This window comes from Stegodyphus dumicola, chromosome 2 (genome assembly GCF_044657685.1).
Source record: "Stegodyphus dumicola isolate Sdum_Otavi_A_Nest chromosome 2, ASM4465768v1".
Lineage (NCBI taxonomy): Eukaryota > Metazoa > Arthropoda > Arachnida > Araneae > Eresidae > Stegodyphus > Stegodyphus dumicola.
The window spans coordinates 92,659,102-92,803,280 of NC_140769.1; the positions used below are offsets into that span (position 1 = coordinate 92,659,102).

Sequence of the window (144,179 nt, forward strand, 5' to 3'; positions counted from 1 at the left end):
AAGTAGTGGTAAAAGAATGGAAATAAACACCTCTGAAAATTTAGAAAAAGCACTTCTATTATGGAATCACAAAGCAGTCTAGAAAAAAGACCGTCAGATGGAACATCTAAAAAATGTTCTTCATATTTTAAACATCAATTAAATGGCTTCGAAATCTTTTTACAAATATATAAACATCCTCTGTAGAGTATGAAGTCATAGAAAGTCTCAATGCAAATAGAAGAAAAATATTTGTGTAGCGTTATAATATTGCCAAGAATCCTGTCTTCTAATTTTTAGAGTTGAGGAAAAGTCTGTTTACACCCAAATATTGCAAGCTCGAACAAAATATTAGTATAGTTCTCTTAATCAAAGTTTGTCTAGAACCTTAAGCTTGAAACATGGCTGACATATGAAGGCTGGTCAGTTGTATTTGGGAATTTCAAAAGTACTGCAGTTTGAAAATTGATAAGATTTTTTAAATGTCCCTGCTTTTACGTGAAAGAGAAGTCATTTGAAACACATTTAGCGCTAAAGTTGAATTATTTAGATGATTTTCTGACAAGTACTATTAATTTACAATGGAAGAGGAAAAAGCAAATGTAAAATTAAAATTTTGTGGGGATCAATCTTTGTTTGACGTGGATTTTAAATAAAACTCATATCGATTTCAAGGGCGATTAGACAAGGGTTCTTTTGCTTCAGGCCCACAAGAAATAAAAAGATAAATAAATAAAATCAATTCTTAAAGATTTCAGATTTTAACGGTTGCCTCAAAGGGTTTGTTAAGATCTTTACACTCTCGCTATTATCGCTTGAGCTTGCAGTTACACTCACTTCTCCTAACCCATTTTTTGGTGTGTGTTTTTAGCTTCATTATTAAACATAATCTTCTTCGCACTTACGCCATATACAATTGTACAACAAATTTACAAAAATTTCAAAAACAGTATAGCAGTATACGTTTAGAATTCCCGATGCAACGTTAAGTGTTAGCTTACATTTTTCTATTTTTATTTTCAACCTTACCTCTGGTCATCATATCAATGTTCAGTTTTCTTACAAAGATGGCTTTATAAAATTTTTTTTTGTCTTTTCATTATGAATGTTTTACGTATTTACTTTGTTTATTTAATATCACGTTCTTGGCGCTTACGTCACATAAAATTCGATTCAACAGCAAAATCACAAAATATTTAAAAACAGCTCATCTTTAGAATTTCCGATAGACAGTCTAGCAGGCTGGATATAAATATGTTTTATTACGCATAGTGTGTTGCCACTGTTCGCTTTGAAATCGCTGAGTTTGTTAATAAAAAATTCGTTAAAGCTCTCAAAAATATGAAGTAGATGATGAAACAAATTCGAAATTCAGAATTCGGTCTTTTAGGTGCTCATGTTCGGTTGGAGGATTACGTTATTCAAAATTTGATACCTCTTAGGCATTGTTCGTTTTGCACAATGCGAGAAATAGGAATACATTCACGCAGATTTTTCATTGTTTAATTTTTAATATATAATACAGTGCGATAACATTTGGTAGCAACAAGTTGAAAAGCGATACAATGCAGTTAAGTGTTTGGATGAAAAATGCAATTTCGAGACTAATATCTTATTCGCGTCTAACACTTTTGGGCTTGAAAAAAATCTTCAAACAATGATTACCTCTTTTTTTCCTAATTTTAAATAATATTATTTGTTTATTACATTAAGAACATTGTTATTTTCTGAGTATGTGTTTATCATATTGCGATGCTTAAGACGTAATTTGAAAAATTCTACAAATTTGTCATCTTTGGTATTCAGTTATCGGTTCAGAACCACAGCTATATTTTCGATATGATAGCTAAAACTAAGTAAATTATTTAATGGTAAGCTCATTATGAATATATAAGTTATGATCTGCGCAGATCTGTGCTAACATAAATTCTATTTGGCAGGAAAGTTTGTTACGTTTGAACTTTTTCTGTGGAAAATCGATTGCTTTGCGTGATTGTGATAGATCTTGAATCTTATGTTAAATGAATATATTGACTGGCTTATCATTAATTCAGTTAGTTTACTGAATTAGTAATAAGAATGAAATCGTATTTTTAATTAGCATAATGAGTAAGATTGTGAGGAGAGAAGAAGACAGATCAAAACTTTATATATATATTACTTTGATTTCCGCGCATTAATTATTAATAAAATGTAGAGCTAAAGACATATTCTAGATTAAAAACATGTGCTATAATATAGTTTTTGTACTACAAAGCCACTGTTAAATAGTAAAGCGAGAATTTATACTACTTGGCTTCGTGACAAACTTGTAAACAAATGTTTTTTCCATTCATTATTGACAACATGACTGTAACAAACGTTCGTGTTGTATATGCAGAAGTAAGTTCCTTATATTTATGTCTTACAGCAATCTGCTTAGATAAAATTATCAAAGTTTCCTTGAATGAGCTATATATTTTCATTATAAATAGACATTTTTAGCGATTTTTAATACTCACTTAATGGTTTTAGCCTTAAAATTAGTGCGTTATGTTTAACAAATAATATTAATCTTTGAAATAGGCTTTCAAATTGAAATATATAGAATATAAATTAACAGCAGCTTCCTTTAATTTGACACCTTGATGTAATTTTATATTTCTTTTTTATATTTTAAAATTAGTGCTACGATTATTATCAAGCATTTATTCATATTTACTGATAGTCCAAAATATTTATATGGAGGAGACCTAGAATGCAGATAGCATAAATGAGACCTAAAATGCATGTAGCATAACTTCTTAAATTTGTTTCCATTATAAAGAGCTTATATTTCTTTAATCAGCAAAAGAATTATATTTGTTATTTAAAATATAATGTATCATTCTGCTTGTTATCTCTGATTTCAAGAAAAATATTCAAGAATTTCTTGAAATTTTCAATAAATTTTGGATTTATAACGGCGAAACCTTTCTCACAAATATTAACATCTTTTGTACACATATATACTTCCAGCTAAATTTTTTTTAAATGACACAAATATTCATATTTTACCATTTTAAAATTTAAAAATAACAATTTTGTAGAAATTGCCGGATTTAACTTTCATACCTATCGCCAGTCCCTGTACTTACAATTAGAAATATTTTGTGCTCTTTATAAAAAATAAAATACAAAACGTTGACTCCCCGACAAAAATTGTTCGACATATTAATTTCAAAAGCTACACTATTTGGCTTAATTTCCCCTCGCGGAGTCGGTTAATAAAGGATTCCCTTAAATGGCATTCAGTTAAATGTTTTTGATTTTTATAAGGTCTATATAGTTCACTCATGGTGTTCATTATTAGTGGAATTTTGTCATCGATTTTTAACCTACTTTCTGACAAGCCTTCAAGTTCAAATTTTGTTCACACACTGTTTAATGTCATAACTACGTGGTAAAGCGATTTCTCAAAATTCGATTTAGATTTTTCATTATTAATTTATGCAATTGACATTGAGAGCTGGTTATGTTCCAATACTAAAGCCTGTCAGTGTTTTTTTGGAACACGTATTCTGTAAGATTTCTATTTTGAAAAATTGATATTGATCAATATTTTTTTACAATTATATTCATAGAAATGCTTATCACTTAATCTCTTAATACGAAATATTTTTTCTAAATTGATATTTAGTTACATATAAACTCAAACATTTTGTCGTTGAGTTTGTTCTTACGTACTGAACTTGCAATAACATTACGGTTATCAGTTTTGACGCTGAATACGATCGTAGGATATAAGGACACAACAATGAAAGCGGTGCATAAAAGTGTATCAGATTGTAAGAATAGAAAGTGTGCAACACATACTAAATACAAAAGTTGGAGGGAATAATGAACAACGGTTTACATACTATACATACGTGCTATATTCTGCAGTGGCGTGCATGTCGCATGACAAAGCAGGCAAAGTAGCAATAGGTTTGGCTTTGATTTCTTCTCTTTGTCAAATGGAGGGATCGGCAGATTCATATAACCATATAATATGGCATACAAAATTATGTGCTGCGAGTCCAGCACTGTCTATAACAGTGCTCTGCAACCTCTTCTCACCTGCGACGCACAAAAAAATCTTTCTGGAATTTCGTGGCACACCAAAAGCTAATGTATATATGTATTGATTTATACACAAAATTTACAATAAATTTTTGTTTTTAATTTGAAAAATATACAATTATAAAACCATAACATATTTATTTATATGCAATCATAATAATTATCAATGTGATACCTGCGCTTAAAAAAAGTTATATTTTTGAGTTCCGAGTTATCAAGGAAGTGCCGAAAAAATTCAAATGCTGACACACTTACAATCACACACACAAGCACACCAGTGAAATATACAAAAGCATTTAAAATAGACATTATTAAGGAAAAAATTGTCATTGTGTATTAAATACACGATAAAAAATTGCAAAATGTCAAATACATGTATTTGATTGCGGCAGACCTATATTCTACTCATGGCACACCAGTGTGCCGCGGCACACCGGTTGCGGAGCACTGGTCTATAATGAACGTATATTGGTAAGGAAGAAGGTAAATGAAGTAGTAAAGGAAACGAAAGCCACCAAAAGAAATTTTTACCATTGACGGACCTGGTCTCTTTTAAATCTCTTTACCAGCAAAACCTTAACTTTTAAATGGCGAAAGTGCCATGGAGATAAATGTAGTCAACTTCGCTTTATTGTGGGATTAAATGCATATTCCAATGGCACTCAAAAGCGTTATCCACTGGTGGTTGATAAATAAAAAAAAAAGCACGTTAATTTAAAACGGGAAGACATTATTAGCTAGGCAAGATACTACTCGAAAGGCATGGCATGAATCACATCTGAGCTTTTTGAGAGGCAAATGCACAGAAGAGGAAAAGTCTTATATTTATTGAAGCAGATAGCCTTTGTGCGCTAGTCTTTGAAATTGAAAATAATCCATGTCTTTAAATGCTCTTATAGAAAGAGCATCGTGCAGAGGGCATTGATGGAGGCTGGAAAGGACTCAACCATATTCAAACATTAACATTACACTATGTTGCAAATGAATAAGAATCATGTTAAAGGAACCACTTTCTCCATCCTTTTCCTGCAAGTTGGCTTCTTCAAAGGTAATGAAGAAAGAAGTGGATTTTGATAAAAATGTATGTACTACAGTATTTGTGTAACTAAATGTTAACTGTATATGGAAATTGAGAAGTATTAATAGCATTGAATAAATGGCTTTCAGAGTTGTATATAATGAATAATACATTACTGGGCAGAAAAAATTTTGCATTTAAAAATTTTTTTATTTTGATGCATAATATGTTGTTTTTAATTTTGAATACTGAAATGTAGTTTGATCCAATGTACTCTGTGTAAGTTATTTTTTAAATTAATAAATTGTATAAAATACATTATATTAATTTACATGTTAAATAACGAGATTTTCGTAGAGTGCTTTACTTTGTGTGTACATAAAAAATAATTTTACACTCTTTACACTTTACCGCAATTTAGACATTTCCTGTTACTTCCTTGAAAAATATATAAGAGCGCTTTCATTGCATTCAATGTTGCAAGTTGTGGTAGTGGTTAAACTAGTTATTCTATAAACAAGGATGTGCCAGCATGGGAAACTATAACAACTTGAACGTGTTTAGAATACACAAACTTACATTGACTTCATAGATTTTATTTCCTATATACAAATACATATAACTGCGAAACAATTTTTTTTCCTTTGAAAAACGTGCTGTTTGAAAACGTCTTATGCCGTAGATGCTGAACAGCACTAGATGAGAGCTGAATTGCAGACTTGGAAAGTACAAAAATATTAAAAAACAATAAAAAGCATTTGTTGTTTACTAATATTAGAAAGAAATTTTTTAACTCAAACTGAAGTTTCAGAATTTCTTTAACAACTGATGAGTGAGTTTACATATAATGTAAGATACTATATTTCATTTACGTTTGCATGAAAGTTTCGATATGGAAGATTCTTTGTATACACAAACATCTTTTAATGCTTGGCGATCAATAAGAAACATTATTATTCAAACAGATGAAATATGCCACTACAATGGTCTTCAGAATATGAATTCAAGCAACTTTTCTTGGAATACTTTCTACCTTTCGTCATACAACAATAGTATCATCTGCTTTATTTTACACAAAGAAAAAAGCAGAACAATCAGTAATATTATACTCTTTATTAACTTGTATACCGCCAAAATGGCGAAAAATTATGATATTATAAACTATTATAAACTAATGTAAAATGCTTCGAAAAATTATGATATTCATAAACTATCGGTGTCGGTATCATGCACATTTCACAAATTTTCTTTCATATGCTTATTGAATTAAAACTTCACTTCTACTTAACGGGCTCTTTAAAATTAAACTTCAAAAGTAAGAAATAGCTTCTGCACTTTTGCATAATAACATCATCAAGATTTCACAAATGACAAAGTTTTTATGTATAAGTATTCGTATTTGCCATCACTGCAATCAGTAAATGAATTCGTTACATTAGCATATTTTCGTCAAGCGAAATTCTGTGCAATTAGTTTACGACATTTAACTTTAAATTGAATTGTTCCACAGCTTCAAAAGTATGTAGAATCTGCTAACAGAAACGTGACTGTAATTTAAACCGTTGATGTTATTAACAATTAAAAGGTTCTTAAAACTCTGAATATTTATAATTAGAAATTTTATCTGAAGCACAATTTTTGAATTTATGTTTTTTTTTTAAATGTAAAACGTTGTTGAATATTCTGTCTGTTATTATTCCCATAAGCTTCCACCGTTTGTGGAAATTACAAAAGTTAATGGCTCGGATATTCTTGGTGGTTTTATGCCGGCAATTATGCAGGCTGTTGCTGAATGGATGAATTTGAAGTAAGTTTCAATTTTCGTATAAATTAAAATCTGCTGTTGTTGATTAAGGTGTCTTTAAACTTGATTGCTAACATAGCATTTCTAATCATGCAATCAAATTCATTCAATTATTTGAAAATGTTTGCTTACTTTTGAAAATGCTTAATATTGAAAATGTTTGATAAAGTTAACAATAATTATTTTATTTTACATGAAGCTGGTGTATTTTTAAATTGTTTCTTAACTGTCCCAACGTTCCTTAATTATTTTTTACTTGTCTCATTATTAATTACCTTCTTAATTATTTCATCATCAACATGTATTAATTGTCTTATTTCTTAATAATACCATAATAAAACTTAAATTTGTTTTGCTTAAAAACTATTTCTGCTTATTCTTCTTAGCCTTTAAAAACCTATTAATAGGGTTCTATTGAAATTACTGCGCAATGAAATCAGTAAATAATTTTATTTTTTCATGCCTGCATCAATAAATAAATAAAGACTGGTGCTTTAAAATAAACTTATGACTGCATAAAATTTGCCCAGCGAGAGATGTAGCATGATAAACATTAAAGGAATTAATATTATATGAAATAAATTAATATTTTATCACCTCACATTTCTAAATAGCTATAACATTTAAAACTGCAAAATGAAAAAAAAATGAATGACTCCTGTTAGCCAGAATTATAGAATATTTAAGTTGTTATATCTTCTTTGTTACGTCCAAGAAAAATAGGCAGTCTTGGTGGTATAGTAACCTTGGTTAAATCTTTCCAATGGGAATGTCAGATAGAAAAGTCCGAGACTGAAGATATCGTATTTTAACCCGTTAATTTAGAAAGATGGCTATGTTTTATTGTGTTTTAAAACTCGGAATTCTCTAATTTAATACTGCATTTGCTGCTTCCTAAAATCCTGCTCAAAATAAAGAATAAAAAGGAGGAAACGTATCGGAATAAATTTTAAGAAATTTTTCTCTCCAATCGGAATAAATTTTAAGAAATTTTTCTCTCCAAGAATTTTAACAAAATATATTTTAGGTACATTTAGCTGTATAACTGTTATTTGGTTCGATGCCAAATAACAGTCATTAATGTAAATATTTTATTGTACAGTATTTCCTTTAGACTCCAAGCTTTTATTTTCAGAAGAATTTTACGACATAATTTTTCTGCTATAAAATTATGAGATGATTTTAATTTAAATATTTTATTTCTGAAAAACAATTATTTTATAAAGAAGACTAGATGAATGCTTACTTTAAAGAAAAGTATACAGAGGCTGCTCACACATGTTTTAGACGATGTATATTGTATTCACAAAACTAAATTACATAAAATTCTTGTGTTTTAAATGTTCTATTTGACATCCCTTATTCTGAGCTATCTTTCGACATCGCAATTTCCAGGATAATAATGCCTTTTGAAGTGGCAGAAGAGGTATTCTATCCCATTCCTCCCGAACAGCTTTCCAGAGTCCTGTTAGGGTTTTGGGACAACGTTTGGATAATGCAGTTTTTAAAAGCCCGAAAGCACAAAAATCCATAGGTGACACATCGGGAGATTTAGTAGGGATATTAGTGAAGGGTATGACCTTGATACCAGTTTTTTGTTCCATTTCTTTTAGGAAATTTACAGTGGATTTTGATGTGTGACTGCTAGCTTTGTCCTGATGGAGTCTCACAGATTGATGGCACTGTGGGTAAAGCGATGGTATTTCATTCAGAAAAATTGGCGATAAAATATGTTCCTGATAGTACTTGGAGTTAATCTTGACATTTTTTTGCACTCTCTTTATTTTAACTTGCCATTATAAAAAAAAAAAAAAAAAAAAAAAAAAAAAATCAGCAACAATCATGAATTTCTTAGAAAAAACTTTCTTTTGATTCTTTGAACCATGTACTTAAATTTTTTTCTCCCCTTTTATGATAATGAATGGCTCTTTTTTTGTTACAATCATTTAAATACACCCATGCTTCATCTATTGTGACAATTGTTTTCGATTTTTCTTTGGATAAGTGTTTCTCATATAGAATTCTGCAGCATGTCCTCCATTGAGCGATATGCTTTGGAAGAAGACGATGCACTGCGTTTTTTCGCTTAAGATTTAAATCAACGTTTATCATTTTGTTTACAGTGGACACCGATCATTTTAATGATTTTGAAACTGTCCTTTGACTAGGGGGATTTTCTTTTAACATTAAACAACGTACCTTTGCAATAGTCGAAGATGTCCGTTTTTTCCCTGGATACTTGTTTGGAATTTTCGTCCCACTTGAGGCTCCAATTTGACGTTTTTTTCCTTTCTTGTTGATGATATTACCTATCGACGCTTTAGATATCACAAAACCATGACTCTCACATCGTTTTTAGATAACGTAGTATGCATATTTCTTTTCGGAAAGAGCGTAAATGTAGCCTTCGAACCACTGCTTTGTTAAATTCGCCATTTTGAATAAAAACCAAACTTTCAAGCCACAGACAATAATTTTGACTTTTAAAAACATAGTACAATTGCAATTACTTTTTTGCAGCAAACGAGTTTTTATTAACGCTTACCAAAATTGTCTAAAAAAATGTGCGAACAGCCTCTGTATTAATGATTACCGTTTAATGCAATAACAAGAAAAGTTTATAAACGCGATGCGTAAGAATTCATGTGTCTTATTAGTTGAACAGCTTGAAATATCCTAGTTTGAAAGGCCGTTGAGATGGAAACATTTGCATTATGTTTCAGAAAATAAAAATTTCCTTTATAGAGATACACTAATGTAAAGTAAAAAAGTATTGCATTATAATCGAAAATCTGAAGAATTCTTCAATTTGTAACCATAATTAGTTTACAGTAGCAAGCAATGCCTCCATTTTATTTACTGTAAGCATCGGCTTTGCTCTAAATCTAAACCGATAGCAACCAGCTTCTGCATCCTCAAAGGTCAGTTAAGGGCAACATGTTACATTTAGCAAATATTTAAGAACATGTCTTAGAGTAATAAACAAATATGTCTTAAAATTTTTTATATTAATTTTAAATAAACTTTTTAAGAAGACCATTCTAAGATGGCTAGAAAGATAAGAACATGTACAGATTTAGAAATTTTATCAATGAAATTAAGAATTACTAACTTAGCCGTAAGCTACCAACTGGCCATTACTGCTCAAAAGTAAAGTTTCAAGTAATAAATTTTAAAATTATTGTAACAAATTTAAATTATTAATGAAAAATAACAATCACTTTTATTTTCTAGCGTAACATATGAAAGAGAACCAGACGATGACTATGGAACTTTGGTAAATAACACTTACACTGGCATGTGTGGGAGATTATTTAGGAATGTAAGTTTATAATTATTTTGCATAGTAAAATAAGTTTCCTCTGACATAAATTAAGTACAGCTGACTTTTCAAGAACACAGGTTTACACTACATTAATCCACTTATATGCGAACATTTCCAATAAATATATTTAAAAATATTTTGGAGACTTGGAGCACTGAAAACTGTAAAAAATAAGCCACATAACCTATTATAAATATAAAAAGCTAATTAAATAAAAAGTTACGTATGTGATGAATTCATAAAATCGCTTTTTAGTTGGTTATATTTTAACAGTTCAAAATAAACCGTACTTATATACAGGATAACAAGCACAACAAAATCTTCTTCGATACAGTGCAGAGTATTCTGTGAGACTTAATTTTGCTTATGGGCTCAACCATTGTCTTTTCAAATAGCATAATCATACATAATTCTTTCTTCAGCTCCATTAAAATTATAATTTATTTCTTGAAAACAGAAGACTGCAAACAAACTGGTATATTTTGCTGCTGGTAGGACTGGCACCAAGAATCAAGAGCATGAGACATAGCCACTTAGGACATTGATTACCGAATTTCACCATGAGGAAAGAAAATACAGATTTCTTTTTGAACTACTTATATATTAAATTTATATGGGGTACCATACATACTTATTGCCTAGGATGCCGAATAGGCTGGAGAGGGGTCTGCTCGTGATTTTTAATTGTGAGCTCATGTGGAATCCAAACAATAGCAAAAATTAGAAAAATTAGAAAATTTTCCTATTTATTTCAAGTAAGATATTGCTGTTCACTTTACAAACAGTACTTCCTATTATTTCTTTATTAGCAACACGTGGATTTGATTCCATTAATATCTTCAATTCTTCATCTTGATCTTACCAATCTATGTTTGGCCTCAAGATCAGAATTTCCACTTCTGAACTGTGTAAGTCTCTTTTGACATTGACATTTACTGATAGATCTTGAGTACATTGAAAAAATAAGCAATATTGTAGCATTTGTGAAATTTTCATCAAAGTTGTAAGATTCCAACCCTTTATTATTCAAAATAAATTTAAGAGACGACTCCTTCTTGGAATTTACAACAAAGACTGCACTTGGGCTTGAACTCAGGAATACTAAGAAATAAAACTTAACTAAACTAAAAAGATATAGGCCGAAGCCATCAAGATTCTAACAGAGCTGGCTCCTTAACGCTAACTAAACGGCGAAGCTATCAAGGACCTAAAGTACGGCTGAGTAATAATAGCTTGTGAAAGAGTATCGCCAAGAAGCTAACGCGCGCTGAGCAGAATCTCAGGCTCTCTAACGAAGAACTTTAAATACTTATTTTTCCTTCATTTGCATTTAACCGCGATTCCGAAAACACGATCTGGTAGGGAACTGTAAGCTGAGAATTAAGAATGGACAGGAAAGTCGTTTAAACTAAACATTAACTGCTAAAAATTTATAATAAACCTTATAAGTCATAAAACAGGATATGAAAATTATACAGCTTATTTTAAGACACCATTTGCCTGCAAATAAAATTATTGAAATGTAACTTCGACAATGATGAAAGAGACATAACATCGTATCATTACTGTAACAATTTGTAAAATTTCCGCTTGCGAAATCGCCATAGTGTGCATCTATACACTTGAAGTTTGGAAGACCAAAATCCTTTAGGACTATCACATCATTCTTGATATGAGAATACATATAATATAATGTAAGCTATTCAACTGTTTGCATCACTAGTAAGGGTCATTAACAGCTGGCTATATTAACAATTAAAATTCGCACTAGGATGTTCAATTGCGCAGGATGTTCATGCTTCAATTCCTCTGCGTTTCAAGGGTCAGTTGCATTTTTATATGCGTTATATATGCGTAGTTTTAATTTGATGAAGTAAAATATAAAAGATGATTAGCTTTTCAACATAACACTCATAAAGCAAATTATTTCTTTAAAATGAAAAGTATGCTGTTTAATCCTTTCCTTATGTTTTCTTAGGAAGTTGATATAATTCTCAATCCACTGCTGCCAAGGGACGATTTTCACGAATTTGCGTATTTCACCCATCCTATAATCTTTGAAGCTTTCACCATTCTTTCTGGAAAGAAGAAGCAAGAAGGTGGACTTTTCTTATATTTCAGTGTCCTAGAGCCGCTTGTAAGTAAAGCAACACCACACGTTATTGCATTACGTAGGATGTTACCAAATTTCTAAAAATTTAGGTATAAATTTTTTTTCATCAATTTTCATCAATAATACAATGCAAGTTTACAACATAATCCCCACTTAATTGAATATACTTATCCTAATGAAATGCTAAATTTTTTTGCCGTTATCAAAATACTCCCTCGCTGCTTCCTCTCTCTCTTTACGCATAATTAAACTCTCAAATCGAACTCCTCGCCAAAGGTCTCTTTCAAATTTTGTAACAGAATCCTGCTTCCAGGTTTTGAATAATATCTGAAGATTTCCAGCCCTATTTCCACAAAAATAAAGTGATTATTCTTCGCATCTTCCACGGTTGTAAAAACAATGCTACAAAAATGCGTCTTCAACCAATCAGCCAAACAACTAAACAGACAAACAAACATTGCGCAGGGTAGTTGCATAACTTGTCTGTGGCCATTTAGCGCCGCCTATAAGCAATTCCTAGAACTCTGGAAACATCCTACGTATACTCTTCGAAAGCGATATAATCTGTGAAATATCTTAAAACTTGTGCTATTTTCTTAAATTATCGCTATTTTTAATTTTTAACATTTATTATGCAAATTATTTTTTTATAATTTATCAACATGTTAACTAAACGTTGATAAATTGTGCAAAATTTCTTCTGTTTTATAGAAAATAGTTATGATTCTGCTTCTTTAATCTCTGTCATGATTTAACGATAACATAGTACACTATGCTTCAAAAGAGGGGTATACGACTTTACACGGAAACAGACTGACAGAGAAGACAGAGCGATTGCAGCAATATAGCTGAACATACATTTTTGATAAAGCACTGAACTGCATCACAATATAAAAATGGATATTTTCGATGATGTATTAGAAGTACGTTGTGTGGTTTGATCTGAGGGTTCAGAGAATTAGACAGCACGCCTCAGCTTTGTCAAAGATCAAACATATATGCCACAGGTATCAGCCAGTATTGACAGCCGCGTTCTAGAATTGCTACCGACATCTAGAATTGATACCGACATTGAGGTTCGATACAGCTATTAGTTTTTTGAAGATGAAACATGAAAAATGAGTTATGCCCTCTCGGGGATTCGAATTCTAAATTTCTCGATTGCTGTTCAGACGTGCTTTTCTTTACATCACGAATGCACGCGGTAAGGAAGAAAAAAACCTTACAAGATAATATTCTGCTAAATGTAGCAGTAAATTAAATTCAGTAAAATTATTGGAGGCAATCATTCATGTTGGAATGCTTTATGTAAAAAAAAGTTTATGTATTGCTTCTGCTTTCTGTTACTATGCAGATTTATATACCTGCAGTGAAACGTTCTATATTTAAACCTGCGTCCAATTAACTTTTGATTGTAAAATTTTGCATTGCCTTCATACTCACAACTCCACTGTGAGGCAGAAAAATGATCGTGTATCGCTTCATGTATTTAATATTTTTTCCTAAAATGAAATTTATTCCAAGTTCTGAATATTTCAAATAAAAACAAATTGAGTAATTCATGCAGGTTAAATGAATGGGAAGAAGAATTCAAGAAACCAGATAAAGTGCTTACTCTTACGCTATTTTTATTTTCTTTTTTAAATTATAATTTTGAGATGAAGGTTACGATGAAGCAAGATCAACATTGTCTCTATTAACTCTTAAGGCATCTTACATAGTACACAATATGTTCCCCTTTCTCCCCATAAGAATTCCTATAATTTTATATAAAAAACAAGCTAAATTCCGAACCCTTATTTAGATTTAGTCCGAAAAATAATAATGAAATAAAAAGAAGCAATTATTAGATACATTATAACTGTTAAAACTGGCCAAACATTACTGAAAATTCCACAAGAGTTTTTCCCCCTGCCTAAATTGCTTTATGACTGACATAAAAAAATTGTTTGTCTGAGAGGACACTGTCATGCTTTATTCTTCCTGTAACCTACAATTGCATGCCCGATAATAACTACGCATCCTACCCAAGCCCGAGACTTACGTAGTAGTTATTCCACCCGGAAGGTATTCCGCTGCACGACAGCTGATTAACGGATTGCGGGAAAACATACGAGGACTCTGTTCAAAGGGAAAAAAAATCCTTCATGAAAAACTTTGAAGGGCAGTTTGTTGATATTTACCATAGACATGAGGAAAATCGCAGAAATCTGGCATTCCTTAAGACAGCAAAAGATTCTCCATCTCAACCGTCATCTAACTGTGAAAATGTACGTAATCGAATTAAGGTTTATTTAGCAATAATCCTTCTGTTGACAAGCAGTTCACATACTTGTAAAATTAAAAGCTTTTAAGTTGTTCCGTAAACTGAAAATTTCCAACGTTTTCTCACCATATTAAAACGCGAAATGCATACCAAGTCCAAATCGTCTAGAGCCTTTCCATGTATAACACAGCACCAATATGATTAACATGAATGCAAATTTTAAACGAGAATATTATGTTATCGGATAATTATACTAGCTTCTGGTTTCAATAATTAGTTACGCATTTGATAATAGGAAGATTTTACATTTTAAAATAAAATGCATTTCGTTTCACTAAAAATATATTCTGAAAATTAATACTGACATAGCAAGTGTTAGACCATTACGTTTTTGAGACATAAATATTAGATCATTACAATTAATAATTGTTATGGATTACATTTACTAGTTTTTAAGACAACATTAACTTGAAAATATTGACTTTTTGTGTAGGGTATACTATGTAGGGTTCTACTGTATTTAGAATATCGTGCCAAAATCCTGCGAGTTATCTCTTTGTGAGGTTCCTTTAATCTTAATAACCAGTTATTTTATATTTTGGATCTGTACTGTTAAGGTATTTCTCCCGCCTTCTTGGCATGCCTTCGTGGGGTGGTGATCTGCACGCTGGGCGCGTATTCCAGAGGTCCGCGGTTCAATTCCCGGCGAAGGCGTTGCTAATTTTTCAATTCACCTGCTTCCAAAAACATACATAATGTCTCTACACTGTTACTTCCCCTTTCCCTTTTTCCGCCAGAATGAAAATTTAGTTCGCTTGTACTTAAAGCGAGGTTTAGATATTATAAGACAGGGTATGCTTTGTCCTTCGTGATCGCGTTACTAGGTTGTTATTTTAGATAAGAGTTCTTGTCTTTTGCCTTGCGTTATAGTTACCGATAGTTGAAATCCGCGCAGAAGAAGTTCTGAGCCAGTTTTGCCTTAAATTTTTCGTGTAGCCTTTGGCTATTACTTTATTTAAATTTCTATTTAACCTACTACTTTTAAATTTCTTGCCATAAATGCTGGCGGAGTTTCAAGCACCATAAGTGCTCTCTGTTAATCTTATTTAGTTTTAAATAGCGGGACTTTTACACTTTTCTCAAGTTTCAGTTGATAATTAAGATTTAGCGATAAGTCTGCCCTCATCTTAACGTTTGCCAAGACACCTTATAATTACATTGTCATGAATTAAAAAATAGAGTTAATAATTATGTTACTTGAATGTTCATTTTGAAGGTTTCGTGCATATTTTCCTTTTTGTAGTTCATAAGACAAAAATGTGATCATCGAAACAGTACCGTATATAAGTAACTTCATTACGTTGTTTTACACTTTTTTAATTTCTAAATACTATAAGAGAAGGAAAGAAAAAAGATAAAATAATAAATAAATAAAAAGAAAATCTGAAAGGTTTCAGACTTTAAATTACTTCCAAATGGGCGTTTTTTTTAACGTTTTGTGTGCTACCTTTGTTTTTTAAATATCATGCTCTTTGCACTTAAACCATAAAATTTAGTTCAATATCAATGTCGCAAAATAATTTTAAAATAAGCATATCTTTAGAATTTCCGATACACAGTTCGACGCGCTGGAGATAAAAAGTCCCCCCCCCCGTAGAGTGTTGCCATTGCTCGCTTTTAAATCGTTGAGTTTGTTACTCAAAAGTTCGTTAAAGTTTTACAAAATATGAAATCGATAATAAAACAAAATCCAAATTTAAAATTTGGGATTTCAGATGCTCATATTCGCAGTAGGATTACGTCATTCAAAATTGGATGGCTCTAGATACCGTTGCTTTATCACAATGCGAGAAATATACTACATACATTTATGCAGAGTTTTCATTATTTAATTTCTTTAAATATAATGCAGGTCTCTAACATTTTCTGACAACAGTTTTGAAAAGTGAACCGACATTTATAGGAGTCCGACGCAAAATGCCAAAACGAAAGTAATAGTTTTTCGGACTTCAAATCCATTTCGACTAATAAGAGATTTGGGAAAAAAAATGGGAGGGGGAATTCCCACTTTATTGCTGAGTTATTAAAAAGAGAACAATTGGTTTCCACACAGCTAAACGTTGTTTTTCCCTTTTTATACCCTGAACCAATAAGCAGAACACGTATCGTACGACACAACAGACAATAAGAGAGCAATTGACAAAAATATTCCGATGATACAAAATGTAACAAAGAACCAGGAAGAATGTAGCTTACAACTATCACATTTACACGTTGTAAAGAAACTAATTAATTTTCAGAAGGACTTTAAAGCCTTATAACGTTGCGCGCCTCTAACTAGCACGCAACCAAGAGGTGACTGTGAAAGCTTGTATAAACCACAGAGTCTTATAAAGGGTTTAAGTCCCTTTTTATTCAACGTACTAATTTACAATTGCGTTCTCTTGACGATTACAAACGGTGCCAACTCGGCAGTCAAAATAAAAATAAAAACCTGAAAAGAAATTAAAGACAATATTCTAACTACGAGGCTCTCTCAAATAACTAACTCACCGCGTTTTACAATACGGCTGCTAATTCAGCAGACTTGAAGCTCACTGGAACAATTGCAACTACTTCCCGCCAAGCACATAGGCCGCAACGCGGAGTTTTTCAAATCTCTATAACTACCTCCGCGCTCGCTAAGTAAGAATAACTCTCTCTCACCGAACTTGTTTCCTTCTATTTAAATCATACTACTTCCGCTGATAATTTGAATGCTTGCGCGTTCTACTCAAATTTACATATTCTGGCATTGGCAGTTCCAAAGGAAAGTAAGGACTGACAGGAAAGATAGTTTAAACTTAAAATAAATGTTAGTTAAAATAACTATAAACCCTACATTTGCCGCTGCCAGAATTTGGAAAACTTGGAAGCAGGTCCTACAAACGACCTGTTGTAAGTTTATCTAATTCTGAACTAACTGGCGAAAGCCTCGTTTACACAAAAATAATCTTATGTAACAATTAAAATTCTGTTACTCTTTACAAAGGTTTCTTCTTACAGCAACTTTTCCTGGACTTCATCAATCAATCTTGGTCTTTCCTTCCAGCATCTGGAAGGAATAAGTATCAGTATCTTTCTACATACATTATAATTTACACTTTCTTGACACAATAAATTTTTGTTTTTAACGTTTCGTTTTTCTTAGTTATTGCTTACTTCACATTCATTCAATTTTTCAAGCATTAATTTAACTTTACCCTGGCTCTCCACCGTGTGTGGTGTCAAACGGGAATATTCGTGTTTTAGTCTTACAACACTTCCCCTAACTACCATGATTTGTTAGAATTCAACAACCAAATAGACACACCTTACTCGACATTCTACAACTCAATGAGCTACTTTAATATTCTTAAAAATTCAAATGTAGGTGGAGAACCCTACAAAACACATTCATTCTAACTTCCCCCTCATTCATCTTTTAAACATGCAGGCTTTCGCTCTAAAGCATGACTTTACAGTTTAATACTTAAATTTTGACTTCATTGCTTTTAAGCATTCACTTTTAGCATCTACAATTTTATGCTTCTAGACTAAATTCTACTTTTACATAACATGCAAGTATTTACATACATTTACAAAAGTTTAATACATATGCTTTTTACAATTTACCATAAAATGAATAAGAGAAAATAAATTTTTACTTTACTCATCCTTCGCCAAGCTGGCGGCACTGAAACTAAAATTCTTATTAGTACATACAAGAATACGAAGTTATTTTTATCTCCGGCCAAATTTTGGCTTTAACATAACAGAATTAGTCTTTCGACCAACAGAAAATGCTTGTTTTTAGCTTTTACACTTAAAGAAAATAATACTTTTGCCTTAGCTAAATAAAGTAAAACAAAACTAAGTCTCAACCGAGACATATTGACTTTCGTCAAAACATAGAACTTCGTACTTATGCATAACATTTCGGAACAAAAGAGAAAAATATTTATAGAAGGTTTTAACTTATCTTTGAGTTTTCGATGCTTGAAACTCCGTCATCCGTTTTTGACAAAATTGATCCCAAGTTAGAGGTGTCATGGATGTCAATCTTCTCCTTGTTGATCTCCAATTGTCGTCCCCGTTGATCTTTCTTTTGCGCCCTCTAGATGCTGGCCTCTTGACGGAGTAATCGTCTGGTTGTTGGCTTTTGCGTTTCTGCCTGGGACGGCTGGTCTTGACGTCCTCCGGTCTGGAGTCCTTGAATTTCTTCTGTTCCTCGTACTTCTGTGCCTCCTGTTGGCGTTTCAGTTTCCGGAACGGCGGCCTTGCTGGCACCTGACTCTGTGGCCGTGTGCGCGTTTTTCTTGATGTGTAATTCCTCCTGCCATCCTTCGTAGGTGGTGTTTTTCTTTTTACCACGGTTTCTTTACCCGGTTCATCTGTACATCTGTACATCTGTACTTTTGTTGTCCAACGCCGGAGTTTGATAATCATTTTTTCTTTTTGATACCGACGTCCGGGTTGTAGAAGTGCTAGGTCTCTCTTCAGTTCTCCGTTTCTTGGGTGGTGGAATAGTTGTTGCAGTCTCTGGCCCTTCTATTTCGTTTAGACTTGAGTCCTGCAAGAAACTTTTAAGGATTTCAAAATCATTGGGATTATAGTATTTTTTCACCTGGTCGGGACTTGCTTTACAGATTTCCCCTCTCTCGTTTTTAAGATATAAAACTACTCCTTTGATTTCCTGAATTACATAGGGGCCTTCAAACTTTGGAGCTAGCTTTGCCATAAAATTGTCTGGGGCACTTGATAAAGAAAATTTCCGTTTCAATACTTTATCACCAACTTTAAAATCTGCTTCACGGCGTTTTTTATCGTAATAAATTTTCTGCCTATTTCTTGCCGTATCCGAGGTTTTAAGCGCCTGATCAATTAGTTTTTGCACGTCCTTTTGTTTGAATTCCTGCTCTCTTTGTTGCACAAAGAATAATTTATCTAAAGGCGTAATTAACTTTCTGCCTAAAAATAATTCTGCTGGAGTTTTTCCCGTAGTATCATGATGTGCCGTTCTTAAAGCATAAGCTAATTCATTTATGTAGCCATCCCAGCGCTTGTGATGTGTGCTAACGTAACTGCGAATTATTTTTACAATGTTTCTTTCTGCTATGTTAGCCTGTGGTCTATACGGAACCATTTTGATATGGCGTATATCAAGTCCATTGCATATGTTTTCAAATATTTGACTAATGAATTGTTTTCCGTTATCGCTAATGACTTTTATCGGTGCACCGTATTTTAAAATATATCTGTGTAAGAATGCATCTGCGACTGTTTTGGCTGACGCGCGTTTAAGTGGAACAATTTCTATCCATTTTGAAAAATGATCTACTATTACTAAAAGAAAACGATTTTTATTTAACTCGCTCTGGGGGAAGGGACCAAGGAGATCTATGCCTAAAATTTCATTCGGAAATGTAGCGCGAATGCTATTTAAGTACCCGGCCGGGCTGTAATTAATATCATTTATTAACTGACATTGATTGCAGGACCTGACATACGCCGTTACTATTTTGTATAATTGCGGGAAATATACCGCCTCGCGTACCCTTTTTAAAGTCTTTCTGACCCCGAGGTGGCCCGCTGTTTTTTTTTCGTGCAACTCCCTCAAAATGCTTAATCGAAGCGAGGCTGGGATGACTGGCTTATACTCAAGATTTTCGTTCGTTGTTTTCGTATAGAATAATAAATTATCTATTATTTCATAGTTTTTTGCTCTATTTCTTATCGCATCGATATCTGTATGCTCAAAGCCTTCGGGGTCTTTCAAATAAGCATAGATATTTCCAAATTCAGGATCAGCTTTCAGTTCAGTAATAACCATTCTTGGAGTTTTAAAGCCCATCTTATTAACCTGGGCGTTAGGTTTTTTCCCGAGTAAAGTCTACCAACAGCCGCATGATCCGAAAAGACAGTTACTGGCGATTTGCCGAAATAAACTCGAAATTTGTGTACAGCCATTAATACGGCTAATGTTTCTCTTTCTGTAGCTGTATAATTCCTTTGTGTTTGATTCAATGTTTTACTAAAAAATGCCAGCGGATGGTTATTTTGCATAAGAACCGCACCCACCGCATAGTCTGATGCATCTGCCGCAATTTCCAGGTTTTCGTCCCCCTCAGGGAATTTTAAAACAGGGGCATTAATAAGCGCTTCTTTTAATCTTTCAAAAGCCGTGTTAGCTTCCGCTGTCCACGTAAATTTACTCTTTTTTTCTTTTGATTACTAAGAGTGGTTCAACAATATTAGCGAAATCTTTTGTGAAAGATCGATAGTAAGAACATAATCCAAGGAAAGAAGAAAGTTTCTTGGCGGTGTTGGGCGGTGGGAAATTCTTAATAGCTTTTATTTTTGAATCTTGCGTTTCTATACCCTTTTGCGAAATTTTATAACCGAGATATTTAAGTTCTTTAGTTGCGAACTTGCATTTTGAGGCGTTAATTGTAAGACCGGCCTCTTTTAATAATTTAAAAACTTCTAGATCATTAATGTGTTGTTCCAACGTACTACTCGTTATAATTATATCATCTAGATAAATTAAAGTTGATTTTCCTAGGACAGGCTTTAGAACAATGTCCATAGCTCTCTGGAATGTTGACGGGGCCCCACACAACCCAAAAGGCATGCGTAAAAATGCATAAGTGCCCGATTTTGTTATAAACGCGGTTTTATGTATATCTTCGGGTCTCATAGCTATTTGATAGTAGCCAGACGTTAAGTCCAAAGTAGACATATATCTCGTCGATTTGATCTGTCTAATGATCTCGTCTATAACCCGCAAAGTGTAAACTGGGAATTTAGTTATGCTATTTAGTTTTCTATAATCGATAGCAAACCTCCAAGCCCTTTTATCCGAAGGAGGAAACTCGTTCTTTTTCCTACATAGTACGACTGGACTCGCGTATTCACTATTTATGGGCGTTATTATTTTATTCTTTGACATCTCCTGAATATGTTCTTCGATGATTACGTCTTTTTGTTTGTCATAGCGGTAAGGTTTAGTCCTACAAGGTTTTTCGGCATTTAATTGAATCTTGTGAGTCACAATCTGACAGTTTCCCGGCTTTTCTGAAAACAAATGAGAAAAATTACTCACCACTTGCTGTATTGCTTTACTTTCCTGGTCATTCAAATGGCTAAGGTCCAATTCAGGTGTCTCCACCGGTTCCACCACCCTCTGGTCCATCTCCAGCACCACGGAACTATCTTGAAAATTTAATTTGGCCCTCGCAACCCTTAAAAAGTCCATACCTAAAATAAGAGAGTGTTGGAGGTGTTTCACCACAAAAATTAATACTTTGAGATTTTCCTCTTTTACCTGTACGTTTAATGCTACTTTCCCGATGCAGTGACATGTTTTTCCTTGCGCCGCTATAATTTCCGTATTTCTGGTTTTAAAGAGTCGTATCCTATAAAAATTCTTTTTGAAGAACTTTTCACTCATGAAATTGCCTTCTGCCCCTGTATCGATGAGGGCTTCTACTGGTACATCGCCAACCAGGACTTGTATAATTGGTAGCTGTGAGTTTTTTACGATGACTGTATTTAGATGTCTATTTGAGGGTTTTTCTAAAACTTCCGGGGTCTGGACCCTCCCTTTCACAGGCCCCTCTAGTCGTTTAAAGCTTTCCTTTCAATCTGTGTCTTCTGGGTACGCGGATGCTTATTTTCAAATTTTCTTTTTGGGCCTTGCCCTTCAAGTTTCGATGCGTTAGCTTGATAGTTCTTTCCCCCATATGAGCGATTTCCATTTCTTGTTTCCTCCTTCCTTCTGGTACTTTGAGAATATGTTTCCCCTCTCGCTCTTTCCGCGATTCTGCGATTTTGAAACTTCACCGCCAATTCGAAAAGTTCCTGCAATGTGGTTGGGTTTCTAATTTCAAAGTAGTCTTGGACAGCGGGTAACAATCTTGGTAATATTATTTCAATAATCTCCGCATCGGGTTTTTTCCCATACAACATATCCGTTAGCTTGATTTTTCGTAAAATAAAGTCCGTCAATTGTGCTGTATCCCGTTGATAGAAACTATATAGCTCGGCTTCCAGCCGTGCGCGATCTTTCACTATGGGGAAGGCCTTTACTAACGATTTTTTGAAATTTTCAAAAGTATACGTCGGGCTTCCAAATTCACCTAGAAGAAATTTGCCTATATTTTTCCACCATAGCGCGGCCTGTCCTCTTAGTGCTGATGTGGCGATAGCAACTTTTTGTCTTTCGGGCACAGGATAGAGCTGAAAGTGGTTTTCTATACCTTCTAAAAATACGGACACCGAATTTTTTCCGTCGAAATAGACGTTTGGCTTGATTGATGCTCTCAAAGTCTGGACCAGGTATCCAAATCCTTCTAACTGCGTTGTCATTTCTTGGTGTTGTCCAGCGGCTTCCATCCAGTTTTCGGCCATTTCAGTTCGATAAGTGTTCGGGCGCCAATATAACGTTGCGCGCCTCTAACTAGCACGCAACCAAGAGGTGACTGTGAAAGCTTGTATAAACCACAGAGTCTTATAAAGGGTTTAAGTCCCTTTTTATTCAACGTACTAATTTACAATTGCGTTCTCTTGACGATTACAAACGGTGCCATCTCGGCAGTCAAAATAAAAATAAAAACCTGAAAAGAAATTAAAGACAATATTCTAACTACGAGGCTCTCTCAAATAACTAACTCACCGCGTTTTACAATACGGCTGCTAATTCAGCAGACTTGAAGCTCACTGGAACAATTGCAACTACTTCCCGCCAAGCACATAGGCCGCAACGCGGGGTTTTTCAAATCTCTATAACTACCTCCGCGCTCGCTAAGTAAGAATAACTCTCTCTCACCGAACTTGTTTCCTTCTATTTAAATCATACTACTTCCGCTGATAATTTGAATGCTTGCGCGTTCTACTCAAATTTACATATTCTGGCATTGGCAGTTCCAGGGGAAAGTAAGGATTGACAGGAAAGATAGTTTAAACTTAAAATAAATGTTAGTTAAAATAACTATAAACCCTACAGCCTGTTCGGGTGATATTCTCTAAAATAATTTTTCCTGAAAACTTTATACTGCTTTCATATCGAAAGTAAAGTACGTTACAAAAATAATTCGTTGATATGAAATTTTAACCCTTCTAATATGCAATGTATGTAATAATTTTCTCTCTTGTTGATGAATTACAAAGGAAATAATTCGATTTTAACCTTTAAATATTTATGAAGAATTTCTTACGAATTTCCTTCGATAAGTACGTACGAAGGATGATCTCTGGATACATAGCTTCGAGTATGTATCCACAAAATGAAAATACGTCTGATGCCTCATTCATAATAATATCTTCAGTTTCCCATGGGCAAAATTATGACATTGTTTCTTAATTATTTCATAGTGTTTAGTGAAACACTTGCTGCTGAAAATAACATGAGAATTCTTAAAGTATAATTTTTCTCATACAGAATTTTCATTCATTTTAAAAACACAACAATCTAATACTGTGTTTTATTTAATATTATTTCTTCCGTTATTCATTTCAACTGTATAGTTTACATATTTTTGCTTTCCTTCCTTATCAGCAAGAATATAAAAATTATGCTGAAAAATATGATTATGACTGCATTGCATTTCGACCGCATTTTTGAAGGAAAGTTGAGTGCCCACCAACGGCCGAGCGGTGAAGTCCCTGAACACTGGTAGTTCGGCCCAAGGTTCGAGTCCATCGAACGGGCTGGCTGCATGCACGTTTCTTGTTTTTCCCCATGTGTAACGTATACACGAGCCAGTTTCTCTTAGAAAATCCTCCACGAGGGTATCCCTCCCCTTAGGCAGATAGCCCTGGCGGGTTTTCCCATAATTAAATAAACCAAACCAAACCTTGGATGTTAAATGTTGCCGTGGTATAATTTCCTTTTAAATATCCCAGTTTCAGTTCAGAGATATACAGAGTCTATAACATAGCAAAACTTATGTCGCATTAAGAGACGAGAAATTATTTTTCCATTTTCAGGTATGGACTGGAATAGGCATATCACTCCTTGCCATTGTTACAACATCAGCCGTACTCTTTCAGAGAGTTGGCAACTTGGGTTCACTGGTTTCATCATTGGCAGAATATTTATGGGTTTACGTTGCATACATGCTTCGTCAAGGTAAGTAAATTTCAGATGAAGTAGAATAAGTTTAAACTTCAGATATTTTTTCTTATTATCCTATAGCAGCATTCTTTTTCCAAATGAAGAAGAATGAGTTATTCTTTTATTTTAGATCACCATTTTCAAATAATAGTTGTATTCTGAGGGCAATTTACTTATTTAATTTTCCTTTTCTCTCTCAATATGTATTTTAGCTGTAAAATTAATCTTCCAAAACCTTAATCCTTTAAAGAAGACAGAGATTAATGTTCCTGACTTGTTTTGAAGTGCTGATATGTATTCTTCACTCAACAAATCAGCATATTTTTTTAAAATATTCTGGCAATATTCTTATTGATGAATTATTTAAAGATAATGATACCTGTATTTAAATAATAAATATAAGTACCACTACATTTAAGTAATAACTCTTTTTCTATTAAACACGCAGAAGAACAAAACGACAGAGTATATAAGTTGAGTTAAAAATTTTCTCTATATACGGTTCAGGGAGCCTCTATAATTAGACCTCCCGGCTAATCTTTGGAATATGGTAACAGGTAGTTTGGCGACATTTTGGTAAGGCGATAAAGGTTACTAGCTAGGACTTTAGCAATAATCTGAGAAGTATACAGTTCCAATCACAGATTATTTTGTCTCAGAGAAATGACAGATCATGAGACATGTCACGTGACATTTATGGTCGAATCAGAGTTCTTTAATCCAAAAAGGGGGAGGGAATTTGCAAAAATATCTGCAGTACTTCATACCATTTTGTATGTTCAGCTTCATTCCATCTTGTATCTTGCGTGAACAGTGTTGTTTAATATTTGGATCCCGTGTCCCTCTCTAAAGTAAATTCCAAATTTTTATTGCATTTATGTGATCATTCGAAAGAGTTGCTTGAATGGTGTATGAGTATAAGATTAATTGCAGATAAGTATGAATGTCCAATATGTGGGATTGAAATGAGATTGTGCGAAAGGAAGGATATTACAGATAAGTTTGAATGGGGGTGCAAGAAATCTGGTGAAAATGGACATTTTGTGAAACGGAGTGTAAGGAAGGGTACCTGGTTTGCTGAAAGTCGTTTGTGTATGGGTGAAATTTTATTAATTTCTTACTACTGGGTGAATAGACTGTCAGTTGACTACTGGATTTCCGATTTAGGAATTAGCAGTAGTACTGCAGCCGATTGGAACTGTTTCTGTAGAGAAGTGTGCGTGGAATTTTGCGAGAATGATATGGGTATGCTTGGTGGTATGGATGTCATTGTTGAAATTGACGAAAACATGCCTTTATTTCGTGAAAACAAAATGGCGTCCAAAAAAAAAAAAAAAAAAAAAAAAAAAAAAAAAAAAAAACTAGCAGGTTGCTGTTGCAGGGTCAGTCGCCAAATTTTCGCCAAATGTTAAGTTACCATAATCCGAAGATTCACCGACCTCCCTTTCAGAAGACATTTCCCAGAAATTCTCAAGCACTGCACGAAATTACCAAATATTAAGCCTGGGGATGGAAATAATAATAATTATTATTCCACCTGCTTCACCTCTCAATGGAACTACAGGTCAGTCTTATAATCATGGACATTGCACCAGCAACTTTTTGTTTGCGCGTCTTTTCAACTCTGTTTTATGTCCAAACATTAACACCTTACATAATGGCGTATTGCTGGTTTATCCAAATTACAATATTTTAAAGTGATTAGTAGTAAATTCACAAAAATTAATTAGTAGATGAATATTTAGATAAATACAAAGATGTAGGCTTTCTGCCTTTACATTTGCCAGGTGCTACACCTTGTTATTTGTTTTTATGAGATTTTTCTCTGTGTAGACATGGAGCATGACTCTTCGTTGCCCATATTTAGTCGTTGAGAAAACCTTTAAGGTTTGTGGCTCCCTGGAGCTGAGAGTGAAAAGCTTTGAGAGAAAAAGTGAAGGGACAGTCTTTCACGTTGTGGCAAGCTTCTGATGAGAAAGATTGAGTACCGGATGGGCAGCTGAGGTTTTGGTGGAAGAACCTTTCGAGATATGAAGGGAGTCGCTCGTGGTTTAGAAAAAAAGGCCTGCTGCAGGTAGCAGTCAGTTTTAAGCTCTTTCATGGAAACTACAGGAGAGATGCTATACGCCTACATGCTGGTATCCAAGAAATCCCAGCGTTCCTGCCAGAGTGCCTTGAAAGCGCTGGAGATCTGGAATTTGGCGACTTCTAAGGAGAGGGTAACCTCAATGTCGATAGAAGTGTGATCTCTGGCTTGCTTTGCCAAGAAATCGGCTCTTTCATTCTCTTTAGTGCCTTGGTGGCCCCTTACGCAGCATAAGGAAACGCGTTTTTATGAAGAGAGTGTGCTCAAGTCTTTTGTTTCTGAGATTAAGACCAAATGATTTTCAACTTTAAACCCTATACAATGATATTCTTTCTATTCCCATCGAAATGCCTAGTACCATTTTCATGATAATTAAACGAATTTTACGTAGGATGTAAAGCAATTCTTTTGACAATCTATTGAACATTTTACGGTTGGTTCATTCATTGGTAATGATAGCATTTCCTGAGTCAGAACCAATAACATTATGTTGAAATTCTTCAATGAATATACTGATAATTTGCAGTTTTAGTTGCTTTAGTTCGGTAATCGTGAGAGTAAACTTTTTACAGAGTGATTCAGAATTCATCATCAATATTCGGTGGGGAGGTAGGGAATAGGAAAAGAAGGAGATTTCGCATAGGAATGCATGGGCGCATATGCCATGTAGTAGGGCAAATGAACCCAGTTCAATGATGGAAAGAAAACATAAAAAGGAAGCAGAAAGGAAAAAAAAAACATTTATTATCTTACATGTAACATTTCTTTGCATCGGTTTCACAGACTTACAAGAAGTGCTCGAACTGCTGACCATGTGCTAGAATGCATGACTCACAACGGTGTTGTATGGACAACCAGACCTTCTGGAATATGCCTGGCATTTACATGCATATCTGCAAGTTCATTCCATGTATACCGGTTCATGTTACTTCTGCAAAGTCACCTAGTCGAATGACGACTGGCTGCACACGTCAAACAGTTGTGCTTATGTATGGAAGTTGTGTACACACAGCGCCCTCTACATCACCATGCGTTCCTCTGCGTGCATACTTCCCTATGTGAAATCTCCTTCTTTTCCTATTCCCTAGCTCCCCAACAAATATTGATGATGAATTCAGAATCACCATGTAGAGAGAATTTTAGACGGAATGTCATTAACATTAAACAGTAAAAATATTTTCTGCGTATACCTTAAGACATAACTTCCAAACTTTGAGAAATAAAATATCTGTTTACATGCTATTCCAAATTCATGAAGTTTTGAGTTTCTAATGGAACAACCTGACATTTCTCATCCGATGACAAACATTCATTAGATTTTCACAGAAACTGCTATAAGATATAGCCTCTAAGGTTACAATTTCTTATTCATATTTAATTTTAATGTTGATATATCTAAAACCATCTTCACGCATAAAATCAATATTTAAGATTTCAAAATCGAGAAATGATTATTCCATTCACCGTTTTTTTGTTAAATCGTTTACTAGGACGCATAATATAATGCCTCTTTAGTCAATGTTTATCCTTGTTTCGAAGAAAGCTCAATTAACTAATCTTCTTTAAGATCAGTATAATGACAGCTTTGTTGATAAGAACTAAAGATACTATCTTGTTTCTTCAAAGAAATTAAGATGCTGGAATAAAATCTCTACAGGGCTCTGAGCCATGAGTTTCAGGAAAATAATGTGTTTCGGGAAAATAATGACCATGAGTTTCAGGAAAATAATAATCTAATACCAGCCATTTTCTTGTTCGGAACATTTTGCAAGAATTTTTAATTTTATTAATAGAAATTTCATGATTATACGTTTCCTTCTTTTTCATATTCTTTAAGTTTTCGTCTGGGAAAACCTAAAGACGTTCATTAGTCTTTTGCTTTTATTATTAATTTATTTATATAACATTTTATTAATATTTTTATTATTTTTATTTCTGTATGGTTGTATTTCGTTATTAAATTGTTAAGGACAATGTGATAAATTAAATGGTTATACATATTATATGATTATTAATAATAACGGCTTAATTCATCATTTTATCCTTAGCATATATATCTATTGCTGAAATGATATCTGTTTCTTTTGATACTTTATGTCTTTGTAATAATAATTTTCTGAAGTTTGTGATGTTCCTTCTTTGTTAGGGAGATTTTTTTTAAAAGTTTTTAAAGCACTCTAAGCTTGTTGTTTCTTAGGTTTGGAATACTTTAGAGCACTTTACGTTTCATCGATCTAGATAAAAATATTTAAAATGATTTATCACGTTATAAAATACCCCGGTAAATCTCTTTGACCGCAAATAAAAATACTATTTTTTTTTTCAGATTTCTTTAATCAAGCATTTCTCAAATGATTTAAAATATCAGTTAGCTATTCTTTTTCAGATTTCAGAATGATACAGTGCAAGTTGCAAATGATACACTTCTTTTCTTACGAAGACTGGATTGTATTAAGTAAAAACTTCATCTTCGAAAGACAATAAATCTTCTCCTATTATATTCTTAGAATACTATTTAATCTATACAGATTAAGTTAGGATTTTATGACTGCACCGCTATAACATACGGAAAGGCTATCAGAATCTTACCACTTAAGACATTTTAACTTTCTGTTTATACACTTAATATGTTTTAACCGATAAAAGTGGATTACGTAGGAAAGAAAAATAGGTTTTTAGTACATCTATTTGAAACACTATCACTACCTTCTAACGAGAAGAAACTTATTTAATTTACATATAAGAGAGTCAAACTGTTAGTTATTAAACGCACGTAATATATATAGATAGATAATAGATAGAAATGCAATCTGTTATATATATATATATATATATATATATATATATAAATATATATATATATAAATAATCTGTTATATATATAACAGATTTGTTATATATATATATATACATATATATATATATATATATATATATATATATATAAGTAATCTATATATATAATAACAGATTACTTTTAGTATATATATAGTATATATATAACAGATTACTTTTTAGTAATTAAATTCACACGAGTCTACTCACTTGGCATGTGAAATAAAACTGCTGCCTGTGGCAACTACCAAGATTCGGAACTAAATAGACCTTACTCACCCTTCGCATTCACGCAAAACTTCTCACGTGATTATTTTGAATTAGTCACCTACCTCCTAATAAATACACCTAACAAACACGTCACTTAAAAGAGTGACCTAACAAATTTCCCTAAAAATAAAAAATAAATAAACCAATTTAAAAAAATCTGAAAGGTTTCAGATTTTAAATTACGTCTAAAGGGGCGTTTTTTTTAACGTTTTGTGTGTTACCTTAATTTATTAAATATCACTTTCTTTGCACTTAAACCATAAAATTCAGTTCAATAGCAATGTCACAAAATAATTCTAAAATGAGCCTATCTTTAGAATTTCCGATACACCGTTCCGCGGTGCAGGAGATAAAAAGTTTTTTTTTTTTTTTTCCCCCGTAGAGTGTTGCTATTGCTTGCTTTTAAATCGTTGAGTCGGTTACTCAAAAATTCGTTAAAGTTTTACAAAATTTGACATCGATAATAAAACAAATTTCAAATTTGGTCTTCCACATGCCCCTATTCGTAGGAGGATTACGTCATTCAAAATTCGATTGCTCTATGTACCGTTGTTTTATCACAATGCGAGAAATATACATATATTTATGCAGATTATTTTTCATTATTTAATTTCTTCAAATATAATGCAGGACTCTAACATTTGGTGGCAATAGTTTGAAAATTGAAACGGACATTTATAGTGATTCAACGCAAACTCACAAAACGAAAACAATAGTCCTTCAGGGACAAAGCCCCTTTGGACTAATAAATAAAATCTGAAAGTTTTCAAATTTTAACTGTCACGCAAAAGGATTTGTCAAGGTATTTTACGCTCTCGTTGAGTTCATAGTGAACCAGTCTTATGTTGCACTTACTCCTGCTAACCAATTTTTTTTTTTTTTTTTGTCTTTTTAGCTTTATTATTGAGCATCATTTTCTTCGCACTTAATCCACATACAGTGCAACAGGAAAATTACAGCGTAGCAACATATGTTTAGAATTTCCGATGCAGTTTTAAGTGTTCGCCTACATATTCCTTTTTCTTTCTTTCAGTCTTTTCTCAGTTCATAATATTGTTACGAATTTTGTACTTAGGTAGGTAATTTTAGTATAATTATAAGTAAAATAGTAGTATTCCTCTTGTAACATGAAAAATCTAAAGAGAAGCTATGCCGGAAAAGTAATAATACAGGGGCAAGTGCATTTAAAATTGAATAAATGGGTATCTCGGTTATTCTGCGTGATATCGCCAAACTGACAATGGTTTGGCGACTTATTTTGTGGCCAAATTTGGCGACAAATCTTTAAAAGTAGCCAAATTAGACGAGCATTTGAATCCGGTCACTGCATCACCGTAATATCTATTGAAATTTAAGTAAGTGTAATTCTGAGAAGCAGAAAGTACTATAAATATCTCAGCTGCCAATAGAAAATTATTTGAGGCCGAAGAGACAGCATCTGCTCTCAGTTACTAGTTATTGTTGTTGCGAGTTGTTAGTTCCGAGTGAACTGAGATATCCGAGTATAAAATAAATTTTTTATTAACCGCTCATCGGACCCATCTGCATTCATTCTGTTACTAACCGGGATGCATGCAACAATATCAATGTTCAGTTTTCTTGCTACGAAACGGCTTTATTTTTATTTAGTCTTTATTATTAACGTTTTGTGTGTAAATTTTATTTTTTCCTTTAATTTTATTTCTAAGCACCCCGTTCTTGGCACTTGCGCCACATAAAATTTAATTCAACTACAAAATCAAAAATTACTTAAAAACAGCATATCTTTAGAATTTTCGGTAGACAGTCTCGCGCGCTGGAGATAATAGCACTGTATTTCGTACACTGATGCTTTGGAATCATCAGGTTTGTTAATCAAAAGTTCGTTAAAATTCGAGTTTCTGGGTGCGCATTTACCAATTAACCATATGGTAAAGGGGTGGTGCCCACGTCCTCCGTCGCATGTCGCATGGGTGCGCATGTTCCGATGGAGTGTTACGTTATTCAAAATTTGATGGCTGTAGGTACCGTCGCTTTTTCCCACAGTGCGGAAACACACACACATTCATGCAGATTCCCGATTATTTAATTTCTTTAAAATAACTCAGGGTGATAATATTTGGTGGCAATAATTTTATAATAATAATAATAATAGTAATAATAACAATATAAGTGATTCTGCTTTAGATAGCGATTCAGCTGAAATCTCGCATCGAGACTAATAGTCCAATTGGACTATAAAGAAGTAAAAAGATAAAAATAAAATCTGAAAGCTTCAGCAGCAATATCACAAAAAAAAAAAAAAAAAAAAAACCTCGCACATAAAATATCTGTGCTTGAAGATACACGTGATGTTAATGTCAATGGAACACTTTGAAATCATTGAGTTTGAGTTTGCTAATCAAAAATTCGTTAAAGTTTTACAAAATATTAAATCAATAATAAAACAAATTCCAAATATGGGCTTCCAAATGCCCATATTCGAGTATAGGACTACGATATTCAAAATTTGATGACTTTAGGTACCATTGTTTTTTCACAAAGCGGGAAACATACATACATCACGCAGATTCTTCATTATTTAATTTCTTTAAGTATAATGCAGGGCTCTAATATTTGGTGGCTCCAATTTGAAAAGTGATTCAGACTTTTATTATGAACCAACGCAAAATGCCAAAACGAAATTATAGCCTTTCTGAACTAGCGCTCCTTTGGGCTAATAAAAAAAATCTGAAAGCTTTCAGTTTTTATGTTATGCCCAAAGGTGCGTTTTTCCATTTACACACACATACACGTTTTAAGAGCATTTAGGTTAACGCCCCTATGGGCTAAAAATATTTTATTTAAAAAGAACACATCTTTAGAATTTCCAATAGACAGTCTCGAGCGCTGGAGATAAGAATATTTTATTCTGTACAGTGTTACTGATGCGCACTTTGAAATCCTTGAGTTTTTTAATCAAATATTAGTGAAAGCTTTACAAAATATGAAATAGATAATAAAACAAATTCTAGCTTCCAGGTGCCCATATTCGGGTAGAGAACTTCGTTATTCAAAATTTGATGGCTCTATGTACTGTTGATTTTTCACTATGTGAGAAATGCTGTTTCGAGACTATTACTACGTCCCTTTTGTCTAAAAAATACATTCTAACATCTATTTACAATTTTGAGATGTAAATGATTTGATTACTATGTTTTGAGAAAGTAACCATGCATTTCAGTACGCCAAGCAGCTGCACGTTGCATACATTTTACTTACAAATTGGATGTCTGTGCTATTACTACTAATACTCGTACTCCGTCATTTACGTAAAGCGATCATTTACGAGTTACCTCGTAGCTTAGCAGGTAAACTCAGTTTATCAACTACGAGTATTCTTGTAGATGGCAGTGAACGTATTACGAAATCTGCTGTAAAGAGAAAAAAAAAAAAAAAACTCTGAAAAGCTAAGCCCATATCCTATAACCTTTTTTGGGAGCCATGTTTAGATGGAAGACATTAAAGTTATTGGCTAAATTTATTCGTAACTGAGGATTTGGATGCAATAATCAGATAAGAGAAAAATGAAAATTTTGAATAAAATAGCTTTGAAGATTTTGATGCGGAATCCAGAATGTAAAATCAGCAAACAATTAGCAAATTTTTAAAACTGCATTTCTAAAATTTAGATTCAATAAATCTTCCAACATTTGATAAAAATGTGCTTTTAGTTTCTATTAAATAAACCACGAATTAGTTTTTAAATACATTTACATGAAAGGTTAGTTACTTGATTGCTGCAGCTGTAAGATATGCAGCCAAAGGAAACAATTTTAAGATTTATAATCATAAAAATCATCTTTTGCACGCACAAATTAATTCCATTCTTTTTGAAACATAAAGCAGTATTAGTTTCCTCGTTCCTGTATCAGTCAAATTGCTTAGTCATTCGATACTCAACAGAATTATATAAGTAAGAGAACCGAAGTCATTATCGTAAAAATGTTGAAAGTGTAACAACCTTGTCCAAATTTGCAAAAAGCAATAAGAAAATGAATTAAATTAAAAAAAAAAAGTGTATCTTCATTAGTACATTAAAAGTACATCGGCGTAACTTCACTACATTTAAAATCTATTAGTTTTATTAACTAGTTTTCAAAACACGCATGTTACATATTTTATCGTAACTAGTCATTAGTTATTTGGTGATGGTGGTAGCAGTGGATGTTTTGGCGCATAACCTTGTAAGGTTCATTTTAATTCCCTAACCCGTTATTTTAAGTTAAATTACTTTTCTATCAAGCCTCATTTCATTCCCCTGCCAGAATGTAAATTTCAAGCCCGCGCGATTTTCAAATTAGATAAAATGAAGGAAAAATTTAAAGAAAGGTTTTGGAAGGTGAAATCAGAGCATGTTCTACCTGCCTGAAAACCACGTTGCAAATTTTGATTTTCTCGATCACAATTTTATGGAGCTGAGTTATTCCTGCCATTAAGCTTGTTTACGCTGAGTTCAGTCAGAACCAGTTTGTGTGATAGTTAAACTGTGAAGCCATAAGCTGTACGTAAACTTAATTAATTTTAAGTTTATTCATTATTTTTTATTTTAAACCAAAAGTTTTGGCGCATCGTAAGTTGATGAGATGCGCCGTCATTGCTTATTTGCAGTGATTTATGTTTCTTAACTTAAAACATTTTTACTTCTGCTTAATACAATCTTATAATTACATTAAAATAAGTTGAAAAGTTGTCATCGAACATTTTAATAAAATTTTTATTTTTGCTACCTGTAGTAATTTTCACATACCTCTAGTGTCTCGACTTGTTAACTGAAGTAACTCTTTCCTACTATCACAATAATTTATTAAATCAGCAATTTTCTTCTTAGAAGAAATTAGTTTTTCTTTCAAAATATTGTAAGATCTGACTGTCTTAGCTACCATAAAATAAACTGGATGTTACTAGGAAACCTGCCGATTTCTCGCACAGGCGTGAATAATACCAGCACAGAAAAAGGTAAAATAAACTTTTTATTATTCGCAAACTCTTAACACAAATGCACGTTCTTCATGCTTACAATAACACCAACACGGTAGAACTTTACAACAATTACACATTAAATTCAAAGATAAAGAGTAGTGCCGGACTAACAACATTAATTTAAGGATTAACTTAATTTAAGGATAACTAAGCTGACCCAACAACCTACCCGGTGATATACTTATTAAATGGTCGAAAAGGCGTATCAGCAACTCAGCGTAACAGCAAGGACAATATACACTGGTTATCATAAATTAAGGAAAAATCACAAAAATAGCAATAACTCCCTCAAAAATAAGCCAAACCGTGTAAAATTTGACTATGTTGCCAAGTAAGAGTAGCTGAGTAAAACTGCGGTATGCAAATTATTGGCGCTGCTTTCGGAATACGTCAGCTGCGAGGAGCATAAAAGTCCATGTTTGAGAGCAAGCTCATATATTTCACTGTGACAGTGACATCATAAATCTGAGATAGCCAATTCGTAACAATGACCTCCAGGCATCATTTGCCTGCAGAACTGCGATGGAGAGCCATTGGGAGACTAGAGGCAGGATAAAGTCAAACAAAAGTGGCCAGATGGCTAAATGTGAGTCCTGTGGTTCATAGACTTTGGAGGCGATTTCAAACCACAGATTCGGCATCTAGGAGGTTCAGTCAACGACGGCCAACTGCTACGACGAGCGCCAATGACTGATATTTGACTTTATGTGCACGCAGGAATAGAACCGCTACTCCGACTCTTTTTAGATCCTCCCTTGCTGCAGCCACCGGAAGGTTCATGTCAACGTCAACTGTGCGTAGAAAAAAGGCTTCACGAAGGTGGTCTGTATGCGAGGCGACCAGCCATTTGTGTGCCGCTCACGTCACGCCATAGGACGGACCGTTTGCAGTAGGCACGGCAACATGTCCACTGGACGCCTGATCAATGGAGGCCGGTTCTCTTTACGGATGAGTACAGGTTTAGTTTAGAAAGCGATAGTACTCGTTATTTGATATGGAGAAAACCTAGAACCCGTTATCATCCGTCAAACATTCGTGAAAGAGATGCATACGGAAAGGCAGTGTCTGTATTTGGGGTGTTATCTCTTTGGGTGGACGCACAGATATCTATGTCTTTCCAAGGGAAACCGTGAATGCTCAAATTTATAGAGATGACATCCTTGATGTTTATGTGCGCCCATATGGCGGGGCAATAGGTGATGCTTTCTTGTTACATGACGACATCGCAAGACCGCACAGGGCTCGCATCATAGATGATTATCTTCAACGGAAAATAATTATGCGCATGGAGTGGCCAGCTCGATCCCTGGACTTGTATCCTATCGAGCACGTTTGAGATGCTTTAGAGAGAGAGACCTCTAGCTGCTCTCAATCCGCCCCCTTAGACCCTTGCCGCGCTTGCAACTGCTTTGCAAGAGCAATGGCTCTCGCTTCCTATGGAACTGATAGACCGCCTAATTGAAAGCATCACACATTGCTGTATGTGCTGTATTGCTTCTAGAGGCGATCATATTCCATATTGAAGGTACTTTTCCTATAGTAAACAGCACCTTCGATTTGTTTATTTTATACATGTGCTAATTTCTTACCCAAATTACTATTTACAATGATTCTGCCTCTAGCCTTGACGCAATCAAAGGTTACAAAAGCAGAAGCCAGTATGTCCAAGAACTTAGAAAAATCCTCCTCAGTCTTCTACCATCAGAAAGGCCATGCCTCACGTGTGTTCCGGCTCACGTGGGCATTAAAGGCAATGAGGAAGCAGACACCCTGGCAAAAGAAGCGGCAAAGGAGGTCTCAAAAACAGAACTGCCAGATAAATTACCTAAGTCTCATCTCAAAAAGATCACTCTAAAACAACTGATAGACAGATGGCAAGACAGATGGGACACAGCAGATACAGGAAGGAGAACATATATGCTCTTCCCAAAAACAACGCTAGAGTTAAATTGCAATAGTGGTGGTCAGACACAGTTTTATACAGGTCATGGCCCATTCCTGACCTATCTGCATAGATTCAGACTGAGTGACACAGAAAGATGTCAATGTGGAGAGGTGGGAGATCCAGACCACTACGTCTTCCACTGCACAAACACGGCACAGTACTTGCCAGTTAAGACCTCGAAGGAGAGAATAAGAAAGCCAAGTCAAGCTTACTGGCCACAATGGGCGGCAAATATGAGAACAAACAAAACAGCAAATAAAAAGCTACAAGCGGTAATCAGCCATTGTCAGAGAAAGTATTCTCTAATACGATGATAAGTGTCCCCAATTAGAAATAATCAAGTGCTTAGCGCTCTGAATTATAAATGTATAAATCACACTAAATCAATCTGATAAGTATGCGGAACACACACCTCGGACCTCTGAACCCAAGACTAACTTAGATAATTAGGACTATGGCAACAACCTGCCTATATTCTTTAAAATGTTTGCTTTTGCAATCAATGTACAGGTCTAGGACTCGCCAAGACCAGATTGAGTCAGTAAAATCTTCAACAGCAATGAGTTTTTTCCTACACTTACTAATCGTGTATTTAAATTACAAGTTTCTGATAAATAGGTTCAAGAAGGGCAAGATCAACTCATGTTATCACCTCAACTTAAGTTTGTGAATGATATTATTATTGGTATGGTATTTTTGCCTTCTTAATTTTAATAAATATTCAACTTTTTATGTAAATTTTAGGGAAGAATTATCTGTATTTATGTGATCAATTGTATGTTTGAATCTCTTCCCTAGTGATCAGCATTACGTGCTTAATTATGTTTTTTATAAATTATGTGCATGTTCTAAGGTGATAAAAGTAACTATGGAATTAATGTAGGTAAGGTTCTCTTTGTAATTATGTATCAGCATTATGTATTCAAGTATTTGGAATCAGATATCAGTTTTACTGAGTATGGTGCTGTACTTTTCTGTTTATGTTCACTTTAAAGTATTCAAGTCTGTATTTATTCCTTCTTTGCATGTACTATGAAGGTCAGTTCGTACTTGGCTAGGATTTAGACTACATAGCATTATTTAATAAACAGTTTTATGTATTATGTTTATCAGTTTTAGTTTTAGTTTTCATGTGTTACGTATGCATTTTTAAGTGTTATGCATGCAGGCATTAGGGATCATCTTTCTGTATTTCTGTACTCAGTATCATGTTAGTTTTTCACTTTAATATTCAGTTTTGTACTTATGTATGTATTATCCTGTCTGCAAGTACTGCGAAAAAAATGTAGGTGAATGGTTCAATTTGTAAAATAACTACAGTTTAAGTATGCGCAAAGAACTAAATTATGCAGGAATTTGTTATCTTGGTGATAACAGGTACACAATCTTTTAAATGTTCTTACATAAGAGTCAGGCACATGGAAAGTAATCCGCGTTAAATTATGTTTCGGCACTAGAGATTTTTTTAATCATTTTTTAATCTCTCTGTGGAATAATTTAATAGGTTACATCTTTCCTCCATGCAGGATCAACGATTTTACAAAAGCCCCATAAATATATGACAGCTGTGTCAGGATTAGCACCCTCAAATAGACACTTAGCAAGTCCAGAAAAGCCACGGCGGTTAATTTTTCAGGCAGAGTCCTCCTATCTTTACTTTATCTAACACAAGTTTCTGTGTATTCTAACAGCGATTCTTAACAGTCTTTTGATTGCTTCTTTGCTTAATTTTAAGTAGTTCCTAACAGGATACTCTTTCCCCGTACAACAATATCCAAGCTTACATGTAGACTTTATGAGGCTCTTAGCCGTCTATTCGGCTGCGTTCCCGGAGCAGGGTGGAGCAGAGGGTGGATGGTTTCTGCTAGGAAGATATCACACTGTGAGGCTAAGGCTAGGTCAGTGGTCTTCCTTGTTGGCGCTCACGGTGTTCGCCGATAACATCGCTGCAAATACATCGCGGACGAAAACGTCGCGGAGAAAACAACGCAAGGCAAAAACGTCGTGCTACAAAACATCGTGGGAGAAAACATCGCAAACAGAAAACATCGCAGTTCTAAAACATCGTGGTACAAAATATCGTCGTCGAAAATAAAGCGGTTCAAAAACTTCGCAGTTTAAAAACATCGTCGTCGAAAATATCGTCGTAAAAAATAAAGTATCTACAAATCATCGCATGACGATAACATCGCAGACATGCTTTTTTCAGGCTTTAATAACTGTAAATGGATATTCCCGTAATGATTTATGAGCGCAAGATGGAAAGAAGGATAATTTTTACTTTCATATTTTTTATTAACTAATAAATTTTTGCTGAAAAAGTAAGAAGGAGACTTAAGCATAGAAAATTAATGCAACTTATAGCACTTAATAGAATTTTAACTAACAAACTAACAAAGTAATATATATAGTAGTAACAAAATAATATATATAGTAGTAACAAAGTAATATATATAGTAACAAAGTAATATTAATAGTTAAATATCAAAGGTCATTAATAAATCATTTTTATAAAGTTTTTACTGGTAATTTTTCATGAAAAGTATTATCTAAAAAAGATTAGAAAAAGGATGTTAAGTAACTGCATAACCTTATTTTTAAAAAAAATTGCTAAGTTAATTTTGAGATTATTTTTTTCAATTTTGATAATCTAATACACTTATAGAGAAAATTATTTCTTGTTTTGTTTCAGTTTATTCTTAAAATGACATTAAAATTTTCATGCACAGCGTGCAGTCAGTTACTTGAATGCTGATTTTTAGTTATGAAGAAAGTCAGCTATATAATATTTCAGTAGATTTTATATTTATTAGATTATGCCAAAGCACACTACGGCTATCTGCTTAAGGAGTGGGATTCCTTTGTGGAGTACATTCTCAGGAACTGGTTCACATGCACATTATACTTCCCGAAAATCTTCATGCAGCTTTTTTTTTTTTTTTTTAGAAATAATGTATACTTGCAGTGAACCTTCTTGGTGACTATCTCCCTCTAAGTTGAACAGTGTTTTTGAGAACAATAAACATTGGTTTTAATCATTACGCAAGTTCACCACATTCACTCAAGATTAAAAAGAATGGAATTTTGAGTAGTCGCTTTAAATAGGATTGCTTACATTTACATTTATATTTAGACCGCCTAGACGGTATAGCGGTTTGAGTCGCCGGGCTGCGATACCAAAGGTCCCGGGTTCGAACCTCGGAGAAGGCAGGATTGTAACTGTCCTTCAATAGGAGACAAATGTTTCCCACCTATAATTAGGTGCCACCGTAATAAAGTGAACATCACTTAGTAGAGGCCAAACCGAAGTCCGCTGAGGGCCGCCATTGGTAGAAGAAAGCTTTTATATTAAGACATTTCTTATAAGCACTTAAGAGTATTTTATTTAAATTTTCATATACATTTTACTCGAAAATTTTGTAATTACTTATTGAACTTACAGTGACAAACTTCCTAAGATAATTTTAATGATTTTCTTTTGTGTTTCTTAATTTTCAGAATATCTAAATTTATGCACTCCAGAAATCTGTAGGGAAATTAAAATTAATATTTCTGAGAGAGAGTCTACTTTGTGGCGATTCTTTGTCCTAAGAATTCTTTACCTTTGAAGTATAGTATTTTTTAGTGTGCTGTAGTTTAGTACAACTTTTAGTGTATTGATTGTGATTCATACTATGTATTAATACTTGTATATACTCAAAACATATGCTTTTTTTGGAGTAATGGATTGCACAGACTCTCTCTTTTTTGTTTATTTTATTGTTGCAACATGTTTAATTCTTATGTAGTGGTGATGATGTGGGAGTGTGAGGAGCTGTATATAGTCCTTATTTATTTTAAATATTGTCCTCATTCATTTCTGTAGTCTTTATTATGTTGCACATTGTCCTTATTTATTTTGGTAATAACCATGGTTTCTTGCTGATCCTGTGACTCAATTATTTTAATGCATGTTATATATTAGTGCATATTTCCCACTAAACATATATTATAAAACTCTATTAATATACGTCTTCAACATATTAAACATGTTTTGGATATAAGAAACACAATTAATTCAAATAGATGCATAAATCTGTGAGTTTTTATGAGCAAAAATTTATAATTTTGCGTGTGATATAGTGCAGAATATCAAAAATAAGGTGTGCAAATATAAAATCTTTAAATGAAAGGAAAAATATTTTTTTTTGAGGACTTAAATACATTTAACAAATGGCATTTGAAGAAGATGATTTTACTGGTTGAAATCTGAATAACTAAATACTGAAAATTTATAAAACATCTTAAATTGTTTAACCCTTTCAATCCAAATTTATCTGTTTCAACTGACTTGATTTTTTTTATGCCTTCTTGGTAATTATCACAAATGACACAAATCACACTAACAGAAATTGACAGTCTGTCACTAAGCCTCTATAAGAAGATGCGCGCAACAATTTTGTAATGGGGATGTTAAAAATGATGCCTGCTACCAGTGGGACATCTACTATGTAGTAAATTAATGCGTTTAATTCTGTCTAGGTTTCTTTAAACATCTACTGGGACTTAACCCATTGGGACTGAAAGGGTTAAGGGAGAGACTTAAATGCTGTATTTCACCGCACTTAAAATTTTCAGAATATTGATTTATGAGTTTTTTACAAAAGTTCATTTTTTAATAAATGATTACATTTCATATTCAGTTATTCATAAAATGAAATTTTTTCTTTCATTAATAGTGGTAGTATATATTTGTTTCGAAAGAAAATGAGAATTAGGATTTGCCTGGGAATTGTAGCAATCTGTATGCAAGATGAAAGCAATTAAGAACTTTTCTGGAAACTAACGCTTGAAGGTCTTAGTTTTGAGTATTGAGTTTAAAAACAAGTTAAGTGGCTGAACTCAGGGGAGGGCGGATGAATTACAGCTATTTATACTATTGGGGAGAGTCAACCATTAGTTAACATCCGTGAGAACGGGTGTTTCGTTCAAGCCTTACTCCAGGGTCCTGTCCCCTCTGGCCGCTGAAGGCTATTTGGTTAATAAAAGACAGCTGAAAATTTCGGTCATTACTGATGATGGTCCATGTAGAGACAGAAATAGCATTTCTTAACTTCTTAGTATTTGTGTGTTTTACATCTACCATGCAGTTTAAAAAGAGAACCCAGAAAAGTTTAGAGTTCAAACGTGTTTAGATCGCCCTTACTTGTTTGTTTTTGAAAAAAGGTCCTTTGCCTCTTTTGCATATAAGTATTCATACATACAGATTTATTTAATTACTATATAATTTCATCAATGAATTATATTAAAAATATAGATTTAATTAACATTTTCCTTTCTTTTTTGGCCAAAGTTCAACGATACGAATAATGAATAATCCAAAATTTTAAACTTTTTCCAATAAAATTACATATCTACGTAGTTCGATTAAGGAGGCGAAACTCTACGATTATACGTATGATGAAAACATCATAAATTCAAACTTTGTCGCTGAGAATGGAAAATATTTAAAATCTGAGGAACAAGATTTTCCAAAATTAAATAGTTTTTTTAATTATATAAACTTTAAGCAGTGTCTTTTCAGAACTGTGCATTATGCATTTATTTATTTTTTTAAAATTTCTTTATTATTATATACTTCTTCAGACCAATAAGAGAAATATACAAATTTTCCCGAAATATGTTTTAATCTGTCAAAACAACTTTAAAAATTTGGTGTCCGGTCTTTAAACACAAAAATTATAAAATTTCCTTTTACAATTTAATGTATTTAAGGAATAAAACTTTAGTTTATGTAAATAAGGAGAATAATATAAATACGAAGAAATGAAAAAATATAAGTGCTTTACAAGTAAATGAAATTGGTATAATGCTTTTAAAAGCACTGTGGTTTTTTTTCCAGTTCCGCTTTCCGAAATGTTTCATTAATTCCCCTTTGCTTCCGATCGCTCAACAAACGCACACACGACTGTCTTTCTTTATGTCTCGTGATCACAACGTCTGTTCTTGTACGATTAAATTTACATAATAACAGGACCGAGTAATTCTAAATTAAAATGTAATCTTAATTATCTAATTAATCTTAATTCTAAATTAAAATGTAATCTTTAAAAAATTTATACAAAATGAAATTTAGAATTGTACACAGCCCCTTAAAGAATAAAATATCATATATTTCACATCTACTGCCTAGAAACAGCATCTACAGCTTTACTGACTGGGAGGTTACTTGGCCAGAGCGGACGTGGCCAGAGCGGACAGTGGTTACAGCGGACACTGCGAAACTCATCGTGGTCAGAGCGAACACATTTTTTTCCCCATCATGGAACAGATAAAGGATGCAGATAAATAAGTAAATAAATACTTTTAAAAATCACAAATATAGTTTAAAACAGTATTTTAAGTGGCAAATCTCTTTCACGTGGGATAACGTTTTTTTCACCGAAGTTTTCTGTTTTTGCACTCGATTATCGAATTACAAGGATAAATACATTTTTGCCAATCAAATTTAATTATTTATATTAAATTGTTAAGATATTATAGTGCAAATGCATTTTAAACATAGCAAAATGTAATAAAAATAAAAACTTTCAGAGAAATATTTTAAAATGAATAGTACTCCAGGGATTTAAAAATGAATAGTACCCAGGATGAACGAACTCCAGGGATTTTGTGGAAAACTGTATTTTAGAGTCAAATAAATATTAGAACAGATGCAACTGCCATAAAATTAATTAGTTTCATTAATGTAAGTAAAAATAAATACTAAAAGTAAAATATATAAAACAGATACAAGTAAATAAAAGAAAAATAAATACAAGTAAATGAATACTAATTAACCTTTATTATAAAGGCATAAATATCATTTACCATTGGATTTAGTCCAACCTAGTTACAAAACTTAAAGATTTCAAACATTTTTCTAAATTGTTTGATGTTTCGAATTCCTTAAGGGTGTTTTCAATTCTTTCATCCAATTTTACGTATGCTTTTTTCCTTTTTATTCCAGGGTCGCCTAATTCTCTGGATTTCAAATTAAAAGACACTTTTTGTGTTTCTTCTTTTAGTATTCTGACTAATAAGTGGACATTAGGCTGGTTTCTGCCAGTGATTGCATTTAATTTGGAATTCCACCCTTCAACAGAATTATTTGTCCTATGACGCTGTCCATATACGTTCCATACTTTAATGGGCATATTTGGATTGTCCATCCACTGCTCGACAAAATAATCAATGAATGTGGTAAGTTTGTCAATGCTAAAAGCTTTTTCCCATACAATGCTCCAAGCATCATCTATGTGTTCCATTGGCAAGTAAGCTAATGCAGAAATCATTCTACAAACATTTCTTATATCTTCGTTCTCTTTATATTCCTTTACTAGACCCACTTCTTGTATCTTATGCCACAAACATTGATTAAAATGAAAGTTACAACCGGAAATAGTCGAACTGGGAAATTCTAACTTACAACTATTGATGGTTGCGGCTTCAAAATCCAATTTTATAATGTCCGGCTTCCACTTAGGGCATCAACGTTTCACTTCCTGAAGCATTGCAATGTAAGTTGCTTGTCTCTTACCAGGCAGAAATGCAAAAAGCGCTGGGTAAACGTTGGTCTCAGTTGCTGTACTCCTTAAATCGACGTGTATTGTATATATTTGAGCAAATTGTTTCGGACAACTTTTAAATGTTCCATCTAAGAAAAAAGTCTTTCCATTTTCCAAAAGGTGCAGAGATTCTTCTCCTCCAAATACTAAAATCCTGTTACCTTGGTCATTTTGAAAGTCTAAGCGAAGAAAGTTTTCTCCATTAGAAAGCAAAAGTGTATCGTTTGCAAACTGAATGTCATTGGCATTTTGGGGATTTTGAAGAGCTCCCAAAGCCTTTCTCCTCTCCTTACATAAAGCAGTTTTGGCATTGGAGTATGTCGGTATTTTAGCAACGAAATCATAACCTTTCTGATATAATTCTGAAAGTTCTTCTTGAAATATCTGGGGAACGGGAACTGATGTTTCTTCTCGGACTCTTTTTCTGCAAGTCTCTAACTTCCTTTTAACTTCGATCTCAGCAACGTTGGGCGGGCAGGAATGTTCAGTTTTCTTCAGTACTTCGTACTGAAAATTTGTCTTCACATTTCCTTTACAATGATGTGTCTTTTCTTTTACACATACCCAACTCATTCCTAATTTATTTTTTCGGTGTAAACGGTGTGGGTAATCATCTACAACTAAACATTCTTTTCCTTTTTTTTTTTTTTTTGTAGAGAGTAATTTTGCTGAAATGGGTTCCATCACAGATTTTATCGACGATATAAAACGACATACACACTTCAGGATCGAACATCTACTGAGAAAATGAGAAAGGCCTTCTCTCTCAAAAGTATCGGCTTATCTCTACAGCAGGTGCAAAGCTCGAAACTACACAATAGATCATATTTGACTGATTAGGGAAATAACACAACAGGTGCAAGAATGTCCGCTCTGCCCACCCAGCTCCCCTCACGTGTCCGCTGTAACCACTGTCCGCTCTGACCACGTCCGCTCTAGCCACACCACCGACTGGGAATATCATTTTACGGATTATTATTAACTAGGAGTATGATATACGACTTTAAGAATTGGGAATATGATTTGGCCTTTACGACGAACTGTTAAAAAAATAATCGACGTAACCTCTACATTGATAAGCATAATGCACAATGTTCCAAAGACCTAGTTTAAATTTATATGTGATTATGAACATAACACAATCGTATGATTAATTCTATTCACTTTAAGTATCTTTTATAGAATATTTCACATTTAGTACATTTGTATAACATATTTCATTAAACGTAAGGCAATTTTCTTATGTAAAAGCTAAATAACGTTCATTAATTTTAAAAGTTATATAAACTTGTGGTGATATTTATGATATGACACTAAATAGTTTGCTATAAGATTTGGAAAAATAAGAAAATAGCCATACATTTTCTAGAAACATTTAATTTTTTCTGGAAACATGTTTACTGGAACATTTTTTCCAGGAAAAATTTTCAGGGACATTTTTTTTAACACCGTGCGTAATAACAGTACCGTGTGCAATAAATTTTCGTTATGATAATTTTTTATGAAATAATACAGTTGTCCATTTATCCGCAACTCCTGTTATGTTCACTTCAAGTATACATTATTTCTAAAAAACAAAAAAAAACAAAACAAAAAAAAAAAAAAAAAAAAAAAAAAAGCTGCATGAAGATTTTTGTGATTTTCCTAAAGTATAATGTGCATATGAACCAGTTCCTGAGAATGTACTCCACAAAGGAATCCCACCCCCTTAAGCAGATAGCCGTAGTGTGCTTTGGTATAATCTAATAAATCCAAATCCTACTGAAATATTATGCATAGCTGATTTTCTTCATAACTAACAAATCGTCATTCAAGTAACTGACTGCACGCTGTGCATGGAAATTTTAATGGCATTTTAAGAATAAACTGAAACAAAACAAGAAATAATTTTCGCTATAAGAGTATAGGACTAACAAAAGTGAAGAAAATAATCTCAAAATTAACTTAGCAATTTTTTTATAAATAAGGTCATGCAGTTATTTACCTTCCTTTTTATAATCTTTTTTTAGATAATACTTTTCATAAAAAGTTACCAGTAAAAACTTTATAAAAATGATTTATTAATGACCATTGTTAGTTAACTATGTTGGTTTAAAATTCTATTAAGTGCTATAAGTTGCGTTTGTTTTCTATGCTTAAGTCTCCTTCTTACTTTTTCAGCTAAAATTTATTAGTTAATAAAAAATATGAAAGTAAAAATTATCCTTCTTTCCATCTTGCGCTCATAAATCATTACGAGAATATCCATTTACAGTTATTAAAGCCTGAAAAAAGCATGTCTGCGATGTTATCGTCATGCGATGATTTGTATATACTTTATTTTTTACCACGATATTTTCGACGATGATGTTTTTAAACTGCGAATTTTTTGAACCGCTTTATTTTCGACGACGATATTTTGTACGACGATGTTTTAGAACTGCGATGTTTTCTGTTTGCGATGTTTTCTCCCACGATGTTTTGTAGCACGACGTTTTCGCCTTGCGTTGTTTTCTCCGCGACGTTTTCGTCCGCGATGTTTTTGGCGCGATGTTTTCGGCTGTAACCGGCGCTCATTCACTCACTACCATATTTGTCTGGTAAGTTCTTTTTATGTTATTTGATACCTTACTATATGCTGTATATTGTGGGTAAGTTTCTTTAAATTCAACATGTAACTTTTTCAGTAATCGTGATTTTTATGATTTTTCCTTAATTTACATTCATGTCCATAAATTAAGGATAATGCAAAATCAGGGAAAGGAAGAGTTAGAAGCAAAACAAATTTGACTTATTTGTAAAGCTTATTTATTAAAAAAAGGGTAAAGAGCAAAAAAAGATGCTATATGTTTGATATTATTAAAAAAATTAGCTATTTTTTCTCCCTGGAGCAAATTTAAAAAAAAAAAAAAAAAAAAAAAAAAACATATTTACAAAAAACCAATATTACATGGTTGGTATGATTGTTAATACATTGTATGTATCCCAGACGATGTAATACAGTCAGTACAACGCCTAGGCATGCTGAGTATCAAATTATCGATCTGATCTTGGGGGATATTACACCACTCAAAAAGGAATGCTTTCCGAAGTTCCGGTAGACATATAGGAGGGGGTTGACGGGCTGCAACTCGTCGGCCAAGCATGTCTCACACGTGCTCCACTGGATTCAAGTCAGGTGAAAATGCTGGCCAGTCCATACGGGTGATATCCTTCGACTAATGGCATTAGCTTACGATGTTTGCACGGTGAGGACGGGCGTTGTCATCCATACACACAAATTGTGCGCCCATGGCGCCCCGAAACAAACGTACATATTGTTCCAGAATGACGTCCTGATAGATTTCGCTTGTAATGGTTTCAATTTGAACATGCGGGTCAGTTCTGGAACCCAGAATAATTACCCCCCAAACGAGCACTCCTGCACCACCGTAACGGTGTCGTTCAATGATGTTTTCTTGGTCGTAACGGGTACCTGGAGCTCTCCATGTGAAAGTCCGGAATCAGACTGCAAGCTAAACCTGGACTCGTCTAAAAACATCACACAAGCCCACTGTTGCGGTGTCCACAATTCATGCTCTCTGCTCCAGGCTAACCGCAGGCGACAGTGAGTTGCAGTAAGTGGAACGCATCTGACAGGTCTACGAGCATATAGACCAATCTGCCCTAAGCGTCTGTACACGGTCTGCCTTGAAATTGTAGTACCAGTGGCTGAAGAGAACTGACGAGACAGGTCTGAGGCTGTGCTCTGCCAGTTTCTTTTGGCAGTAACTGCCAAATACCGGTCCTCATTCTGCGTTGTAACTCTGCGGCGACTTGTGCTGTAACGTCTACTCACATTACAATCATCTTGGAATCGTTGCCAAAGCCTGGAGATGACACTCTGGGCAATTCCAAGTTCGTCTAATACTTCCAGTTTTGTACGCCCACATTCCAGACGCCCGATAATTCTACCACGTAAAAAATCATCCAAATGCGTCCTTTGTGTCATAACTATTCGGTTATTGCACTGAAATGCTTATAAAGCGCCTGCAAACAATTTTACTTCTTTGCCTGTATTCCTTACATATCACTCTCTTACACTCTCGTCATTGTGACGTACCATCGGTGTCATCTGGTTACTTCCTGAAATTTGCATATGATTCTTGAAGATGTGTGTAGTGATTTTACAGGTGATATATTTATTTTAGAGTTCGATTTCCGCGTGACTCCGAATTATCCTTAATTTGTGGACATGAGTGTATGATAACCAGTGTAGTAACTTGCCCTGGCTAGTGAAATCCTGCTCTGAATAAACTATGCGTTCCGTCTGATTTTATATTCACTTCACTTAACTTTAAATTTCCATCCTGGCGAGGAAGAAATGAGATTTTCAGGAAAGGTACCAAACTTAAAATAATTTATCATGCAAACTAAGGGAAACCCTACGCTATAGCAGGAAAAAAAGGGTGTCTTATTTTAGAAGACCACTTAAAAATAGCTGACACATTATCTTTTGCAAGCTCCTTTCGTTTTTGAGCTCCTTCGAGGTCTTAACTAGCAAGTATGCTACACAACTTGGAAGTTCTTGCCGCTGCGGAGGTAATTAATTATATTTACCAAGCATTTTGATTAAATTGATCCTGATCAGGCAAATCAACTAACTTGATTATTACTTTGATAAATTTTTATAAAAATTTTAAATGAATTAGAAATATCTTTACATAGGTACTTTTACATTAAGTATTTTTAGAAGTACGAAAATATGGAATAAAGATACATCATTGGACTAACCTTATATAAAATTATAAAAGATTGCATTAATATAATATTGTGAGAAGAAGCAGTATTCCATTCAAAATAAACCATAGTTTATTGTTCTCTATACTAGCCGCTAGTGTAGGCTAGAGACCTAAAATAATAATTATAAAAAGAGAAAATATATAATGATGAATCCATCTTTAATGAGTCCAGCTACTTAAATTTTATAAAAATATTCAATGTTTTTAATTAGATATATCATTAGTTAAATACATTTTTATTATAGACTATATGTGTTCAAAATTTGGTGAATCTGATTGTCGCTGTTTTTCCACAGTTAGTGTTCGGAGTATTACGGCAAAGCACTCGAAGGCTATCTTTCTAAGGCCTGCCGTTTATAATGTTGCATAATGTACAATTTATGCCATTATTTCTCTTGAGCGTGTTGTCGATGACTGCCTTAGCCCGCTTTGTGTGCCCAGTAGTTTTTGTATCGACATTTGTCTCGTGAGTGGACAAACTCTTGGCATTTAAAATACTTAACTCTATATATTCTTTGCTGTTCATGGTTTGCCATTCTAATATTATACATGTACTGTTACGGAACCCTTTTTGGATCGCTGATGTATAGCAATCCCAGACCCAAATGACACATTTCTTTCTTTGTAGCTTAGTTGGAAAATAATGTTACGAAATATACAGGCGCGATAAGATAGCTTCCCAGCAAAGCAGGTTTAGGGTTGCCATAAAATAGAAAGGGGAAGGATGGGTTGCCACATTTGGCGAGAAATCGCCAATTTGGCGACAAAATTGGCGATATACCATGGACGGATGGAGAACCTTCTGGAAAGAATTCTTACCGTTTTAGCCCAGAATGTTCTCAAACACAAGCCGAAAGCTATATATTATTGTATGTATGTATTTAATTATGGCAAAGCACACTAGGGCTATCTGCCTAAGGGGAGGGATGCCTTCGTGGAGGACTTTCTAAGGGAAACTGGCTCGTATACACGTTACACATGGGGAAAACCACGAAAACACCCATGCAGCCAGCCCGTTCGCGGGATTCGAACCTCGGACCGAACTACCAGTGTTCAGCGACTTTACCGCTCGGCCGCTAGTGGGCCTGAAAGCTATATAAACCCTGCTGGTCCGCAGTCAGTTAGAGTGTGTGCCTCGTCTAGCGAGCTGATAGTCAGTCATTGAGCGAGTGTCTCGAAGTCTAGCGCCGAGTGGGTCGTCGAGTGCATCGAAGAGTCTCTTAGTGTATCGCGGTTAGTGCATCGTCGAGAGAGTGCGTTAAGCTGCGGGAACAATTGAACCGAAGATTCAGGAGCTGTGCTCTGTGTGTCGTCGAGTGCATCGCGAGTTGTAGCGTGGAGAGTCTCGAGAGTACGTGGAGTTTCGAGAACGACCGAGCAGAGTTTGGAGCTGTACTCTGGTGCTTCGCAGTGAAGCTGTCTCCACCGCTATTGCCTCACAGTGTGAAGGCTGTGCCGCTGATTGTTCCAGCGTGTTTATAGTAGATCTTCGACGACTGTAAACGTGTTTTGGAGCTGTCCTGATTAATATTGGTAAATAATAAAGTGTGTTTTGATACTTCATCAAGTGTCCTCGTTATTCACTCCAAAACCCTGTAGGAATGTGAAGGAAGAAAATAGCGTAACAACTGGGGTCAGAAGAAAAACGCAACAATAAGTTTATAATCATTTTCATGATATTCGAAATATGTTGTTACTATTTTTAGGATTTCAGTTTGTGAAAGGTCTTCTGGAACTGAGTCATCTTACGAATTCGTTTTTGGGTCTCTTGACCAATACTAATTTTTTGGTTTTTTTATTTCTTTTTTTGCATTTTCATCATTATTTATATCTTCGTATTATTCGCATTTAACTACAATGAGGCCTCGTTTAATTTTCGTGATTTTTTTTAACATTTGTTTTCATATTTTGTAGACGGAATATTCTATTTTTATAGAGATTTTTAGGTTTGTAGTGTTTGTAGAGGTTTTTAAGTAATGGCTTTTGAAGAGGGACTAAGATATCTGTAATTGAATTTTTTCTGTCTTTCTTAGGGAATATTAAGAATTTTAGAGCACGTTGAATGTTGGGTTGCACATTTACTAATTGTGTATCGTTGTTACCTTTTGAGGGATTATCCTGTTATGATGTTGGATTGAGGTTCGATGTTACTGTTGAAGTACAGCATATGGATGAGAGTTCTAGGGTATGAGAATTCCTTGTTATTGGAATATCTAATTCTCATATGGACTATTGTAGGATATGAGATTCTTCAGAACATTAGAGATTATAAAGGCATTTTTCATATGTTGTTGATCCATTATAGATATGTCTTTCGTTTTGCTCCGATATTCGTATAAGTTTTTATACATATGTTTCGAGAATACTTCTTTTCCCTCATCTGGATTTTATAACTTCAAAGCACTTGCGGAACACCCAAGTTACGTTTTCTAAAACTTGAGACTTAATGTCTGATCCTCGACAGTTAAGATCTTCGAAATTTTTAATAAATATGCCTGAGTTTTTTTGAGTCTTGCACTTGATAAAGTTATTGGGTTGACCGTTGTTCGATAATCCTTTTTTCTTGAATAGTGTCTGTATTTTGATATTTTTCATTATTAGCTTTTATTATGACATTTTCAGTTTAGCTGATTGAAGCTTGGAAATTAGGAATAAGTTCAAGAAAACTTTTGTGTCTTCATTTGTCACTTTCATTTTATTGATGTGTATTTCTAATTTCAGTTCTAGTGAAATAGGTATGGGATGTTTCTAATGAAATGAATCTTTTTATGAGCTTACTCTGATATCAGGCTATTGTTGTGTGTTTACAAATAAAATGATTAAATGAATAAAAAATTTGAACTGTTTAAATTATTCTTTTATTGGAAAAATGGAAAAATATTTATTAATAACAATATTTAATATTTATTTATTATTATATCAAATTTTTCCTTTAGTTTATTTCAAATATTAAATTGCTTTCTGTTGTTTCAAATAAAATATCTCATTTAACATTGACTATTTTCTACTATAGAAATGGCAAATAAATAAGTTTTGAAATAAATTTTAAAATAAATGAAATTCTAAAGATTTTTAAAGTTCAATACTAAATGTTAAATTTGATATTTTTAAATAATTTTTACATAAATATATCGATACAAATTTAATATATAATTTTTTATGAGGTCCTGTAATACTGAATAACTGTATTTAAGTAAAATTAGATTCTACCACTAATTTTCACTTTTCATTGTTGCAATTAGCTTTTATTTTGTAAGATTCTAACCTGTGTACTTTTCAGTTAACGTTAAAGGATCTTAAGAACTGATAAGCAAATAATCGCTTGAGTTAGTGAGACAGAGAATGCACGAAGGGTGAAATTACCCTTTATTACTCCACTAAAATTTTAACAGAACTCCTTCTTGGAGTTTTACAATAAAGCCTCCACTCGGGCTTGAACTCTTGAAACTAAGAACTAAAACTTAACTGATCTTAACTAAAAAGATATAGCCGAAGCTATCAAGATTCTAACAGAGTTAGCCCCTTAACGCTAATTAACGGCGAAGCTATCAAGAGCCTAAAGTACGGCCGAGCTTAGTAACAGCTTAAGAGAGAGAGAGAGTAGCCTGAAAAGGCGAACCCGTGAATAGTCAGAATCACTGGCTCTCTAAAGAAGTCAGTATAACTTCACAGTTAAATACTTCTCCTCATTTGCGTTCAAACGCGATTCTAAAAATACGTTCTGACCGGAAGTTCTGAGCTTAATTAAGAAGAGATAGGAAAGTAACTTTAACTCAAAATTTAACTGTTAGATAAATTAACATAATCATTACAATTTCAGTTTTCATAAAATTTGCTATTCTTTTTTCTTTGTATAAATCTGTCGGGAAATACAAATATTTACGACAAAATGCTGCGCAATTAGTACTATCTGATGATATAAAATTGTTGTCAGTTATCTTTTTTTAAGCATTATAAGTATAAAAATGAGAGATCATGAAACACGTCTGACTCATTCATGTATTTGTGTATTGTTGCATGTAACAGCTTTCCTTTTTATATGTTGGTATCAAATGCATGTTAGGATGGCTTTAATTGCTGAAAATTTCTCTCCGACTCCGTTATAATTTGCACATACTATTCCAGAAGATAGATTAGTCTGTATCTAATGGGTGTCCTGTACTTCCAGCTTCATACAGTTCCTATAGAATTACACAAGTTATCATCCAACTTATTTATAACATACAAATCCAGTAATATTCCTATTGCAAGAACGCTTAGAAAGCTGTTATTTAGCCAGATCGCAAACAGAATAAATGTGGAAGGAATTCGTCACCTTTCATTTCTTTACCTACAGAACATAACTGTTTAAAATAAGAAAAGCAAGCAGTTAAATAGAATTCGCAGTTTTTCAATAACATTCCATCAAAGAAAAATTTATTACACTCTTCAATCTTTCATCTTAATATGTGGAATACTTTTGAATCGTTATAATAGCCCGCTATTAAACAAGCCCCCCCCCCAAAAAAAAAAAAAAAAAAAAAAAAAAAAAACTAAATACCCAATAGGAATTTCCTCATAATTTTTAAAACTTCGTAAGAATTAAAAAAAGGGTCATTTTTAAGTCGTATCGCTTCGAGAACCCGACATATAGTTCTTGTTACACCTATGCAGGATTAGCTAAACGTTTTGAGTGAAGGATCATTTAAAATGTTGCACGTTAAGTATTATGCCAAAGGTAATTAATAATAATGATAATTAATTTAAATTCAAACTAATTTGGTGGTGCCAGAGAGGGAGGATCAACACGAGTATTTTCAGTGCTGTGTTTTCTTCTACTTTACTTTCAAGTATCAGAATAATTTAATTGCAAATAGTAGTTGTGGATGCTTTAAAATCTTTGGAAGGATGGCTTTATGTTGGACAAGCCTGTTACACATTATGTCACAAAAAATAACAAACTTTTATCAGACAGCTGTTGCCTTACTGTAGCATGCTATCTGCCGGCAGAGCAAGTCGAATAACCAAAAATAATATAAACTTCTGGCACCAAGATAAAAAAAATACTGTAAGTTTATTTGCTTTGTTTGCTTTTTTAGAAATGCAATAAACACATGTTTCTCAAACTGTTTGTTAAGGAAGATTTTGGTTTCATAAGAATGCATTGCTATTATTGTTATTTCTCTTTTAGCTCCAAATGAAAAATGGATGCTTCGGGAAAAAAAATCTCGTCTATCTACTTTGATGCCTTTTTTGATTACCTTGTGGGTCATAGGTGTGGCTTTTTTGATCATGACTGTGTTTCAAAGCCTTCTCGTTTCGAAACTCACTATAGTGAGATCATATCCAGTGGTAGATTCAGCTGCCGAACTTGTAAGAAAACAAGATGTTATTGGTATAGTTCCTCGAGAGATTGAAATTCATGAAATCCTGAAAGTAAGGAGAATTTTATCTACTATTTTAATGATATCCGAATTTTGTATACATTTAAATAATTTAAGCGAAATTTCGTGTAGATTTTAGTACCTGTTACTCAAACAGTATGAAAACCGTCAGAAGGCAAAGCATTTCCAGAAACAATAGGGTTAGAAGAGCAGGTCCATTTAACATTGAGGGAAACGGCGAGATGGCAAAATTTTCAACCGATCCCTGTGCAACTGTAACTGTATTCGGCCGTATGAAACTGTAACTCTATATGACTTCTAGCTATTTCAAAAAAATCAAAATAACTGGAAATTTCTCTGGCAGACGTTAAAAACTATATATAGGACCGAAGATAGCACCAGTTTTAATTTTTGGCTCAGAGTATTGAGGGATTTCAAGCTCTCTCTTTTTGATGCTCTTTACATCGCCTTTAGTTCAACGTTCTTAATAGTTTGAAGTGGAAACTACTGATTGGGCTCTATCATACTGAAAACAGCTGCAAGGGTACTTTTCTGAAAAGCTTCAGGACTATAAAATGTTTCTTTTTGGAAAATAAATCTTATCAAGCAGTCATTAGTTCTATGTGCATTCAATCCAATACGAACCCGTAGAAAAATAAAATTTTTGGTGTCAGAAGTGGGATTGAATGCCGGTAACAAGAGCGACGGAGGAGCCACTAAAACAGCTGGTGTCAGTTTTTGCTGCATTCCAAGTAAGGATGGAAGGGGTCATGAAGTCCGTTAAAGGAGAGATGAATGTGGGCTAAGAAAAGATGGAAGAAGCCGTCAAGTCAGTTTACGAAGAGATGAAAGCCGGCCAAGAAAAGGTGAAAGAGGATGTCAAGTCAGTTCAGGAAAAGATTGAAGCAGGTCAAGAGGAAACGAAAAGAGAATTTACTAGCATAATAGGAAATAGTCGAGACTATAGAAGGTAGAATAGACACAGTTGAAAATAAAATTGAAGAAATCAAAGAAAGAGTTTCTGCTGTCGTCAACAGGAGCCAATGGAAGAATTCCAGGTGCTCACCACGGATGTTGAAAGGCTATCTCATCTCACCTTTTCAGACCGCCTAACAGAAACTAGGGAACACAGAACAGAAACTAGGGAGGTTGCCAGATATTCAGAAGCTCGATTTTAAAGCGCTTCAAATTTCTGTAATGAGTGGCGGCAGTAGTGGACTTTTCATCAAAGGACATGTAAATAGAGTTCTTTGTGATATGACCGTCCATACAAGAGTCAGTATTACCCTTATCTGAAAAGATCTCACTGAGCGACTGGAATGTAAATTCAAGTTGACACTACCCTTCGTTACTCTCCAGACTGTGCCCGGTGATAAAATCGATATCGATGGAAAGTTAAACGTTAACATCATGTTTGGAAATGCCGCCTACCATCACACGGCATATGTGGAAGCAGAGGGGGGCAAGGGGGGACATCTGTCTCTGGACGCAGCATGCAGGGGGAGCCAAACTGATGTTACGATAATTTAGAATTAAATATTTTTTCATTGTAAGCAAACAGGAGGGGACGCGAAATCTTCAGCTGTCCCCGGGTGCTGAAAACCCTAGCTGCGACTCTGTGTGGGAGATATTACATACCCTTGCATACTCGGATTAGACTTCCTAAGGAAATACAAATACAAACGAGGGAAATATATTCGGAATCAAAGATAAAGGAGTTAAATCCGCCCTCCAAATAGCAGCTGAAGACGATATCATATTACAAAAGGAACAGAATATTTACTGCCTGTATCCATAGTTTCAAACAGAAATTTCTGGTACGGATAATGGAACCTTTATTTTCTATTGTAATTTTCAAAAATGAGTAGAAAATTCCCATCATATGCACCTACATCTGTAAATATGAAAATCTGTAGCATTATTTGTACAAAATTTTGCATTGAAAAATATTATTCCTTTTAAATGGGTATGATTAAGGAGTATTAGGGTACATTATGATGATTTTATGAAGAAATTTCTGCATTCGAGATGCTTGAAAGTTAATATATTTGAAAATAAAATGCACATAATAATGTAAAATATATCTTATTGTATCTTTTTTTGGTTTGTTATGCGAATATATGAATATTTGGTAACATTTATGTGTGTAAAGTTGTATTAGTCTTTAAAAAGATTAAGTTCATAAAAAATGTGTTGGCCAATATATTAATGAAAACTGACATTCAGAAAAGAAATTTGTATTTTTAAATCCTATAAATTTGATATTCATGGAAATATGAAAAATTATGATACAGACATTTTTGCTGAACGGTCGTGAGCCGACAAAGTATTTATGCATTTATGCAATCAATTGCAATATCTGCAATTTAAAATAAATTGGACAAATTGAAAGTATTTATGCATTTATGCAATTAATTGCAATATCTGCAACTTAAAATATATTGGACAAATTGAAACTTTTCTCAATCTCAGAATCAATAACCATAGAAATAAATGAAGTCCTTAATTAAAAAATATAACTGAAAGGAAATATGCCCAAAGGGATGATTTTTAACGTCTTGTGTGTTACCTTTATTTATTAAACATCATGTCCTTCGTACTTAAATAATAAAATTCAATTCAACAGCAATATTGCAAAATAATTTAAAAAGAGCATATCTTTAGAATTTCCGATAAACAGTCTTGCGCGCTGGATATAAAAATGTTTTTTTTTCCTTACAGTGTTGCCATTGCTCGCTTTGAAATCGTTGAGTTATTTAGTCGAAAATTAAATTTTACAAAATGTGAATTTGCAAATCCACAGATGCCCATATTTGAGTGGAGACGTACGCTATTCAGTATTTGATGGTTTTAGGTACCGTTGCTGTATCACAATGCGAGAAACATACATACATTTATGCAGATGCTTCATTTTTTAATTTCTTTAAATACAGTATAGGGCGATAATTTTTTATGGCAACAATTTGAAAAGTGATTCAAACTTTTAACGTTTTTGACGCAAAATGCCCAAACGAATTTATATAATAGCCCTTCTGGGTTAACGTCCTTTGGGCTAATATAATTAATAAAAAAATTAATATTACGCTGCTGAACTGCATTTCAAACAGCATAATTTTAATAATAATAAAATTGAAATCATGGAAATTATTCTCTAGCTCTAAAGGGAAGACTTATTCACTTTGTCCGCTCATAAACAGGCTGTTTTATTTATTTACTCCCTTGTTGCACCAACCGTGACCTTCGAGAGGGAGAAGGCCATGACACTTTAAAAACATGGCGGAGCTTTCCGTCTGATGTTATCCTCAGAAAGTCATCTGGATTTTTAAATTTTCGTCGGAAATATAACTTTATCCTATTCCTTAGTTAATTAAAATAGCTGAAAGAAAGGAGGCTTTATATACATTATTTTCTTTAGCTTTTTACAGATATTTTAATTAACTTTGTGCATAAATATAATTGAGAGAACCAAAGAAAAAACGAACATTTTACAAAAATTTAAACGCTGATTGAAAATTGCTACTGACATGATAAATTGAGAAGGGATTCTTAAGATAATAATTAATATTTTACCTAGGTTCAAGTATTAATTTATTCGCGTTTCATAGCAAAATATATAATCATCGGCTTCTATATCTCCAACGTATGTAGATGAAATACTATATAAGTTAGCTAATAAATGTGATAAAAAATATTTCGTGCAAGAAACATACCTAAATCTTATAACAAAAAGCCATTATCCTAAAATTTAGAAACTAAAAATATGTATACCTGCATATGATTGAAAGTTATGGTGGTAAGAAACATCAGCATTACTCCTAAATATTGTAATTAATAATTATTGCATTTTTAATCATATAATATTTAAAAAAATATTAAATTTTACATTAAGTGCAAATTGCAGTTCTGTTATTTTTCTCTCGGAATTCGCAATATATCTCTTGGTATGAATACGAGTGTTTCAAATTATGTTTTTAAATTATTACAGTTGAATACATTCCATTTTCATTGTTAAATTTTGCACATGCTTGTGATAGCAATAAAATTCATGATAACTGGGAAGAAAACTTTTTGTTGTGTGCTATTTAATGAAGAGCAGATTTAAATGTGCAGTTCTTACTATTGTGTATATTATTCAAATCATTTCTGCTCAGTATCCAAGGGAAAATATCCAAAGGAATGTTATTGATTTGAAAAAATGAATAAAATGGCCATGAGAATCTGCCATTGTCTAAAACAAGTGCATATACACATATTCAGATATAATCGAAAGAAATGATGTTAAAAATCATCAGCATTGCTACAAATTATTGTACTTTTAACAGCTTGCTATTCAGTGGCGTAGCTAGGGTGGGGCAAGGGGGGACATCTGTCCCCGGGCGCAGCGTCCAAGGGGCGCCAAATTCATGCTACGGAATTTTTTAATGAAACGTTTTATATTCTTGGCACACAGAAAGGGACGCAAATTCTTCAATTGTCCCCGGGCGGTGGAAACTCTAGCTACGCCCCTGTTGCTATTTAAAAAACACTAAAGGATTTTTTATTAATTGGAAGTAGTAGTTCTGTTACTTTTTTTTCTGGTAACTTTCGAACACTGCATAGTTTATGTGTTTTTTTAAATATTGCCACATACACTAAATATGCCAACATATACTATTTTAAAATATTTTAAAATTGTGTATGTTTGTTAGGTTATCTCATTTGAAATATGAATATTGGAAGCCTTTTTTCTTATAAGATTTAGGTACGTTTCTTGTACGAAATATTTTTTATCACATTTATTAGCTAATTTATATAGTATTTCATTTACATACGTTGGAGATATAGAAGTTGATGGTTATATATTTTGCTTTGAAACGCTAATAAATTAATACTTGAGGCTAGGTAAAATATTAATTATTATCTTAAGAACCCCTTCTCAATTTATCATGGCAGTTGCAATTTTCAATCAGCGTTTAAATTTTTGTAAAATGTTCGTTTGTTCTTCGGTTCTCCCAATTATATTTATGCAGAAAGTTAATTAAAATATCTGTAAAAAGTCTAAAAAGCTAAAGAAAATAATGTATATAAAGCCTCCTTTCTTTCAGCTATTTTAATTAACTAAGCAACATAATAAAGTTATATTTCCGACGAAAATTTAAAAATCCAGATGACTTTCCGGCGATAACATCGAACGGAAAGCTCCGCCATGTTTATAAAGTGTCATGGCCTTCTCCCTCTCGAAGGTCACGCACCAACCCTCTGATGAAGATCCAGCGAAAGATGTAAATTTTATATTTCATTTTTGGTCTTGGTATGCTTTATCATATATATAGCCAGTTCTGTTCACTGGGATTAAACTTTCGACTTTTCAAGAAAGGGGTTCTGTACAGGTTGCTTTGAAAGTCGCTGAACTGTAATACAAATGATTTATAATGCTCTTTTATATGCAAATAAAAAAAATGCTGTTTCAAAAGGCCGTTTTTGGAATATTGATTGAAAACCAGAGAACAAATAAAAATTCAGAAATATACCATTGCATTAAAACTTCAAGAAATTAATCCATGTTTAAGCTGCGTACTTTCCACCGCCACTCAGAAACCCTAAGCTGGCTATTCAATCATGACAGCTGCATATTTATTGTAACTCCTATTTTTATTTACATTCAGAAGTTTTAAATATTTTATGCTAATTCTATACATAGAAAAAAAATGGAAGCATATAGCTTTAATTTTTTTCAAACAGGATTCTGGAATACCCGTATTTGAAGAACTCTGGCAGAAATTGGAGCCAAAAATGGTTGATATTGCAGATCTTTTCACGCCACAGAATTTTAGGAGGATTCAGGAGGGGAAAATCTGCATCGTGCACGGCCATCTTATCATAAGTTCTGAGCTGAGTGACTATTTCAAAAAATTTGGAAGATGTAACTTTCACCTTTCAGAGAATTATGTTTTTCCTTTTCCTTTGCTCATGGCTCTCAATAGAAATCTTCCCGAGAGATTCTTAAGGAAGTTCGATTTTGGGTGAGTCTTAAACTAAGATTTTGATGCTCTTAAAATTCATTTTTGCGAGGTATCATGCAAGTATATCTGACTGCTTTTGAGTTTATGTTGCGGTGCAAGCCTTCGCACGGGGACAGTAAATATGAGCCTATGCATACATACGAGATATAGAAGGAGGTATTCACCAAATAGCGGCCTCAAGTGTTGTTCGCTATATATGGTCACATTTATAATTCTATTTTTATTTTAAACTCCGTATTGCTTGCTAATAGAAACATTGATAAATTGTACATCGATATATAGATCGAATCGCATGATAAAAAATATATAAAATACCTCTAAATAACTACATCCCAACGCTTTCTCTAAATCAACTAGAAAATGCGCGCTCTTCATTCCATACATAATTTTCCATGTAAACCCAAGGTAACCTAAACCAGATACCCCAAACTAATCTAAACAAGAGAACCAACATAAGTCTACCTACTCTTGTTCGGATAGTATTGGAAAGATCCTTTATTTTGTCCTCCCATTGGCGAAATAACCATTTTAAATGCTTTAATGCTCAATGGCGAAATAACCATTTTAAATGCTTATTAGTTTCTTTACTACAGTAAAATACAGCCACAAAGAATTTAATCAAACAGGGATTCAAGGATCAAAAAAGGATTCAGGGATATCAGGGATTTTCAGTCAAAGCAGCAACGGGAATTTTATGCAAGGATAGATTCAGACTGTATCAGAAGACTCATTGCAATTACCATCTACGATGCATTGATAATCAGAAAATGTGAGATCATCGGAAGAAATCCGCAAAATCTTTTCTTGTATCAAACATAATAATAGTTTTACAAATAAATTTATAAATAATACATATGCAAGACAATATACTGACTTTAAATTGCACTAGCCCCTTAAGTATTATTTATAATTTGTTTATTTCCCCCTTCTATCCTTAAAAAAAAAGCATGATTATAATATATCTCAAGTCTTAATGCATCACTTCAAAATCAGTCCTTGTCCTATATATAATTTTCATACCATACCCATGACGCAAAAAATATTTCAGCTAGTAATAATATTAATATCTACAAACTAAAACCTTGATTAAACAACAGGAGCAAAATAAAACTCTAACTTTATTAATTTAACATGATTTTTATATTGTAAATTGTGCATTTTTCTCCGCTTCGGGCTTCCAGGTGCCCATGTTTGGTTGGAGGATTACGTTATTCAAAATTTGATGTCTCTAGGAGCCGTTGTTTTTTCACAATGCGAGAAACATATCTACATTGATGCACATTCTCCTTTATTTAATTTCTTTTAAAATAATACAGGATGATAATATTTGGTGGGAACAATCTGAAAAAGGATTCAGCCTTTTACAGTGATTCAGCTCAAAATCCCGTTTCAAGACTAATAGCCCTGCTGAGCTAACGCTTATTTGGGCTAACAATGTTTTGGAACAAGAATTTCTGGCTATTATTTGGAATGAGAAATACCGTATGCTAGTTTTAAATTAATCTTCTTTTAAAATGTCACATGTAAACAAGCTGTGGATTGAAAGACACGTTTTTCTTCGCTTTCCGAAGAGAAATATTCCTATTCCCTTATTCAAAAACGTTGTGAAATGCATGGTATTAAAATTTCGAAGTGCAAAATAAAAAACATCAGGGAAAAGACTGTCAGTCTTTACTTCTACATGGAAAGAAGACTCCAAATGCATACCTGTGATTACTTTTTCTAATGTTTATAAAGTTAAAACACTGGAAAGAAGAGAAAACTCGCCAGGGCAAAAACAATTGCAAAGTCTTTAAATACAACTGTAGCAACAATAAAATAATAACCAAGATTTACAACTTTAGAAATCTAACATACATAATGTTCACCAGGTTTTGCCAAGGCATGTGGCTCACCGCAGAAGAACCCTGAGCAGAAACTATTTAGCAGGAGGCAATTGGAAATACATTGTGACCCTTGATGAAGTTGGGTTTACCCAAATGACAGCGACAAAAATAAGTCAATTTATTATCGAAAATGAAGAGGATAAAAATGTACAATCCTGATTCCTTCAATGGCAAAAAAAATTTCATTAAGGGTATAAAGGTTGGGTATTCTTAGATATCACGAACTGGGAATCAAATTTAAAACAGATGAATAGCGAATTATTGATAAATCTAAAAATAATTCGGTCTTGAGAAGGTTTCAGCAACATTTTTTACTAAATTAGAATTTGAACGTAAATGCGTGACTCGTGCTTACAATACAGCCAACCATGTGTGGCGAAATAACTTAAAATAATTAATCAAATGTAAAATTCAAATTCAAGTACGTTACTAGCCGAGAGCTACACAAACGCGAAGTTGGCGCGGCGTGGATATTCAAATACTGGCAATTCTAACGCAAAGCCGAAGAGAATAAATCTTTCCTGCGCTAGCTAACTATGGTTTCGAGAAGTAGCACACGTTCCGAAATAAACTCCGGAAACCTTCCTTTAAGTACTACCTCTTTCTATTTGATTTATGTTCTGGTAAGGAAAATTAATTCTATAGTCTTTTAAGAGAAACTTTTACGTCCGATATTTGCGGAAAAGGTTCCATTTCTTTATATTAATGGCTTTCAAAACATGAAAATTCATAATCACAAAGCAACAAGTCACATTTTGAAAAATCACTGCTGGATTGCTTCAAATCACAAAAACTCACCATGATTGATGGAAAGTAATCGAAGAGGCATGGAAGCGAATACCGCAGAAACATTACGAAATGTTCTTCTATCATGGAAATTTTGATGCAGACACATAATCCGGAAAAAAGACTATCACTAAATTTTAAAAAGTACTCTTTACATTTTAAACATTAATAAAACATATCCGAAATCGTTTTTAAATGTGTGTAAACACCCTCTGTATTTGTAAAGGAAATATTTTTAAAAATTATTTAAAGGAAAATATTAATTTGAAATATTTTATTATATTTTATGCCTATTGCTTCACTGAACACCAAATATAATGAAAATGCTTTCCTTATATGTAAGCAGATGTTATAAAAGTTTCGAAGGAATAAAACCAAAAAAAACTCTTCTATTGTGTTTGAGAACGTCACTGGAAAAGAATCAGGTTCTTAAAGTAAACAGACATTTTATTTGTCAAATAAGTGAGGCAAGAAAACAGTGAAGTGAAAAAAATAAAAACATTTGCCTACAAATAACACAATATTCGAAACGTTTCAGTACGTAGCGTATTCGGAAACTAAGTACCGTTTCATTCTAGCGCCGTCGCAGCGCTGTGGTAGGCGTCCCGCGCATGCGCACTAGTCTTTCTTGTTCACTGACTTTCAATTGTCGCCATTTTGGTTGCTCTATGTTGTGTTTTCAGTTTGCTGTGCACATTCAAAATGTTTAAGACAATTAGTTCTCCCGCTGACTGTGAGATTCGTGCCGTGATTAAATTTTTGAACCCGAGTAATGTTAAACCGGCCGAAATTTATCGTCAAGTGACAGAAGTTTACGGTGAATACGCGATAAGTGATGGAATGGTGAGAAAGTGGGTAAGAATGTTAAATGCAGGTCGAACAAATGTCCACGCCGAGGCTCGGAGTGGTCGGCCTTCTGTTGTCACCGATGATTTGGTAAGGAAAGTTGATGAAGCAATTCATGAGAACAGACGCTTCACAATGACAATTCTTTCAGAGGCATTTCCACAAATTTCACGTACTGTTTTGTTCGAAATTGTGTCTGACCGCTTGAATTATCGCAAACTGTGTTCCCGATGGGTTCCAAAAATGCTCACTGATGTTCACAAAACAAAGCGACTTGGTAGTACCCTGACATTTCTCACGCGGTACAGTGATGAGGGAGAAAACGTTTTAAACCAAATTGTGACAGGTGATGAAACCTGGGTGTGTCATTTCACACCAGAATCGAAACAACAATCGATGGAGTGGAGACACACTCATTCTTCGAAAAAACAAAAGTTCAAAGTGACAATGTCATCACAAAAAATCATGTGCACTGTCTTCAGGGATAGGAAAGCGTTTTGCTTAATGAATTTCTTCCCAGAGGTGAAACCATTAATGCGGCACGATATTGTGAGACTTTAACAAAACTAAGGCGTGCCATTCAAAACAAACGAAGAGGAATGCTCAGTAAAGGAATTGTGTTGCTCCACGACAATGCTCGGCCCTATACTGCTGGTGTCACTCAATCGTTAATTCGACAGTTTCATTAGGAGCAGTTCGATCACCCGCCGTACAGCCCGGACTTGGCGCCGTCCGACTATCACTTGTTCCTTCACATGAAAAGCGAGCTTGGTGGCAAGCGCTTTGGATCTGTTGACGACACGAAAAATGCTGTACAGTCGTGGTTATCGAAACTGGCGGGAAGTTTCTTTGACGATGGTATACAAAAACTGGTCACCCGCTATGACAAGTGTTTGATCACTGGCAGAAACTATGTTGAAAAATAGTTTAAGACATGTATTTTCATGTAAAAATAAAATTAGATTCGAAAAAATTGTTTTACTATTTATTTATTTATTTATTTATTTATTTTTTTTTTCAAAACGGTACTTAGTTTCCGAATACGCCTCGTATTTAGCTAATAGATTATGAAGAAATTTTATTCAACTGTTTGACCTTCTTATGTAGTAGCATAACACTTCCCAGAAAGAGAATAATACAATTTACCTTCGTATTAAAACAATAAATTTTTGATTTTTTACAAAACTTATTAACGTAGTAGAATCATAAGCGACCAGACCGGTTTTAAAAATTATAATAATTTTTTTCTGCAGTTTTAATGTATTTTTTCTTTTCAACATACCTATTTAAGTTGCAATTTTTTATTAAAGAAGCCTGATGTGCCTCAGCTGCCAGGAATGAAAAATTGAGTAAATTTTAATTCATACTGTTGAACATTTTTTTCTATTGCCCTGTATAAAATATTTTATTTTTAATGTGCAGTAGAACCTCACGCTAATATGTTCTCGAGAACTGAACCTCGCACTTACGCATGCTCACTTATTCACTGGCAATGAGAACGCTTCTCACCGTGATCAAATAGTTCACGAATAAATTTTCTCAACGAAAACATCTTGGATGACGAATGGGGTGTCGTGTACCGAACGGTAAATTTTAGGTATTGAGCGTTATTTTGGGTAATGAACACGCAAGTTGGTAACAAATAATCTTGTGTAACAAATAATCCTGTGTTTATCTAAGTGTGGTTTACGCATTTTGTAAACACATGTCTTCATTGAATTGCCACAGATATTTTAAACCTTAAATTTCCAATGAAATTTTTATGAAAATTTTTTATTTGGAGTCTGTTCTCATTTTTGCTAATGATTCAAAATAAATGTTATTAGCGAAACATGGCGAAATATGGAAAACGATTTTTGTAACGATCATGGATATAAATCAAATTGTTAATATATTTTATTAATCAAATTGTTAATATATTTTTTCTTTTTTAAGGTAAGTAAAATAAATTTTCACTTTCGCCATATTATCGTCTGCTATTTTTACTTTTATAATTTTTTGAAGACATGTATTTACGCTATTCAAGTCGAACAATTAAAATTATAATCTTAAAAACAATCTAAAAATAACAACCGTAATTAAAAATATAATATAAAATAAAAATATTCCCAAGAAAGGAGAAGCGAGTCGTTTTCTGTGGCCATTCAGAATGGAAGGGAAAGTGAACTAGGTTGCCATAAACTGAGAAGTTAATTGCCAAGTAATTTATTACCGGCACAAAGCAAAAAAAGTGTGCCAAATTAAATTCTCGAATTTCTCTTTAAATTTATCCCCAAAATTCACAGAATTTGGTATTCAGACATAATATGAATCGTAGAATCGAAATATGGAAAAACAAACGGTATATCACTTTTGAAAAAATAAATGTTATGCCAAATTAGGTATATTAGATCAACGCTATATATATATATATATATATAGTATATGCTAAGTAAAACACGCCCATTCATTTTTCATGTCTCGGTTAAGTTTCGGCAATCTGCCGAGTGGGATAGAAAATAAAGCACTTTTCCGCTCCCTTTTGACTGCGCGTACATTTTTTTTTTTTCATTTCACATTACTCAGCATAAATAAATCGACGAAAATGCCACGTGCAAATGTTACGCGTATTATTAGGCAAATAGACGTCATCTGAGATGTGATCAGTCACACGGATGATCTTTTTCATATGTTCGCTGCTCGGCACAGTTTGATTAAATGCTGCCCTATTTAATCAAATCGAGAGTGTTTGATTAGTCGTTCAAGAGAAGCTGAAAATAAAATTACAGCTTCAATAAATTCGTAAATTTCTTATATCATCAAAATTAGGTTTCATAATGATTAGTGAAACAGATATGTGAAAAACTTGCTTAGCGAATTCCAAAAGTAGAAATGTAGATGAAAGCCAAAGAAGGGCATATTTCATACATTTGGTTTTATAAATAGGCATTTTAGTAAAATTTCGGTTTTAATTGATGTGTTCAGATTAATTCGTACGTTACTGGAAGCTTATGTGTGGTTTTATTCCATTTTTCTCTTTTATCGTTGATTTGTTAGTTATAATTAAACCTGGAAATAAATTTTGATGTTCTTCTACCGAGCAGATTTTCTTTAAATAACCCATATATATTTCATGGGAGTTCTATATAGATTTTGCTTAAAAATTTAATGATTAGAATTTCCACAAATACTTGTTTATCCTTCAAACTAATCATCACAGTATTTCGATCTTTACACCGTGAGATAGACTGAAAATAGATTTTAAAAATGAAGGTTTTCTGAAGTAGTTTACATAGTTTAAAGTTATTGACTTTTGTTTAACTATTTTGCAACTGATAACATTGATATATTTTTAAACTCAAATATTTATTCTTTCCTTGTTAACCTGCCCATGACATTCAGTGATCATGAGATCCAATTTCTAAATTAAAAGTACATTTAAATGAACTAAATATTATCTTGTGCCAAATTGGAGAGCTTAATTTTGTTTTTGCATTGAAAGGCAGTGATTTTCTTTCGTTTCTGCTGTGTTCTTTAAATTAAAAAGCAGAAAATATAATATATAATCTAGTAATGTCGCGCGGCTCCCATGTAAATAAAGTTGCCATATTTTAGGAATGCATTTTAGAATGAGCGTTCGTGGAGAGGAGAAAGATATGTCACAAGCCCCTGCTGAATATGAGTAAAAACTGCTTTTGTACTGGTGCATTTCAAGTATATATGTAATAATATGCTTTTGTCTTGATAGAAATCTGCATTCTATAATTTACGGCAAAAATAAAAATTTATTGATATAATTATTTGTCTTCAGTCTCTCTCTCATTCCTTTGAAACTTTTCTTGCGTCTAGAACACCTAAAGAAAAATTAATTCCAGTGCTGAGAAAGCCTACATGCATGTATATGTCATGTGTATGGCAGAGTAATATATGTAGAGTGTATGGCTGGTATAAATGAATAAAACAATCATACAAAGAAGAAAAAGAAAATATACTTAGATATTCAAACTTAGAGTGCATAACTTTACTATGTCTATTTTGAAGACGGACGATTAAGACGATTAATAAAGAAAATGACAACATTGACACCTTCCGAAACGTTTCCAGCATGCCCTCTGAATTGTGTACTACCCATGATGCATTTAGAACAATTATCTAGCTTTCGGGCAACCATCAAATGTATTAGTCGCTGAGTTTTATTTTGAAGCGGTATTGATAATAGGAAAGGTATTTATTAAATATTTATTATAAGAACAGTTTCATTAATATAAAATTTCTGAGAGCTGAGAGAAAATCTCTGGCTAGGAATTTAGAAAAACTAAATAAATATAAAGTCGCATCGTTTCTACTTTCAGAAAAAAAAAAAAAAAATCTGAAAGTTTTCAGTTTTAAATTACGTCCAAAGGGGCGTTTTTTTAACGTTTTGTGTGTTACCTTTATTTATTAAATATCATGTTCTTTGCACTTAAACCATAAAATTCAGTTCAGTAGCAATGCCGCAAAATAATTTTAAAATGAGCATATCTTTAGAATTTCCAATACACATAGTTCCGCACCCGCTGGAGATGAAAAGGTCCCCCCTCCGCCGTAGAGCATGGAGGTAGGAAGTAAGATGGAGTAGCCCTAAACAGGTTTCTCCCGTACCCTGCTCTGAAGCACCGGCGGGTTCCACCGGATAAAGTCACGGATCCGGTATCGGACACCTCGAATACGGCGGCCACTGATATGGACCAGGACAACAACCATGCTCTTACGGATGAAGAAATTGCTACGCTCAGGCAAGAAATCGCGTCTTTAGAAGCTGGTATACTATCGAATGTGGATACACTCAAGTTACTATCAGCAGGACGACCTGTTACGGACAGAGATTACCACACAGACTATGAGAAAGATCCTTGAAAAACAGAAGAAAGAACTGGCTATGCTGAGGGGTAAGTTAAATTTTGCTTTATCTCATGCAAGCTACACGCACCCAAACATTAACTCTAAACGCAAACAAGATGAAAATTCGGACAGCGAAAAAGACCCAGATGGATTTCAGAAACCTACTAAGCCAGCCAAAGTACCCAAAAATCTGCCAGCAAATGTAATTCCTACCCAAAATAGTTTTAATGCTTTATCTCAGTCGAACACACACTGAGATACTAGTAATAACACCACTCAATCACCACAAGCAATTAACAACAGTCATACACTCACTAATAGTCAGGTAAATTACAGTAATCCCACACAATTTTGATTAAGCCGGAAGATGGCGCCACTCACAACCAATATCTCAAAAAACTTTCTACTCTTACACAAGTTAAATTCTACGGAAAAATCAGCGGCGAATACATCAAATTGCTCCCATGCACAACAGAAGATCACAGACAATGAACATTAGATTTAAAAGCACACAACATAGTACACTATGTCATTACACCCAAGCACAAAAGACCGATAAAAGTTGTTATCAGAGGCCTACCTATCACAACAGACACACAAGAAATCTCAACTGAACTCACAAACTTAGGCTACACAATCTACAAAGTAGTTCAATTAACACGTTTTAAAACCAAACAACCCATGACACTCTTTCAAGTACAACTTATGCAAACACCCAACATCGAAAAAATTTACAGTGAAACACACCTAGGCATGTTCATAATCACAATTGAAAGATACATTAGCAAAAACATTCCACCACAATGCCACAATTGCCAAAGATTTCATCACTCTTCAGATAATTGTTTCTTCATGCCAAGATGCGTCAAATGTGCCAAAAACCATAAAACATTAGAATGCCCTACACCAGGAAAAATTGATAACCCAGTTTGTGCAAATTGCTCCAAAAATCACCCAGTATCTTATCGCGGTTGCGAGAAATTCCCCCAAAACACACGCAGAAACACTAACAGCTCACCTAATTACACTTTCACTCCAAAAAATACAACTTCACAAACAGCTACATTCACACAAGGTAAAAGTTATGCACAAGCTACCTCAAATAATAGTCAAAACACCAGAAACCAGAATAGCAACAATCCACCAAGTCACAACAATTTCAATGACATATTTACTACATTAAAAGAATTAAACTCTAGCTTTGGTAACAGTAACATATTTAAATTCTTCACACTTCTCAGATCCAACATAGAACAACTCAAAGCAGCAGACACACCCATGGAAAAACTATTCATTTTATTCAATATCTGGGAAGAAGCCAACATCTTTAATTAATGCATACTTAGAAGAAAAGAAAAAAAAATTCTGAAAAATCTTCAAAGTCCAAATACATATTAAAAACTACAAAAATCACTGCTTGCATGGGACCCCTCAGCTCTCAATCTGTAAAGTACTTCTCTCTTCTACCATTGGACACTCCTGTCATGTGACCTGCTGCAAAGTTAGACCAGACAGCCTCTTAACCGCCCAGCCACGACGTCTTTAACACCTGACGCTACTCTCATCGCACGGTTCCTGCCTGTTATTGCTGATTTACTCTCCGGCTACGTTATCCCTGAGTGCCTGTACCATCATCATTTTTAATCGTACATAAGAAATATTGCCATATTAATTGCTTCATTCAGTTATGCCTTACATCACCATACGATTCCAACGTTCGAAAAGTGATTCAAGATCGTTACGGATAGAACACTTCAGTCCGGGCGCCCTTCAACACGAACGTATCGTTCTCGGATGGTAAGTGGGGACCAAAATATTGGGTCATTTACCATTAAGTTCAATGGGTTTTGACGCGATCGGATGTAAATATTTTGTAATTACGTCGTAAATATACATATAAATGTATACATTTTCTTTTTCTACAACAGTTCAGAGTCCTAAGTATATGAAAACAACATATTTTTAAACAACATTTAATTCCGAATGGAATTTTATTTTAATAATTAATTCCATTCGGAATTAATTAATTCCATTCAGAATTGTATTTAATTCCGAATGGAATTAAATGCTGTACTTTTCGCAGAACAGTTTTCTAAGAATGGTTTAATTTAAATGAAATATTTTCACAAGTTTTCGTTAATTACATTGTAAGGATCCTAAGTTTTACTAAAGTTTGTTTTATTTTAAATCTTTACTATCACTTCTTATTTTCTACTTCCGGCCAGAATTAAAAGCTTTAACTTATTTATGCAAATTTGTCTTGCTAACGCCAACTACGCAAGGTGTGGCTTTCTGCCAAGCAAGAGAGAGGAAGGAGTTATTAGAAGCAGGCCGCTTGCCATAGTAGTTTTATTCCGAAGTTCCGGAAATCTCTGTAAAGACAGAAAAATAAAGGGTTTCGTATACCCTTCCTGTGTGTATTGTCTACTTCACAATTTATTGAATATTGCTTGAGTAAGCTCCCTGTTCCGAGTCAGGACAGTTCATGTTTCCAAGGCAAGTAAAGAGGAACACAAGTCCTGATAGTGGCGCCCGACGAAGAAGAATAACCATGGCCGAGTTTCAAGAAGAACCTGTGGTGCCTGCAGAAGGAGCTCAGAATCCAGAAATGCCAGCTGCCGCCCTGGAAGGATTTGGGTACATCGTCCAGACCATGCGCGCATCGATGAAACCAGAAGCAACCTTCAATGGAAACTCACCGGTAACCAGTTTTTTGGAACAATTGGATGACCACTGCATGCTGTATCCAATCCATGAATTCCAGAATGTCACCTTAGCTACCAGCGCTTTGAGGGGCCAAGCGCTTAATTGGTTCAAATGTATAGGCAGAAACCTCTTGGGTCAAGCGGGAAGCCCCACCTATACTTACGAAAATTTCAAGACTGCCTTAGTAAAAGCCTTCCCTGTCGTAAGAAATCGTTCAAAATTAGAAGCGGAACTCTTCAGCATATACCAGCAACGAATTGAAAATCTCTCAAGCTTTATTTTAAGAAAAATTCACGTCTTTAAACTCTTGTATGAAGCCGTCCGGATCCTGAGATAATCCAAGTGATTTTGCCGAGGTTACTTCCCCAAGTACAAGACTTTATTGAATTAAGGAATCCGAATACACTGGAAAAGTTATTTGAGCTAGCAATCCAGTTTGAAAGTAGAAGAACGGCGGACATTGAAAGAAGACGCCAGTATGAGCAACGAAGCCAATTTTAGTGCGCCAAGACCACAGCAAAGGCAATAACACGGCTACGGAAGCAAATCGAATCAGTGGGCAAGGAAACCTGAGTATCCAAAAACAACCGGCGAACGTCGACAGTTCAATAGTAAACCAGAAAAAAAGTCTGAAGGCCAGCGGAAAAAGAAGGAAGGCATGGAAAGGAAGAAAGAAAATTTAAACTAAAACGGATTTCTGCTAACGGGAGGATGCGGAAATCCGAAGGCCAAGAAAACCCCTCTTCCTTCAAGTTAAATACAGTTATTGTGAAAAATTTGACTCTTCCAAAGATTGAAGTTTTAGTGAACAACATCCCAGCCACCGCACTCCTGGATACAGGCGCGCAGTGTTCCTGTGTGGCAGAAGATTTTTTTTAGGAAGTACTTCCGTAGATACCGAATATATAATTCGGATAATACGACAGAGTTAGCTGCGCAGGGAGAAAGATGCAAATGCATAGGTAAAATACCATTATATATTCGCATTAAGGACGAGCAAGTAAAGATCATGTTTTTTATCGTAAAAAATTTACAAGCACATGTCATTTTAGGGATAGATTTTCTTTCAGAGGCAGAAGCAACGCTGGATTTCAACCAAACGTCCCTTAAGCTGATCATGCAACCAGTTCTGGAAGAAAAAAGAGAACCACCCACATTAAACCTCAACCACCTGCCTAAGGGAGAGCAACAAAAAATTCGACAAGTGGTAAGTGAATTTGCTTCGTTATTTAGTGATATTCCCGGATTTACTCAAGTTATTTACCATAGTATCGACACTGGAGATTCACTGCCAGTTCGCCACAAACCGTATCGGTACGATAAGAATAAAGAAAAAATTATAGAGTGGCACATTCGAGATATGTTACGTAAAAAGATCATAACGCCCATCTCCAGTAGTTATGCTAGCCCGGTTGTGTTATGCAAGAAAAATAATGACTATACAGTAACACATCCGAAAAGGTGGCGTTTTGCAATTGACTATCGTAAATTAAACTCCATGACTAAATATCCGGTATATCCATTACCTATTATTGAAGAAATTTTAAGGAACATAACTTCTACGAAATATATGACTACGTTAGACTTAACGACTGGTTATTTTTAAATAGGTGTTAAACCAGAAGATGTGCCTAAGAATGCTTTTATAAACAAGTCTGGCACTTATGCATTCTTGCGTATGCCGTTTGGACTTCCAGGGGCACCGGCAACATTTCAGCGATGTATGGACATTGTGCTAAGGCCTGTTCTAGCAAAAAGACCACATTTATCTATTTAGACGATATCATTATTACTAGTGATAATCTGGACCAACATGTACAGGATTTAAGACAGGTGTTTTCATTATTAAATGAGGCCGGTCTAAAAGTTAATGTCGAAAAGTGCAAATTTGCAGCCCCTGAATTAAAATACTTAGGTTACAAAATATCTCAGAAAGGAATCGAGACGGACGAATCAAAAATAATCGGTGTGCAAAGGTATCCGTCGCCAAATACGGAGAAAAAGCTCTCTTCTTTTCTAGGACTTTGTTCATATTATAGGTCCTTTATAAAAGATTTTGCAGTTATTGCTGAACCATTGTTAAAATTAAAAAGGAAAAAGACAAGATTCTCGTGGACGGCCGATGCCAATAGTGCTTTCGAAAAATTCAAGCAAGCATTAACGCAAGCCCCTGTTTAGAAATTTCCTGAAAACGATGAGAATTTAGAAATTTCAGCGAATGCTTCGGATTATGCGGTAGGAGCTGTACTTTCGCAAAATCAGCAGCCCGTGGCATTTTTTAGTGGAACTTTAAATCAAGCACAAAGAAATTATTCCGCGACTGAGAGAGAGGCACTTGCAGTTCTGTTAGCAGTGCAAAAGTTCCGAATCTATTTTGGAAGGGAGCCAATAACAGTGTATTCTGATCATGCGGCGGTAACTAGATTGTACTCAGGGAAAAATTTATCCCCAAGGTTAATAAGATGGGCACTCAAGTTACAAGAGTATAATTTGGTAACTAAGCACACCCCCGGAAAGGAAAATATCGTAGCAGATGCCCTATCCAGAATAAAAATAGATGAAGAAGGTAATACTGTAAAGGTGGCAATGCTCACAGCATGTACGATACATTCCCGAGAAACTGTAATAACCGAACTGGGTAAGGATCCTGAATTTAAAAATATTTATGATTATTTAAAGGATCCTGAAAATTTTAGCCACCAAGATATTGTGGCGATAAGAAATAGGGCGGTCCATTACGAACTAATAGATGGTCTATTATTTTATACAAAAACTACGAATTCCAACAACGAATTTCGACCTGTTATCCCAGCTAGTCTTAGATTAAATTTACTGCAGGAGTTACACGACTCCCCTTTAGCTTCTCATGCTGGTATTCGAAAAACCATCCAACGTGTACGCGAAGCAGTTTATTTTCCTGAGCTGCAAAAGGTAACAAGGGCGTATGTCCAGTCCTGCCCAACATGTCAAGCAGTTAACTTTATTAATTTCCGCCCGGCCGGGTTTCTAAATAGCATTAAATCGGAATTTCCAAATGAAATAATTGGCATCGATTTATTGGGCCCTTTCCCAAAAAGTCAGTTAAATAAAAGTCGGTATCTCCTTGTTATGGTTGATCATTTTAGTAAGTGGACCGAAATTGTTCCTTTAAAACGAGCCTCCGCGAAATTAGTTACTGATTCTATTTTAAATAAATATCTTTTAAAATACGGGCCGCCCCTAAAAGTTATATCGGATAATGGTCTTCAATTTGTAAGTAATATATTTGAAGACATGTGCCAAAAACTGGGCATACGTCATTTAAAAATGGTCCCGTATCGGCCGCAATCAAATATAGCGGAACGGGTCAATAGAAATATAGTGAAAATTATCCGTAGTTATGTTAAAAATTTTCATAAAAGCTGGAATAACTATGTCAATGAATTAGCTTTCCCCCTTAGGACCGCAAAACATGATACGACAGGCAAAACTCCTGCTGAGTTATTTTTAGGCAGAAAGATTATAACGCCGTTAGATAAATTATTTTATGTTCAACAAAGAGCCCCAGAATTTAAAATGGGCGATATAGAAAAATTAATTAAAAAAGCAAAAAAGAAAACTTATAACGTTGCGCGCCTCCAACTTGCACGCAACCAAGAGGTGACTGTGAAAACTTGTATAAAAGATAGAGCCTAGTGAAGGGTTTAAGTCCCTTTTTATTCAACTTAATAAATTACAATTGCGTCCTCTTGACGCTTACAGACTGTGCCAACTTGGCAGTCAAATAAAAATAATAACCTGAAAAGAAAGTAAAGACAAGATTCTAACTACGAGGCTCTCTAAAATAACTAACTCACTGCGTTTTACAATACCGCTGCTAATCCAGCAGACTTGAAGCTCACTGGAACGATTACCACTACTTCCCGCCAAGCACATAGGCCGCAACGCGGGGTTCTTCAATTCTCGCTAACTACCTCCGCGCTCGCTAAGTAAGAATATCACACACCGAACTCGTTTCCTTCTATTTAAATCATAATACTTCCGCTGATAATTTGAATGCTTGCGCGTTCTACTAAAATTTACATATTCTGGCATTGGCAGTTCCAGGGGAAAGTGAGGCTTGACAGGAAAGATAGTTTAAACTTAAAATAAATGTTATTTAAAATAAATATAAACCCTACATTTGCCGCTGCCAGAATTTGGAAAACTTGGAAGCACGTCCTACAAACGACCTGTTGTAAGTTTCTCTAATTCTGAACTAACTTGCGAGAACCTCGTTTACACACACACACACACAAAAAAAAAAAAAAAAAATCTTATGTAACAATTATACTAAAATTCTGTTGCTCGTTACAAAGCTTTCTTCTTACAGCAACTTTTCCTGGACTTCATCAATCAATCTTGGTCTTTCCTTCCAGCATCTGGAAGGAATAAGTATCAGTATCTTTCTACATACATTATAATTTACACTTTCTTGATACAATAAATTTTTGTTTTTAAACGATTCGTTTTTCTTAGTTATTGCTTAATTCACATTCATTCAATTTTTCAAGCATTAATTTAACTTTACCCTGGCTCTCCACCGTGTGTGGTGTCAAACGGGAATATTCGTGTTTTAGTCTTACAACACTTCCCCTAACCACCATGATTTGTTAGAATTCAACGACCAAATAGACACACCTTACTCGACATTCTACAACTCAATGAGCTACTTTAATATTCTTAAAAATTCAAATGTAGGTGGAGAACCCTACAAAACACATTCATTCTAACTTCCCCCTCATTCATCTTTAAACATGCAGGCTTTCGCTCTAAAGCATGACTTTACAGTTTAATACTTAGATTTTGACTTCATTGCTTTTAAGCATTCACTTTTAGCATCTACAATTTTATGCTTCTAGACTAAATTCTACTTTTACATAACCTTCAAGTATTTACATACATTTACAAAATTTTAATACATATGCTTTTTACAATTTACCATAAAATGAATAAGAGAAAATAAATTTTTACTTTACTCATTCTTCGCCAAGCTGGCGGCACTGAAAGTAAAATTCTTATTAATACAAGAATACGAAGTTATTTTTATCTCCGGCCAAATTTTGGCTTTAACATAACAGAATTAGTCTTTCGACCAACAGAAAATGCTTGTTTTTAGCTTTTACACTTAAAATAATACTTTTGCCTTAGCTAAATAAAGTAAAACAAAACTAAGTCTCAACCGAGACATATTGACTTTCGTCAAAACATAGAACTTTGTACTTATGCATAACATTTCGGAACAAAAGAGAAAAATATTTATAGAAGGTTTTAACTTATCTTTGAGTTTTCGATGCTTGAAACTCCGTCATCCGTTTTTGGCAAAATTGATCCCAAGTTAGAGGTTTCATGGATGTCAATCTTCTCCTTGTTGATCTCCAATTGTCGTCCCCGTTGATCTTTCTTTTGCGTCCTCTACATGCTGGCCTCTTGACGGAGTAATCGTCTGGTTGTTGGCTTTTGCGTTTCTGCCTGGGACGGCTGGTCTTGACGTCCTCCGGTCTGGAGTCCTTGAATTTCTTCTGTTCCTCGTACTTCTGTGCCTCCTGTTGGCGTTTCAGTTTCCGGAACGGCGGCCTTGCTGGCACCTGACTCTGTGGCCGTGTGCGTGTTCTCCTTGATGTGCAATTTCTCATGCTATCCTTTGTAGGTGGTGTTTTACTCTTTACCACGGTTTCTTTACCCGGTTCATCTGTATTTTTGTTTTTCTTAAACGCGGGAGTTTGAAAATCATTTTTCTTTTTGATACCGACGTCCGGGTTGTAGAAGTGCTAGGTCTCTCTTCAGTTCTCTGTTTCTTGGGTGGTGGAATAGTTGTTGTAGTCTCTGATTCTTCTACTTCGTTTAGACTTCAGTCCTGCAAGAAACTTTTAAGGATTTCAAAATCATTTGGATTATAGTATTTTTTCACCTGGTCGGGACTTGCTTTACAGATTTCCCCTCTGTCGTTCTTAAGATATAAGACTACTCCTTTGATTTCCTGAATTACATAGGGGCCTTCAAACTTTGGAGCTAGCTTTGCCATAAAATTGTCTGGGGCACTTGATAAAGAAAATTTCCGCTTCAATACTTTATCCCCAACTTTAAAATCTGCTTCACGGCGTTTTCTATCATAATATAACTTTTGTCTATTTCTTGCCGTATCCGAGGTTTTAAGTGCTTGATCAATCAACTTTTGCACATCTTGTTGTTTAAACTCCTGCTCTCTTTGTTGCACAAAGAATAATTTATCTAAAGGCGTAATTAACTTTCTGCCTAAAAATAATTCCGCTGGAGTTTTTCCTGTAGTATCATGATGTGCCGTTCTTGAAGCATAAGCTAATTCATTTATGTAGCCATCCCAGCGCTTGTGATGTGTGCTAACGTAACTGCGAATTATTTTTACAATGTTTTTATTAACTCTTTCTGCTATGTTAGCCTGTGGTCTATACGGAACCATTTTGATATGGCGTATGCCAAGTCCATTGCATATGTCTTCAAATATTTGACTAATGAATTGTTTTCCGTTATCGCTAATGACTTTTATCGGTGCACCGTATTTTAAAATGTATCTGTGTAAGAATGCATCTGCGACTGTTTTGGCCGACGCGCGTTTAAGAGGAACAATTTCTATCCATTTTGAAAAATGATCTACTATTACTAAAAGAAAACGATTTTTATTTAACTCGCTCTGGGGGAAGGGACCAAGAAGATCTATGCCTAAAATTTCATTCGGAAATGTAGCGCAAATGCTATTTAAGTACCCGGCCGGGCTGTAATTAATATCATTTATTAACTGACATTGATTGCAGAACCTGATATACGCCGTTACTATTTTGTATAATTGCGGGAAATATACCGCCTCGCGTACCCTTTTTAAAGTCTTTCTGACCCCTAGGTGGCCCGCTGTTTTTTTTTTTTTTGTGCAACTCCTTCAAAATGCTTAATCGAAGCGAGGCTGGGATGACTGGCTTGTACTCAAGATTTTCGTTTGTTGTTTTCGTATAGAATAATAAATTATCTATTATTTCATAGTTTTTTGCTCTATTTCTTATCGCATCGATATCTGTATGCTCAAAGCTTTCGGGGTCTTTCAAATAAGCATAGATATTTCCAAATTCAGGATCAGCTTTCAGTTCAGTAATAACCGTATCTCTAGAATCTAAAATTTTTGAAGTCAACACAGCGCATTTAAGTTCATTTCCTTCCTCGTCCAGTTTTATACGAGAAAGTGCGTCAGCTACATTGTTTTCCTTACCCGGTTTATATTTTATTGTGATGTTATATTCTTGGAGTTTTAAAGCCCATCTTATTAACCTGGGCGTTAGATTTTTCCCCGAGTAAAGTCTACCAACAGCCGCATGATCCGAAAAGACTGTTACTGGCGATTTGCCGAAATAAACTCGAAATTTGTGTACAGCCATTAATACGGCTAATGTTTCTCTTTCTGTAGCTGTATAATTCCTTTGTGTCTGATTCAATGTTTTACTAAAAAATGCCAGCGGATGGTTATTTTGCATAAGAACCGCACCCACCGCATAATCTGATGCATCTGCCGCAATTTCCAGGTTTTCGTCCCCCTCAGGGAATTTTAAAACAGGGGCATTAATAAGCGCTTCTTTTAATCTTTCAAAAGCTGTGTTAGCTTCCGCTGTCCACGTAAATTTACTCTTTTTTCTTTTGATTACTAAGAGTGGTTCAACAATATTAGCGAAATCTTTTGTGAAAGATCGATAGTAAGAACATAATCCAAGGAAAGAAGAAAGTTTCTTGGCGGTGTTGGGCGGTGGGAAATTCTTAATAGCTTTTATTTTTGAATCTTGCGTTTCTATACCCTTTTGCGAAATTTTATAACCGAGATATTTAAGTTCTTTAGTTGCGAACTTGCATTTTGAGGCGTTAATTGTAAGACCGGCCTCTTTTAATAATTTAAAAACTTGTTCGAGGTCATTAATGTGTTGTTCCAACGTACTACTCGTTATAATTATATCATCTAGATAAATTAAAATTGATTTTCCTAGGACAGGCTTTAGAACAATGTCCATAGCTCTCTGGAATGTTGATGGGGCCCCACACAACCCAAAGGGCATGCGTAAAAATGCATAAGTGCCCGATTTTGTTATAAACGCGGTTTTGTGTATACCTTCGGGTCTCATAGCTATTTGATAGTAGCCAGACGTTAAGTCCAAAGTAGACATATATCTCGTCGATTTGATCTGTCTAATGATCTCGTATATAACCGGCAAAGGGTAAACTGGAAATTTAGTAATGCTATTTAGTTTTCTGTAATCAATAACAAACCTCCAAGCCCTTTTATCCGAAGGAGGAAACTCGTTCTTTTTCCTACATAGTACGACTGGACTCGCGTATTCACTATTTATGGGCGTTATTATTTTATTCTTTAACATCTCCTGAATATGTTCTTCGATGATTAGGTCTTTTTGTTTATCATAACGATACGGTTTAGTCCTACAAGGTTTTTCGGCATTTAACTGAATCTTATGAGTCACGATTTGGCAGTTTCCTGGTTTTTCTGAAAACAAATGAGAAAAATTACTCACCACTTGCTGTATTGCTTTACTTTCCCGGTCATTCAGATGGCTAAGGTCCAATTCAGGTGTCTCCACAGGTTCCACCACCCTCTGGTCCATCTCCAACACCACGGAACTATCTTGAAAATTTAATTTGGCCCTCGCGGCCCTTAAAAAGTCCATACCTAAAATAAGAGAGTGTTGTAGGTCTTTCACCACAAAAATTAATACTTTGAGATTTTCCTCTTTTACCTGTAAGTTTAATGATAATTTCCCGATGCAGTGACATGTTTTTCCTTGCGCCGCTATAATTTCCGTATTTCTGGTTTTAAAGAGTCGTATCCTATAAAAATTCTTTTTGAAGAACTTTTCACTCATAAAATTTCCTTCTGCTCCTGTATCGATGAGGGCTTCTACTGGTACATCGCCAACCAGGACTTGTATAATTGGTAGCTGTGAGTTTTTTACGATGACCGTGTTTAGATGTCTATTTGAGGGTTTTTTTAAAACTTCCGGGGTCTGGACCCTCCCTTTCACAGGCCCCTCTACTCGTTTAAAGCTTTCCTTTCAATCTGTGTCTTCTGGGTACGCGGATGCTTATTTTCAAATTTTCTTTTTGGGCCTTGACCTTCGAGTTTCGATGCGTTAGCTTGATAGTTCTTTCCTCCATATGAGCGATTTCCATTTCTGGTTTCCTCCTTCCTTCGGGTATATTGAGAATATGTTTCCCCTCTCGCTTTTTCCGCTATTCTGCGATTTTGAAACTTCACCGCCAATTCGAAAAGTTCCTGCAACGTGCTTGGGTTTCTAATTTCAAAGTAGTCTTGGACAGCGGGTAACAATCTTGGTAATATTATTTCAATTATCTCCGCATCGGGTTTTTTTCCATACAGCATATCCGTTAGCTTGATTTTTCGTAAAATAAAGTCCGTCGATTGTGCTGTATCCCGTTGATAGAAACTATATAGTTCGGCTTCCAGCCGTGCGCGATCTTTCACTATGGGGAAGGCCTTTACTAACGATTTTTTGAATTGAACAGCCAGCAACGAGATTCAGGCAACAACGAGAGAGAGTTGTCCCGGTTCCGCCAAGACCAGCTGCCATCAAACGGCCGAGACCTCAAGCAGATGCTAAAAAGAAGGTCTTCAAGGGTGACCGAACTGGAAGAAAAAGAAAGCTCTTGGAGGAAGGAACCGAAGGGCGAACCTGCACAAGAAGGAAGACAAACCAGATGGTAGTCTTCGCCACTTTCCAGGATTGGGCAGAAAAAGGATGTCTGAATATCACAAAGATAAGTAAAACTTTATGTTACTTTGAAACCTTAAGTTAATTTTTCATTCTTACTGCAAGTGGCAGAATTCAAGAAGTTTTACCTCATGTGAGGCCTACCTTTATCGCCAAAAAGGCGAGAAATGAGTTGTTACCTATTTTGGTATTGTTTTTCAATTACTCGCGAGTAAAACTAAAATTTATGTATAATAGAAAGGTGTAAATACGTGAATATTGTAAAAGTATTGATAATCTTTGAGAAAGGTACCTTAAGAAAATTGAAAAAATTATTGTATAAAATTTTATTTAAAAGATTCTGGCAAGAAAGAAGTTTTAGTCTGAAAGACTTTTGAAATGTAGTATTTTAATGTAGAAGAATTGGCACTTGCTTGGAAAAGAATAGAAGTTAACAATGTACTACTAATGTATGTTTTAAAATGCGTAAAATTAACGGCATGTTAATATGTCCTTATATACAATGTGAACTGTTATCTTAAAAGTTAAGAAATACTGTGATATCTTAAAAGTGAAAATATTAGAGTAATGCCAAAAATTTTAACTTATTGGTGTGACTGTAAAAAGAGCAAATTATTGTGAATATGTGTTAAAGGTTGAATGAATGTAGTTAGGCTCTCTGACGCTACACTTCAGAGTTAGCCACTTTTCAGAATAGTACCTCAGGGTTTAGAGATGTATATAAGGTGTGTTCTGAGGTCTTGTTATGTTGAATTTTAACACGTTAGTGTTTTGATTGCAGGCGGTAGTGTTGAACACTTGTACATAGACACGCTCGTGTTTGGTGTTTTTCTTTATAACACATGTCAGAGAGCACGGGGAGATAATTAAATAACGTCATGAATGAAATAAGAATTTTAAAAGAGAAATATAAATATTCATGCTAGTTGCCATTTGATTGTGTAACATTTCATTAAACTAGTTTTCCTTCTAGATCTCTGGAAGGAACCAGATGTCAACTAAGAAACTCCTATTTATAGATGCAGTACAGATGAAAATTACTTGTCCATGGAGTTGATAATGTAAAAACAACTTTTTAATTTCTAGTTTCTAGAGAGAAATGTTTGTAAAAGATTGGCCTCGCGTTAGATTCTAGAGCTAAAAGTTTTCAACAAGGTCGCTTTAGACCTCAGTTTCAAACTAATTAACTTTGGCGGGAAGTATGTAAGGATCCTAAGTTTTACTAACGTTTATTTTATTTTAAATACTTTAAATAGTATTTCACTTTGTCTGAACATTTCTGAAAGGGAATAAAATAAGGATTTTTTTAAAGTATTATTTAAAACTTGTAACTGAGTTATTATAAAATGTAAGGGGAATAATTCTTTTAATTATACTTATCAGATTTTTTTTACCATTAATTTCAACAATACATACTCCAAAACTCTTTATTACTTTCTTAAGTGCGCATCTCATAGCATTTGCTTTACAATGCCTTTTAACAGATTGCTTTCCAGTACGAGCAATTCTTGCTTAAATAGTTTTATAACGTATTTGTCAACAGGATTTCAATTTATGTTTACAATTCTATATTAAAGTTATTATATATTTAGATAACATTTATAATCATTATAAATTAGATACATTTAATAATTAGATTTCTTCACAGTTGTTTATAAATGAATAAATTCTTCATTTCAAATACATTTGAAAATAATTTAATGAATATTTATGTATTTTGTTAAAAGCAGATACATTCGTTTTGCAAGCACATGCATAAATACCCATACATATTTCATATTTTTTATTTCCGGCATGTGCAAATCTTTAATTTCTGTGCATTCACTATATTTTATTTTTAATTAACCCAAATAAGTAAAACGTGTAAGCCCAAAAGGATTATTTTTCATTTACAGTGTCTCAAAAAAGTGATGGGACACTTGTGCTTTACAAAAGGAAACTGCAATAAAATAAATTTAAAAAACATGTAAAATTTTTTGTGGGTGTGTTTCATACTTAAATTTAGTAACAATTGTTACATAACATACATTTTCTCAAAATATTAAAATATTAATTTAATAAAAATAAAATTGTTTAGAACGGAGCAGAAAATGGCTCACTTAAGTGATGGGACACTTACTTTTCCATCAAATATTTATCCAAAAATTTTACTTTTTTAAAGGTTTTAACATTTTGTTGGATTTCCTTTTACGTTTAAAACATGATTTAATCTTCTTGGGATGGATTCGACTAATTTTTTTGTGATTTCTGGAGTGATTTTACCCCATTCTTCTTGAAGCACCGATTTTAATTGTTGTTTTGAAGAAATGGTGTGTTTCCGAATTCTTGATTCCAATTCTTGCCAAATATTCTCTATGGGATTTAATTGTGGAGATTGTGGAGGTGTTTTTATTATTTCAGGACAGTTATACAGCAGCCAGAGTCTAACGTTCAAAGCACTGTGCTTGGGGTCATTGTCCTGGTAGAATTTAAAATCGTTATGAAGGTTCAATTTTCGTGCTGAAGATTTCAAATTTTGATTTAAAATGTCAATATACTTGTACTGATCCATTATACTGTCAATAAAAACAAGATTACCAACTCCAGCGGACGACATACACCCCCATACCATAACTCCTCCTCCACCATGTTTTACTGTTGGCACCAAGTTCTGTTTGCGAAATTCTTCCCTGGGTTTTCTCCACACCAAGATTCTACCGTCAGAACCAAATATATTAAATTTACTCTCATCAGCAAATATAACTTCATTCCAGTAATCAGAATTCTTATTTATGTTGGATTTTGCGAAAGCCTGTCTGAGTTTTCTATTCTTTTCACTTACGAAGAATTTTTTCCTGGCTGCTCTACCGTGATATCCAGTAGATCGAATTACTCTTCTAATAGTCTCAGAATTAACAACTACTCCATATAATGCTTTTAAATCAGCTGCAGTTTGAGGAGCACTCATTCTTGGATTTTTTTAAAATATTTCGAACGATAATTCGCTTTATTCCATGGGATAGCTTTGATGGTCGGCCAGGTCTTCTTTTATCCTGAATCATATGATTTTTTTTATATCGTTTAATGATATTGAAAACTGTTAATATGAAGTTAACTGTTTCAGTAGTTTCTCTAATAGATTTTCCACGTTCAATATGCAAATTAATAACTAATTTTCGAATTCCTTCGGCGTTTTATCGTCTGCTACTTTACTTCTTTCAAATCGAATTGTCTAAAACTGAGAATTTTCGTTTGATGTTTATTTGAATTTTATAAAAATATTTATGACATTAACTGCATAATTTATTTCTAAACAAACTGTTGCTTATGAAGTGGCTGAAAGAGCGGCTGATACTGTCATCCATATTTTTAAAGCACAGTATATTTTTATAGAAACATAAGATTTTGAATAATCATTTTTGTAAAAGTCGAATTATGATATAAACATACAACCCTCTAGAGACTGAATTAATGGAAGTTCAATGGTTATGTAGAAATGATCTGCAGCTACTTAATGGCTGGATAAGTCAGCAGATTCTCTGGACAAGTAAGACTAATTATATAAATGACACCCAACATTCTGGATTCAATTAACAACGAGGATATGATGTTTATTAAATGAATTTAAGAAGTTTTAAAACATAAAAAATCAACTCATTTTTTATCCTAAAATGTATTTTTGCACATAGCGTATTTTCATTATATCCTTAAAATTCTAATTTAGAATGTAATTGTCAAGAACTGAGTCCTAATCACCAGTAATATAATAAGTAATTATTACGGTTATTAATAAATCCGTCTTATAAAGTAATTGCAAATATTTCAAAAAACTTTCTGTCTGAATGAAAATATTTTTCTATGCAAATATTTTTAATTTTATATTAATGAAGATTGCACACGATATTATTTATTTACACTTCAATTCTTACCGTCAGCTCTAGTAGAAGTTACAAATCAATTTTATTTAATTAAGGATTGGATTGGATTATTTAATTATGGCAAAGCATACGAGGGCTATCTGCCTAAAGGAAGGGATGCCTTCGTGGAGGACTTTCTAAGGGAAACTAGCTCGTATACACGTTACACATGGGGAAAACCACGAAAACGCCCATGCAGCCAGCCCGTTCGCGGGATTCGAACCTCAGACCGAACTACCAGTGTTCAGCGTCTTTACCGCTCGGCCGCTGGTGGGCTGTTTAATTAAGGAATGACCATCTAAGTTTAGAAACAGCGTACCGTAACAGAAATTCAATTATTGGCGCCGTATCTTTCATGTTACTCCCGATTGGCAAGCTACATGATTTTTAATGAGTATTCGGGTTTTGCTAGTAACTTCACTTGCAAATCGCGCTTGAACTAGGTTAATTGGTTATTTGAACATGGGAGCTATTTGATTAATATGCTTTCATAGAGAACCTAGAAAACTACGAAAACCAACCATGCAGCCTGGGTTAGACTTCGCAACAAACAATTAGTATTTAACAATCTTCAAATGCTAGGCAACTGGTGAGGCTCCAATTAAATCTCCAATTTAATATTTTATTTGTAAATATTTAAAATATTGTTGTATTCTTAGACACAAAAAGCAGAATTTAAGTTTTGTTAACTCCTTAGTAAACTACCAAGCCGTAGTGCAAATGAATATTCAATTTCTTTTGCAATAATTGTATTCACTTAATATTCTTGGAATATGAGCTAAAGAAGGAACGTTCTCGGAAGATTAAAGAAGTGTTTAAATCCAGTGATATTAGGTTTGTCTTACAAGCTCAAGATCAAAACGATTCTGCAATTGCCCGAGCAGTTGACTTGTAAATGGCTGTGAATTAAGCAGATGACTTTTAATCTTACGTTTTCAGTCAGAAAACGTATACCCAATGTTTTGTATTGCATGACAATGCATGTTTTCATTATTCAATAACCAGTCGGAGAACCGGTTTTGTTCCGAAAATAAGTATGTATACTCAATCGTCCTGCATGTTCTTCAAATTTGTCTTCTTGTGATTTTTTTACTTTCCCAAAAACTGAAGTTGCCTCTGAAAGGAAAGTTTTTCGACATTGGAGAGACAAAAGGAGTATGACATCCACTTTTAGAGGCATGTCAAAAACAAATCTCTACAAGCCTTCTCTTCCATTACATGTTGTGTATTCAGACAAAAAGTTGTGTCAGCGTAAATTCTATAACCTATTTTTATTACACTCTGATTACTTTATTAACATACAGTGAATATATTCTAAACCTTTTACTTCAGCTTCAGTAATTTGGAATTTTTGACGGAATTGTTGTCGGAACTACGACATAGAAGATAAGTCAAATTGAATATTTCGGATAATCCAATAAATTCAAGGTCGAAGTTTCAATATTTTATTTTCGGAGGGAGGGGAAATTTTTCAGTTTTGGTCCATTATCCTAAGTATATTTGCTTCAATTCTTTATTTTTTCCATAAAAGCGAAAATCTTACGCATGGTATACATATAACGCATAGCTTCAAATTAAAATTTAATAACATACAGGGGGGTTATAATTAAAGTTCCACTTTGAAAAGGTCATAAAAGGAAAACCATTGGATCAAATGTTATCAAACTTGGTAACCGTGTAAAAGAGGTCATGGGAACTTATTTTCCGCGAAAAAAAGAAAGTTCGAAACCTCACCACCAGGGGGGAAATGGCGCTGTATGCAATATTGTTAAACGAAATATGGGTCGGAATCTAACTTAAACTTTTGTTACACGGGTTTAATATATTGTATACCCTTAAGAAACTTTGAAGTAAGCAAATTACCATTAAAAGGCGTTAAATTCGATAAAAGTCGAGTGCGCCATCCGTGTAAGTGAGAAATTCGTCCGTGAAAACCACGAATTAGCGATTAGAAAATGTGAGATTGCAAATCTCTCGCACAATTGCGTACAATCTGGAAATCGTTTTCTTACAGATCGCTAATTTGTAATTTTTGAAGCCTGAGTTCGGGTCTAAAACATGAAGATACTGATTCAAAACGCTTTTAATCTATTTGTTCCAAGGAAATCCCTCATGTTATCTGTCTAGTTCCATTGCATTCTTCTACTGCATTCGACTGCATAGCAGTCATTCCACACCGTTTAGTGTTGAATGACAGCTAGTTTTATAACTGAACCATATTTCTCTGAAGAGCAGTCGACAGCTGGACCACTGTGATTGCAGGTGACTTAAGAGTCAATGTTAAAATGTTTCGCGATACATGAACTGCAGTAACATGGCATTTTAGATACAACGATTTTTATGCAGGGCTGGGCCCCACCGCACAGTTACTTAGGAAAGATTTCACGAATGAACGTCTTACAGGCTAACACTTCCCCTCTTCCCTCCAGACCTCAAACTTCTGTGACTGTTAGCTATGAGGTTATCTCAAAAGCACTGTTTATGGTGATAATCTAAATAATTTGGCAGAAATGAAAAATGTGATACACTGACATGTCCGTAACATTCCTCCTGATATGCTAAGAGCTGCTGTTGAGAATGCAGTAACAGGATTTAACTTGCTTTCGGAAAGTGCTGGACGCTACATTGAACATGCTTTGTAACACGCTTCGGAAACGATTAAACACATTTTAAACCGATGTTTTCATGTCTTATTTCATTTAACAATATTGTATACAGCGTCATTTCCCCCCTGGTGGTGAATTTTTAAACGTTTTTTTCTCGCGGAAAAGAAATTCCCATAACCTCCTTTACACGATTCCCAAGTTTGATAACATTTGGTCCGGTAGTTTTCCTTTTATAACCATTTCAAATTGGAACTTTAATTATACCCACCATGTAAATTAAACTTTAAAAGTTTGACAATTTGGTTCAAGTCCCAGCTTTAAATATATATATATATATATAATCTTTTACATTAATCCTCTTAGAAAGAATGTTTTAAGAAGCTAATTTTTCTCTCGCGCTATAGATTGTATAAAAAAACATGATCTTTAATATGATTTAGATTGTTTCAGCCGATATAAGACTCAGGTCACTCGGTGGTACAGAATAAACCCTGCTGGACTGTTTTATTTCTTTGTCATTTAGGAAAAATCTTTTAATTAAAATATTTATCCTTTGGACTTCGCTTTAAACTTTATTTTTAGTCAAAATGACTAGAAAATGAAAAGCTGTTTTCAGCTGAAACGCAATTCATGTAACTGATATTTTAAAAAATTGACAAGAATGCAAAATTTATGGAAGTCTAGCAATCGAAAAGTCTTAATTTTCTTGTGTGAGCACTGAAAATAACTGTAGAAGGAAAGAAGAAAATTTAGAAGAAAACTAAGCAAAAATGTGCATGGAAATTTGGCTGTCAGACATACCAAGATGTTTAAAAAAGTTGGACGCTTTTGAATATACTTTCAGGATACTTCAAAGAATTTAGGTGTTCAAAGAGAAAACACTTGGACGTGTACACCAGCAAATACCATCAATTGAATTTGTGTTAACAGAAAAAAGAAAAACGATATCATTGTAGATTAAAGTGAAGAGCGACTGGTTTTAGACTATATGGTTGTATAAATTTAAATTATGTTATAGAACACCATATTGTATCATAAATGGAGAATCCCATGATTTTCTCAGTCGAATTATTTGAAGATTCAGGAGTCTATCCAGTGATGTATATGGATGTCACCTAAAGATGTTTTTTTTTCCTCCTGATGAAACAGCGGCCGAGCGGTAAAGTCGCTGAACACTGGTAGTTCACTCCGGGGTTCGAATCCCAGTAAATGGGCTGGTTGCATGGGCGTTTTCGCGGATTTTCTCATGTGTACCGTATATGCCAGCTGGTTTCCCTTAGAAAGTTCTACACGAAGTATTTGGTCAGAGCCTTTATCAGTCTTTAGAGGCTAAACATTTTGAAGGTATGAGATGAAAGGAAAGACTGGTTTCATTTCCGTTAATACTTATTTAGCGGTGACTTTTACGCTCGAGAGATGATTCTCGGTCACCATTTGATTTCATGCGGTAACTCGACAGGTGACTCTCGCTCACTAGGTGACTCTCAATCACCACTCGGTCTGACACGATAATTCGAGCGGTAAAGATATATATTTAGGCAATATTGCTTCATATTCAACAATACATGAGTATAAAACGACTGCCAATATTTAATCTTAAATAAATGTCTTAAATTTATTGCTATACATACATCGTGGTCGTAAGTTCGAACTCAACAGTCGTGGCAATAAGAAGCTTATTGGTGTATTGAGATTATGGCAAAGCACACTAGGGCTATCTGCCTAATGGAAGGGATGCCTTCTGCGAGGACTTTCTAAGGGAAACTGGCTCGTATACACGTTACACATGGGGAAAGCCACAAAACGCCCATGCAGTCAGCCCGTTCGCGAGATTTGAAACTCAGCCCGAATTACTAGTGTACAGCGACTTTACCGCCCGGCCGCTGATGGGCCGGGGCAAAAAGAATATTATTTCAAAGTGGGCAGAGCCCAGTAAGCATGGAATATGATAAAGGTATTAGTTCGATGTTTCGTTAGTGAAGGACGAAATTATGCCGATGTATAGACTTATTGATGACAGAGAGGAAAAAAGCAATGATGAATTAAAAGATGTAAAAAGAAAAGAAAAAAAAAAAACAAGGTAATAGGTAGTGAATGTGAAAGCGACGGTGATTCCGCAAAAGAACCAGAAAGTTCAGAATAGAAGACGTCCACAAAATCCGAAAAATTACCACAAAAAATACCGTTTGTATTCGCGGAAAGAGCCGCAGGATTGCTAGTATCTTCAGATATAAAAGAACCATTAGATTTCTTTAAATTCTGTGTGAAATCATTTTAAATGAGCTGTAAGAAACTCATCAAATATGCGCAAAATCTTCTCGAATTGCTGGTTCGTCCTAGTGAAAAAGGCCTTATGAGCAAAGAGTGAAAAGAAAGCTATCAAAAATTGCCTCTTTGGAAAAGGGTCATGGCTTTGTTAGTTTACATCTTTTAGCTTAATTTACCACCATTTGACGTTCAAGTCTATATGCCTCATGACCAGTTGACAGGTAAATTCTTTAAACAGTGGGATAATTGACCTAAGTTCAAATACTGGCAATTGGGCTGGCTACAGGGCGTTTCCGATGTTTTCTCCATGTGTGATATGGATACGAGCCAGCTGTTAAGAAGGTATCCTTTAGGTATCCCTTTCTTTAGGCAAATACCCTTTGAGTGCTTTGTCGTAATCAAATAAACTAAACCGTCAAACCTAAACATATTATATAGATTTAGAAATAACAATGTTCATTGTATATTTGGAAAATCCATTTCTGGGAGCTTTATTTGGTTTTATTACTCTTAAGTATAAATTTTAAGTATAACAATGAGATCAGCCTATTTCCTTTTGATAGCAACAAACTCATAAATTCTACCCGATTAGTCAGATGCTTTTCTTATGCTTATGACAAATCAAAACCAAACTAGATTAAATGCTTGTACGCTTGCGAATAGTTCAGGATATTTAAGTTAATCATATCAAGTATTTTGTACACTACTCTGATACTAAATATCTATGGTTCAGTCTTTTACATGTATTACGCCATCTAATGAATGTCACGACTCGATTGTATCGCTGATAGATTATGCCACCACAGCTTTCTCATCAACTCAGTCTGATAAACTGCCAGTTCTCAAAGCAATTTTGAAGTAAAATATCTTTTAGTTAGTCTTCCTTCGCAAATTATTTTAAGACTGTAGTCAATTTTGAAGTGGAAATTTGTTAATTAATTTTTCACGGTAAATCGCCGTATCAAATGCTGTTACAGGTCCTTGCAGAAGATTTTTAACTTAAAATTTAAATGATAGAAGTGTATTGCATATGTAGTGAAATATGGGGCAATTATAAAAATAGTATATGTTCTTCTGAATAATTTAAATTTTTATTTCCTTTTTAGTAACATAACTACCTGATAAAATTTGTAATTAATATAATTAATAAGTTTTTAATAGAACATTAATATAGTTTATATTATACCTTTCATATACCATATATACTCATCTACAGAATAACTATGTATATAATTACATGAAGACATTGAAATCCGTTGGCAGCATTATAACGAGTTAAATGAGTCATTATAACGCTATGTAACTTGGAGGAATACTGTCTCTTCTCTTTCTGGGTTGGCTAACAGGTTTTGAATGCGATGTAGACTACAAACATGTTTAGGGCCTCACACCTCGTAGGTATAATCTGCGGTTTATCTTTTCTAGAAGATTAAAGGAGTAACTTTTCCTGTTCCCTGAGTAGAATATAAAGTTTCAAGAACGTAAATGACCTTCGATAGAAAAGTCGATTATGATGACATCACGTTTCATTATTCGGGTTCGATATCCAGATTCCTTCTGGAACTTTGGGTAATGCTACATATATTGTGAAAGGAGTATGGGTATGGTGTTTCTGTGTGAGGCGTTTAGACTTAAAGTGGCCTAAATATTGCGATCATGCGTTTCTTTCTGGATGATCTTATTACCTTTACTAAAACTTTGGAGAAGCTATTTAGCGAATTTATTTCCTTATACTGGTATTAGGAACGTGTTTAGTAACATTATACCTTATGCTAGTCTTTCGTAAGAATTTTAATCTCGCGGAGTGGCAAATTCCCAATTTACGCAGTAATGACAAATTGGTGATTCTCAGATCGCATGTGACTCCCATATCATTTTCTGCGGCACGCGCTAAAACTAACAAACATTATCGTCAGTGGCGTAAATAAGGGTATGCAAGGAATGCAGTCGCATAAGGGCCCGACGGCTTAGGGGATCCATGAATGTCCTGCTCAACTACATTTACATATTTAAACTTAAAACACGTATAAAAATCATGTATTCGAGTAGTTTAGTGTACTAAAAAGTTTTCTTAAAAGAAAGGGGGGAAAACCTTCCCATACATGGTTTTTACAAAAATTGCATGTTCAAATAGTTTTCTTTATGAAATTTACGATAAATATGTTTTACATTTAACAAATTAATCATTTACTTCATAAAAGTATACTTTATAAAAGTTCTTATTTATGACTTGTATATTATTGCATAAGTCATGTTCGTAAGCTCAGTTGATCACAGAGCGCTATATATTAGTGTAATTTCTTTTTTACACGTTTACCTATCATGTTGTCTGTCAGCCTATAACATAACCAGTTATTTACTAGCTTGCTAAATTAAGCGAAAAAAAACTTGGATTGGCGCAGATTTTATATAAAAACTTGAAATATACTTGCATGTAAAACCTACTGGATTTTATTCAAAAATCTCCGCAAATCTAGATTTTCTGGCCCCTTTTTTTAAGCACAGTAAATTTATTGGGGGGAGAGGGCAAGAAAATTTTTTGCACAGGGGCCGAAGAGTTCTAGCTACGCCACTGATTATCGTGACTTGTTAATGTCCTTCTTATACGTCACATTATAAGACATTTAACTAAGTATTGTTACAGCTATACATTCCATAACTTTTGCACGCTTTTATCAGATAGTTACGAAATTCTTTATTATTTTAATATATGTAGACTAAAAATGAGTAATGACATATTCCAGACTTCATCTTTTGTACATATGATGATAGATACAACATTATTGTAACATGAAATGACAATTTTTGTGTAACAAGTTCATCATGCTGTATTTCTTTTAGTAACGAGCTACATAATACTATTAAGTTTCTTTAAAAATATTTTCATGTGCAGGCGATTTGCGAAACAAAAATAATTACATTATCGCTGTCTATAAAATAAGACTGAAATCTATTCTCGAAGGCCAATTATTTTATTAATAAAGATTTTACCACTGATAAATATCAAAATATTTTTATAATCTGAAAGATTTCGGATTTTAAATTACGTCCAAAGGGGTGTTATTTTAACGTTTTGTGTGTTATCTTTATTTATACAATATCATGTTCTTTGCACTAAACCATAAAATTCAGCTCAATAGCAATGTCGCAAAATAATTTTAAAATGAGCCTATCTTTAGAATTTCCGATACACAGTTCCGCGCGCTGGAGATAAAAGGTTCCCCCCCCCGTAGAGTGTTGCCAATTCTCTCTTTGAAATCCTTTTCAAATTTGGTCTTCCACATGCACATATTCGTAGGAGGATTACGTTATTCAAAATTCGATGGTTCTATTTACCGTTGTTTTATCACAGTGCGAGAAATATACATACATTTATGCAGATTTTTCATTATTTAATTTCTTCAAATATAATCCAGGACTCTAGCATTTGATGGCAGCAGTTTGAAAAGTGAAACGGACATTTATAGTGATTCAACGCAAAATCGCAAAACGAAAGCAATATTCCTTCAGGGACAAAGGCCCTTTGGACTAATAAGAATATTGGATTGCTCTGTTTTTAAATATTATATTATTAGTTTAAAGGATTTAAATGTGGTATTTGACAATGAATGTAAAACATCAGACGCATTCATTTTAATTTTCTTTTTTTTTGCGTTATCGAAAAAAATTATTCCGGCTGTTTTTAGTTTGCATTTTATGTACTGATAATAGATAAATATGGGTGTGATTAAAATTAATTAAACATTAAAAATATTTAAAATATTTATGTATATAAGACTGAAAAATAATATCCTGCATAATTGTGCTAAGATAATAAAAAATAATTATTTACTATTTTAAATTAAAACTAAGCAGGGGGAGTGTGAACGAATTTTTTTAAGGTATTTACCTTTAAAATCAAATAAATTAAACTAGTTGTTACCATTGCATCAACTTAGACTGAGTCAAAAAACTAATTTGCAAAATACACAAAAATAAATACAAGAAGAAAAAGCAGTATTATCATTATTAGATTAAAAATGTTTTCTAGTTTGAGGAAGGATATTTCAACGATAAAAACTTCTTTTTCTGTCAATTTTTTTTTTCTCCTGACGGTTTTAAATTAGCTGAGACACTGAAATTTATTATTTTAAATTGTTTTTAGCTCCAAAAACTAGAAACGTCTGTCCTACAGTTTTGAAAAAATTAAAATAATAATAAATACTGTTAAAAATAAAGAGAAAATCGGTCATTCGCCGAGTCTGCACTCTCAACCACGAATTTTTCTCTCTGTGTGTGAAAGTTGGCTGTTACTGATTTATCATTTCATATTAAAAGTACACGCTTTTTTTTAAACTGAACAGTTTAAAAGAAGTATTCGTATTTCCTAATAACTTGCCTTTTGTCTCATTTTTAATCTAATTAAAATGCTTTATACTACGTGCAAACGATATAATTTTAAATATACCAGACCAATTTTTATAAACATTCGAAGATGTTTCTAACGTTATATGTTACGTATTTATAAAGAGAATAATCACATGCGTTTCATCTAATAAAGAGGGTTTTATATTTTATTTTAATTTTTCCAGCTTCTTTTTGTAGTATAGTTGAATTACATTTTGTGGGAAATTCATGAAATAAGCTGCAAAATATTTGTACCTATGATCACTTAATTCCTTCTTTAATATTGCTGTCTTTCTGATTATAGCTATTTTTATTTATTTTTTACGGTTTACCTTTGTAAGTTTGAGCTGCACATTATAAATATAAAATTGTATATTTTGCATCTAATATCTTGGGAACTAATTCCTTAATTTAGTAAGCCTATCATATCTATTTAGTATAAAGGATTTTCAGTTATTAAATTAAAATCTGCATACCAAGAATACAACGCAATTTCCTTTTATTCTTTCATTTCTTAATTGAAAAAATATCCCATGAACCTTTTTAAACTAATGGTTAATTCGTCGAAATGCTTGACTAGTTCTGAAGTTTTCAAGCTGCAAAATTTTAAAATTGCATTTATTTATTTATTGACAGATATCACTGTTAAAATATTAAATGATTGCACAACTAAAAATATATTTATTATAATTTAATTATGCTACATAATTTTAAAATTATTATTTAGAAAAAGAGGCGCACACTACATGCTACATAAATTTAAAATTATTTCATCCTAACATTCCTCTTCCCTATAGATAATTTTTTTAACAAATTTTATTGGATGAATTTTAGGAATGTTCAGGAATCTCTACACATACTTCAAAACAATATTGAGAAATATTTGGAAAGGCAAAGAAACGGAATGCACAGAAGAACTCTGTCAATAAATACGTTCTGTTTTTTAGTTCGTCCATTCCACTATGTGAATGGATTTTTCATTATCTAATGTGGTGTATAAACCATGTATATGTTTTTCAAGATTCCCGTCCGTTAAAGTGCTCGCAACATTTCTGAGTATTATGTATGATGGTGGCATGTATTTCGTTTATGCTGTGCATTATTTAACTTATGTCAATACTCGGTTTAGCTTCCAAGAGTTTCTCTGTTGATCTTTCAAAAAATTCAAGAATTTCTTTATGAATATGCAGATAAAAGTATGAACAACATTAGGCAAGTTATTAATTTGCACTCTTAAAAAAAGGTACTAGAACAGTATAACGAAAATTTAATATCGATTAACAAAACTCTGTTTTTTAAATGAGTCCCCCCCATCTTGGTCGGAAAAGTATAGTTTTCCTATCGTAAGTACATATTAAATTTGTATATTATAACTCATATTTTAACATCACGAAATTAACAGCAACCAACTTTATTTTGCTAAACATCTTTGACTAATTATTAACCACGTACTGCTTCCGCCCTGGGAACTGTAATAGTGCCAGCAAAGGTAAAGTCGCAGGAAAAATATATAGGATGAATGACAATTACACGGAAAATATAATTTTATATTTTTTTGTTTTCATTCATTTTTTTCTTTGTTTCCTAAAGGTATAATATGAAAACAAATTTTCCAAATTGATGTTTTGGCATATATGAGCTGAAGCATGTTAGAATACATAAATAAAAGAAAACAATACTTGTAACATATTAATGTCATGATCTATTCCATTCCACTTACATTCTCAATTTTTTATAACTCTAAATAACAAAATGCATTTCAACATTTTCCGCAATATTCCGCTTTTTAACATTTCCATTATACGTACCAAATTGATATTTTTATGAGTATTTCCGTAATTAATAAATTAACAAAAAAAGAATTCTAAATGACATTCTAATCACATTGGCTGAAGAATAACCTGGATTCAATATTATCTTGTGCGTTGTCTAGCGATGGATTTATTTGATAATAGAAATGAAGCTTTACGAGAGCAATAGCCTGCCTTATGCAGATGTTAAAAATAAAAGAAAATTTTCAATGTACCTATTTTTAATTAAGCTGTTTTGTCATCAGAGTTTAAAATCCGTTCTATGCAACTACAGTTACTCATACAACAATATGAAATTGAATATATATATATAGGGAGAGAGAGAAACTGATTGCACAAATGAACTTTTCTTTGTGTAAGCGACCATTCAATCAGATGGCCAAAGAAATTTTTCCGCAGTGAACCACTGCGCTGAGCTTTCCATTGAAGCATCCGTGCAGTTTGAAGAAAAAAATGATCTTACCGGCTATTTTGCAAAATGTGATACTTTAGGCCGCAGGAGAGAAAGTACCAATAATTTTAATCATGGGCGATGGTTGTAGATGGTATTGCCGTGTAAAATGACTAGAAGAATGATGAAATTTGCACACAAAGCATAGCTGTAGGTTCACAATTTATTTCTGAACAAAATAATTGTCGAGACGCTCATTTTAATTCACTCATCATCATGAGAGCTATCGGCACTCAGTATCACATTTTCGGAAGTTTACTACATACTTACTTAGATGATGCAGTGAGGAGACGCTACCTAAGCAAGCGAGAAAATGCGACGCATTAAGAAGTCAGAGTATCAAAGAAGAGTGTCAAAAGGTTTTGATCTGCAAAACGTTTTGATTTCAGTTGAAATCATCACTCATTGACTAACTAACTCATTGACTAACTAACTAATTCACTCATTGACTAACTAACTAACTAAGATTTATACGGCAGCTCGTGAACCCAATCACATTCTGGGAACGGGATAAATCCCGAAAGCGTCACCCAACGATGACATTTAACACTCCTGCTGGGCCCAGGGTCCCACACCCCCGAGACACTAACAATTTTATGGTACCCTCTGATGATCGCTCAACGATCATCGAGCCCACCTCTAAACACGGACCAGTCAAGACCACTGTCCCGGCCGGACCGAGACCACGGTGGGGTGGGCAATGACAACTTAGGGTCGATGACTGGCCGTTGATTTTGGGCTACCTGCCAGCACTACACGGAATGCCCCTCTCCTTAGGCTTTACATGGAATTCCAAGGACAGCAGTGACCAGACGCTCAATGGACCAGTTTGCTATTTGGCTACCATTACCCTGGTGGAAAGGACTTACACCTCTCGGCCCATGAAGAGCAAGTATAGACTTACCCCATGGACCATCCGGAACCGCCAAGTTCATAAATTTTATACCCCCGTGGCCGAGACTGCCTAGGTACAGATCCTAGCCAGTACTGCGCAGAGTACTCTACGTCGACCCCCGGGGGGGAACTCATTGACTAAAACATACCTGCATTGCAGCGTAATGGGTTAATTTCAAACTATGCTATGAGTAAATTCTTATGCTATGGGTTAATTTCAAACTACGCAGTTTAAATTGATATCTTATAAACAGTTATTATTTTTAGGGCAGAAAAGAGAAATACTCGAATTTAAGTAAAAAATATAAAGGGATATTGCCTATTAAATCAGAAATTTGCTGTACATATTTTCTATCTTACATATTTACATCTTTTCTATCATACATATATGTTTAAAAGTTCTAAATCTTTAATTTCTAAATAAATTCTAAAATAGTGTCACAGAGCATCCATTTTGCAAATAAATGTGAAACACTAAACTTCTACTAGCTACCGATAGATGGCGACACCTGAAAAAGGACTAAAAGGAGGGAACTTTTTTTGTCTTTATTGTTTACCTTAGATTATCGATGAGAGAAGAGTCTCCATTTTGCTTCCTTATTTAGAAACGTCAAGATGAAATGTTTTATTTATTCACTTATTTTTAATGGGTGAGAATTAGATTGGGAGAAAAACACGCAAGAGTAAAATTTAACATTAAGCAAAAAAGCATATCCTGGGAGAGGGAGGAGGGATGCCCGACACCAGACTCAAAAATAGAGCAATTTTAAAATCTTCCGAAGGTTTAAAATTTTGATGCATTAATTCTGTATTTGATATAAATTCGATATTAGCAAGTTTTTTCTAATACAAGGGTTCCCAATCCTACACCATTGAGCCCATCAACGGTTTTACGTGTGGCCCGTTGCTGTGAGACCACGATGAAAAATATTTAAGTTTTTAATAAGATGTTACATAAAGTGTTTTTATTATCAGTAATTAATTAGATAGATATTTGAAAAAATATTTGTTTACGATTATACAAATATGTTTATCACTTTAAATGGACTTGCCAGACGTCCCAGTTTGAAAGTATGGTCCCGGAAAGTTTATTACTTTGTCCTTGTTATTTGTTAAAAACTTTAAAAATATTAAATACACGTGCATTAAAAATATTTTTAATGCCTCCCTGCATTACTATATACATATGTTTATATATTGTTTATTACTTTGTTTATTACTTTACTATTCGTACATCGCCCCACAGGCAGAGCGTACTGCGGGAACTTATACGAAAGGGAATCTTCCTTAATGGGTATTCCCCTAAACATTGTGGTATATTTATTGCAATTTATATGCCATATTTTTAGTGTACATACATCATATTTTATTGTTGAAGTCTTTTACTTAAATTGTACCTTTTTTTTTTTTTTTTTTTTGTACTTTGTTATATTAATTCTAAGATGAGTAACTCAAACAAAAGATGAAAAACGTATAATTTAATACTGATTGGGAAGAATCGTATTGTTTCGTGAATTTTAAAAATAAACATGTTTGTTTGTTTTGCGGCAGTAGCATTGCAGAGGAATGATATAAAGGAACAGTTCTTTCATATTTGGAAACAGTAGAGAAAAATGAAGTGACAGTTTACTGAAATTCGAGAAGGGAATAAATAAAACATAGCACGGGTAGATATATTTAAAATTAAAGGATATGTTAATCAATTGGGAGAATATTAATGAACGTATCAACAGTTTTAATTTAAATGTTTAACAATAATTTAGAAGTCAGATCTTCACGAATCCTTGAGTGTATAGCAGTATTATTCTTCTATTATAAATCTTGCAACTGTATTAGCGTAAGCATTTTTATGCTTACACTAATACAATTATACACTAATACAAGCTACTTGAGAATGACTCAAGCAGTGATGTTACGGTCTTCGATGCCTCAACATTAAATTAACATTACTAGTTATTGAATACCAAACAGCCTTTATAACAGTCTCATTTTTCATAATTTTATGTAAATGCTTAAATGCAAAGTCCAGAAATATAAATTTTACAATTTGTTTTTGTTTAATTTGTTTCTAATGCCAAATTTTGTTTCTTTTGATTTTTAGAATAGCGAGACTTATTGGCGGTGATATACCTGGCAAATGGTTCAAGCCTATATTCGAAGTTTGCCATCTTTGCACCAGTTACTCTGAAAATGATCTGAAACCTCTAAATATCACCAACATTCTGGGAGTGATTGTAATTTGGTGCGTTGGAATGACACTTGCTGTACTTAGTTTCATCACTGAAATCTTTCACTTCCGTTCATCGAGATAAAGGGCATCCCTGATTTCGAACACAATTAAGAATTCTCAATAATAAATGTACTTTTCAAAATTATATTTACAAATTCAAAACATTTTAAGATATAGCTTTCCTAGTACCCCTAGCAAGAAAAAAATATTTTTAATAAAAGCAATGACTTAATATGTAACATTTACTACTTGTACTTTCATGCGGATTTATATGCTCTAATCTTAGACTCTTCACTAAAGATTTGTACTCAACACAAAAAGACATTTTTGTTGAAGGTACAGTAAAATTCATCTCAATACTTAAGCTCATGTCGACCATAATTATTTGAAATCGCTTGCCACTTAACAGGTAGATTACCAGGTCCGACCTGGTAAAATTTTGGTCTAGGGTCAAGTGTGGATATATCATATATTGTGTACACCTACTGTGAAATTGTAGAGACATTAGGTATTTTTTCTGGAAGCAGGAAAGAGGAAAAATTAGCAACGCCTTGGCGGGACTTCTCAATTACGCCCTGAGCGTGCAGACCTCTACACCACGAAGGCACGCTAAGAAGGCGGGCACCCTTGTTAAGAAGGCGGGAAGACGGGCACCCTTGATAAGAAGGCGGGCACCTTGTTAAGAAGGGGTTAACAAGGGTGCCTTCGCTTCTTCGTGGCACGCTAAGAAGGCGAGAGAAATACCTTATAAAGTAATAAAACTATGGTGATTGAGTTTGTACAGAGAAGGATTCCGAGATATTGGAGTCGGAGCCATCAGAGTACTTTTAGCCTTAAGTTACGATATGCTATATCTACACATCAGGCCTCGTTTTGACTTTCAGGCTTCCAAACCAAGTAGTAGGATACCGTCATAATGACGTAGCAATCTCGTCGCAAATGATGTTGGAAAGACATCGCACTAGGTCTTCTTTAAGATGCCCAGATGTCCACGAAATTGCACGCTTTCACAACTGACGCCAACAGATCCATTTCTAGGCTTTACCTTCATTTCCTTTCATACATAGACGTCGCTTTCGAGTTTTTACATTCTAATTGTACGAAAATAGGATTTTAGGTTGTAACGGTCGTATTGCGACGTTTTAGTGTGGCCTTATTGTTTTTGGGATCTACTTCTTTGGTGACTATAGCACAATATGTTACGACGTGTTTTAGTAAACTTTTAACTCCAGTTTAAAAAATCATTACACTTATTAATTTTGCCCTAAAAGTTTTCAAATTCGTCGTGCCATTCCCCTTTTGAAGTTCTTTTTATTTCCATGCTTTCTAAAATTCTGAAACTGATCTAATGGGTTCCGAAGTGTTCTGCGGTCTTTCAAATCGAAGACCGTTTTCTTCTCGTTATTTTTCTATTGCTATACTAGAAATAACATTGATCAAAATAGACATTTAAATATGGTCTTTTCTGCTCAAGTTTCATGATTCTTGCATGTGCTAGGGCATACCTACCTTTTGTTTCAGTGAAGTGCTAAGAATGGAGAAAGATAAAGTTTATTACATTACGCTCTTTTAATTTTAAGAAAGGAAGGCATGATAGATTGCTAGTAAAATTTGTCCAGTATGTGGACAAAGTGCTGTTTTTGATTATACAGTTCGAAGGCAGTTTGAGAAGTTAAAGCGCAGAAATTTTATACTTTTATATTGTTATCGTCGTTTTAGAAAATATGCAACGCAATGGAATGATCACATATTTGGCTCCTTATAAATTTTTAGGTTATTCGCCATAAAATGCACCAAACAGCTATCCAAGATACGTTTTAAGACTAAGGTTTTCTTAAATGCAATGTCATGTGATGCTACTGATATAATTAGGTGGGTCACTTGATGAAACTTTTATTCAATTTATATTTTAAAGAAAATTATTAATACAGTACAAAGTCCGTAATCCGTATAGTCCATTATCCAGAATGATCTATAATCCGAACCTCAAAGCCACAAACTTTAATATTTTTCCTTGCCTAATCAGCGGAATGGTGCTCAGATGCAGAACTGAATTAATCAGTAGGCAGCATAAGCCCGTATTTTGCGTATCTATAAAAGGAAGCACCACGAAGAGGTAATAATTTGTTCAAGGAAAGAAGGCACCATAATAATTTCTCATTGTCAGTTGTACCAGGAAATATATGGTCAGCTAAACCCATACTGAGAGAAAAGGAAAGGGAAAAAAGCGGTTATAAATGTATGGTTAGAACTCCAAAATATTTTATATACTTAGGGTCTTAAAAAAATCTCAGTTCGACCCTGTTTACACGAATAAACGTTTAACCAAAAATACTCAAATTTAAGTCGCATAGCGGTGTTTATATAAATATATTTTATTAGGCTATGTTAGGTGTCAATAGTGGTTAAAAATTCAGCAGCAAATGTTGTGGAAAAATACTAGATCAGCAAACTTTTATAATACTGATTATTTTCATATAAATCGAAATTTGACACAAAAGATTTAGAAGAAAATCTGGCGTCAATTAATTTAACTCACTTTTATAAAAAGAATTAATGAAGGGACATGATACTAGAAAAATGTGCTTGTTGATGTTAATTAGCACAAATTTCTCAGAATTAGAATATCTTACTAAACTTAGGATATTTAGGTTAATTTAGAGCTCTAAAAAGGAAATATTTGAAATGAAGATAAAAACCATATACTTTTTGAAAACTAAAACACATAATCTCAGATGTTACAAATATTTCTAAAGTACCATATAAACTCCAGTTGTTGCTTTGTATGATTTGCGTTCCCTGAAAAGGAGTGACCAAAAATGGATATCAGTTATTTTTAAAGATGACTTTTTTTCTGGAGTATTCTAAAAAAATTACTCGAAGGTAGGAAATTATTTGCTTTTAATTACACTGTTATGCACAAAAATGGTAGGAAAGGCATATTTAAATAGAAATGTTAATTAATGAATTACGGTTCGGTAAAAACTGTATTTAAATATGGTACACAGTGTAACAATATGATAAACAAAGCATATTTTATAGCATGAGAAACATGAGTAGAAAGCATAATTTGGCTACCAATCATTCAACATTAGCTTAGCTAAAGAACCGAAATCAAGAGGGTGAGAAATAATGAATTCAAGCACTGAAGTATTAAATTACGTATGATTTTAAAAATCCAATGACTGTTCGGGGATATTTAAAAATGAATTTCTCCACGAATATAGACTACATTTCTAGATTTTTATTCTTTGTTCTGTAAGAGCTGTTTTTGTTTTATATAACAGCTATCTAGCGGAGAAATTACACACAATGTATTCCAAAAGGTTTTACCAGATTTGGTTATTTGACTAGGCCAAAGCACTCCAAATTAATCTGTCTATGGAGGATTATGCATCTGTGGAGAACCTTGTAGAGAAAACTATCCTGAATTCACTTAACACACGAGAAAAAATTTGAAAATCTCAGTCGGGAATATAGCATTCCCGACTGAGTTCCTTGTTCCGTCGGGAATATAGCATTACGTGAACTCTGTGTTTCGAGGTTCTAAACCCTCAGTCGTTGTTCAGATGAAAATAGTGTTATAGCGAATTTAAAATTTAATCTATAAATTTCTGTCATCACATTTAAGTGACATACATTATTTATATAATTCTAAAAATTTCACAAAGTAGTGTATTTTGTAAGCATAAAATAAGAAGACACATGCTTCTTAAAATATATTTTATTAACATTTCAGAATTAAACTACAAATACTCTGCATTAAAATCAAGGTATGCTGCTCTTGGAAAGAAAGCTTGCTTGATGTTATAATATATAATTATTCTTTGTAATGATTCTTGTACACAACTTGGGTACAGTCCTAGAAAAATAAATTGAATTTTGATTGCATATACGTAGAGGAATACTTAGTAAAATACTATAATGGATATAATTCAGAGTCTTCATTTTTCTGCACTATTCCCCCCCCCGTCATTAAACAGATTCAGTTCTTTTTTAAGTATCTCTATTGCTTTTATTTGACATAGAGATTATTTTTATTAACATCTTAAATAAATTTTTTACAAGTCATAAACAATTCTTTCTCGACATTCTTGTAAACATCATAAATTCCTTTCGTATCCCTGTTTAAATTTCCCTTTTTATTAAGGACAGGACATCCGAATCATCGAATCCAAACGTTCGAGACCAAAGATTCGAGATTCAAAAAGTCGAATATTTGCTTTTTTCCTCCATTTAAATCTTTCTTGTTTTAAACCACGAAATTTTTAAACGTTTCGATTCAAAACTTTAGAAATAACAATTTCACTGAGATAAAAAAAGCATCATTAAAAAAGAAGAAAAAAGTTCCTTCTTTTTAACATTTGTCATTATTAACTCTTAGAAATAATACCTTCTCCTCTATACTTGCTCTCGTTTAAAAGGGTTGAGATAAAAGTATAAAAACTTTAATGCCATAAAGTTTGGTTTTCTTTGGTAACATAATCCACTATCAAACACCTACCAGACTTGGAGTGAATACGCTTGGTCTGAAGTAACAACCATATCTTTTGTGAAGCATTATAACATAATTTCTTATGATCTTTTTCTAGTTCAAAAAGAATGAAGTATATAAATCCTCTGATTTTAAAACATATCTTTATATAAAGAACAATGATAATAGTAGTAATAATAATTTGTTATCTTAGATTTTGGATTTGCATTTCTGAAGTGTAAGTGATGGTTAGTTTCAAATCAGGGATAAAATGGATTTTGCAAATATAAAATATCACTTTTTATATAATGAATAAACTATGACCATTTAAAATTCACTAATAGTGTTAGTTACTTAATAAGTACGCATATATTGCTGTACAAATAATACTGCGGTTGTGCACGAAATGACACAGCTTTTATGATATAAAATTAATAAACAGTTTTTGAATTATTTACTATACGATATAAACGATCTTGACAATGCCTGATAGATACAGCCTTCTTTGTTTTTAATACAATAAAAAATTCATAAGCACAGTTTCGGTTCGAAACGTGTTTGGCTTTTCAGAACTTTTAGAAACAAAACTGTCTCTATGCGACTTATTTCAAAATAATTCTTTTACTCTTTTAGTTTTTTAGGTTTTAAAATCAAAGTATGCCTTGTAATGAAGTTTTAAAGAAATCTCGCCATTTTTGAATGTACAACCAACTTTATTAGTCAATTATGTTGGTAGCGTAGCAATGCAAATACGTTACAGCCTTCAAAGAAAAAAAAACACGAATCTTTTATGATGAAGTTAATAGTTACCTGTAAATGTGGGCAAAATATGACTGTATGTTTAAAAGAAGGTATCAGGTTTTGGACCAAATACGAATTTTTTTATTAAAAGCAGAATACTTTGAAAATAAAGAAAAAAGAAACCCGTTTCAGAAAAGTTGCATTGAATAATGTTATAGTAAGATATTAAAATTAGTTGATACCTTTCAATTACGTTTCTTATGCAGATTTATTCATGTAACAATTTTCGTTTTGCTGAACGTCTTTGTTATGCCAAGAAAAAAAGAATTTAGAGATTTTAAATATATGCTTAGCTATAACGTAGATATTACTAAAGAACAGAACTGTATGACTTTGTAGATAAAGAAATTTGCATTAGAGGAACAACATTACTAAAACATAAATAGGAATTTACTGAAAAGAAAAAAGAATTGGTTCATTTGAGGTAAAATATATACACTTACGACGTATGCCGTCAAGCTTTCCATTTCTTCTTCGGTTAGCTAAGGTAGAAGAAAAATTAATTCAAATTTAAAACTTCTATTACATTACAACTTATATTATTCTATGCATTTTCTTATTAGAAATTAATAGTTATTACTTGGCAGGTAATTTCACAAAAGCATGTGTGTTACCTTTATGTCTTTATATTTACGACGGTTTAGAAATAATATTCATAACCAATAAGAATTCTCAGGAAATATTTCCAAGCATATCCCAACACGAGTAATTTCAGAATTTAGTTTCGATTCAAATAAATTTATTAACGTTTATTATAGACAGCTAGAAAATCATATTTCCATAAATCCTTATTTAAATATTTAATTTCAAAACAATTTTCTAATTCACAATATAACTACTATAAGTACTAAAATGTGTTTTATTCTTAAATGTGAATGCCTCCTAACCTTGTTGCCTAGGCAATCATGCATAGTGAAAAATTATTTCTTAAAAATAAGCGTGAATGATACCGAAAGATTCAAATCCCATTTAAATCTTATTCACGAAAAAAATTCTTAAAGTATGAAATCCGATATTATTTTGAATGCTCTCTTATATCATAGAAAGAAATTCCAAATTACTTTAAAACGAAATTCTTAAATACAAATACGAATAACATTATGAATTTCATACAGATTTAGATATGTCATAAGCCTCGTAGTTATCACTAAAAAAAGGTTAAACTATTTTAGGGAGCTATATTTTTTAAAGAGGCGAATTTCAAATAGACGAATTTATAAGTAAGCAAAATGATTTTTGCTGGCGATAAATTTCTATTCTCTATCCTCTTAGTGTTCAAGTAGATAATGGGATCATATGCTCACATCAAGGTTGCAAGGATTTTGTTCTGCTCTGCTAAAATGCTTCTTTCTCTTCCGAAACTCTCGGCCGCTCAGCCCCTGTTTCTTTACGCAAATGTACTCTGCCTTAAAACTGCCGAAATAATCTTTGGATATTCGTGATTTCGAAAATGTAGAACGTCTTTTGCTGAACTGTTGCCATTCCAAATATAAGCAAGCAGAGAGTTGAGGAAAGATATCATATAAGGTATTTTCTCGCTCCTTTCCACATGCCTTCGTAATGTAATTGGAAGTATACACGATGCATATTCGAGAGATCCAAGGTTCGAGACTCGGCGAGAACACTGCAGAGTTTTCCCGTTTCCTATCAATGAAAAATCCTACAGACTCTATAAGTGGATCCCGAACTAAAAGATAGTGGACAGTAATTTTTCAGCACCCGGATTTGGTAATTAGGTCCGCTAATCCTCAGTCACCCCTTAAAAGGGGGAGTATATGAGGCAATTTGTTCTCTTTTCCACATTCTTCGTGGTGTTATGGAAGCGAATTCAATGCGTATGTGAGAGGTCCAGGGCTCGAGTTCCGCCGAAGAGGGCACGGCACATTTTTCACGTCTCCTTCTTTTTCTTAAAGAAAAAAAAAAGTAATTGCTCTAACCAAGAGAACCCTGATGGCAAATATTCCAGTCTTAGAAACTTTCAAATGGCCAGTCTTTCAAATGGTTCAAATGGTCAATAATTCATTCCATGAAGACGCTTGAGAAGTACGAAACAGGACTTCCAAATTTGATCTATTTCTTTTTCATTTAAGCAAATTTTTCAAGATTTTTTCAAGTTAATAAAATTTAGTTTTGCGCCTAATTATCCAGAAACCATTCACAAGAAATGGGCTACGCCCTCGTCGAAATTCTTAATGCACTCTCTTTTGAAGGTTAGTTATGCTGCAGTGAGTTTGATATAACTCAGTTACGCTTTGGTTGTCTTTAAACTTCACGAAAAGGTATTCGTGTCAGTTATTTATTTAAGATTGTAACAGTTGTAAACAAAGAAATTATTTTAGTCTATAATTTATACAGGCGGAAAAGACAAGCTTTTCTTTCACATATCATAGCTTCATTAAACAAAATGTCATCAGAAGCCAATAACTTCCATTCCAATACAAAAGCAGTTCGCACCTTTCTCAAAGCTACAGGAAGTTTACTCATCAGGACAGCATTTTCAAGTATATCACAAAGTTTCGATAGGAGTTAAGTTTAAAGAATGTATCACATTTCATATCAGAAAAATCTTGTTCTAAAAGACTCAGATATTAACTGATGTGAACAAACATTAACGTCTTTCAGATAAAAATATCACAAAAGAATTTTTGTGGTAAATATCACAAAAGATTAAAAAACTGATTCCGAAACTTCACAGAACCACGATATCCTATATTAAATTATGAATATCAGAGCGAGCCAGACATGGAAGGATCATGGAAAAAGCAATTCTTTCAAAGTCAGTTTCCAGACATGAAAACTGACTCTTTCTTTTAAGCAGTTGTTGAAGCTTCTAAGCAGCAAGCTCGCATTCGCTATCTTCCACATGTATTCTTTGTGTCATAACAAAGCTGTTCTATTTAAAAATCAGCTAAATAATACTCTTCGAAAATCTCCTTACATTATTCAGTCATTTTGTCAGATGTAAACGCTAATGTTTCACCGTTCTATTAATTAGTGCGTTTTCTGATAAAATAATTTGTGACAAATAATATAGCCATATCTTCGATAATAAGTATAACTCAATAAAATCAAGAATCCTGCTCCCAACTGAGAATTTGTATCAAATGCTTCACTTTTGAAAGGCAATAGTAATTTTTGGAGTTATTAAGATATATGTACTTAGTAATACTGGTAACCTGGTAGTTCTTGAGGTATTAATACTGGTGTAATGCATATTTCGTGGTGGAAACAATAGTGAGTCGGCCGTATAAATAAATAAATATGATGCAAATAGCTATTAAATACATCTAAATTATTTATTAAAATAAACCTAAAAAATGAAGAGAGAGAAAAGAAACAAATATCTTGTAATATCGTAAAGAAACAAATATCACATATGAAACAGATTAAAACCTAAATTTTATTATATAATGTTTACTATTTTTGACATGTTTCTTTAAATTATTTTGTTATCAGAATTCTTAGTTTGTAAAGCATATCTTAAACAGAAAAATAAAGATTTTCAACAAAAATCTAGAACGACATTCGACCTACATCTTTATGTTCTATAATTCAAGTTTTTGAAGAATTTCAAAGCTTTAGTAAAATAGAAAACGATTTTTTACTGTTCCATTATTCATTCAGGCGAAAAATAAACAGAAATTTCTCCCCAAAGGAAAGAATCTAACTACATTATCATGCATGATATAGATTTAAATAAAATAGTATTACTTTAATTTTAAGAATATTAATTTATTAGATCCTAGCACATTATAATAAGATATATTAAATTAATAGCATAAAACTTCTGAAATGACTACAATGTGACAATGATCATTTTCCCAAATACTAATTGTTATTTATCTTTTAGAATTATTTTTATAAAACATATGCATGCTAAATCCTTTTGTTTCATATCATAACAAAAGCCAATGTGATGTTTAAAATGAATGCACGAATACGGTGATTTTAGCTTACCTCACTTGCTTCTGATTCAACTATGATACAGTCGTATGTCTGCAAAACAGAAAAAAATATTTATGTCAATATTATGTGCCTGACTACTGAGAAGAACCCAATGTATTACTGTAATTAACAATGAAAAAAAATGTTGGTAGAGAAATTTCCAGCTAAGGGAAATATGTTCGAGACATTCTACAGTAATGCTGCTGGCGAATTTAATAAAACATTTCTTGTAAACCATAAGTGAATTAACTAATTAATAGTGTTTAGAAGAACGGGGAAGATATATAAATTTAAACTCATTAAAATATTTGCCAAATTAATAAAAAAATTTTCAAACTTCGCTCCAAGGAACCCATTCTAAGTCTGCAAAAATCTTCTTTTTTCTAGCCCAAAAGGCGTTATCTCAGAGGGGCTATTAATCTTATTTTGGCATTTTGCATTGGTTCACTAAAAGTCTGAATCACTTTCAAATTGTTGCCACCAAATACTAGAGCCCTGCATTATATTTAAAGAAGTTAAATAATGAAGAATCTGCATGAATGTGTACACGTTTTTCGCACTGTGAAAAAACAACGGTACTTAGAGACATCAAATTTTAAATAACGTAGTCCTCCACTCGTATATGGGCTTAAATTTGGAATTTGCTTTATTGTCTACTTTTTTTTTTATAAAACTTAAACGAATTTTTAACAAACTCAACGATTTCAAAACGTTCCATTAACATTAACACCGCATGCATCTTCAAGCACTGATATTTTATGCTAGAGTTTCTTTGTAATTTTTACTGGTATTATGTTGGTAGCAACACAAAGACGTCACAATATCTAACAGTATTTTGCGTCGAATGAATTTGAATGTCTGTATCACTTTTCAAATTCCATTTTGAATCCCCCGTGAAAAAAAAAAAAAAAAAAAAAAAAAAACGCCCCTTTAGGCATAATATAAAATCTGAAAGTTTCAGATTTTATTTTTTATTTTTATATTTTATTATTATTATTGTTTTTGATTATTCGATAAAATTTTAACTTTCCTTTTTTTAAAAAGAAAATTAAAGTATTTCAGATTCTGATTACACTTTCAAGTCTATGTTACCTTTTGCAATTATATAATTTATACAGAATAATGCGTTGTTTGGTTAGTGTTTTCCTTCTTCCCTCCTCCAAAAATAGTAATAACTATCGCTTCAAACAAGGAACTGAAAATAAGCAAAGCGTTAATGAATGGCGGAGGAAAATAACTGTTTTACTTTGAAGCATAGGATTCTTCCGATGGCGCTCATTTTCACCAGTCGATACACTGTTTTCACACTTTTGGTATTTATGGCGTATTTTGCCCAGTAGACTGTTTGTCTGCCGTCAGATAGTTCTCATACATTTTGACTAAGAGCGAGTTAGACGGAAGGTTCAGTTTTGTGAAAATTTGGCTAGTTGAAAGTATTTAAGCGTTTGTTGTTCTCTCGTTTAGCTGTGGTTGCACATGTTTAGATTATGATACTTTTGACCACAACTGGTATTTGGTTTTGCCAAATTTTGTCAAATTTCGTAAATTTTTCTATTTTATTGAATAAAATTTTGACGACTTTTGATCTGACAGCTTTTAATTTGACAACTTTAATTTCCTGATTTTTTTTTAATTTAAAAAAGTGTTGCTCTGTTTTAGTTCATACGTTAAAACACCTAGCACACGAAATAGTTCACAATGTGCAAAGTTTCACACTCTGAAGCTACAGTAGATCAGTAGTGGTACAGTGGACCAGAACACGGAATGGTATCCCGATTCCGATTCTAATTTTGGTTAAGCTGGCTGCATGAGCACGTATGCGATGTTCCACTTGTGAAACGCAAAGCAATTGCTTAAGAAGTCCTTCATGAAGATAACTCTTACTTGGAAATGGAGTTTTTCTTAATTAAGACAGCCAACCAACCGAAGCTGCAGCAAAATTATTCGTCATACACCATCATTAAGCTTTGAAAAGATTTCTCTAACTACTGAACTATCTGAATTTATGATGAAAAATATCTGATATGAATACCACGTGACTTCCTTGCACGGCCTATTAAATTACAGACAGTTGCTTATGCATTTCCTTTAAACTTATTGATACATTTCTCATTCAATCAATTTAGTTCTGACTTCCCAGTTAAGGCGCTTCCAGTTTCACTTCTTATAAACAAATTAGACGTAATTTGGCTAGCTAGCTAAAATTTTGGCACTTTATTACAAATTTCTGTAATTACCTAGAACTTCGAGAAATTTCTGCGTGTCTTAGAGTCTGTAGTCGCAGGTCAAGGAAACTGGACATTTTCGTAAATATTCTAACGGCTGCTTAAAATTTCGAGATATTTTTTTCACATCATCGGGTTCTGTTTGTTGTTATAAATGTTTTGAATTGTCCCAATACTGTCTCGAACGATCTAGAACAGGAGTTCTGAACCAGGAGGGAGGGTATTTTATAGATTCAGAGGGGTCCGGTCGCCCAAGAGGAAGAAGATGATGACCATCAGCGATAAATTAAAACTTTTAGATATGATCAACGAGGGCAGAAGTTATGCATCTGTGGTACACCGTTACGAGGTGAATGAATATACAGTGCGACACATCAAGAAAGAGGAAGCAAACAGCCGCAAAACTGCTTCAATAATCTTCAATAAAGAAGCGAAACGTACGGTAACTCTGCGTAATAACAGAAATGTGAAAATGGAAGCTGCATTGGCATTATGGATTGCTGATTGCAGGAAAAAGACAGTGAGTTTGGACACTAATATCAGGACAAAGGCCAAATCTCTCTACGACCAAATCTTCCCCGATGACGACAATGAAGAGGCTGAAAAAGGTGATGAAGCCAGTAATAGTGCTGCAAGGAGTGATTCGGCTCCTCGAGGACGAGGCTTTTCAGTCAGCAAAGGCTGATTCGAAAAATTTAAAAAAAGGTTCGGCTTCAGAAACGTTCTTCTGTATGGTGAGGCTTCCTCTGCTGACAACGATGCTGTTTGTCGTTGCGTGGAGGGAGAGTTTCCTAACCTCATCAGCAAGGGAGGCTACCTCCCTGAACAAGTTTTCAACATGAATGAAACATGCCTTTTTTGGAAGAGTATGCCTTCGCGTACATTCCTCTTCAAGGACGAAGTGAAGAGGCCAGGCATCAAGGCTCACAAAAACCGCGTGACTGTCATTATGGCTGGCAATGCTGCAGGTTTTATGCTTAAGACAAGCCTTATTTATAAAGCCAAAAATCCACGGGCACTGAAAACAAAACTTCGGCTCTGTTCTGCCCGTGTTCTGAATGCATAACTCCAAGGCCTGGATAACGCAAGCTCTGACCCTTGAATGGTTCCTTCATTGCTTCATTCCCCAGGTGAAGCTGTATCTGGCTGAAAAGGGTCTCCTCTTTAAGGTCCTTCTCCTGATGGACTTTGCAGGAGACCATGCAACGGACCTGCAATATGACGGTGTGCAGAGAAAGTTTCTGCCCCCGAACCCTACATCTCTAATTCAGCCGATGGATCAAGGTGTCATTCGTGCCTTTACGGCACTCCACACTCGCTCCACGATGGAGGGCCTCATCTTGGCAGTTGACGATGCCAATGAAGAATTCACCTGGAAAGCATACTGGCGCAGTTATGACATTGCCTCATGTTTGTCTAATATTCAGTGAGCATTAAAGGACATGAAGAATAAGACCATAAATTCTAGCTGGAAGAAATTATTGCCGAACGGGGGGCACGACTATCTAGGCTTCACTTCTGAAGAAGTTCATCACTCAGCGTTGGAGAAGGCGGCGAGGCTGACTCATATCATAAGGAATAAAGGATTTGTCGACATGACAAAAATAGACATCAGCGCCCTTATCGATTGCCACTCGGACCAATTGACCTATGAAGACCTCCTTGAGATGACAAAGTCTGTAAGTGAGGAAGAAAACGAAGAAAAACTAAAGAGTGTGTCCTTACCCTGGAGAATATGCAACAATTGTGCAACATGGCAAGAGCGATGCAACAATTTGCAGAAGACATTCACGACAATATGGTTCAAGCTGTCGAGTTCAGCAAGTCGAGCTGACGAGGTTATGTCCTTGTGCAGTTGAAATTTTGAAGGAAAAGAAAAAACAAAGCGACAACAACCCATCACCATGTTTCTCTCCAAGGTAAAACCCCCGGCTCTACCGTCCACGCCTGCAGCATGAGTCTCCGAGTGAGCCTAAATCTTCTACGAGTCAAATGAGAGACTCTCCTCCGCCACCAACGGCCCACCAGCGGCCGAGCGGTAAAGACGCTGAACACGGGTAGTTCGGTACGAGGTTCGAATCTCGCAAACGGGCTGGCTGCATGGGCGTTTTCGTGGTTTTCCCCATGTGTAACGTGTATACGAGCCAGTTTCCCTTAGAAAGTCCTCCACGAAGGCATCCCTCCCTTTAAGCAGATAGCCCTCGTGTGCTTTTCCATAATTAAATAATCCAATCCTCCGCCACCAACACAAGACCCTTTGCCTCTTTCAGAAAGCAGTGTTGATTAATGTTTATTACTGTATATGGTTTTGCAATTAACCTTATTAATTAGCACTGACACGTTTAATTAAATACGTATACTGTTGTAATTTTTGTCTTAAATGTGTAAAGTATAAATACTGTTTACATATTTAAAACATTCTTGTACTCGCACACAGGAAAATTCCTAAGGGCAAATCCTACTTCGCGGTTTTTCAGCTTTCGCGGAAGGTTCTGGTCCCCATTAACCGCAATAAACAAGGGATCACTGTACTGACAAATTTTTAAAATTAAATAAAACGTTTCCTATAGCGTTCAGATTTCTACTGGACAACCTACTGCTGTATTTTCTCGCATATTCCTCTCCTCCCAGCCTTTTAATGCCAAGTTCTAAAATTAAAAAATATTCGCGCAATTTTCCTCTTTCTCAGTGCGTTTAGAAAACGAGCTCCCCTAAATTTTAAAAGGGATTACGTAGCATCAGACGTAGCAATTATTTTCGCCTTACTGACAAAGACAAAAACCTCTTAAACTACCTGCGAGGTTTACGCTGAAGCTTTCTCTTCTGACTGTTGAACATTATTCCAGTTTAATACAAGAACCGAATAATCATAGAGAAAATTATATGAACTGACATTCAGTATACTGCGCATTCAGCTTTTATAATTCTTTATAGAGGATTTGAGGCCTAAGGATTAGCCGAGACACCTATAACAACATGCGAGACAAGTTACAGGGAAGTAGAATTGAAGATATCTTATTCTATTTTTGTTAATTGCATTGCAATGTTAGTATTACATATTACTCATTTTTAACGGAATTATGTTTTAAAATAATAATGTTGTAATAGATACTTGTAATTTATCTATGATTGCTTTTCATTTGCTCTTACTGTTCCTGAGTTCTTAAAAAAATTAAGTCATTTGTATAATTTTCCCCTCTTGATTTTCATACTATGGAATTAGTAAAATAATTGGAGAAAATCCGCGAGTAAATTCTGTGACATCATTATAAAAGTATAAACTGCTTCGATTTATATGTCGTCATCATACTTATATCTATGCGATACCAGTAAAAACACAAAATGATCAAAAAAGGGGAAAACATTTATTTTCTGAAGCAGGTGGTAAAACTTTACTTTGAAACAATGATTATCATACAAAGGTACCTAATAAAGGTTCGACCTTTCATGAGCAGGGATGGATGGGGATAGCTGGAACTCAGAAATTTCCCTGATGCCCCAGTGACCGGAAGTCCGCTTTTCACCCGATATCGATGGTTTAAAACATCAGAGACATTAATCATAATAGCAAGTTTCAAACAAAAAATAAATAAATAAATAAACTCATTGGACGAAAAAGATTTAATAACGCCCTCCGCACTCCATAAAGGTCGAAGGCAAGCTAATGGTAAACGCATTAAACTCATGGTCTTAACTCCTCGTAAATTATAAACATATTGGATCTAATTCTTTACTCCGCAATAGGGTAAAAACAAAATACAAACTTAAAACTCCGCAAAAGCATTAAAGAGAGAAATTTTCATGTCCCACTCCTCGATGATTTCGTAACGATGCCACCAACTTTATGTAACTTGGTAACTATTCACTAAAATAAAGACCTGAATATGGGCGTCTCCAATGGTGATTGCATTCTTCATAATATAAACTGAACATCCTACAGGTGCCGAGATCTTTTGTGTTTTCATACCAGCGCCCCTTTGTCTCTTGGTAAACAATAGCCAACTTGCAAAATGGTGCCAGCACCTTTATGAAAGTTAGCCGCGCCGGTCAGACCACCTTTACATGAGTCCTTATAAGTGAGCTACAAGGTTAAACAAATAGTCAATGATGCCCGCAAATTATGTTCCATAAATGCTATGACTGAATAAGATCAAAGTTTGCTTTGAAGAAAAACGTTGATTGATTGATATTTTTGCAATATTTTGTTGCAATACTTCTTCGCCATGATCGCCATCAAAAGATATAAAGGTGTATCTATTATCTGCAGTAATAATTTTGTGGCCCATTCTAGTCTATTCCAGTCGCTGAGCTTTAAAGAAGTTACTTTAGATTAATGGAATATGAAATAATCTCTGAATTCTAAATCTTGTAGACTACAGATGGCGACGAGTAGTCCTTTCATGAAACGTTGGACTTCTTTTAAGTACCTACCTCATTGATATTTTCAGTGATTTTATATCGTTGAAAATGCTAATCATTACCTTTCGCAGTAGCTTACGAAAGATGTATTCATGACTTGCACGTGAATAATTCATTTGCTTGTTTATGTGTGTTGAAATACTATCAATGCAATACTAAAGACAGAAAATAGATTTCCTGTACCATCTTCGAAATTATATAACAGTAGCTTATACTCGTAATTTTATTTGCAGAATAAAAGGTCACAAAAGCTTGCAAAATACAACAGTTTTCAATGAAAATTTTTTCTGAAATGCACATTATTTAACTAAATACCGCTATGTTTACAACGGTTTGTTATACTGAGGATAAGCTATGTGTATAATGTATACTTGTGCTACTGTTGCGACTTCTGAAGTGTAAATGTATTTCATCTCCTATTAATTTAAATGCTGCCTGGCTTTTTGAGTGCTTTGCGCTAACAAACATATTTTCTGAAACATGTCGGCAAATCCTAGATTAAAATTTGGGAAGGAGAATAGTAATTAACCTTAAGTGATTAACAGCATTATAATTACAGCATTATAATTAATACAGCATTATAATTTTCTATCAAACTAAAAGCGAAAATGCTTACCTTTTCCAAAAGTTCTGGAATTTTGCAGATTTCTGCCATTTGTTCTTTTTGATTAGATGCCTGAGGTATAGTCTTCTCCATGCATCTATTGTAATTTTGGATGCACTATAAAAGAGGAAAGAAATCGGTCATTCTTGCGCTTGAAAACATGAGAATATGTACATAATTTTATCCTTATTATAACTACTAATTCGAAATCTTATCAACTGTAATCGAATTTGATATTTCCTTATATTTGAAATGTAAGCGTTCCAGTTCTGGCTAAATGTCCAGCCCTCAAGCTCATGAGTACTGGAAAGAAAGCACCGAAGTTATATATTATAGAATGCAATTTATCGGAGTCTGAGAATATTCCCCATGTCTTTGACATAAGGAAAGTAAGATGACAGCACAAAATTACATGTTATCTTTGACATAAAGCATCGGAAGATACTATTTGTACCCATAATGGAATTATGACAGAGACATTTTCCTGAGATTATTAGACTATTGTAGAGTCACTAGGGTTTTTAGATGCTGGAGACGTGAAAAATGCGCAGTGTCCTCTCTTGGACTTGAACCCTGAACCTCTCGAATATGAGTCGATTACGCTTCCAATTACACCCCGAACCCATGCAGAAAGGAAGCAGAAAATACCTTATAATGAAACTGGAATAAGGGAATTTTATAATAGTACAGATAGATAATGAATGTAATGACATTTATGACGGAAATTTGGCATATACGGCATAGAATTAATTATTATCTCTTAGTTGGGTTACTTAGGTTATGGAAAGCACGGAAAAGCTACCTAAGGAGAGATGTATTTCCGTTGAGAAATTATTTAAAGGAAACACCCTGATTTGGGCCTACGTACAGAGCTGAAGAAAAGAAGGATAGGGTCATTTGTTTAAGATAAATATGCCACCGTGTACCACCTGAGGAAATTAAGTGACATCACTGAGAATCACAAATCTACAGCTCTTCGGAAGAGATGCTTAAATGCAATGATTTTAACATTTTAAAGAGGCTTTCGTTTCTTTTCTTAAATAATAAGCTTAGTGATTTGATTTTATATTAAAAATTTCTCTAAGATATTCGTGTTTTCCAAAAAATATTCAGAATTAAATCATCTCACGTTTCAACATACATATGTTTTCATATGCATAGGTTTTTACATAGAAAACAACATATTAAAATTCAAAAGAAAACTACGGTAAAATTTTGGGATTTTGATATGCAAAATAGTTTGATCAGATAAATAGTTTCATAAATGTTTAAAAGATATATTTACTTAATTCTAGTAATTTGTTAATTAAAAGTGTAGCGTAATGTTGTGAAATGTTTTTTGATGATTATATCGAATTTAAATTGATAAACGCAATTTTGATTTCTTAAACAGACGAGCAATTTAATATTGGGCATTAATATCATTTCTTAACTTTCTCATCATTGTCTCAAATATATAATCACTACAATTCTATCATGATAAATATAAGTTAGGTTTTTGTAAGTTGTACTATATTAGACAGATAAATAAATGAATCATAAGGTATTTCTTCCGCTTTTTTTAGCATGCTTTCATGGTATAGTGGTCAGCAGACGCGTATTTCGAGAGGTCTGTGGCTCGAGTCCCGGGAAGGATATTGCTCATTTTCATCTACATTGCTTTCAAAAAATTCCTAATGTCTCTACAGTGGCACCCGAATTAAAAAAGATGCAGGATGATGATTCTCCACCACCAGGATTTGGTGATTGGGTCCCGTAATCCCCAGTCACATTTTAAAAGGGGGAATATATAAGGTATTTCTCCCTCCTTCTTAGCATGCCTTCGTGGTTCGCACACTCGACGCGTATTTCGAGCTGTCCGTGGTTCGAGTCCTGGCGAGGGTATTGTTCATTTTTCATCTTTCATGGTTTCAAAAAATTCCTAATGTCTCTACAGAATAAATGTCACGATATCAATTTTTAGTATTTCTTTAAGTTTACACAAATATGAGCATGTCATTCTCTGTTATGATATCAAATTCGTAACAGTCATATAAAAATTAACTTGATCTAGTTAGGATTTAAATGAGGTTTCTTGTTTAAATCCTAACTAAGGTTTAAAAGAGAAAAATCTTAAAACATCCATTACTATACGTTAAGAGGAAAAGAAGAATACTTATATTAGCAAACTTCGAGGTTCCGGAAAAATCTTTAAAAAATTTGCGCGGCGCTTGAAGAATAACTTGATCGACACTCTACTCGGAGTAAGATAAAAACAGACATTTAATATTAACCTTCACCATAGCTATAGCTATAGAATTGTCCTCTTCATCATGCTAAATATTTCTCTGGAACAGTCTCGTATAACACGTCGTAGACAGAAACACATCATTCGCATCGTCGCACAATCGTCAAGATTCGAAATCGGGACATGTAAGGATGGAGCTGACAGATTCATTTTTTGCTATTCATTCACTCGTTAAATAATAATGTCGGATAGAGTTTCAGTTGACACTCATAAAGGTAATATAATAGGCATTTCGTAGCGTCCATTACGACGTAGCCGGGACTACATCACACGGATCGTCGCAACATCGTTATATTTGGACGCGTAACTATGTAATAATTCAACCAGTCATCGTACACGAGACCAATACATCTTTCGTAAATTTTTCTTCCCTTAGCACTAAAATTACGGTGGTCTTTATATGCCTAGAATTACGGCGGGTGTCATTTTGACCCCTTGACAAGATATCAGCATATTTCTCTATATGATATAATATATTTGTGAAAAAGAAATTAAAATAACGCAATTTATGGCAACTACAGTTTATTTTAAAGAATATAGAGACTTTGCAGGTATGTAGTAAAATAATGAACAAACATTTAAATATTTCCATGTAATTTTTTTTTTTCATTTTCGATAGCTTACATTTCAGAAACACAGAAAATAAAATATATTAATATTCATGCAAAATTTTCCAAAAAAACTGGTTTTTAATCCAAATATTAAAGTATTTTAAAACAAACTTTTTGCTATAAAGAGCACATAGAAATAGAAATATATAGAAGTATTTTATTTACAGATAATATATTAGTCAGTTCGGCAATTAGCACACACGCTTATCTTTTTGATTTTTTGTGTACAATATCCGCATACATGTTTATTACAGTTGTCGCAAATATTAGAAGTTTTGTTACCTTTGCATTTCCTTACTTGACAAATCTTGTCCATCCACAAAGCCACTTGAAGAGAGAACACATTTTTTTTAATATATATATATTCTTCTCTTAGTTCTTCTGCCAAACGCAATAGAAAATCCCTTCCGCTGATATTTTCTTTTGTAACTTCCTTATACAGAATCCATGCATTTATGCCTGCTAAGTCCAAAATATTGTAGAATACATGTACTGGCTAACGGCGTGATAGTGCTTTCACAGAGTACTTTCTTGCCATTTGATTCAAAACATCTACCCCGAATTTTGTAGAATTGTAAAACTGTATTACATCAGGAACCTTCTTTTCATTAGATTCAAATTCAACTGATGAATGGAGTGTACTTAACAAAACTACGTTTTTGTTCCTTTTGCCTTGATATGATATAAATGTTATATAGTCGTGTTTCATCACAACTGAAGAAAAAATTTCGTTTCTTACATTTTTGAAACTAGAGAAAATTTCTCTTTTTGCGCAATTTACTGTTCCAACATGACTCAATCCTTTTGATTTTAGGGATTTCGCAAGTTTTACTTATGTAACGAAACTGTCTGTAATTATATTTCGGCCAGTATTTTTGTAAGGATCAACTAAACGATTTACTACGTTCTCTCCTAAACTTTGATCACTTGGTCTCATTTCATCTTTTCCTAAATATGGAAATCTGTTTAATGCGTATTTTGTCCTAACGTCTACTGCTAGCCAAAATTTTATTCCGAATTTATCAGGCTTGTTAGGCATATACTGCAAAAAACGGCATCTTGTTTTTGTAAGGAATAACTGTTCATCAATCGTAATGTTTTCATTTGGTTTGTAGCAAAGCTTGCAGTTGTCTATAAAAGTATTCCATACCTCGGATATTAGTGCAAATTTATCACACTGCAAACGTGAAGATCTTGTCAATTTATTATCAAAACGAAGAAATTTCATAATTTCCAGAAACCTATCTTTACTCATAGTTTCGTGAAAAAACTTTGGTCCCCGAGTCTTGGATCACAAACTAAGAATTGGTAAGCCCTTGGCGGCTAATGCCCCCCTTACGCACAACAACGCTATGAATGCTTCCAGTTCTGTTAATAAAATAGTGAAAGAGTCATTATGTAGTTTACACTTGGCGTCAGCATCAGTACACTCCTTTATGACGCGTAAAATATTTTCATTTATTATTAACTTCCACGCACTAAGAGCTTTACCAGACCGTTTAGCATAGGATGTCGAACCTGGATTTTCTCGCATGATATTTTGCAAGGGTCGCCGATCAGAAGTATTTTCTACTTTCCACTATTTTCCATACAGTTCCATCAATAGCAATTTCTTTACAAGTGTTAGTCTGAATTACATTGAATTTCATATTCCCTTTTGAGCGTCTACTAGTTCCCGCTTTGGGCTTCTTAGGTACGGCAGAATTTGAGCTCGTAGAAACAAATCCATTTGTAATTTCACTTGAGCTAGAGGATGATATTGCCTGATTACTCTCTATAATAAATTCAGAATCACAAGATGTTTCATCTCCATCTTCATCTGTAGAATTATTTTCGATTTCAGAACCAGAATCAGCATCAGATAGTTTTTGCATCAGTTTCACGATTTCTTCATGCGTTAGTCCTTTTCTACGCGCCATTAGTACGTCACTATAATAAATTCATGTAAACAAAATAAAATTTTCCACTAAGACTTGTTATGAATAATAAACAAAATATCTACGAAAAATCTACAAACGTTCAGCTCGTAATAACCTCTTTTCTTTCCACAAAGAAAAGTATTGCACATATTTCAAATCATGTGACTGGCAATGTGAAATTACGCAGACCCACTATATTCTTTTTCTTTGCTTGTATTTTGTTTAGCAAGTGCAAATAAAAATAGTTTACAGAAGTAACAGTGTTCAGATAATACAATGGAATGTATTCACATTTCTTTTCTCTCAAAGGGGTCAAAATGACACCTGCCGTATTTCTAGGTATAATAATTTGTTAGGGCTAAAATAAAAATACGATTTTCTTGAAATCTTTACTATTTCGTAAATCACAATGATTTAGGAATTGTCGAGAAAAGATTAGGATATTTGCTAAAGAAAAAGAAGAGCTGTCAGAGATAAAAGTTCGCTAGGTGTCAAAATGACCCCTTCCGTAATTCTAGTGTTAGACCGTAAAACACATGCATTTCCGCATATTCCTCGTTCGTGTAATCTGAAATATTATTTCCGAATGAAGTTAACACCCGTGAATTCTGCAATGCCTGCTAATAAAGACTTGCTCGCTATTTTTATTTTACCCATACACATAAGATATTTACAAACGATAAGGTTTCTTCTTCTAGACCGCAGTGTTTCTAATTCTTGTATTTGTTTGGCCACACTCTTCTTCAGGCTCATTGTCCTCTCGACGTATATTTTTGCGATTTCCACCCACTAGATATGATTTGCGACCCCATGTTATATGGCAATTTTCCTCCTCTTGATGCCTACGATCTTTCCTCTGAATTTCCCAGTTGAATTCGGAAACACTTTGTATAATCTCTAAGTGAGTTTCAAACGAGCAATTACTATGCCTCTCCCCTAAAAATTTTAGAAATAATTTTTAATTTTAATGGTGAAAAGATCTATTATGGAGTAACAACAATTTTTTTTAACTTAGTTTTTCTTAAGAAAATATAATTTTATTATTTTTAGCGTAGGTGTTAAAGTACATTATTTTTAAATTCTAAAATAAAGAAAAAAGAAGAGGTAAAAATACTGATTTGTTTATCCACATTGCTGATCGCAGAGCATATTTCAGTATTATGTGAATAACAAAGAATGTATTTTATTTATTTGAAACATAAAATAAAAGTAGCAAATACACTATCGAAGGCATCAAAGACGCATACAAATTTTCATGCTTATACTGGTTATTTATAAAGGAATTTATCTTTAAATTGTATTATATTTTTGCGATATTTTGACATTTTAAAGGTACCTTAGAATGTTTGCCTCTTGAAGAATAAAGATGCGAGTCAGTTTCCTTCGAAATACGCACAGTTCATCTACGAAATCAGGATGAAACTAAATTTGAATTTTGCTTAAATTTAGATTGCTTTTTCTATATAGTAACATGAACAATATTTTACATTTTACATTCTATATATATCACTATGTTAACTTTTCTAATAACCATTTAATGCATTATAATTTTTTTGTTAGAGAGAGCTTAAGTAACGTAGTAATACTTACTCTCTGTGGTTTGATCTTTTCACATTCAACATATTCTTGGAAAGCTTGACTTGTATATTCTGAAAAAAAAAAAATAATAATAATTGGGTTAAGAAGAAAGCCTTTATTTCACAGCGGCGTGCTTTTTTCAAATAAGGCTGTAGTGATTTTTATGGACATTTTGGAAACTGCCTTGCATACTAATCATATAATAGCTTTTCGGGTTTTGTATCTTCACTAGAACGGAAAATATTCTCCCAATTGGAATTCGTTGGGAATATCAAATGTAATTTACTGAATTTTGGCCTTTTTTCCGAAATCAATCAAGGATCCACTAATGGTGATCGTTAGCGGTAAAATTTTGAAAAAGAAAGTTAAATAGATTAAGTGTAATATTACAATATGAATAGATCAGAAGAATTTGAAAGAAAGAGACATCATGTATTTTATTAGTACGCCAATTAGAGGCAATAATTTTCCTTTTATCATAGAAAGTAATTTTCTTTTTTTCTTTTTTCCCTTTCCATATAATAGCAAATAAAAATGAGATATACATTATAAGAAAAACCTTCAAGCTAACACTTATGCTTTAAAAAATTAAAAATAATTGTTTAAGCTCCCATAATGCTATTAATCATATATGAAAAAAACATAAAATCGTGGGCTGCTAAAAATAGCGATGGGCTTTTTAATCAAAGTTCCTGAAGAGAAATTCAAATGAATTTAATGTTATAACTTTTATTTTCATCATTCTTTTACTTTCATTTCTATTGTTCCTCAAAATTAACGACACAATAAGATTCCATAGGCCACATTTGTTTTATTTAGTTGCGCATGACTGGCAGCGGATTTACAATCATGACGCTTCTAAGTTTATTGTTTACCCTCCCCAAATTAAGGTTATTTCAAATTTTATTTACTTCTTTCTGTTCATAATATTATTTAGGGCAATGATAAATAAAATTTTTCCCTTTTCAATTAATATATGTGAAATATGTATGCACTTTTAACGTGAATTTATAAAACTGCAGAGAGTAAAAAAAAATATAAAAAAGTATGTTCGGAGAAGCTATGTAACACTCGGTGGGCGGAGAAGGAAATAACATTTATATGGCAGTATTGGAATCTGGCTGCCTTTGCAGGAATATATTGCTATTAGCTGTCACAGCCAGTTACTTTAAACTAAGAATTGAAGGGGTTTGCGTCTGACTCAGAGAAGTACGACCTAAGAAACACGTGAACTGTCCCTGATGTGATACCACTCTGCTTCTTTCCATTTGCAAGTTGCAACTATTTTGTACCACTATTTGTGTCATGTTTTGTATAAATATTAGAACAAAATGTGAATGCTTTCTGATTTATCGTGGAAGCTGCCGCTATTATTTAAGCAGTGTGGTGTCTGGACCTGAAGAGCTGAGGAAACATAACGTCTTTACATTTAACTTTTTGATACCTTCATTTCGCAGCGTATTCGTTATACTACACCTGCTGTCGTAACGTGATCGTTTGTTGTCTCGATTTATCACATTTATCACTATGATTTTAGAAGCTGGTCCACGAAAGCCTAATGTTTTAAATAAAAGAAGAATTTATTCCGCAAGTATTTGGAATCTAAACTCGCAGATGCGAAGAAAGAGAAGGATAGTACTTTTAATTACCACATTGTAATATATTGTCATCTAAAGCGTTTAAAATTTATAGTTTTTATCATTGTTAGACTCCTCGGCGTCATTTACTGGGCTGGGTAAGATTTGTATTCTGGGTAAGTCTGTAAGAAAGCATCGGCTCTAGAGGCATTAAAATACAAAAGGAGTTCCTATTTTACAATCATCTGAGTGAGTAATATGGCCGATCAGTCTGCTTTCATAAAGAATCCAGATCTCATACAACATGCATCTAGATTCTGCATAGCTTGTAGAGAAGACCCTCTCCCCAGGATCAGGTTAAGGTTGGTACCAAAGGCTTCGGGCCAGTATTTAAAATATTGGAATTTTGGTCGAATTTCAACTTCATCCTTAATGTGGAGGTCAACAAAGAAACAGACCACCCATAGTTGACTTGATAGCCAGAAATGGGTACAGAATTTATTGTTGCTTTTACCATTTTTAGGAATAGTAAAATTTGTTGTCAAAAGATTTGATGACATGTAAACGTTTAAAAACTTTCAAAACACATGTGCATTTTACTTATGCAGTGCATTTATACACTAAGTATTTAATTAACACTAGACGCTAGTGCTGCCAGCTGCCTAAATCATTTTTTACAAAATAGGAAAAAATGTGTAATGATTTTAATTAGTCCAGCTAGTGTAATTTTATGCGACTAACTAGTAATTAATAATAAGAGATATAAAGAACTGCGTTTATTGCTTTTAAATCATTTAGTTTGTTAATCAATAACAGAAAGAATAAATTAAAAAATTAAATGTCTTATATTAATTAAATATGCTTTCCCGAATGGCAAGCCACGAGCATATGGTAGATAAAACTATTTTATTTCAAGGAGTAGCAAAATATTTCTTTGAAATCGCTGAGTTTATTAATCAAATTTTCATTAAGTTCGAGCGAAATATTAAATAAATAAAAAGAGAATCAAAATTAAGAGGTTCGGGAAGCATATTTTCGGTTTGGAGGATAAACGTGTGTTCAAAATTTAGTGGCTTATATTGCAGCCGTTTTTCCAAAATCCAAGGAACATTCATATGTAATATGTACGTGTAAATTCGTCATTATTTAATAACAGAGATTAATTTGCTGAGTTTGTGGCAAAACATTACTTTTACAATGAGTTCGCTAATTAGTCTCATTAAATTTGAACAGAATCTGAAATAAATAAAAATTCGGACTTCGAGGAGTACATATTCATATGGAACAGTTGTAAAGCATATTTAAAGTTTGTAGCTTTAATTGCCGCTGTCTTCTCACAATGTGAGGCTATTAACAGTCTATCAAGACAAAAAGATTAAGATTTGCATTACTTTCACGGACTCAAAAGACAAGTTTGTAAAAGAGTACATGCTGGCAAATATCATTTCAGCAGTATTAAAATAAGATGGCAACGGCCTGCTTGCTGTTTGAAACATTGCTTTGCTTATTGTAAGATCAGAGAGATCACATGTTATAAGAAAGGAAGCCACAAAGCCTTCTGATAGCCACAAAGAAGGTATTATACTGCGTAGTCATCAAAGAAAATATTAAAATAGTCCTCGAGTCCAAAGAAGAATCGATAAGATGGCTGAAGACAGTCAAACCTCTCTACATAATTTTTTAAAAGCATATTCGTTTTCAATACAGTTTGACGAAACAACTTTGCCAGGCCTCTCTGTTAGCTTACGTGCGTTACATAAGAAATCAATAAATTTGCCAAAATGTATTATTTACCGGAACTTCACAAATTACAGTAGATTCCCTATTAATCGAGGTAATATCGGCTGGACGTCCTTAGATAAACCAGAATTAAGGTTAAAGTAAAGTAGGGAATAGTAACTCAGACAACAACTAACGGAAAAATGTTATAACTTATTTGTATTTTCCAGCAGTTTTATCTTATTAATAAGTCCATTTGGTCATGTAGTTTAAACCAGTCCCGAGTGTTATTGATCGGCAACATCTAATAAAGAAGAATCTGAGTAAATGCATATTTAGTTGATTTAATGCCGTTATAAGAGCAGTGTAAAATCAAAGATAATTCTTTGAATGACAATTAATTAGGACAGTTCCGTATTGAAAATGAAGACCATTTCGATCATCTGATTTTTCCTAGAGAAGTTCCAAAAGGAACTTGTTTGAATCATTTTCCCAAACGTTTGAATTCATTGTTAGAGTTCTGAAAAAAAAACAAAAAACTTGAAAAATTTAAAAACAGATATAGCTTTGGAGACAGATTTGCTTAGTAAATTTATAGAATCGAACTTTCTACTCCAAAGTGATGATATAAATCTAATAAAAGTCAAAAATACAATTTCTACTTTTGTGGCAAAGATGTTGCCACGAACTAAAATTAAAATTGTGTTGAAATATTAGCATTTATTGTTATTAATTTTTCGGTAGAGAAAAACATGTTATAAATTCCTTGCTTAGCATGTATGCACAAAATCGGGGGCATGAACATAAGATGGGTGACCCCAATGTTCAAATACAAACGCTCTGTATGTAAATACCGTGGGATGTTTTTTTAAAATCTTACTGAAACAGTTGTAAGGATCCTAAGTGTTACTAACGTTTATTTTTATTTTTATTTTAAAACCGTACTATCACTTCTTATTTTCTACTTCCGGCCAGAATTAAATGCTTTAACTTGTTTATGCAATATGTCTTGCTAACGCCCAAGTATTTAAGTTGTGGCTTTTTGCCCAGAGAGAGAGAGAAGGAAGGAGATTTAGGAAGCGAGCCGCTTGCCACTGCAGCATTACGAGTTTTTCACTCGGTTGCTGTTTGCCTTTAAGGCCAGAGGTATAGCCCTCTTGATATTTGAAAACGTATTGTAATTTCAGCAGCTCGGCGTACTACATACGTACCCTTTTAAATAAAGGCCAGTCTTAGTGCTAGGCATTTGTATACTAATTCAAAGTTAGCTTTTAGTTAGAGTTTTAGTTAGTAGTTTTATATTTTTATGTTCAGACCACAAGTGGTTGGTCTCTGTATCCCCAAGTTCGGGAGTACCTGTAAAGTAATAGAGAATAAAGGGTTTTGTATACACCCTTCCTGCTTGTGTCGTCTATTCCACACAATCTGGAACAGAACTTTAGTAAGTTAACTGTTCTTATTCAGGATACAGTATATTCCCGAAACAATTGAAGAGGCATACACCTCTTGACACAGTGACTTTCCTCTTGTTCTGAAGATCAGGAGTGCAAACGTTCATCAAGATCGGAATAAAACTTCAGATTTGTATGAATCACAAACAAACAAACGGACATTTTTCTTTATGTAGGTATAGATGGTTTTAATGGATTCAGCTAATGTAATTTCATTGGCCCGTTCATAATTAATAAAGCTAACGACTGAAATGAATCTGCGTTCTGTGCTTTAAAATTGCTCAGTTTGTTAATTAATAATAGAATACATTTAAAAAAATTAAATATCTTAATTTTGGAAGAACGACAAAACACTGCTTCGTGCCCAATTAAAAAATATTTTAATTTGGGCAGTGGTACTATCTTTCTTTTAAACCGCTAAGGATATAAAATTGGAAAAAGAAATATGTTGGAAAATATACTTTTTATCTCACCAAGCTTTGCGATTAAATTTGGAACATAAATATCTTTGTAGAATGACAACACAAAGCTTTCCCGAATACGAATGACACCTTACTACGTTTTATATCATATTTCAGATTACTAAGGATGAAAACAAGGCAGTTTAATTAAAAAAGCGATATTTTCAAATATGTACTACATTCAGTTCATATTATCGAATTAAAATTTTGAATGCTAATTTTAAAAAATGCTCGTGCGACATTTAAAAACTTCGCACTTTGTCATAATCTGAAAAATAGAATCGAATATGAAAAAAAAATCTTATGCCATTTAAAAAAATTCCGATTTTGTGTTAAAATACACATGTTAGAGAAGTGTTATGCATAAATCTAATATATATCCTAAGCAATGTTTTTAAGCCATTTAAAGTTAAATTTTGTCGATCGGCCGACTAGAACGGATTATATAGAACTGCCCCGTCCTTTTCTTTTCTCTTTCTCCTTTTTTTTCTCTCTCTCTCTCCTTTTTTCCTCCCCCCCCCTTTTTTTTTTTTTTTTTTTTTTTTTGTTTTCTGTTTAATTCGCTCTTTCTCCGCCGCTTGATTTCTGCTTAATTTGTAGACTTCCATTCTATCCGCATCAAAAATGAAAATCTATTGATAATAGTAAAATTTTACAGATTTACATAGATTATAATCTTCTGAATGATATTCTCCCTCTTATTTTCAATTTTAAATAAAGCGACGACTTTTAAAAATACTTTTTGTGCATTTTCATTTGCGTGTTTCAAATTTAGAACAGAACTGTGAAAACTTTTTTTTCCTCTAAAGTTTCAAGGAATTTAAATTCAAGTTTTTGAAACTCAAATGGTTATTAAGTTGAATTCATCGTCAAAATAACCGACAACACATGTTGCTTGTTTTTACAGGGCGTTCAGAATTCTTTAATTAGGTTTAAAGTCGAATTTATTAGTTAATTGATAATTTCTAATTATCCGAAACGGAGATTTCAGGATTCAATTTGAATTGAACGGTGCCTACGAAATGCTTAGATTAATATAGATGAACAAAATGAATGAATGAAATGAACGGAGATGAAACTAGAAAACGAAATGAACATTGATCAAATTACAAAACAATCCAAAGCATTGCTAAAAAACCCAGAGATCTTAGATACAGCATTAAATTTAAGCTTGAGAATCGTATTATTTCCTGTCGCTACGAAAGAATATATGTAGTTACCATAGATATTTGCACAGCAGAAAGTAAAAGAATGATTGGATTGGAATTTTGGAATCATAGCTGAAAATAATTTTAAAAATATTTATTTAAAAACAGATTTCTTTTCGTTTTAAAATCATTTGTTTTCCCTTTTTTCATAACTTCTCTATTTTTTTAAATTTACTATTTTATTTGCTAGTTGTTCTGTTAATATATTTGAATCAAGATCCGTTCACGCTCGCTGTTTCCAACTTTCAGTGAAAGATTCTTCAAGTATAAATCATAGTTATTAAAATATTCCTGTCATACATATCGTCATTTTGTAAATTTTAAAGAGTTCAATGTTACTCGAACTAAATGACTATCTTGCAGATAAAGAATTTCTGATTATCAAACGTTTTGATATCGTTCACATAATGGAAATCCTGATTTTCGTATCACATTTAAAGAAAACCTCTAATTTCTTAAACATCAAAGATGTCTTATCTATTTCTTTCATCTTATTCGGTTAAGTTGACATTTATTTCAGGATTCATTTATTCAAATTGAATCCTGAAATCTTCGTTTAACGTCGCATTCTAGAGAATTTTAAAACCTCATACATTCGATTAAAATAAGAAAGCCTAAAATATTTAATCAAATTAATCGTGATACATACCACAAGAGAACCATTTGAAAAACTTCATAAATGTGTCTCGCCAATTCACTATGGTTTCATTTTCATCCGACAAGCACACTGCAAATATGCTTGATGCGAGTACGAATGCAGTTAAAATATTCATGATTGAGATAAATCTCAAAGATACTACCATTTAATACTTAGAATTTCAAACTGTTTGTTACTGCAAAACGTTTTATAGTCCACCTATAACCCTCGAATTCCTTCCCCCTTTTCCTGTGTTTATTGAGACAATTAATCTATCAATATTTTTTCTCTTCTAATAGCTTTCAGTAGTAAATAAGAAAAGTTTCGCAAGACGTAATCGTATTGAGGATTTCTTTATCTTTAAATGCTGTAAAAGGTTTTGCGTGAGCGAAGTTAAATTTTTAATATTCAGATATAAAATGCTTCTAAACGATGGGGATATATATATAGTATAATAAGTTAATTTGAGTTCCTCAGTCAGTCAAGCTTGACAATTTTCTTTACTTTTTGCTTTCGAATTTTTCCACTGCTAAATTTTAATAGTACCATTTCAGTGTTTCTTGACTTTTCTAATTTTATGCAATAATTCGTCCATTAAGCAATTTTAAAAGCTCAAGGCCAAAAAAATTATGTATTCTTTAAAAAAATAATTTTTTTAACTTCTTTTAAATGTTATCATTACTTCTCGCTCTAATGGAAAATGACAAAGTAATTTTTCGCATATTTTGCATGTAATAATTTCGTGTTTATTCTTCTGAAGGAATAGTCTAACTGCAGGAAAATTTGGATTTTTTTTTATTGTTTTAGAGCAATTACGCTTAAATAAACAAGAAAGAGCATAAGGTATCTCCAGTAACTCTCTGAATTCCGTTGAAACATTTTTTATAAAATAGTAGCAGATTCCGTAATTTACATTACAAAATAACAATATGTCATTAAGTGCGTACGGGTTCGTAATGGATTAAATGCTCAGAAAACCGATGACAGCAAGATAAAATTTATTTTCTCAAAAGAAACACTTTACGATTCTGGAACTTTTCACAAAATTACTGGTACAGATCTTTTGAGTATGACAGAACACAATCAGTGATTACCCCTTCAGACTACTAAGATAGTTAGACAGAAGATAATATAAAAGGCCTCAATGCGTAAGCTCCCAGAAGCGATATCTCTGTACTCTGAGCTAAACTCTGAACTTAAATTGGAACTAAGCTGAGAACTGAAGTCCCCTCTGCTCTTATGTAGTTTTCCGCTTGCCGCCGAGAAATTTCCAGTACCTTCGATTTTCCGGAATATGCTGGATGGCATACGTAGTTACAGTTACATACGGATTGGTTAGTCACAGTTACATACGGATTGGACAGTTACGGTTATCAGGACTTGTGTTCCTCTTGACTTGCTTTGGAAACGTGAACTATCCTGACTCGGAACAGGGAGCTTACTCAAGCTATGTTCGATAAATTGTGAAGTAGACAATACACACAGGAAGGGTATACGAAACCCTTTATTTTTCTATCTTTACAGAGATTTCCGGAACTTCGGAATACAGAGACCAACCACTTGTGGTCTGAACGTAAGAATATAAAACTACTAGCTAAAACTAACTAAAACTAACTTTGGATTAATATACAAGTGCCTAGCTTTAAGATTGGCCGATATTTAACAAAAGTCCGTATGTAGTACAGAGAACTGCTAAAACTACGATACGTTTGAAACTATCAAGAGGACTAAACCTCTGGCCTTCAAGGCAACCAACAACCGAGTAAAACTACTATGGCAAGCGGCCTGCTTCTAATAACTCCTTCCTCTCTCTTGCTTGGCAAAAAGCCACAACTTAAGTACTTGGAGTTAGCAAGACAAATTTGCATAAATAAGATAAGGCTTTTAATTCTGGCCGGAAGTAGAAAATAAGAAGTGATAGTAAAGATTTAAAATAAAATAAACGTTAGTAAAACTTAGGATCCTTACACAGTTACATACGGATTGGACAGTTACAGTTACATACTGATTGGACAGTTACAGTTACATACTGATTGGACAGTTACAGTTATACAAGAATCAGACAAAAATGTCGCCAAATGTTAGCTACATTTGGCGACTTTTGTCGATTTACCTCGATGTTAAATTGACTTACCTCGATGTTAAATTGACTTACCCCTGTAACCTTATTTTTCTAGCGAAATGTAATTCTCTTGAGACCTTTCATATTACATTTCATATTACACGTAATTCCAATAAAATTATTTACATACATACAATATTCGTAAGATTGCTCTTTTTCCCAAGGACTGCGCGACCCAAGTAGTGCATTCCCAGCACAGGAAGCCATATTTAACAGCTGAGGAAAAATCAACAACTGAACACTAAATGCAACAATAAAAACTCACATTTTCAATAAACAACATACAGCAAATCAAATGCTAAATCAATAAATAAATGCATGCATTTACAAATATATATACACATAGAACCGCAGTCTTAGTATACGTTTTACTTTATGAGGACTATGCACTATGGCCATAATAAGGCGATAACCTGTCGTAATGGACGGCTATAGGCTTAGAATTTAATGACATAACTGATTCGAACTATGACATTGTTCAACTGTTTTATGACTGCTTAAGGACCAGGATGATTGTAGTTAAGGAGAAAGTCCTTTCCGTGAACCAGATTCCTTAACTACTCCTTGTCACTTTCGTTGAATTGGTGTCCTGTAGCTTTCGTGTGATATCAGATCTTCCTTTTAGTCGTCGCCAAGTTGACTCGCTCTCGGGCATAATTGTGCATCACTACAAACCGTACCTGGATATCCTAAATGTATTCCTTTGGCGTTGAAAGTGCATCCGGAGGACAGCCAAATAACAGATTCGCAATTCAAACGAATGTCAGGACCGAAAAGCATCTGGAATGGGGAATAGCCGTTAGTCTCGTGGAAAGCACTGAGATAAGTAAGAATAGAGAAAAGTAGAACAGTAAGAATAGAGGCAAAAGATTAAATTCTTCCTTGGTCTTAATGTAATTGAAGAGGCATCCCAAATCCAGAAATCCAATGTTCTTTCATTAACTCTGTTACCATAATAGCCACTTGATTAGAGATAAGATACGCTTCAAACAAAATCAAAATAAAGCAATCAAGTGACAACGAGGATGTACTTTTTGCCATCACAGCTCGTGGCAGAGGTCCAAGGATGACCAAACGCGATTCGTTCAAAAGCCGCTTCTGTTGTTATCTTGTCAAAAAAGTTAGGGCAGAAAGGTCAGCTAGAGCCAAAAGTATCTAAAACATCTCTAGCCACATCGACAATCCTCGAAGAATATATTTCCGCCGACCAACGGGTAGCAGTCCAAAATTTTGGGGGCTCTGGCAGCCGCTTTTCCATAGAAAGTGCAAACGGCGCTCCTACATTGTGATATTGCAGCTTCCCTGAGCTTCATTTCTTCGGCCCTTTCCAACCAGCACACACATGGCACAATTGACACAACTTTTGCTTTACTCCAGTATAAGCACTGTCGAGCTTTATGTAAGGTCATCATTATTCCGAAGTGGACTCCTGTTAGACTGCTGTATAGTATCAAAGAAAGTCCAGAATCGGAATCTAGAAAGTAGCAGCTGTCATCGAAATGCCTTCCCACCATCCGATTTGAAGTTCCGGTACTAGAAGCATTTTTGAATATGGAGTGAGGTCCAGAGAGTTTAATATTCTTCTGTCGTAGGATTATTGATCGAAGTGTCTTGCCAGGAAAGTTTCTATTTGAAGACTCCATTGAATGTGTAACTTGACGTATGACCGGATTAATCAACCCGTATTTCACTTCGACCCTGGAACAGTACCGGCAGCTTTCTTCTAGCTAAGTCATCGGCGTTTCTGTGTGACGAACCTTTCGATGACGAAAAGTGATGTAATATTCGTGGAGTCTCTATCTATCTGGCCTATCTGGCTATTTAACTTTTGGGATTCTTGAAATTTAATAACCAGGTCAAAGATGCAGGATCAGTGCAGAGCAGAAATTTTCTGCCGTAAAGGTGATGGTGGAAATGTTCTACGTTTTTAACAACTAGCAACTCTTTTCTGATCAGATAGAAATCCCTCCCCGTTTTCAATAGAGACTTACTATGGCACGTTCTTCACAATGTGAGCGTGTGCTACAACACGTTCTTCACAGTTTATTTCTTGAAACAAAACAGCACTGAAGCTCTCATTGCTCGTATGAGTGTTAAGAATAAAGGGTTTGTCCAACTGAAGATATGTCAGGATGGTCGCAGATGTTGAAGCCTCATTCCCTTTATTAAATGCATCCTCACTTTATTAAATGCATCACCACATACGAGCTTTTGCTTTTGCTTGCTGTCGCTTGCTTTGTGAAGGAATCTTGCAATGGAAGAAAAGTCCTTCACAAATTTCCTGTTGTATGTTCAAAGTCCTAATTACTGAGCTCATGGACTTTGTCGGAGCATCTTCAGTCTTTAACTGGCTACACTTTTCTGGTTCCATATACACACCATCGGCAAAGATAAGATGTCAGATGATAGTCACTTCCTAAATTAACAATTTTCGTTTGGCAGGACTCCTGTCTGTGGTAATGTGCATTTGGTAGGTTTAGATTGGATTCATCAATTACTGAAGCCCCTTCCTAATAGTTTCTTCTTCTAAATTTTTCCCGACGATGATGATGCCATCTATGTATATCAGACAGGCTCTCAAAACGTTCGCTATCAGGCGTTCCAATGTGGCTGTGCTATTACATAATCTATACGGCATCACCTTGAACTACCAAAGTCCTTATCCTTTAGTAATGGCGTCTTTTCTCGCTCATCAGGCGTTCTAATGTGGCTGTGCTATTACATAATCTATACGGCATCACCTTGAACTACCAAAGTCCTTATCCTTTAGTAATGGCGTCTTTTCTAGCTCATCAGATAGTATCACTACCTGAAAATATGCACTCTTTAAATCGAGCGTTGAAAACCACTTGCTTCTAGAGAAAGTGTTTAGAATGTTGTCATTCTAAGGAGAAGGTATGTATATGTATATGGAGAAATGTGGTGGACACTGTGACGATCAGTCATATGCACACCTCGGACTTACAGGTGCTTAATGAGAACTACCTGTTTGTTCAGAGACAAAATGGACACCAGACCGTTTAAAGGAAGGCGCAGCGGAAAGCCTTGGTGCGGTTTCCGGACATAAGGGACTAATTAAACCCCTTCCAGGTTTTTAACAAAATGAAGATAGGGCTTTGTGTAAAGAGCTTTTGATGCTGTAAACGAGAGAAAGCAGACACATCCTAGCGTCGTAGCCGCGTCAGCGGCTTTTGTATGAATTATGGCTGTAATGATCTCCTTATTTTAATATTTAATCAAGAATTTCTTAATAAGTTTTTTAAATAAATATTAAAGACAACCTATCTTTTCTTTCACCCAACATGGGTGTTCTGACGTTACAACACCCATTGTTTAACCATTGGTAATGTGGGCATTGTCCAGCCACACTAGATATCCAGATAATTACACCCCGCAGGACTTACAGGAGACTAAGCAGGAGGTAGCTGTCTTTCTTCGTGATGTCGTTCAACCAATAATAATGAATGCAAAATCTAGTTGAACCATCTTTCTTTCTGACCAGACCGATGGCGGAGGCCCTAAGACTTGCTGAAGGCTTGATAAAGTCACTTCCTTGCAAACCCTGTTTTCTTGCCTCGTCCCAGGGGCTGGCTAAGCCAGTTTGGGGCCCAGGAAGTAAAATTTTTGTGCCCTCAATAAAAGAATATATAATTGCGTTTCAAAGGCATACATACCTATAACTCTAGAAACGCAGTTATTGATGAAGTGTAATAAATAATTTAACGTTCATAAATATTTAATACTTTAAATATTTTAATAAAATTTTGAGTTAATGCTTTTATTTATAAGGGAAAGAAAAATAAAATATCAAGCTATTAAAATATTTTATGGAATGTTTTAAAATTAAAATAATTGATCATAAAATTAGGTGACTGTTAAGTAGAAAATTTAATAAAATTTTCATTGGCTTCTTTCTAGTAAATTTAGTAAGCAATTCCAAAGTATCCCTGATATTTGAAACTTCTTTTTCCGATATATAACAGAGCCGAATAGTTTAATCTTTTTTTTTGGCATCGTACTTGCTAAATAGTTTTCTTTCGTCCTTATGACAAAAAAGATCTTTTTCTGAATGGTTTGAAACTGGCATAGTCAAATTTTCTATGAAAACATTTTCTGCATAGGGAATAATTTCTATACGCATAATGCCTGTGTGAGTTTTAATATAAATCTCATTTAACATTTTTATACAAACTTATTTTTAAAATTCGATGAATTATAATTAAAGAATATTTAAAATTTTCCTATGTTATCTTTACATGCTTCATTTTTACAAGCAAGTTATGCTATTTCATTATCACAGATAGTATTTAAAAATATTCATTACATTCATCCAAAAATCATTACCTTTTCTGTGACCTTCGAGTCAAAGTATCTAAAATGCGATAGCATTCCTTCTTTTCCTACGCTAAAAATTTCATGATGGAATCGCGCATAAAATTTTCCAAACTCTTTAATAATTCTGCTCTTTTAAGGGCACACTCTATTCATTGTAAGGATTTGCTGGTGACATATTTTCCCTGTAAAATGGTTTTCCAACTGACGGTCATATGTATCGACCCTTACTTGCGCATTTGTTTTTTTAAATAAAGGTGTAACCTCCACTACAGTTATTTTCTTTCATCAACTTGCAACAGAGACGTCAAATACGATTTCTTTTATATGGTTCTAACCAAATTTTAATGCAAGTACGGTATCTGCTCTTGCCGACAAGTAGTATCGGATAATTATTTTACTTTTAAATTATCTTCACACTTTTGCAGCTGTCTGCTGAAAATTTGCCAGCAATGACCACATGCGTAAAGAGAAAAGCAAATAACTTTTGCATATACGTAACATATTGAACAGTGGTAAACTACATACTTGAGTACGTACTTGAGTGGCTTTTAAAATTAAGTAAGAGAAAAATATTATTTTTACAAAGAAACTTTATATTTAATGTTAATATTCGTGTTTTAAGTTCAGAAAAATTTGCATAAATTTGTTCAAAATCAGTTGTTGACAAAATCGGTTTATTGAAATAATTTCTGTTTTTCAAAATTGTATAATAATATTTTAATGTTTAAATGTTTAATATGTTGCTTTTTTTTAATAATAACAATAAACCATTAAATCTCATTGTCCGTAGTAGCAATGCACGCAAGAACAATGTATCTCGTTATATAATAAAAGTAAAGGGGATTTGCAACAAGATGACGCGATTTAATACACCATCTGTTAAATAAATTAATCAGCATATAAATTAAAATCATACTTCCTAAAACAAAATTGTGTTTCATGAAGTTGATGACGCTTTTAGAAAAGTTGCCACATTAATGTCTAACAGCTGAACTTAAAAGTGCAGACCACTTTATGCCGCAGCACCACAAGGAAGGATTTTTGCCTTGGTATACACATTGTAGCTACATTAGGTTATTTGGAAGCAAGAGACATGAAAAATGAGCAATGCCCTCGCCGGGACTCGAACCTGGACCTCTCGAATACGCGCCGAGTTTGCTAACCCTTACACCACGAAGGCATGCAGAAAGGAAAGAGAAAATACCTTATAACGTGACAACCTGGTAGCGCTGGCAATACGAATGAATGGCCCTTAGGCCATAAGATTTTTTATTAGGAAAAAATTAAGTTTAACGTATTTGCGGCATGCATGCTTATATGAAGCTATTTCAACATAAAAAATAAATTGATACGACTTAATAGCTTCCGCAGATAAATGCATCTGTAAAAATAATGTATTTTCCCATTTGCAACATTCAAACTATAGTTTAATATTTCATATCCTATTTTATAAATCTACACGTATTTGTTATTAAACTAATTTTCTTGCACTGTGAAACGTGCTAGTCCATCAAAATATCCAAATTAATCCCTTTTACAATTAAAAATATTGATTCGTACCTATGTTACGCATAAAAAATAAATAAGTAAATAAAAAAAATGTAATTTTACATGAAGACTCGTGTGATGTGACTGTTACACCCTCGTTTAATATGACTGTTACATATTAAACTCGTACATGTGCAGAATATGTTAGCTAAGTACATTTCATTAAGATTCTGAATTCTTAGAAATTGGCTACATTAATATAGACACTAACAGGTAAATCATACGAATATATCTTTCCTCTTTAAAAACATTATGCTTACTCTTGTAATTTAATAAAATCATGCTCTCATTTTTAAAATGTTATTGAAAATAAGGAAATACGTAAACTAGTGATTGCCAAATCATTTTCCACCGATTCTAGAGGTTTAAACCACCTTTACACATTAAAATTATGATATTTATAGTTATTTCGATATGTAATAGCTGGAACAGCATTACCATCAAGTTGTTTCTACTGTGTGCATGCCATATGTACTAAAATATCTTTATATTCCAGAACTAACACAGTAGCTCCCGAACTAAAAATGGTGGTGGATGATGATTCACCGCAGCAGGATTTGGCGATTGGGCCCCTAATTCCCAGTCGCCCTTTAAAAGGGGAAGTATATAAAGTATTTCCCCGCCTTCTTAGCATGTCTTCGTGGTGTAATGGTCAGTACACTCGGCGCGCATTCGAGAGGCCCTTGGTTCGATTCCAGGCAAAGGCACTGCTCATTTTTTATCACTCCTGCTCCAAATAACCTAATTTCTCTACAATATAAATATAATTATTAGAATTTTCAGCTATTTCAAAAGTGAGAAAATTTGTTATTTCTCTTTCATGTACTTAAAAAAATGCTTTATAAGAAACGTTTCAGAAATGCGCGTTATATTTTATGCTATATATGAAGTAATGGATTGATTTTTCTTTTAGGCAAATGTATGATATATGTATCTAAGTATGTATATATGTTATTACATTTGTTAATTAATTGCTATCCTTTCCAGCTTTATTAATTTTATTACTTTCTGTCTGCTATTAAATCTCTTGTTTATTTTTATTATTTATATTATCACAACTTATTTTTAAACTTAAGCCCTGAAAAATAAAGATGTGTTGTGAAACGGATGGAGGTCTCTGTTGAATACAAATCATGATGTCTACTTTGAATGTTCTTGTCTTAGAAATTCAGAGCAATGCTCTCAGGCGACATGTCTGCGAAGAAGACTTGTTCGGAGATATATCTTCTCGTGTTGACCAGACGAGGCTTTAGAGGCAACGATAAAGCATTTCATCTGAATCGGATTAATTGTTTCAGGCACTGTGTGACTCTAAATTGGTCAGTTGGAAGAAAGTTTAAATACTGCAGTTTACCTATTTTTGTTCCTTATTATTCAAAACATTCTCCTACATAGTAGTACACTACGGCTATCTGCTTTATAGAATCATGCCATTATGCAAGTTTCTCTCAAGATAACTCCTTGGATTTATAAAGAACGTGAGGGAAAGCACGATAGCCTTATGCATTGGTGCGTTCAACAGCTCGAAACAGAAAATGCTATGAACTAACAACTAGTTACCTGCGGCTTTAACTTTTGAACTAAGAGGTACCTCAAGCAAATAAATTTGATACTGTAATTTAAAGTTTAACTGATAAATTTGTGCTATGATCTCTAATTTTATCTAATCTCTTATTTATTAGAATCTTAACATTTTGAACAAAAACTATTTTTGATTACAATTTATAGTGCTAATTACAGTATTAACATTAATCTAAGTCAATAAAGAAATGAAGTTTTTTAACATCTTTTATTATCATTTCAAAATTGAATTATGCACATTACATTCTGCATTATCATCAAAATATGCTCTTTCTGAAAGAAAGGCTTTCTTTGCTGTAACAAAATGTGACTATTCTTTGCAGTGGGATTTGTAGACACTTCTGGCACAGCGCTGAAAAAAAAATAAATGAAACATAATTAATTAATTAATTTTAATTTACATATGTGCACAGGAAAATTTAGTCACAAATAAATTTTTAATTATATTTTTTATGAAGTTGTAGAATATCATTTAATTTTCTAACCAGTTATTTTAAGTTAAAAAATCTTTTCCTATCAAACCGTATTTCCTTTCCCTGACAAAATGCAAATTTCCAGCCCGCGCGTAATCAAATTAAGTAGAAGAAGGAAGTATTTAAAAGAACGTTTTGGAGGGGAAAATCATAGCGTGTTCAGCTTGCTTAAAGATCACGTTGCTAGCTTTGATTCTCTGAGGATTAGAATTATGTGGTGTTCTGTTCTTGCCATTTTGCTTGTTGCACTGATTTCGGGTCAGAGTCAGCTAGCGCAATAGCTATTAGCTGTTAAGCCGTTAGGCTATACTTAACTTCCTCAGTTCTAAGTTATTCATTGCCTTTTGATTTAAGCCTTTGTGTTTTAAGTGTTGGCTTTTTTTAAGCACGAGTTGGTGCCGACTACTAAACTTTATTTGAGTTAATAAAGGGTTCTATGCACCTTTCTTCTGATTTTCTAGCACTTAGTGATAATTCGCTAAACAATCTTCAACGACGCATACATTATATGACAACTAAGAATACACGACGTTACAAAGTAATTTTAAGTCATTAAAAAGATTTAATTACCTTCAATTTCTCCTCTTGTCTTCATTAGATAGTTAGGTTATTGGAATATGAAAAGCTTAAGAAAAAAGATGTCCTTCTAAGGGAAACTGACTAGTATTCGTTTTACGCTTGAGGAAAATCCAGAATACAGCTAACTTGTTTGCCTGGTCTCGAACCAGGGTCGAACATCTAGCATTCAACTGCCTTAACCACTCGACCATCGATAAGCATGTAGGATCTAGTACGCTGAGCTAACATAAAATGTGACTAGATCTACCTAAGTCCTTGCCAATGCTCGCACAGGCTGAAGGTGAACACGACCAGGGAAGGGTATAAAACACCATTTTATTGAATACAAAATATTTAACTGTGGACACTACCAGTAATTTAGAATGCGTATAAATAGCATCCTAAATTAGGTGGCCCACCAGCGGCCGAGCGGTAAAAGCCGCTGAACACTGGTATTCGTTCCGGGGTTCGAATCTCGCCGAACGGGCTGGCTGTATGGGCGTTTTCGTGATTTCCCCCCTGTGTAACATGGATACGAGCCAGTTTCTCTTAAAAAGACCTCCACGGGGCATCCCGCCCTTTCCGTGCAGTGCCTAAGGGCGGAGCACGTAATAAGTAAAAAAAAAATTAGAATAGGTATGAGGAATTCTGAATTTAAGTTAAAAGAATAATTTCAAGACGTGTAATTGAAAAGCGTATTAATTATACATGGTGTTCGAAAAGGAAAGCCAGCGTATTAATTATACATGGTGTTCGAAAAGGAAAGCCTAATTTGCTTAAATATTGATAATTAAAGCGAGCTTTCAGCCATTTTCTCTAAATAAGGTGAAGAGTTTCATTAAAGCGATTTTAACACTGTCACAGGATTTTTATAAACATGAAATTTAACTTTTTAAAGGATTGATATAACGCGTTTCTTTGAAGTTCAGTAGTAATATTAGCTATTCAAAAAAATATACGTATATTACTGTACGAATAGTAATGGAATTAGAATAAAATTTATGTAATCGAAGATGAATAAATAGAAAATTCCTTTTAATGAAACAGTTGTAAGGATTATGTTAATTTTATTAACAGTTAAATTTTAAGTTAAAGTTCCTTTCCTGTCAAATTCTTAACTTCAACTTACTACTTCCGGCCAGAACGTAGTTTGGAATCTTGCTGAATATTTAATGAGGAGGAGCGGTATTTAAACCACGAAGTTACTTACCGAGTCAGAGAGAATCAGAGCTTTTGATTTACGCGCGTCTGCCTTTTTGACCACTCTCTCTCTCAAAGCTGTTATTACGCTCGGCTGTACTCAGGCCCTTGCTAAGCTTCGTAGTCAAATAAGTTAAGGGGCCAACTCGATTTGAACCTTGATAGCTTCGGCTATATTTCTTTAGTTAATCTTAGTTTTAGTTTAATTCTTAGTCTTTTAAGTTCAAGTCCAAGCGCGGGCTTTGCTTGTACACTCCCAGGCGGAGTTTTGTTAAGTCTTATTGGAATAATAAAGGGTTAGTTATCCTTCTATCTTGTTGTTTCTTGCCACCGAACTCAAGCGATTATTCGCTTATCAGTTCTTAGATTCTTCACTTCCAACATTAACTTAGAATTCCAAAGTGAGGAACTCTACACAGTGATTATTATTCTGTAAATTAATGAAAATATTGCTTCCTTTATAGTATAGCTATAGAATATCAGGTGTTTACACTGATGTCTCCCTCCTCTAAATACGAATTAGTAGAGAGTAAAGGGAAGTAATTAACCTTTGAAACGGTTTTTGGAATTATTTTATGTAATATCAGAAGGTTTGTAATGATTTTCTTTATTGCTAAATGTTTTCTTTCCCGGAATAACAGAAAATTTATAGATTTTAAAAGTATATTTAGCCAAAGCACAGGTATTGCTAAAAATGGAAAGTTTTGTAAGTAAAATAATTTCTTCTCTGAAAAAGGAACACTGCTACTGAGAACTAAAAGTAATCTATTAGACGTGAAAAACAATCGTCATTGAAGATAATGTACTTACAATGAATGACTCCAAGCTTTCTTTCTCTTCTTCGGTTAACTGAAATACGAGATAAATAATGCAGATTTGTAACTTACTAATATCTCAAAATTTATAAGTAAATTTATGCAGCTGCTTGTTAGTAGTTACCAGAAAATCGAAATTTTCAAAAGTTTTATTTACATATTTAATTTTTAAGCCTACGTTACCTTTACTGCTCATTGTAGAACTATCTCAAGAAATAAGATTTATTTTAGTATTACAGTAGAAGTCCATTAGTCCGGCATCCAACAGTCCGGAATGCCCGATAGTCCGGCATCGCTCCGAAAAATTGTAAAAATTTTGGTTTTCTCCAAAAGTGTGTCTTTAAAGCAAATAAAACCGCTCGAGAGCTATTCGGAAGTTTTCGGGGTAGTTCGAGATCATCCGGAAGCGCTCGGTATTGTTCGGAAACAATTAGCGGCCGGCTAGTCTCAGCTGTCACAACAAATTCAGGTGCAGTGCAGCTCCGTTAATCAATCACGAAGCGTCTTCGCCATTTTTTTGTGCGTTGTGAATCGACGAGAATGAGCCTGTTGAACAAGAACTAACCGATGAGGACATTATCAACATTGTAGTAAACCCTCAGCCTACTCAAAATCTTGAAGAAAATGACTCAGATGCCGAAACGGAAAAAATCAGCTGGGAAGAAGCTGCAGAATCACTAAATAAGTGTATCTCTTTTGCCGAGGCTAGTACTAGCTACAGTGCTTCAGAAATTATTGATTTCCATATCATTAGAAATAAATTTTATACTAAACGCCAAAAGTCAAGAAAACAAAAAGACATTCGTGACTTTTTTAAATCTAAGTGAAATATGTTTTACAGTACGTGTACATACATTATATGAAATGTAAAATAAACTTTGTTGTATGTATTTGCATACTGTATTTTTAGTTTAATTATTAACCTAATTGTTCTTATAATTACCGCCCGATAGACCGGAATTTTCAGTAGTCCGGCACCGAGCCGGTCCCGAACGTGCCGGATTATCGGACTTCTACTGTAATTAAAAATTTAAATTCTGCGTAACATCCAGTTCGCCTGCAACTATGCATTTCGAAATGTTCTAAATCTTACTTAATATTATTTAATTATGATATCTTACTTATTTAGAGCTGATTCATTTTGTAATCGTAAAAAGAATTTACAGACTAAGAGATGTAATACAAATCGGAATTTTTATTTAAATCTCAGGAAAAAATTCCCACATTATCTTAAATCAACGGTCTTGAAAATAATTATGAATATGTTTTTAAATGTTTGAATTTTAATAAATGGTAATAAATTCATAAAAATGCAAGCATTTAATACATGACTGTTCCCCCTCTTGTACAAAACAACTTCTATTCACCTTTAGAAACCTTAATATATTTAATTTTGAGAAATTTCAGCTTTCTAGTCATTGACTGAAAATCTTTCAAGTAACCGAGTGAAAGAAAAGTTCTTTTATAAAGAAAAATTGTACTCGTCTTTCAGTTAATGCATGCTAGGTTATAGTTATTTGTCTCTTAATCATCATCTCTATAAAGACGTGGTCAAATGGTGGTTGGATCATTTGATTTAAACTAACACGCGATAATGTCCACTTAAAAGTTCAATCCCAGTTTTGTTTGGTCTTATCTGTAGATGATAAACGGTGGCGATCAGA

General features: G+C 33.7%; 2 protein-coding genes and 1 long non-coding RNA gene across 3 annotated transcripts in view; 1 reads left to right on the top strand and 2 right to left on the bottom strand.

The window, feature by feature from the left end:
- Nucleotides 1-2,325: 2,325 nt before the first annotated feature.
- LOC146998517 (glutamate receptor-like) lies at nucleotides 2,326-100,353 on the top strand. The gene is made up of 8 exons (XM_085810199.1): nucleotides 2,326-2,361; nucleotides 6,784-6,884; nucleotides 10,116-10,203; nucleotides 12,185-12,343; nucleotides 24,594-24,735; nucleotides 54,374-54,618; nucleotides 60,288-60,568; nucleotides 99,839-100,353. The coding sequence occupies exons 1-8, from the start codon at nucleotides 2,326-2,328 to the stop codon at nucleotides 100,047-100,049; spliced, it is 1,263 nt and encodes a 420-aa protein (XP_085666325.1). The 3' UTR covers nucleotides 100,050-100,353.
- A 3,209-nt stretch (nucleotides 100,354-103,562) lies between these two features.
- Nucleotides 103,563-116,570, bottom strand: LOC118203933 (uncharacterized). The gene is made up of 4 exons (XR_004760683.2): nucleotides 116,448-116,570; nucleotides 109,200-109,238; nucleotides 105,686-105,724; nucleotides 103,563-103,829 (listed from the first exon to the last, which is right to left on the bottom strand). It is a non-coding gene; the product is annotated as an uncharacterized LOC118203933 (long non-coding RNA).
- Nucleotides 116,571-139,658: 23,088 nt separating this feature from the next.
- LOC118203935 (U10-hexatoxin-Hi1a-like) overlaps nucleotides 139,659-144,179 on the bottom strand; it is a 23,246-nt gene continuing 18,725 nt past the window's right edge. Inside the window, exons 5-6 of the mRNA XM_035376247.2 lie at nucleotides 142,511-142,549; nucleotides 139,659-139,821 (exon numbers count right to left, since the gene is read on the bottom strand). Coding sequence (XP_035232138.1) covers nucleotides 139,780-139,821; nucleotides 142,511-142,549 — 81 coding nt within the window. The 3' untranslated portion in view covers nucleotides 139,659-139,779. The remainder of the gene's footprint in view (nucleotides 139,822-142,510; nucleotides 142,550-144,179) is intronic.

What these genes read in the sequence shown, in the direction of transcription:
- LOC146998517 (XM_085810199.1), top strand. Translation starts at nt 2,326, where the DNA reads ATGACTGTAACAAACGTTCGTGTTGTATATGCAGAA. An exon ending in TTCGTGTTGTATATGCAGAA is followed by an intron (nt 2,362 to 6,783) that starts GTAAGTTCCTTA and finishes TATTCCCATAAG; the next exon opens with CTTCCACCGTTTGTGGAAAT. An exon ending in TGCATACATGCTTCGTCAAG is followed by an intron (nt 24,736 to 54,373) that starts GTAAGTAAATTT and finishes TTTCTCTTTTAG; the next exon opens with CTCCAAATGAAAAATGGATG.